Here is a 104056-nt window from a genome sequence, read left to right on the forward strand (position 1 = left end):
TGGGTAGGAGGTGTGCGGCGGTCATGGCCAGCAATGGCGGACACACCCGCTATTAGTGGACATGTTTGAGTGGCATGTGACGCCATTGAAGAAGCGCCATGGCCTTGACATTTCAAATGACAATGCGACCTCGATTTTTAACATGTCAATAACATGAAATCTCATCTTTACGAATTGTTTAAGTTTTTCATAGAAACGATTATTTTAAGAACTTTGGGACGTATTTCAATGAGTGCACTCAAAACCTCCAATCTACGTATTCGCGTTTCTTTTGGAGTTAAGTATATATATATTCTTCAAAAAAAGTAGGGGAACCTGAAATATTAATGTTAATATCAACTATTGACCAAACATACGTTTTGACCACAGACATCCTAGTAAAGAACGTTCAGGTCTGTTTATCAACACACCGAAACACATTCCATTGTTTGCACCTGCATCACGCAGTTGCCTCGTTCACGTGCGTGGGTTATCATTCTCAATTTTGACAATTTCCAGGAAGGTCGATTAATCACTGTGGAACATTATTTCTGTCAATCTTTTTCATTCTGTTGATCATACAGTTGTTATTGTTTTTAGCAATTGTAAATTCTGATTAGAGTTACATGTATGTATATATATATAATGCAGTTTTGGTGGGTCAGGATATGCTTACGTTTCGCGGACACCTGATATTATCACTGTTTTACCAGTAACTTATGAGTGCATGCCATCACAACTGTATATATTCCATTGAGCTTTAGTTCATGTTCAAATTTGGGTTTTCTAAGCTAGTCTTGGGAGTGGCAGTCCTCCTACAGGCGATGCAGGAGGGATTAGAATTCCTGTTACAGATCTCTTAGGGGAGTGTCGGTCCTACTAAGGACGAATAACGTCTTTTCCCCACTAAAAGCAAATTAAGTAATGAATTGTACATGTAACCATTTGCTGAACACTGGATATGCAGTGAACCCCATCACCTCCACCATCCACCCACTCGCCTTGAATTCGCGCATGTGACATAAAAAAAGGTTCCTACAGATGGAGTGGCGTTAATCTCTTGAGTATCTTTTAGATTAGTTTTACTTGCATGACTTTTGTAAGAAGAAATGTGATTTCTATAACTAATGTGTTATTTTATTTTTATTTTTATTTTTTATTGTTTTACTTCTTTTTTACGTTCTTAGGGTTCTTAACAGAACAAAACTTGCGACAAATTGATAATCTGGCAACCTAGTATTTATTTACTACACAGAGGCGGATCTAGGGGGCCACAGGGGCCCGCCCCCACCCCCCTAAATTTTGCGATAGTTATAATTTTATTATATATTAATTTAATTTGTTTTTACGATCCCCCTCCAAACCTCCCCCAAATTCCCTTGGCATTCTACCTCATGTCACTGAAGTTTATTGGAATTTAGTGCTTGTTTATATCGATAAAACAAACGTGTCCCATTCCCAGAAAAGGTATCCTTTAGTAACATGTTGTTGCAATGCGTTTGTTGAGAAATGTGGCTTCATTTTGTAATGATAAAAATATAATTTCATTGTTTACCTGTGTGTCGATTTCTCTCATCATTTAAATCAATTATTTATGTATTTACCGAGAGTTCAATGCTAGGTTTACGTATGGTTGTTAGTGGCGTTCCCCGCGTGTTCTGTTTACTACTGTGTGTACCTGTAGCAACGTTAAACACCTATGGGCCTAGGTAAACACTAAATTTTTAATGCAATTAATAAAAAAAGATGGGCCTAATTTATATTATGTTGGTATTATTAGAAATATGGATGGAGGGAATGTTGCTTAGTGGAAGAGCGCTAAGTAAGTGAGTATTAACTCCGCTATGACGTCTGTCAGCGGAGCATTTTGAGGGGCAGGGACGTAGCCCAGTGGTAAAGCGCTAGCTTGATGCGCGATCGGTCTAGGATCGATCCCCGTCGGTGGACCCATTGGGTTATTTTTCGTTCCAGCCACGACTGGTATATCAAATGCCGTGGTATATGCTATCCTGTCTGTGGGACGGTGCATATAAAAGCTTTTTTGCTACTAATGGAAACAAATGTAGCGGGTTTCCTCTCTAAGACTATATTACCAAATGTTTGACATCCAATAACCGATGATTAATTAATCAATTTGCTCTACTGGTGTCGTTAAACAAAACCTTTAAACTTGTTTGTATATTATGAATTATTGAACGTTAGAAAAGTAAAATTTAAGTTTAACATTAACATTAAAAAAAAAAAATCTATTTTTTCACAAAGTTTTGATTGGGTAAATCTGAAACGATTTTTATAAACTGATAAAGATATTTCTAAACTTTAGAATTCTTGAATGTTTATTAAATTTAAAATAATTAAAATTGAATTTTAACATTGAATATCTTAATATTTATTTGTAAATGTTCACATTTTCTTAGAATTGACGATTTTATTACTACCCGAACACTCTTCCTGTACTTTCTTTTAGATAAGACGTTTATAGAACACTCCACACTTTTTAGAATTGTTTTATCCCATGACAGTTTATCTCTGATATTGAAAAATTATGCTGACTCTTCTAATATTGAGTCAGTAAATTTAGTAAACTGTAACATCCAGTTCTCAGCGCATTGTAGGGGCTTCTCCTAAATAATTTGAGATATATTTTAATATAACATGTACTTACAACTCCTTACACATATAATGTCGTCGAGACCGTCTTCTGCAGACAAAGCGCCTAACAGAATGTCATGGCTGCACAGCATCCCTTTCCTACTCTTTTGTAATCAGTCTTTAGCAGATATTCAAACTTGGTTTGATGTATTACTCATTAATAGGTTAAAGCATATTATCGTCCATTTCCCGAGGTAAAAAAAATACTTTCGTACTTCTCCCTTTTTCAAATTCCAATAAGGGCTTTTCTATTCTTATTGAGATATCCACCCTATGAAAATTTTACAATCTCTGTACGGCCAAGGTCTCCATCGTGGAGATCCTAACTGTCTGTGTCATATTTAGGCGCACATATAATATATAATGTGGTCTGAAAAACAATTTATGGTAAACAGGTCAAGTTATGCAAACACTTTCCGTGTACCCAACTATGTCAATGACTACAAGATGTTAACGTCACCTTTATCGATGTGGGCCAAATTAAATCATGGTAGCATACATATATAATCACCGAAGGCTTTCAAGTACAATACTGGAGTGAGGCTGAAACTAATGCCGCAAATATAGAGAATTTTCTCTAGTTAGAAAGTTGCACTCCACCATTTTTTGCATGTTTTTTTTTTTTTTTTAACTTCAGTTCCCATGCCAGATTAAATTCTGTTTAATTATTATACAATATTTTTTTAGAAATGATTTCAAACCACATGTTTTCGTTATTTAAATTCAAGATTCAGCCAACATATATTTTTTAATCACCAAAGACACTGCTTTTGTAAATATATTTCTGTATTTTATATTAAATTCATAATAAAAACCCATTTGGTAAACCCGCATTTCTACACTGAGCAGTTATAGTTCCTGCGTGGTGATATTGGTACCTGAACGGTGTGGTGATATTGGTACCTGAACGGTGTGGTGATATTGGTACCTGAACGGTTTGGCAATAATAGAAATATCACGCATCTTTCATATAAATAAAATATCACTCTACATATAATATGGACTGTATCAAATTAGGAACTTTATTTAGGAAGCTTATATAAATATCACAACAAAAAACAATTATATATATTATTTTGGAAATGCTAATTTTTTTTAAAATACAAAATCCTTTCAAGAAGTGTCTGAAATAATATATCAACTTCTCTCTCTCCCCCCCTCTCTCTCTCTCTCTCTCTCTCTCTCTCTCTCTCTCTCTCTCTCTCTCTCTCTCTCTCTCTCTCTCTCTCTTTCTCAAACTATGACGACATCCACAATGAGGATGACCCCGGTGATGACGTAGACGACAGCTGCGATGATCTCCATAATGAACGACCAGCCGAACACAAGTGTTTTTCCACTCTCGTTGTTTTCATTTGCAAATAGACCCACACCCAGCACAATCAGGAACGCTGCAATGATATTACAATACAGTGTTCACATTCATGTTTCTGGTGCTTTTTTTTTGATGTCATTGAGATAAAACTTTAAGGGGCATAATGGCGGGACTATGTATGTATTTATTTATGTTTAGAAATTTAAGATTATATCTTGAACCACATTATATACAAATATGCAATCAAATAATGTCATTTAAAAGCAGATTTCTTTTTTTTCAAATTGAAACATTAAAAGATTGTGGCTGACATATAAAAGGCGTGAGGTCATAGTTATCGCATCAATGTACCTCGCCCAACGTCTACTCATAATTATTTTACTGCTAATGTGATTGGCAAATGACGTAGATTTTTCGGTTTACTTTTTTATTGGTGCCAAGGATTCCTGGGGAATCCACTATTTACGCCGAGTGACAGCATATTACAATCTTTGATATTCATTTATTGTAGTCATTCATTTAAAATATAATCGAGTTCTTTATTTTCAGTACTGGTCGTCTTACGTAGCCACCCAGCTATTGTTTCTGTAGTACTTCAATATTTCACCTGTAATAAATGTCAGCACCATGGCAACAATCTTGACTACCTTGCCTAGGGCTGCCTCCACGCACAACACACACAGAGCCAATATAAGGCAGGTCATTCCGACTATTAAACCCAGGACTTCCAAAGCAAGTGTAGCCTTGAATTTAGGCGTCTCTAAAAATTAAGCATTGTGAAAATGAATTTGTATATGGAATATATAGAAACGCAAGGCTCAAACCTATGACAAAAATCTTGTTAACACTGTTAGACCATGTCACATTATGAATTTAGCCCATACGTTTTAATAATACTGGGAAGTTGTGTTTGCAAACTCCTACAAATATTTCATCTAAATGAGCGCTTGTGACTTTAGCCTTTGATTATACGTTGAACATTTGTCTTGCTTAATTTAGGCAGAATACAAGTCACTCGTCAGACTATATACAGGAAAGCAGCTCTGGTCCAACGCGGGGTTTGTTGTTTTTTGGGTTGTTTTTTTTAGGGGTGGGGGAGTAACAATAGGGGTGCTGTAAAATATCTTACTGATAGTTGAGTGGGGGATTGGGGTCTGGGTTGGAGTGGACTTTCTTGTTTGTTTGGGGTTTGTTTGTTTGTTTGTTTGTTTGTTTGTTTTTACAATAGACTATTTGCTTGAATGAATCTTTCTTATCTGTGGCAACTGAATATATATTTTTTGTACGCAATAATAAAAACAAACAAACATGCACTTTTACAAGCGTACAAACTGTTCGATGGACTGCAGGGGGTAAATGCCAGCATAAGCTTTTAAAACAAACATATAAGTTGAATAAAATATCTGTTATCAAATCAACTAATTTGATGTACGCTTTTTCAAATGTTAATATATATATATATAGTTTACTTTTTTAATATAATATAATATATTAATTAAGAAATAGCTATTATGTAAATCTTACGACTGTTTTCCGTTATATATCGGCAGTTTCCGGAGATGCACGTCCGAAAGAGGCCATAGTTAAATCGCTCTTGATCACACCAGTAGGGTGTAGAGAAACCAACAACACTGCAGAGAAGAGCTGCGACGAACAGACCCAGTGTTACTTTAGACACGGTCGTAACAACAGGAGCTCCAAACATGATCAACTAAATGTACGTTTTACTAAAACGTTTAATCTATGCCGTCTGCGTGATCTTGGCTAAGTCGGTTGCAAGGTTGCCAAACGTTTCTCTTTCCCTTATCGGTTATCGAAATTTATAGATACGGGTATTGTGGTGTGTTAGTTGATTAAGTGAAGATAAGTTCTGAAAAATAGCTATACGACGTCATACATTCCATAGAAGTTAGATCCTTGTAATAAAGGTGTATTGTTAGTTCTGCGTACGGTAATTATAGTGCACGACCTGTGCCCACCCCCACCCTCACCCCACCTCCATATGAGGCCCAAACTATCATTTGCTACCATTATAGCGAATGCCAGCCACGCCCCCTCCCCCTCACACACGCACACTTCATCCGGGCTTAACATGAGCCGTTCATCAACTACCTTCTGTTCCAATAATACAACTCATTTTAAACTACAAACCATATTAAAAGTTACATCCTACGAAAGCACTTTTACCAATAGTCGAATGAAAGACGAACTCTTTCGCTACAGCGTAATTTATTAAAGACAGTGACCCTATAATTATTAGGCAGTGCCAAAAACAAAACGTTACACATAACATGCAACTTTTTGTTTAACTTTTCAATTTTGATAAAGGCAGTGTGGCTTTCTTCTTTTGTTGGTGGGTTTAGTAGCTCCAAATACATTTTATGCGGAAAGTGAATATTTTATAACACAATTTCAGCATATTTTATTATCTCTGCACAAGAGAGTCAATAAGATATTTGTTGTGATGGCATGTTTTCATGAATTATTGTCATAACGGTAACAACACCAGATGTTTGCGAAAAATGCGAAAACATGTGCTCTATAGAAATCTATGTATAAGGTTTTCACCAAAACATTGACTGAGTCAGTGAGTTAGTGATGTATTGTATATGGAAACAGCCTCTAAATATTTACCATCAATGCTGGCAGAATGATACAGCGTTGTTTGAAACCTTCATATTATACGTCAAGCTCGAAATATAAAATTAATTTTTATTTCACTCGGATCGTTAAATCAATGGAAATTAACCGTCAGCATAGCGGGACTTCAGTTTAAACACCGTGTTTAGACTAAAGTTTATATATAAGCTAGCCTGTAGATTCGATTACAGAACCTAGACTGTAGCTTCAAACATAATCTTGACATTTGATTCGAGTATTGTCGAGTAAACAATAATAAACATATTTCTTTATATATTTTAAAATAATTTTCAACTCAACTAGAAAGAAAGCATAACACAATCGTTTCTTGGAAATTGATTTAATAATGTCTTCATTTTCAAATATAGTAAACCAATCGTTAATTAAATAACAACAATATAACAGGTATCAGGGGTATCAAGAATCCTTGACCATTATTCTTCAATATAAGAATATGGACATTCGTTCATACAGTAAAATTAATTCATGAAAGTATAGTGTTTTAATGCTGCAAATGTTTAAACCTACAAGGGAACCGGTACCTTTATACTTTTCCTTTAATAAACAAAATAATACATTGAACTTGTTTTGGGGTTGTCTTGTTTTTTCTAACTATGATCGGGTTCCCGGAAACATATTTTTAGGCCTTATTGACAAGATTATCAATTATAATAGTTGCACTATCTTGTCACAAACGTTATTTAAAAAAAAAAATGTTCTCATAATTATATTATTTTTATTTAGTCTTAACCATGATGGGGTCCACGTTTTAATTGAGTGACACTATGATGCAATCCGAAGATGGAGAGTCAGATGCGTAAAAATATTAATTCAAATCAATAACGTCGTAATATATTTAACTGTAGTACACAGAATGAGCAGGGGTAAAATAATATCCATTTTATATTTAACAAACATAGCATCACGTGTAGTTTTCCGATACATCATACATTTACACATACAGTAATAGACAGTCCTCAATCTGTGTACATGTAAATGGAATCATAATAAGTAAAAACTATTGTTTTAAAGGTTTATACGTTTTTCAGTTTAGGATACATTTTGTGTACTATTCATTACACATGGCTACAACAATACAATATATATAATAAACTTAAAGATACAAATATATATTTCAAACATGTTTACTACAGTTTACAATATTTATATCATAAAAGAACTATAAAGATAATAGGGGGAAAAGGAAGATCATTAAAACAAATAATTAAGCAGTTTCTCTTGAGTGTGTTGCCATTATAATACGTTTTCCACCAATAGAACTAAACTTACATAGATCATATGTCTCGTTTTAGCCAGTGCACAACGACTGGTATACCATAGGCCGTGGTATGTACTATCCTGTCTGTGGGATGGTGCATCATATAAAAGGTCCCTTGCTACTAATGGAACGATGTAGCGGGTTTGCTCTCTAAAACTATACGTCGAAAAATTATACCAAATCAAAAGTTATGAAAATGTTACATGACAGTAACTATAGGGTTCATTGACGTAAGAAGCGGGGGGCAAGGGGGCAAGGGGGGCATGTGCCTCCCCCCACACACACACTTTTCAGATATTTTGCTTTATATTTCCTTTATAATAGTGTAAAAGTGTATAAATATAAAAGTGTGCCCTCCCCCACTTTTTGGCACCTTCCTACGCCACCTACAGAACAACGTATTCGGGATAGTGAGACTGTGTACAAACCAATTATATATTAACTAGCAAAGCATTAACAATTAACAGCCTGGCTCATAACATAATACTAAATCAGCTTTTGTCACGCAACTGGTAGGTATGACTTTACAGTCAGTAAATAACTGTCTGACACCTGACGAGAATAGGTTGACAAATATGAGATAAAATACACATATTTGTTCATCGTGGGTATAATGAACAATATGGTACTTGATGAATATTTGAACGTATGTAGGATCTTGAAGTAATTAAAACACACCTTGGTGGTACAACAATAAACACTAAATGCTGCCTGTATACTGTTAATCCTAGCTCTAACTCAAAACTATTATGGCAGGCGTTGATTTGATAACAATATATATTTAAATACATATAACATAAATCTTACGTTCCAAAATCATATATAGACGCCGGCGAGGATCTAGGATGTTAATGGAAGGATGTGCAATATGAACGACAATATAGCAATTAAATTCGTATCTGCTTAGACTGTAGGTAAACTGCCACTTCCTTGCTATTGGGCTTACAAGAGGACTGTCACTCCATGTTATGGTAATTCTGTGGCGCTAATCAATAACACTTCTACAAATAGTAGTAATAATAATAATTATAATACGGCCCCATCCCACCCCTAATCACCCAGCATACACTCTTCTCCCTCTCTCCATGAATTCAGCCATTTTACTATCCCAGGACGATGTCGACCACGAAGATGGCCCCAGTGGCAATGTCGAACAACAACAGTGCTACACATCCATCCCATACCCTCTATTTCTCAGCTTCACTGCGGAATGTCAGCACACACACACACGCGCACGCACGCACGCACGCACACAGACCTCCCATCCCATCCCTGAACTCAGATATTTAACTTTCCCTTGGCGATATCGACAACGTAGATGACCCTATTTGCGATGCACAGCAGTATAATACAATCACCACACACACACACACACACACAACACACACACATACACACACATTCCTCAGTTTGATTATTGAAAGTCAGCACACACATACAGAGAGAGAGAGAGAGAGAGAGAGAGAGAGAGAGAGAGAGAGAGAGAGAGAGAGAGAGAGAGAGAGAGAGAGAGAGAGAGAGAGAGAGAGAGAGAGAGAGAGCAGACACACAGGCAAACACACTCCCTTCCATGGTTCCAGCCTGTTTACGACCCTGTGACGATGTCGACGACGAAGACGGCGCCAGTAGCGATATACATTATTGCTGCAATGATCTCCAACGCGAACGACCAGCCGTAGTCGATCGTGACGACGCTTTGGTTGTTGGCTGCGGCGAAAACGATCACTCCCAGTAAAATGAGGAACGCTGAAGAGAAATAAAGCACATATTTTAGTCAATGTATTGTTGATCTTCTTATAAATGTAAAATTATATACACCTGTATACTGGAAGTAGTGTTATTATAGTTTTAGTGTTTGTTCATTCGCGCTTCTTTGAAAGTCAGGACACCATTCTTAATCTGCTATGCTATCTCCTACTTTCCTGAGTTCTTGGTGTCGTTGTAATTGACGGATTGTCAAGAAAAATAGAATATTTACTATTTTTAAAATTGTTTATTGGTTATTGTCACGGGGATTCTATAATACCCGTAACTGAATAAAACACGATTATCAAAATATCTCTCCTAACTGTATATCTATTAGATCTCTCTGTAACAGGCTGTTAAACGCTAGTATGGCTCGTCTCTAGGTATGATCAGAGATACGATCTTATATAAATATATATTAATATAGCACGTTAGTTCTCTAGAAACACAACAAAAACACAATACACTTTGGAATCTGTATTAATCTACGCTGACAAATGTACAGCCGTAGTAGTTAATTAATAACAACAATAATAACAACCCAGAACTGATCACTTAATTAGTTAATCTCTAGGTGTCTAGTTACACAATATGCGAATCACTTCACCGTTACACAACACCCACGCGTGTGATAATTGAGAAACGCTTCCAGGAGAAGTTAATTAATAAAGGAATTACAATACCATTCCTAACTGGTTAATTTTTAATTAACCCTACTACTCGTTCAGTAACGTGTGATAATTTAGGAACGCTTCCAGGGGAACTTAATTAATAAAGGAATTACAGCTCTATTCCTAACGGGTTAATTTTTAATTACCCCTAACTACTCATTCAGTAACCTTGTAACACAGAATTAATACTGGTACCGATCACAATAAAGACAATAACCTACAGTGTACCTAGGTCCGCTAGGATGACTGGCTAAGCTTTATATTACCAAATACTCATATAATGTTAGAATAAGAAGTCTACGATTTACTTCGTCAGATGACCGAAGACACTGTCTAAAGAATATTGGTATAATACAGTATTAAAATATTTAAAAGTCACATCAATCACATCAAGGTTATACACAGAGCAGAAATAATATATTTACCAGTCCAAACGGACAACGTTCCCCCTGGACGCCTTCCAAATGTTTCTCCTCGATATCTCTAAAACACTTGCTATTTATTATAAATCAGGATTTTGCCTGGGGGTACAAGGCGGTACCTCACGTATCATCTCATATTCCAACTCTACTAGAGTCGGTATATTTCTCTCTGATCATCAGACTTACTGACGCCATCGTCGCCAAATCACGGTCGTCGAAACCGCACTCGCAGAGGTATTACGTAACTACTCGCCACATGGCCTCCACAGCTGGACTAAGTGCATATTGGAATGCCCGATTGCGCGAAGTATTACGTAACAAGTTGCCCACCTGGGCTACGGGCAATGAAACTGCACACGGCCCTCTAACACAATTAAAATCGCCACAGGCGAAACAAATTTAAGAGCATGTACCGTCACACACCCCCACCTCAAAAAGGATATTTCCTCTACTCTAGGAATAGGGAAATATACTACATTAAAACAAAAAGGTGCGTTAACCGACGCATACGGGCATTTATAACACATGTAATAATAAGGTGACTACCAGTAATCACACTGAGTCTCTGAGTCCCTGGTATACAAATAATATATATATATAAACAAAACAGAAATCAAGAATGTCAACACATTATCATAACGTTCAACTTCGGGACAGGGCATCAGCGATTACATTGGATGTGCCCTTGATATGTTCAATGGTAATTGGGTATTCTTGCAGAAGACGACTCCACCTCAAAACTCTCTGGTTGGTGGCTTTCATTCTGTGAATGAAAGTAAGCGGATTATGATCAGTAAAGACCACCACTTGGTGCACTGCCGATTTCACGTAGATCTGAAAATGCTTCAGAGCTTGTACCATGGCCAAAGCTTCCTTCTCTATAGTGGAATAGTTCACCTGGTGTTTGTCAAACTTTTTCGAGAAGAAACTTACAGGATGGTCCAGTCCATTTTCGTCTTCCTGGAACAGCACAGCTCCAGCTCCCACGTCACTTGCATCCACAGCTAGCTTGAACGGCATTCGGTAGTCTGGTGCTGCCATCACGGAGACGAGGAGAGCATCTGCTTGAGACGGTTAAATGACTTCTCGCATTCATCTGACCACTGGAACTTCGTTTCCTTCTTTTTCAGCGTCGCACGTTTTCCAGGTCTTCTCCGACAGGCACGCTGCCGAATCGGTGTAGCGTTAGGTTCCAAGCGCACATCCTGGCTTAAGGTGTTGGTAATCGTTGGAAGGTTATGACAAATGGAAACATTGTCTTGTTTCAACGTAGTCAACTTTGCTCGCTGGGGGTTCAAGTCTGCTAGAATCTGGCCGTTGGCCAACTTGACCTCTGCAGTCTTGACGTCATCACAGGAAATTGAGTGTCTCTCAATTTGGACCGGTCTCTCTGGAACTATCGGCAGTCTGTCAAAATAACCTTTTAGCAAATTGATGTGACAATACCTACTTTTCCTAACCCTATCAGGAGTGTTTATCACATACCCTGTCTCATTAACCCGTTTGTGCACAACATAGGGACCGAAATACCTGTTCTGTAATGAACCCCGTTTAATGGGAAGGTACAGCAGCACCTTATCCCCTGTTTTAAATTCCCGACTCCTAGTCTTCCTATCAAACTCTGATTTTATTTTGCTCTGAGCATGGCTCAGTTGCTTCATAGCCTTCCTATCCCTAACTCTCTTATTCATTAATACTCCCTTGTCCACAGTTAACAAGGTAGTGCGAGCTGCCAACAAATTTGGATGAGCCCCCTGCTCTAGAATTAACTCTTGTCTATTACAAGGTAATTCCCCTCTATCAAAGACAACTGGTTCAATTCCCCTCTGCGGGAGATCAACAGGTTCCACCACATTTAATTCCTCAGTTGACTTGTCTACAATTTTACTGATAACCTCATCCACTCCAATTTCATGGCTCACACACGTATCAGACAAATCACAAATATCCTCTGCGTCTTGTGCTAACCTACTGGTCATATCCCTAGTCATTACACTCGCAGGCTATTTAATCTCATCAACCTCACACTCTTCTATTGGTAACGTGCTGTCTTTAATTAACAGTTGGTCACATTTCGGCTGACAACACTGACTAGTCAAATCATTTCCCAACAAAACTCCTATGTTTTCAACAGGCAAGTCCTTCACAACACCCATAATGACTGGTCCCGTCACAAACTTCGAACACAAGAAAACCTTATGTAACCTGACAACCATATTTTCTCCAGTAACCGAGGTTAAAACCAAACTACGTCCTATGTCTGAATTTTCAATACCAGCTAAACACTCTTGCGTGATCAAACTCTGACTACACCCGGTATCTCTATAGATTGATTTAGCCTTAGGACTCAATTCTTGTTTCACATCACAAACCATACCAGTGGATACATACGGGTTTACTTTCTCTGCCATGGGACTAACCATTAACTCACTCGCTAACGGAGCTGACCTCACTAAACCGACCACTTGCGCATTATCGCGTTTCCTTTTAAAACAGTCTCCGATAAGATGGTTATCCTTTTTACAGTAACTGCAATGTGGACGAAAAGTTCGTGCATTGGCTGATAATGCAGGCCTATCCTTACTTTGCCCACCAGGTGCATTCCTTGCCTGACTAGCTGACCAACTAGATGACTCTCCCCGATAGTTACTTTCCCGGGGAAAACCTGGCTGAAATTTCTTCTTATCACCCTGTTGTAAAAAGCTACCCGGTACTGCCTGAGCTTTGTGTATTAACACGTAATCATCTGCCACTATGCCTGCCTCCTCTATCTTTTTGACATCACGATCCTCTAAATGAATACGTAAGCTAACTGGTAATCCATTTTTAATGTCCTGTAAGATCAACAACTCCCGTAACTCGGTATATGACTCTACCTGATGAGACACCACCCATTTATCAAACATCCCTGCCTTCTTAGCCACAAACTCACTATAAGACTGACCCTGCGTTTTTCTCAACTCGCTATACCGTAAACGATAATCCTCAGGTCGTAATTCATAAGCCCTCAACACTGCAGCCTTAACTAAGTCGTACTGACTTGCTCGCTCATCACTCATTGAATTATAAGCTATACTAGCCTTCCCCTTAAACTTAGACACGGCTAACAATGTCCACTTAGACTCCGGCCAATTTAGCTGCTTAGCGGCCCGTTCAAAAAGTTGGAAGAACATGTCTACCTCCTGATCGTCAAATACAGGCACTGATCTATAAGCCTCCGACATGTTAAAACCATTTCCTGCCTCACGTCTTACTTCTTCAGTATTCAACTTTAACTCATGTTCCACTTTTAATTTTTCTAACTGGAATTCTCTATTCCTTTCTTTTCTTTCTCTCTCTCTCTCTCTCTCTCTCTATCCCTCTCTTCTCTCTCTCTCTCCCTTTCTCTATCCCTCTCTCTATCTTCCCTATCCCTCTCTTCTCTTTCTCTCTCTCTCTCTCTCTATCTAATGCACGTTCTTCTCTTTCGTACTCAAGTCTTTTAAAAGCTAATTGTTGTTCCACACTTAACTCATTTATCTCTATCTCTGGAACAATCTCACTGTCTTCCATAACAGGACTATCACCAAAAACTTCCTGGATAATAATTGTCCTTATATCTCCTAAGGTTTTAGCTGATGTTAAATCAATTTCTCGCTCACCCGCGATTTCAACTAACTCGGCCTTACGTGCTCGCTTAATCTCCACTACACTGAGCGTAGGCCTATCCAGCAAATTCTTATCCATGTTTAGATATGACGCACTTATTATTAATTAATTTTCTAGTGAACAACGTGCTACTTCTGGTAAATTTGTAAAAATAATTTATAAAGCCCCCATTTACAAACAATACTTTTTTAAATATGCATGTCCCGTTTCAGATCCGGGACGAGCGCCCCAATTTTCTACTCCTGTCACGGGGATTCTATAATACCCGTAACTGAATAAAACACGATTATCAAAATATCTCTCCTAACTGTATATCTGTTAGATCTCTCTGTAACAGGCTGTTAAACCCTAGTATGGCTCGTCTCTAGGTATGATCAGAGATACGATCTTATATAAATATATATTAATATAGCACGTTAGTTCTCTAGAAACACAACAAAAACACAATACACTTTGGAATCTGTATTAATCTACGCTGACAAATGTACAGCCGTAGTAGTTAATTAATAACAACAATAATAACAACCCAGAACTGATCACTTAATTAGTTAATCTCTAGGTGTCTAGTTACACAATATGCGAATCACTTCACCGTTACACAACACCCACGCGTGTGATAATTGAGAAACGCTTCCAGGAGAAGTTAATTAATAAAGGAATTACAACACCATTCCTAACTGGTTAATTTTTAATTAACCCTACTACTCGTTCAGTAACGTGTGATAATTTAGGAACGCTTCCAGGGGAACTTAATTAATAAAGGAATTACAGCTCTATTCCTAACGGGTTAATTTTTAATTACCCCTAACTACTCATTCAGTAACCTTGTAACACAGAATTAATACTGGTACCGATCACAATAAAGACAAAAACCTACAGTGTACCTAGGTCCGCTAGGATGACTGGCTAAGCTTTATATTACCAAATACTCATATAATGTTAGAACAAGAAGTCTACGATTTACTTCGTCAGATGACCGAAGACACTGTCTAAAGAATATTGGTATAATACAGTATTAAAATATTTAAAAGTCACATCAATCACATCAAGGTTATACACAGAGCAGAAATAATATATTTACCAGTCCAAACGGACAACGTTCCCCCTGGACGCCTTCCAAATGTTTCTCCTCGATATCTCTAAAACACTTGCTATTTATTATAAATCAGGATTTTGCCTGGGGGTACAAGGCGGTACCTCACGTATCATCTCATATTCCAACTCTACTAGAGTCGGTATATTTCTCTCTGATCGTCAGACTTACTGACGCCATCGTCGCCAAATCACGGTCGTCGAAACCGCACTCGCAGAGGTATTACGTAACTACTCGCCACATGGCCTCCACAGCTGGACTAAGTGCATATTGGAATGCCCGATCGCGCGAAGTATTACGTAACAAGTTGCCCACCTGGGCTACGGGCAATGAAACTGCACACGGCCCTCTAACACAATTAAAATCGCCACAGGCGAAACAAATTTAAGAGCATGTACCGTCACAGTTATAATAAGTATGTATAAATGTGGAAGTATAAAAACAAAGATAATGAATATTAATAATATTGTATATATTGTTTTCCTTTTGTATTGTCTGATATTGCCAGGGTCTAAGCTGTAGCTTTGTCAAGTTAATGGCCAAGGAATATACCTGTTGTTTTTATGTGGTGTTATACATGTTTAAGTCGTACGCTTGTGGTAATGATTAACTGTCTAACTGATGCCCCTCACCACTTTCCACTAGAGCACATTGATTTATTAATCATCGGCTATTGGATGTCAAACATTTGGTAATTTTGAAAATTGTCTTAGAGAAGAAATTCTCTACATTTTTCCATTAGTAGCAAGAGGTCTTTTGTATGCACCATTCCAAAGATAGGATAGCATATAAAACGGCCTTTGATATACCAGTCGTGGTGCACTGGCTGGAACGAAAAATAGCCCAATTGACCTATCTATCGACGGGAATCGATCCTAAACAGACCGCGTAGCAGGCGAGCGCTTTACCACTGGGATGCATCCTGCCCTTTCTTAAAGCTGCACACCCTAGTTCCATCCAGCGAAAATAAATTATAATTTGGTTAATTTACAAATCTGTAACACACTTAGATCACGTTTTTATCAAATGGAGTGAAAAAGCAGGTTTTATATAGATAAATACCATGGGAATACCCATGTCCCAGTTGCTTGAAATAATTTTGAAAGTTAGTATTCTGATGTCACCGGTAGATGTCGCTCGAAGCACAATAATGCCTACGTCACGACAAATTTCACAGACTTGGGGTGCGTTCCTTTCACCTCTCCTGGACATGTTCCAAATGTTCTGTCCTGGTTGTATCCCCTCTCCAGATATCGTAAGACTTAGCAAAATTATTGGTTTTAAGGGTTTGTAACGTTTTGTATTGAGACACTTACTTGTCTGAACTTTATTGTTACTGAAAATGTTCACGAACTGTGAAGAAATATCTCACAAATGAACAACAAGCAAATGACAACAAATCGGATGTTGACTGCGCGAACCGTGCACGAGAAAAGAAACCGAACCAAAATGATAACGGTCACGTGGTATACCAACGTCTGTGACGTTTACACAGGAAGATTCCCTCTAAAAATAGATTGGACCTCGCTTGCTTAACGGTTTTTTCTCGAGTGCGCGCGGCATTTTAAGAAATACAAAAAATGCAGTTCGTGGTTTTACAAAGATTAGGATTATCAGGATTACCAAAAAGCACTTCAGGTGAATGGAAATGTGTATTCTAAATAATAAAATGTAAGTAAAGTGCAATTTTATTTGTGAAAAAATGGGTTTAATAGCGAAAAACAACGCCGTAATGGTTAACAACTAGCCGTAACTAGGGCGTGTCCCTTTGAACAGGACAAGACAGAAAGACAAAACTGACAAAATGTTAATTAAAATCTGACCTCAGTTATTTAACATAAAATATCACTAAATACCCTCGTCTCATTCCGTAACTCACCTGTGACGAAAGCGAGAATCATGCAGATGATCATGATGAGTTTGGTGGCCAGAGATTCAACGAGCAGGTGGCAGATCATCAACACGAGGCAGGCCACCCCGACCAGGAAGGCCAGCAGTTCCATCGCTATCGTCGCCTTCAGCTTGTCGCTCTCTGAAGAGTAAAATGTCTCAGTTTATTTCATTGTGATGAACATTTGTTTTAGTTTTGTTAGTCGGGGAGTGGGGTTCGGGATTGTTCTATATTATTATTATGTCTTTATTATTTTATTATTACTGTTGTTGTTGTTGTTGTTGTTGTTTGTGATGGTGGTGGTTGTGGTCGTGGTGGTATTTCAATATTATGCATTTCAAGTTATTATTGTGTATGCGATATTGCTATTGTTGGTGGTGGTAGTAGTGGTGGTGGTGGTGGTATTTCAATATTACTTTTTTTTTAAGTCTATTACTATGTCATTTGGAACATACAAATATTGCGTTACCATTTATATGTATATAATTTGTATACGTAAATATTATTAGAAACATGTATATTTAAAATGTCTGTTTAATAATTGCCACTTACTGGATGCTTCAGGAATATCTACGCAGACTCCAGAAGGACATGATCGAAAAAGTCCCGAGTTGGATCCACCTTGCTCAAACCAATATGGCGTTGTAAAACTAATCAGATGGAACAGGAATGATGCGATACAGGCTCCAAGGGCAACTTTAACTAACAGCGAAGAATTTATAAACCCCATGATGTTCTTGTCGTGTCTTGAATTCCCGTAAATCCCCTATTAATCTTCTCTTTTGTTTCACTTCAGGTAATTGATCCAAATTATTAATCTTCTCTTCAATCAAATTTATCTTCGATTGTATCAGACTAAATTTAATATGTCTCTTCTTATCCTTGTTTTTGGAATATGTAAAAGTCACATATTTGTTTGGTTTTCAAAGAATATTTCTCTTGCTTTCGGATTTTATCTGAGGTTTTTTTCAATACGTACAAATACGTATTTGGTGGATTCTTTTCAGCAGTTTTAACTTGATAAAGAGGTATATAAATCAACGCTGTGTCTTCTTTCGGAATAGCATCTAGTTTTCTCAATGCGTATACAGATCACGTACATTGTATTTGGTTGGTTAAAACCACTTTTAAGAGTAAATCACGTATTTTTGTTGTTTCTGATATCACATTTTCTGAAAACAACAAACTATTTATCTCTTTTGTTTCCCGTTGTTCCAATTTTATGATAGGTTTTTCTTTGGGTGGAATTATTCAATAATATATTTATAAGTATATGTATCTGCTGTAAAGATTATGCTTAAGACTTCTTCACAAAGAAAAGAGTTTCCGCTTAGTGAACCTGTTCACAGAATATTTCAGCGTTATTGATGCAGTTTATCACCGTGACGCTGCTAGTTTCCTTGGCGACATGGAACCAAAACATGTAAATAAAACTGCTGCCGTCAATGGTGGGCAAATGGCGTGATGTCTAATGCAGTCACGCGATCATAGGCGTTGGAAGATTCTATCATTTGGATGGGTCAGTGATATATTAATTAGTCTTTCAACTCGATGATGAAGGGTGTGTGTGTGGGGGGGGGGGGGGGGGGTGTCAGGGCAATGCGTACTAGTAATCTTTAGAGTTGGAGACATTATACTAACACAACCTCGACCCCAATTCCAACGTCTTATGGCGATCTCTATATGATTTCACCATTGTGTTGACTTGGCATGTCTTAACAAAGAAACGATTAAAAGCTATCTTACTAATCAACCACGAATGCCTTTTCGGCTCGTTTCTGCTGTACCTTCAAAGTGAGTAAAGATAACCGGATAAGAAAATGTAGATGCAATATTCAGTATGACTGAAGATTGCTCTTTTTATGAAGAGGTTGTTGCTATGACACTGGTCGTAAAATCGATCGTTCTTAATGACCCGTTGCGTTTTCCCTCTCTACACCACTTTTATTTCAAAGGTTGTAGTATGTGCTGTCTTGTACGATTAACGTCCAAAAAAAAGGTATGTCGTTGCTGTTGGATAGGATTAACCTATGTGGCGGCAGAGGGTTTACTCTGTCACTATTTACCAATTTTGCATACCAAATAACGATAGTTTAAACGTTAAATGTTCGTTTTGTTTAACGACACCACTAGAACACATGGATTTCGTTGGCTATTGGATGTCAAACTCTTGATAATTCTGACAGTCTTAAAAAAAACCACCATTGGCAGCAATGGGTCTTATGTATGTACTTTCCCACAGACAGGACATCACATGTCACGGCTTTTGATATTAACATATTTGACATTAGTACTGGTTGGGACGGTGAAAACCTAATCAGTAGTCTGAGGGTTAATAGATAATGATAGAGAATTTGATTGAAGTGAGAAAGGTTGTAGGTTTAAACACCTTCAGTGGATGTGGCGTTTTTTTCAGATATTAACCATTACTGATACATCAAAGACTGGTGTGTACTGTCCTGTGTATATAAAAGTTCATGTATATTAAACAAAATCCTTTAGTACTTTTTCAGTAGAAGCAGTAGCAGTTTTCCCTACTGTGCCCTTCTCTCTCTTTCCTTCTCTCTCCCTCTTCCTCTTCCTCTTCCCTCCCTCCATCCCTCTCTCTTTCTCTCTCTCTCTTGTTTTATTATTAGATGGACCGGCCTCCATGGCTGCGTCGTTAGGCCATCGGTCTACAGGCTGGTGGGTAATGGGTTCGGATCCCAGTCGAGGCATGGGATTTTTAATCCAGATACCAACTCCAAACCCTGAGCGAGTGCTCAGCAAGGCTCAATGGGTAGGTGTAAACCACTTGCACCGACCAGTTATCCAAAACTGGTTCAACAAAGGCCATGGTTTGTGCTATCCTGCCTGTGGGAATCGCAAATAAAAGATCCATTGCTGCTAATCGGAAAGAGTAGCCCATGTAGTGGCGACAGCGGGTTTTCTCTCAAAATCTGTGTGGTCCTTAACCATATGTCTGACGCCATATAACCGTAAATAAAATGTGTTGAGTGCGTCGTTAAATAAAACATCTCTCTCTCTCTCTCTCTCTCTCTCTCTCTCTCTCTCTCTCTCTCTCTCTCTCTCTCTCTCTCTCGCTCTCTCTCTCTCTCTCTTTCTCTCTCATAAATCTATCTATCTATCCATCTCTCTCACACATTTCATCCTACTTTTCCTTTCATTCATTTTAACTTATTTCCGTGCTTATATCCAATTAAGGTTCAAGCACGCTGTCCTGGACACGCACGTCAGCTATCTGGGCTGTCTGTCCAGGACAGTGGGTTAGTACAAAGATGTACAAAGAAAGTTGTATGTAGTGATAATATATATATATGTATAATATATATATATATATATATATATATATATATATATATATGGTTTAGTTAGGCTATTTACGCATGCGTAGACGTGCTTCCTTTTAAAACTTAAGAAGAAGTGGTTAGTCGACCCTGTAATGTTTGAAAGGAATTTAATAACCTACCCTAACAGTTAAATGTTTTATTATTAATATGTTAAGTACATATTTCTGTTGTAGTTTTCTTACAATTTCAAGTTTATTTTTATTTGGTGTGATGACGCCTGCCTGCCTCGAATCTTCCAAGTGTTCACTGTTCGTCGTGGATCAAGGCTTAGATTTCTTATTGGTATATTGCTAACTCAACAATTGTTGACCTGTATTATTAACGGTATTCTGTATCCCAGGTGCCATTGAAAATAGTGGCGGAATTTGCTGTCCTTATGATCTCTATTATCTATATATACATATATTACGAGTTGTTTATAAATGTATCTAGCGAGCGAAAGCGAGTTGGATACGTTTTTAAACAACGAGTTGTAAGTTAATGGTATCTAACGGACACGAATGTAGTGTCCTATTACTTACATATCTTTAGAAAACAGTTTTAAAATAAATTTAAACACCTGTTCCAACTAAAACCTATGTACGATTCTAGCGCTTAAGCTTAACTTGTGTGTCAGAGACAAGTCAATTTCACGTTACCTTGTACGTCACACAGCCAGTCGTATGTCTTGAAATTGTTAACACACTTACATGCGTAAACAATCAGAGAGAGAGAGAGAGAGAGAGAGAGAGAGAGAGAGAGAGAGAGAGAGAGAGGAGAGAGAGAGAGAGAGAGAGAGAGAGAGAGAGAGAGAGAGTAAACATGTTTTGTTTAACGCCACAACTAGAACTCATGGATGTCAAACATTTGGTAATTCTGACATAGTCTTTGACAGGAAACCCGCACATCTTATATATATATAATCACCATTCCACGGACAGGATAGCACATACTTTAATAAACCAGTCGTGGTGGACTGGCTGGTACGAGAAATTAATTATCTGTCAGTACACGTTTGAAAAACCCCCAACCCCAAACAAACCCCCAAAAAACAACAAAAAACAACACCACACAGTAATAACAACAGCAAAAAAACAAATTACGTGAACCAGTTTATTATGTCACTGTCTGGTACATGCCATGGAGGTCTCGTCGATTTTACCTGTATAAGAGGTTTCCACATCTAGGACTTTAGATGACTGAACACCGATTACAGCATTGTAAAAAAAAATGGGGTAGGAGGTCGATCGAATCCCCGACACACACACACACACACACGCACGCACGCACCACCACCACCACCACCACCACGACCACGACCACAGCCTAAACCCATGGATACGTCTCGTAACTGGAGCCATCCTTATCTTAACACCTCTACTTCTAGGTGGCAACGATTTGTTTTCTTCCATTCTCTAAACCAAGCGTGGTAATTACCCGATAGCTGTTGAGTAAATAATGTGCACGGATACCGTTAAAGAAAAACGGTATTTTTATTGTGGGTTATAAATTTGGTATTATTAGAAGGTTCCTGTTAATCGATATTAATCACACGATCGTTTTGTTAGCACTTAGCTCGCGCAAGTCAGGTTTTGCAAACACAGGCAACATCTGTTTAACATCTGGTTAGAAACCTCTTATGTTATTCCTAAAAATTAACAACATTATTTTCGAAACGTAACCGCTCGCTTGATGCGTGGTCGGTCTAGGATCGATCCCCGTTAGGCCCATTGTGCTATTTCTCGTACCAACCAGTGCACCACGACTGATATATCAAAGGCCGTGGTGTGTGCTATCCTGTCTGCGGGATGGTGCCTATAAAAGATCCCTTGCTACTAATGGGAAAATGTAGCGGCTTTCCTCTCTAAGACTAGACGTTAAAATGGCCAAATCTTTGACACCCAGTAGCCGATGATTAATAAATCAATGTGCTCTAGTGGTGTCGTTAAAGAAAACAAACTTTTTCAAAAAATAATTATCATACATGTAGGCGTCGGAAGGTAATAAATAGCATATTCATTTGAATTTCAACGCATATTCTAGTAACTTCAGATTTAATTTTGGGCATTGGTGTTCCCCAAACTTGCTAACCCTAGCTCCGACACAAATGATACCCAGTAATGATGCAAGGATATGGTCAAATGTTTTAACGGACACATTCAGAGCAAGTTCCGACCACTGCCGCCACCTTCGTTCAGCGCCCCGTTCCACGAAGCGATCTTAGCCCTAAGATCACTTTAAGAGCTTAAAAACCTTATGTACTTAAGGTGATCGTAGCACTAAGATCGCTTCGTGGAACGGGGCCCTGGACAGGAACCTGATGCGAAAACATTGTAATTACTATAGAATACCCAACAGGAATCTTGTATTATGTATTGTATTGTATTGTCTTAAGGGTCACTTCATATAAGAGTTTCCTTTTTTGTCCTGTCCGGAACACTTTGTTTATTGCTAATAATTTTGAAACAAAAATAATGATTCCAACTTGTGTAATTTGGTAATTATAGTTTTTATTGTCTACAAATTTAGTTTAATCTTCAGACATTTGCTCTTAAAGGTTATATACCGGACGGAAAGAAGGGGCACCATTATATGAAATGGCCTTTGAACATTTTAAATAAATTTGCATGTTCCTTGGAATTTTCTCCGAAGAAATAACAATCGAAGACAGAACTCTTTTCCAATTCATCATGTATTGACATCGAACAACAATCGTACATGGCAAAAAATAATCTTCACTAGTTTCATACATTACGATTACAATGTTCTCCTGTCCTTGGTGTTGGTTAAACGTTAACTGGTACATGGTTAAAAGGACTGTCCTCAGTTTGCATCCACTGTAAGATGTTTTCGATTAACAGAGACTTTATGGTGACCAAATTTACATATTAAATACATTTTGTCTTGTTTAGAATACCAGTGTCTGTTTATCCTATGTGTTTGCGGTCGTGTGCTAATGTCTGTAGCTGTAACTTTTCAGTTTGTTTCGAAAAAAAAAAAATCATGAACGACCCCTAAAGAAACATAATTATTTGTAGCACATATGAAATTTAGCATTTCAAAATAATTAATGAAATATTACTTTTTCGAGTTTTATTATTTTCACAAAGTTATTTTTAAAGAACATTTCAAAAATGAAGAAATCGGATTTTGTTTGCTAATTGAATATGATAATGTATGCTGATTATATGGTTCTGTTAGCTGAAAAACAAGAAGAGTTACAAAAGAATATTAATTCTCTGTTTAATTATACCCAAAACTAGGAGTTAACTGTCAATACAAATAAAACTAAAATTGTCCACAATACAAAGATTTGTGTTGTAAATATTATATAAAAATGTATATTGTAATATTATTATACAATAAAACGTACCAGTAGTAAGTACATGAAGAAGATAACAAAAATGAGTAGAAAATAGTAAAACATCTGTTATTTCATTATAATTAAAAACCGCTCACATTATAAATGTAAAAGGGTCCAAACGATACATACATGTATACCGTTAAACAAACGATACATACATGTATACCGTTAAACAAACGATACATACATGTATACCGTTAAACAAACGATACATACATGTATACCGTTAAACAAAATCATCAAAACAAACGATACATACATGTATACCTTTAAACAAAATCATCCAAAAAAAAGTTTGGGTTCACATTTTTCCAAATACAACAATAATATGTGTAAAAGAGTTGCTTTTGTTATTTTACTGGTTGGTTGATTTTTTGTTGAGTGGGGGGGGGGGGGGGGGGTAGGGATGGGTGTTAGGTTTTGTTTAGTTTTTTGTTGTTTTCAGAAGGTCTCATTTTTATTTCATTTCTTAATAAATGTTACAGTGAAGTCAGCATGCCAGTATTTCTGTTATCACTGTGCGGTAGGGGTGGACACAGACGTATAGAATTACACTTTACGGGGCTCGGGGGAGGGGGGTCAGAATGTACCGAGAATATTGACAGCTTTGGTAGCCATACACCAAGGGAAGCTTATGTGAACTGATAAGTAAAATATTTGTAGTAAGACTAATTTTGCTATGCGGCTTTTTAGGTTTGTTATGAACGTGTATTGCACCCCCCACCCCCACCCCAACACAAACACACGTATCCCCCTGCCCACCACACACATACAAAATTTAATAAACAAACGTTTAATTAAGTCATTTCTGTTGGCACAGTAAAATGATGGTCAGAACTGACCGATACAAAACGTGTTGCACAATGTTATTCTGAGGAAAATATTGGCTTTACTGATTGAAAGTCACCTGCATATTTGAACAAAACGCAAATTAATTTTAATTGTTATGTTTATCAGTCAATAGAGAATATTTATATCTATTGATAAAGAAAATTTTAAATAAGGTAGTAATAAAATATAAGTTACAAATGTGGTCTTTCTGCCATTGATTTGCATTATAGTATCGAGGGAGTTGGGACCCAAAACTGTTTTTAATCTTCATCACTACGCATCGCTGATTTAATATGGAATATCATGTAACTGTAAAGTCTCGATTCTGTCTTGGTACCATATTGTCGATAGTCACCTATTTTAAATATAAATCGTGGATACTACGAGTATTAATTATATAACGAATAAACTATTTAGATCCTGTTTGTCATGAAACCACTAGGTGGCTACTTTTTTTTAGAGTGGATAATCTCTGCCCTAAGATATGTAGCGATTCATATCGCAAGCACATTGGCGAATCGGGGGGGGGGGGGGTCGTAGGGTTTCCGTGACATCCATCCAACCCGTTTTAAGTGTTTTAATAACTTTTTTTTACATTCACCATTCACGATATAGCCTACATCACACAACAAGCTTTCTAAAAACACGTTTTTATCTGAACATCTTTATTTTAGAAGTTTCCGGGGAGCAGGCTCTCGAATCGTACAACAAACTTTACTCCCTTTGAGATTCGGCTCACACACACACGCACACACACACACACACACACACACACACACACTCCTCCTCCTCCTCCCCCTTTACAGACTCCTGGGTCCGCCCCTGAAATAGTCACTGATATTCTATAGGTGGTCATGGAACATCAATAATAAATGACATGGGACTGGTCCAATTTCAAGCTTCCGTATTCCTGAGTTAAACAATATAAAACAATAAATAGCAAACAGATCAATACAGGGCTGTGCGGTTCGGTTAAAAATAAACCGGTATTCCACTCACCGAGAAAACGACCTCGTCGAAAGATGTGTTTGAGCGTGTATTAATTTTCTTTGTGTGGGCTTCATGTTCCAGCTGGCAGTGTGCGTGCGGGAAGTCACTGAGGAGCGGACCACATTAATTCGATTTATTTATTTAAATAAATAAACATGGTTTATAAACTGATTTCGGGTGCATGAATATCCAAAAGACATTATTTGAAAAAATAATCTGATTATGCTGTTCACTATGCAGACAAAAGCATGTATCGAAATACATTTGCAAAGTCAGTATGACGATTAAACATGAGGTATAAAGTTCATGTGCGTGCGTACGTGCGTGCGTACGTACGTGTGTGTGTATACATATTTTGTTTTATCCCAGACGTTTCACAAAATAATAGTAGAGTATTAATAATAAAAGAGAACCGCTTTTGATGCCAAAATTGAAGATTCCACAATGCTTTTGAATTAGTTTCATATTTCCATAGCCAATATTCGCTATACTACATATTTATTTATAAAAGTAATTTTAAAAATGTATGAATGAATTTGTAGTTGTAACCTTGATGTAAAACACTATAGCATAATTGTGGGTAACAATTTTAATTCGGCGTCAAAAAAGCTGACCGATTCTCTTTAATTGCATTATGATATGACGCAGTAGATGAATTATGATGATCCCATGACGAGGTCCAGGACGAGCATGACTCCAGTGGCTATGAACAACAGCCCTGCGATGATCTCCAGAATGAAGGACCAGCCGTAGGCAATCGGGACAGGCCGTTCGTTGTTCTCAGCCCCATAAATTATCACACCCAGCAAGATCAGGAATGCTGTAGAGAAATGAATGGAATATTTCAGTATAAGCAGACATACATCATGAACAGTTACCAAAGAAAAAGGTTTAACTGTGCCAAAAATGGCTTGTGTGCCCATTTTAAAGAAAGGAATACTTGTTTTGTTTAACATGTTTTTAAACTATCTCTATACAGCCCTGCCTCCCCACACACCACACACACGTGCGCGCACGCGCACACACACACACACTTGTGGACAAAAATGTGGTTGTTTGTATTTTGGTCTCACTTTGTATAAATAAATATAATATCTGGGTTGTGCCGCCGCTCCCCCTCCCCAATAGAGATTGAGCTCCCCCCCCCCCCCCCCCCTCCCCTTCCAGATGTTGTTCCTACGGGCCTGATATTTGGTATCTAACACAGTTATTTCAACATTTGGTTACTAGTAATTCGACATTAATAGTAGCAGCGACGATCTCGCCATGTTGCTAGATATGATTTTAAAAAGATGTTCATGATTCATCGCTTAGGTTAAGAAAGAAACTGCATGTCTGATTTACTATAAAATTTGTGGTCGTCCCTCGTTTAGTCTTGGGGGTGTCTGTGTTTCGCGGACTCACCTGCGACGAAGGCGAGGACCATGCCAGCGATCTTTATCTTCTTCTGGGTGAGTGACTTGATAAACAGCGAGCCGGCGGTCACCACAAGACACGCCAGGCCCACGAAGAAGCCCAACATCTCCATAGCGGTTGTAGCTTTCAGTTTGGTAGTTTCTGCGAAACAAAACATCTGGTAAACTAGAGTGAGACAAATAGCTAAATAGAGTGGCTGACAGACAGCAGATAGACAGACAGACAGTCAGTCAGACAGACAGACAGGCAGGCAGATAGACATACAGTCAGTAGATAGATAGACAGACAGACAGACAGACAGATAGATAAATAGATTTAGAAAAGGGATGCAAAAAAATATATTCATAGCGGTTGTAGCTGCCAGCTTCGTAGACTGCAAAACGAAACATCTGGTCAACTAGTATGAGATACATAGCTAGATAGACAGACAGACAGAGAATGATAGAATTTAAAAATAGAAGAAAAACAGTATCTCCATAGCGGTTTTAGCAATCAGCTTGGTAGATTCTGCAAAACAAAACATCTGGTCAACTAGTATGAGATACATAGCTAGATAGACAGACAGACAGAGAATGATAGAATTTAAAAATAGAAGAAAAACAGTATCTCCATAGCGGTTTTAGCAATCAGCTTGGTAGATTCTGCAAAACGAAACATCTGGTCAACTAGTATGAGATACATAGCTAGATAGACAGACAGACAGAGAATGATAGAATTTAAAAATAGAAGAAAAACAGTATCTCCATAGCGGTTTTAGCAATCAGCTTGGTAGATTCTGCAAAACGAAACATCTGGTCAACTAGTATGAGATACATAGCTAGATAGACAGACAGACAGAGAATGATAGAATTTAAAAATAGAAGAAAAACAGTATCTCCATAGCGGTTTTAGCAATCAGCTTGGTAGATTCTGCAAAACGAAACATCTGGTCAACTAGTATGAGATACATAGCTAGATAGACAGACAGACAGAGAATGATAGAATTTAAAAATAGAAGAAAAACAGTATCTCCATAGCGGTTTTAGCAATCAGCTTGGTAGATTCTGCAAAACGAAACATCTGGTCAACTAGTATGATACATAGCTAGATAGACAGACAGACAGAGAATGATAGAATTTAAAAATAGAAGAAAAACAGTATCTCCATAGCGGTTTTAGCAATCAGCTTGGTAGATTCTGCAAAACGAAACATCTGGTCAACTATAGTCCTTCCCACGGGGAACTCCGTTTTTATACTATGGACTCTACTACAAGTTATTTATTTCTGAACCGATTGTTTTCCAAGTTGCACACAATTTTTTAGTTTTTTTGTTGTTGTTTGGTTGATGTTGGGTTTTTTTTGTTATTTCCAAAACACTTTTACTTTTCTTCTTACGTCAAAATAAACTGAAATTATTTACAAAAGAAAAAAGATTTTTGTACGACTGACAGGGGGAGAAAGATAGATACATTTAAAAAAAATAGAAGCAAAACAAAAGTATCTCAATAGCGGTTGTAGCTTTCAGCTTGGTAGACTCTGCAAAACAAAAGATCTGGAAAACTAATATGAGATGCATAGCTAGATAGAGGGACAGACAGACTGACAGACGGAAAACGATAGATAGATTTTAAAACTAGAAACAAAAAAAAGTATCTCCATAGCGGTTGTAGCTTTAAACTTGGTAGACTGTAAAACAAAACAAACATCTCTCCCCGTGTGATTTTAAAGTTAAACTTGGTAGACTGCAAAACAAAACAAACATCTCTCCCCGTGTGATTTTAAAGTTAAACTTGGTAGACTGCAAAACAAAACAAACAACTCTCCCCGTGTGATTTTAAAGTTAAACTTGGTAGACTGCAAAACAAAACAAACATCTCTCCCCGTGTGATTTTAAAGTTAAACTTGGTAGACTGCAAAACAAAACAAACAACTCTCCCCGTGTGATTTTAAAGTTAAAAAGTTAGGTTGTTTTGTTTGACGACACCACTAGAGCACATTGATTTAGTAATCACCGGCTATTGGATGTCAAACATTTCGTAACTGACATATAGACTTAGAGAGGAAATCCGCAACATTTTTTCCATTAGTAACAAAGAATATTGTATAATATGCGTCGTCCCACAGACAGAATAGCACATACTACGGCGCTTGATATACCAGTCGTGGCTGGAAAGAGAAATAGCCCAATGGGCCCACCGACGGGGATCGATCCGAGAGCGACCGCGCACCAGACGATCTCTTTACCAATGAACTACGTCCCCGACTCCCCACGTGATTTTAACCGCGTGGCTACCGAGATCCGTGCAGCTCATTTGGAACCTATTGGGAAAAAAGAATTGATTTTTGACGTTTCTATGTTGGGCCTTATATGGGTCAAATATTAATTGTGAATATTTATACACACTTAAAAAGACTGCTGGACACTTTCTGGAGCGAAGGAAACGAAGAAAAACGAAAGAAGGAGAAAATTAAGAAAGAAAGAAGAAGACAAACAAGAGAAAAGGGAAAGAAATTAGACAGATATATAGATGGTTAGCTGAATCGACAAACAGAAGAAAGAACAAAAACAAAAAAGATACAAAACAACTAATTAATGAAACATCGAAAGAAACAAACAAACAAAAAGAAAGAAAGAAAAAAAGAAAAGAGAAAGAAACTAATGAGAATATAGTATTTTTAAGACTTGGGTTACAACTAAACACATTGGGGTATTTTACTTGCAGGTATGTAATTTGTTTTCATTACGTTTATAAAAGTATATAAATAATTATATTAACTTACTTAAGTTTTCAGTATATGTCACACAGAATCCTAAACCACAAATCATAAAAAGTCCGCTGAATGAAGTATTTATTTGTATCCAGTATGGAGTTGGGAAAGCAACCAGATGGAACAGGAAAGCGGCAATACATATTCCAAGGGCAATCTTAACGAACTTCGATGCTTCTGAACATCCCATGATGCATACAGTTGATGTATAGTTCGTCTTTGAAAAAATAAGTCACGTATTTGTTCGTTTATCCCAGTTGTGGCCAGTAACTTTATAAAGCACGTGTGTTCGGTCTCTTTTTAATTATACCAATTTCAGAAATAATTGCGTATATATCACGTAGCTTCGTTTGTCCAACTATGTAAATTTCTGGTTTCTTTTCAGCTACCTCTGTTTCGTGATAGAGAAGTTTCTCTTCTGGGCTACACAAATTTGTAGCAAGGTTTTATTATAAAACTTGTGCAATTATTTTAAGAATCGATTTATTTGATAATGAATTGTATTGGTCGTAACCGAGCAATGTCTCATAACAAAATAGCAACAAACACCGCTGTTGGGAATCCGTTTTTAAAATGCCGTTATATAATTAATAATTGTGATCAGTGCAACATAGCATACAGCAGATAGGGGTAAATATAATCTTTTAAAATAGCTAAAAACGAAACATGTTAAAGGGACATTCCCGAGTTTGCTGCAATATTTACGATGTTATGGACTAACAGAGACCTTTTAACGATTGTCTGCATAATATATTAGTGGCTGTTTAGTAAACGTGTTTCTGATCGTTCTAATATATTTACTAGGTTAAATTTCATTTTATTTCCTAAACTATATTTTTTCGTACGTACGAAATTATTTGAAGAGAAAATCCAGTTTGGGCTTCTTACAAATATTAAGACGACCAGAAACACATTTAATATATATACATTGATATTCTAAACAAGAAAATATATTTAATATGTAAGCTTAATCGTAGAAATAGTTTATTAGTCGGAAACATCTTACAATGTAGCAAACTCAGGAATGTCCCTTTAATAATTAGTATAATACATACTTTGATTATTTAAATTTCAGTGTTGAATGAACAAAACTATTGAAGATTCACACGTATTGTTATAATCGTAGGCGGTTTGTTTGAAAATGACAATGGCAGTGAACCGATTATATTATGCAGCAACGTATGAATAATGTACTGAATTTGGCTAATGCGTTTTCTGTAATTGTCGCACTGACATTTTTTAAGGAAGGACAAACAAAAATGGACATTTTTTTTTGTTGTTAATAGAGTTTGGTCATAACATGGTAACTGTTGGTGTTACTAATGGTGTGATGGGTGAGATGATGGTTATGGTGATAGGTGGAGTGATTACCGGCCTCAGTGGTGTCGTCGTTAAGCCATCGGATATAAGGCTGGTAGGTACTGGGTACTGGGTACACCGGCTCCCACCAAGAGCAACTTTTAACGAATCAGTGGGTTGGGTGTAAGACCACTACGCTGTCACGCTAACCACTAGCAACTAATAACCAACTCAGTGTCCTGGACAGACAGCCCTGATAGCCAAGATGGGATGTAAAACAACACAATTGATTCTCTTTCCTCGTGGGGTTTGTTAACTTTGGTTTCATATGAATTTTACTTTATGCTTGGCGTTGGTACAAGCGGGATATCGTCTGTAGGTGGGCAGTGGGTTTGGTGGGTCCTCTATGTGTTGGCTTTTTCCCTTAGGTCTATATTGTATGGCTTGTAGGAAATTATTTAATTTTATTCTGCGTGATCTTTTATATCCACCATTCCACAGACAGGATAGCACATACCATGACCTTTGATATGTCAGGCTGCGGCGAGAAATAGTTCAATGGGTCCACCAACGAGGATCGATCTTAGAATGATCGCGCACCAAGCGAGCGCTTTGCCACTGGACTATGTCCCGCCCCGTCATTCTTCTTGCATTTTGTAAACTGTTTCTGCTATTATAATCAGTTCAGCGTTGTTATGTGACTACGGTTAGAAAAATGAAAATAAAAAACTAAATAAATGACGACACTTTCTATTCAACAGTAGTTTGTCAGTTCTGTTATATATATTGAATTCCTCTGTCTGTCTGTCTGTCTGTCTGTCTGTCTCTCTCTCAATCTCTCTCTGTCTGTCTCTCTCTCAATCTCTCTCTCTCTCTCTCTCTCTCTCTCTCTCTCTCTCTCTCTCTCTCTCTCTCTCTCTCTCTCTCTCTCTCTCTCTCTCTCTCTCTCTCTCTCTCTCTCTCTCTCTCTCTCTCTCTCTCGCTCTCTTTCTCTCTCTGTGTGTGTATATGTCATTATAGTAAGATTAGACAAGACTAGAAAAAGATTTATTAAAATCTCGAAAAGAATATATATTTTAGCTTAAAAACTATGTGCATTAAATTTTAAATCAAAAACATTTTTACATTATATTCGTTATAGTCGGTTGTGACAGTACATGCTCTTAAATTTGTTTCGCCTGTGGCGATTTTAATTGTGTTAGAGGGCCGTGTGCAGTTTTATTTCCCGTAGCCCAGGTGGGCAACTTGTTACGTAATACTTCGCGCGATCGGACATTCCAATATGCACTTAGTCCAGCTGTGGAGGCCATGTGGCGAGTAGTTACGTAATACCTCTGCGAGTGCGGTTTCGACGACCGTGATTTGGCAACGATGGCGTCAGTAAGTCTGACGATCAGAGAGAAATATACCGACTCTAGTAGAGGTGAAATATCAGATGATAGGGGGAGGTACCGCCTTGTACCCCCAGGCGAATTCTGATTATTTTTATAATAAATAGCAAGTTTTTTAGAGTTAGGGCAAGAAACGAAAAGGAAGCTTCCCGGGAACGTTAGTCCGTTTGGACTTTGGTAAATATCATTTCTGCTCTGTGTATAACCTTGATGTGATTGATGTGACTTTAAATATTTTAATACTGTATTATACCAATATTCTTTAGACAGTGTCTTCGGTCATCTGACGAAGTAAATCGTAGACTTTTTGTTCTAACATTATACGAGTATTTGGTAATATAAAGCTTAGCCAGTCATCCTAGACGACCTAGGTAAACTGTAGGTTATTGTCTTTATTGTGATAGGTACCAGTATTAATTCTGTGTTACAAGGTTACTGAATGAGTAGTTAGGGTTAATTAAAAATTAACCCGTTAGGAATAGAGCTGTAATTCCTTTATTAATTAAGTTCCCCTGGAAGCGTTCCTAAATTATCACACGTTACTGAACGAGTAGTAAGGGTTAATTAAAAATTAACCAGTTAGGAATGGTGTTGTAATTCCTTTATTAATTAACTTCTCCTGGAAGCGTTTCTCAATTATCACACGTGTGGGTGTGGTGTAACGGTGAAGTGATTCGCATATTGTGTAACTAGACACCTAGAGATTAACTAATTAAGTGATCAGTTCTGGGTTGTTATTATTGCTGTTATTAATTAACTACTACGGCTGTGCATTTGTCAGCGTAGGATAATACAGATTCCAAAGTGTATTGTGTTTTGTTGTGTTTCTAGTGAGCTAAACGTCCCATAAATATATATACTTTATATAAGATTGTATCTCTGATCATACCTAGAGACGAGCCATACTAGGGTTTAACAGCCTGTTACAGAGAGATCTAATAGATATACAGTTAGGAGAGATATTTTGATAATCGTGTTTTATTCAGTTACGGGAATTATAGAATCCCCGTGACATCGGTAAAAGATCCAATATTTTTCGAAACACTATGTAGCCTGCATGGAATTTGATTTTATTATTATTAAATTCTTTTAATGTATACAAGAAAAAATAAATAAAATAAACAAACCGACAAAACTAGTTTTTATGTACAAAATACATGTATACAACATTCAAAATATTTTGTCTACTATGTTTGGGGTGAGGGAGGTTTCATTTTGCAAGTTACTATGGGTATAAAGTTTACTGTTATGATTGTTTGTTGCTTTTGTTGCTGTCGCGTCTACAGGCCGACCAGCGCTGTTCAGATTGTTGTAATTAAGGTACCAAGGAGGGAAGGAAGGAAATGTTTTATTTAACGACGCTCTCAACACATTTTATTTACGGTTATATGGCGTCAGACATATGGTTAAGGACCACACAGATATTGGGAGAGGAAACCCGCTGTCGCCACTTCATGGGCTACTCTTTTCGATTAGCAGCAAGGGATCTTTTATATGCACCATCCCATAGACAGGATAGCACATACCACGGCCTTTGTTGTACCAGTCGTGGTGCACTGGCTGGAGCGAGAAATAGCGCAATGGGCCCACTGACGTGGATCGATCCCAAACCGACCGCGCATCAAGCGAGCGCTGTACCACTGGGCTACGCCTCGCCCCCCGTACCAAGGAGGGAGTGGGCGAACTGACAAATACAGGTCAGTTGATCAATCATAAACACCATCACAACCAGTTGCCATGTAGTTACCATACTTCCTGGTCCACCGTTATTCAGAATAATCCATACATTAAGTTTACGGCTGAATCAAGATACTTGGAAAATAAACACAAGGCGGAATAGTTCATTGGCGGATCCAAAGGGGATCACAGGGGTCCTGTGACACTTTACCCCGCCCGTTTGAAGTACAATTAATGACTTTTTAAATTGTTGATGGTTTAATAGGCTATCACATCGGCGTCCATATAGAAGTACGGACTTCCATCTGTGTTGGGCAGGCTGATTTTTGCCCGAATTAAACGAACACGCCTGAATCTGGACAACAATAGTTATCGAACAGCTATGAAATCGAATCATTACGCATTTTTACATTGATTTCAACTAACACTGTGGGTGGAATGATGGAAATACATCATTAAAAGATTTCAGGCAAGCTCATTTTGGCCGAATACTAGTATCTCTATCATTTCTGTCCGAATTAGAGGGTTTTCTCCAGCGGGGGGGGGGGGGGGGGGGGATTTGCTCATGGGTCTTAAAAGTGGGTGGGATGGGGCAAAGTGGCCTTGACCACACCAACTCCCATGATTATGCGAACCTCCACCCACCCACCCACCCACTAAGGACCGGATTTAGACCTGGGGGGGGGGGGGGGTCCAGAGCAGGATCCCGGGGCAATTCAGGTTCTGGGGCCCCTCAACATAGAAATTAAATTACATGACAAATAAAAAAAATGAACTAATTTTATAATTATTACATTTTTTTATAAAGGAAGTCCTTAGTCTGGGGGGGCCCCTCTGGCCCGGGGCAACTGACCTATTATAAATCCGGCACTGCACTCACTCCCTTACACCCAAGTTTAAAGGTGGATTACAATATAACTAGCCCCTCCAATTGCTTGCATCTTCCAATGCCTAATGGCCTGGTATTATCCTGTCAGTGGGATGGTGCATATAAAGGTGGATTACAATATAACTAGCCCCTCCAACTGCTTGCATCTTCCAATGCCTAAAGGCCGTGGTATTATCCTGTCAGTGGGATGGTGCATATAAAGGTGGATTACAATATAACTAGCCCCTCCAATTGCTTGCATCTTCCAATGCCTAAAGGCCGTGGTATTATCCTGTCAGTGGGATGGTGCATATAAAGGTGGATTACAATATAACTAGCCCCTCCAATTGCTTGCATCTTCCAATGCCTAACGGCCTGGTATTATCCTGTCAGTGGGATGGTGCATATAAAGGTGGATTACAATATAACTAGCCCCTCCAATTGCTTGCATCTTCCAATGCCTAAAGGCCGTGGTATTATCCTGTCAGTGGGATGGTGCATATAAAGGTGGATTACAATATAACTAGCCCCTCCAATTGCTTGCATCTTCCAATGCCTAAAGGCCGTGGTATTATCCTGTCAGTGGGATGGTGCGTATAAAGGTGGATTACAATATAACTAGCCCCTCCAATTGCTTGCATCTTCCAATGCCTAAAGGCCTGGTATTATCCTGTGGTATGGTAGCCCCTCAGTGGGATGGTGCATATAAAGGTGGATTACAATATAACTAGCCCCTCCAATTGCTTGCATCTTCCAATGCCTAAAGGCCTGGTATTATCCTATCAGTGGGATGGTGCATATAAAGGTGGATTACAATATAACTAGCCCCTCCAATTGCTTGCATCTTCCAAGGCCTAAAGGCCTGGTATTATCCTGTCAGTGGGATGGTGCATATAAAGGTGGATTACAATATAACTAGCCCCTCCAATTGCTTGCATCTTCCAATGCCTAAAGGCCGTGGTATTATCCTGTCAGTGGGATGGTGCATATAAAGGTGGATTACAATATAACTAGCCCCTCCAATTGCTTGCATCTTCCAATGCCTAAAGGCCTGGTATTATCCTGTCAGTGGGATGGTGCATATAAAGGTGGATTACAATATAACTAGCCCCTCCAATTGCTTGCATCTTCCAATGCCTAACGGCCGTGGTATTATCCTGTCAGTGGGATGGTGCATATAAAGGTGGATTACAATATAACTAGCCCCTCCAATTGCTTGCATCTTCCAATGCCTAAAGGCCGTGGTATTATCCTGTCAGTGGGATGGTGCATATAAAGGTGGATTACAATATAACTAGCCCCTCCAATTGCTTGCATCTTCCAATGCCTAAAGGCCGTGGTATTATCCTGTCAGTGGGATGGTGCGTATAAATGTGGATTACAATATAACTAGCCCCTCCAATTGCTTGCATCTTCCTATGCCTAAAGGCCTGGTATTATCCTATCAGTGGGATGGTGCATATAAAGGTGGATTACAATATAACTAGCCCCTCCAATTGCTTGCATACTCCAAGGCCTAAAGGCCTGGTATTATCCTGTCAGTGGGATGGTGCGTATAAAGGTGGATTACAATATAACTAGCCCCTCCAATTGCTTGCATCTTCCAATGCCTAAAGGCCGTGGTATTATCCTGTCAGTGGGATGGTGCGTATAAAGGTGGATTACAATATAACTAGCCCCTCCAATTGCTTGCATCTTCCAATGCCTAAAGGCCTGGTATTATCCTATCAGTGGGATGGTGCATATAAAGGTGGATTACAATATAACTAGCCCCTCCAATTGCTTGCATCTTCCAAGGCCTAAAGGCCGTGGTATTATCCTGTCAGTGGGATGGTGCGTATAAAGGTGGATTACAATATAACTAGCCCCTCCAATTGCTTGCATCTTCCTATGCCTAAAGGCCTGGTATTATCCTATCAGTGGGATGGTGCATATAAAGGTGGATTACAATATAACTAGCCCCTCCAATTGCTTGCATCTTCCAATGCCTAAAGGCCGTGGTATTATCCTATCAGTGGGATGGTGCATATAAAGGTGGATTACAATATAACTAGCCCCTCCAATTGCTTGCATCTTCCAATGCCTAAAGGCCTGGTATTATCCTATCAGTGGGATGGTGCATATAAAGGTGGATTACAATATAACTAGCCCCTCCAATTGCTTGCATCTTCCAATGCCTAAAGGCCGTGGTATTATCCTGTCAGTGGGATGGTGCGTATAAAGGTGGATTACAATATAACTAGCCCCTCCAATTGCTTGCATCTTCCTATGCCTAAAGGCCGTGGTATTATCCTGTCAGTGGGATGGTGCGTATAAAGGTGGATTACAATATAACTAGCCCCTCCAATTGCTTGCATCTTCCAATGCCTAAAGGCCGTGGTATTATCCTGTCAGTGGGATGGTGCGTATAAAGGTGGATTACAATATAACTAGCCCCTCCAATTGCTTGCATCTTCCAATGCCTAAAGGCCGTGGTATTATCCTATCAGTGGGATGGTGCATATAAAGGTGGATTACAATATAACTAGCCCCTCCAATTGCTTGCATCTTCCAAGGCCTAAAGGCCGTGGTATTATCCTGTCAGTGGGATGGTGCGTATAAAGGTGGATTACAATATAACTAGCCCCTCCAATTGCTTGCATCTTCCTATGTCTAAAGGCCTGGTATTATCCTATCAGTGGGATGGTGCATATAAAGGTGGATTACAATATAACTAGCCCCTCCAATTGCTTGCATCTTCCAAGGCCTAAAGGCCTGGTATTATCCTGTCAGTGGGATGGTGCATATAAAGGTGGATTACAATATAACTAGCCCCTCCAATTGCTTGCATCTTCCAATGCCTAAAGGCCTGGTATTATCCTGTCAGTGGGATGGTGCATATAAAGGTGGATTACAATATAACTAGCCCCTCCAATTGCTTGCATCTTCCAATGCCTAAAGGCCGTGGTATTATCCTGTCAGTGGGATGGTGCATATAAAGGTGGATTACAATATAACTAGCCCCTCCAATTGCTTGCATCTTCCAATGCCTAACGGCCGTGGTATTATCCTGTCAGTGGGATGGTGCATATAAAGGTGGATTACAATATAACTAGCCCCTCCAATTGCTTGCATCTTCCAATGCCTAAAGGCCGTGGTATTATCCTGTCAGTGGGATGGTGCATATAAAGGTGGATTACAATATAACTAGCCCCTCCAATTGCTTGCATCTTCCAATGCCTAACGGCCTGGTATTATCCTGTCAGTGGGATGGTGCATATAAAGGTGGATTACAATATAACTAGCCCCTCCAATTGCTTGCATCTTCCAATGCCTAAAGGCCGTGGTATTATCCTGTCAGTGGGATGGTGCATATAAAGGTGGATTACAATATAACTAGCCCCTCCAATTGCTTGCATCTTCCAATGCCTAAAGGCCGTGGTATTATCCTGTCAGTGGGATGGTGCGTATAAAGGTGGATTACAATATAACTAGCCCCTCCAATTGCTTGCATCTTCCAATGCCTAAAGGCCTGGTATTATCCTGTCAGTGGGATGGTGCATATAAAGGTGGATTACAATATAACTAGCCCCTCCAATTGCTTGCATCTTCCAAGGCCTAAAGGCCTGGTATTATCCTGTCAGTGGGATGGTGCATATAAAGGTGGATTACAATATAACTAGCCCCTCCAATTGCTTGCATCTTCCAAGGCCTAAAGGCCTGGTATTATCCTGTCAGTGGGATGGTGCATATAAAGGTGGATTACAATATAACTAACCCCTCCAATTGCTTGCATCTTCCAATGCCTAAAGGCCTGGTATTATCCTGTCAGTGGGATGGTGCATATAAAGGTGGATTACAATATAACTAGCCCCTCCAATTGCTTGCATCTTCCAATGCCTAACGGCCGTGGTATTATCCTGTCAGTGGGATGGTGCATATAAAGGTGGATTACAATATAACTAGCCCCTCCAATTGCTTGCATCTTCCAATGCCTAAAGGCCGTGGTATTATCCTGTCAGTGGGATGGTGCATATAAAGGTGGATTACAATATAACTAGCCCCTCCAATTGCTTGCATCTTCCAATGCCTAACGGCCGTGGTATTATCCTGTCAGTGGGATGGTGCATATAAAGGTGGATTACAATATAACTAGCCCCTCCAATTGCTTGCATCTTCCAAGGCCTAAAGGCCGTGGTATTAGGCCGTGGTATTATCCTGTCAGTGGGATGGTGCATATAAAGGTGGATTACAATATAACTAGCCCCTCCAATTGCTTGCATCTTCCAATGCCTAAAGGCTGTGGTATTATCCTGTCAGTGGGATGGTGCACATAAAGGTGGATTACAATATAACTAGCCCCTCCAATTGCTTGCATCTTCCAATGCCTAACGGCCGTGGTATTATCCTGTCAGTGGGATGGTGCATATAAAGGTGGATTACAATATAACTAGCCCCTCCAATTGCTTGCATCTTCCAATGCCTAAAGGCCGTGGTATTATCCTGTCAGTGGGATGGTGCATATAAAGGTGGATTACAATATAACTAGCCCCTCCAATTGCTTGCATCTTCCAATGCCTAACGGCCTGGTATTATACTGTCAGTGGGATGGTGCATATAAAAGATCCTTTGATACTAATGGAAAAATGTACAACAGTTACTTAAATAATTTTGGCCTCAAAATTGATGACCATAAATGTTGCCATAATCTATAAAACACAAAACATATATTGGCGAATAACACATTTTATTAAAAGTTACACTAAAAGTGGTACATTTTAAGTTGCAATGAAAAAAATTAATAATAATAAAATTACTAAAAATTCTAGACTTATTTTTACAATTGAAAATAAAATAAATTTTGGCACTGAGCAAAAATCATACAATAATACCAAAGGCCACACTAATTACTCATTGGAATACATGAGACTATATCACAGACTGCAACCCAGTAGGAATGCTGTGTCATCGTTAATACGTCTGTGAAAATGTGTACAGATGAGAAAATAAAACAAAATATTTTTATTATTAAAATATAATAAATGGATGACAACTAATGGTAACCTACCTTTCGATCTTTGCATGTGACTGATTTTGTGATCATGTAATACTTCTAAAAATGTATTTTGTTCAAATGAACGGATGGTTTCTTTGATCGAAAGAATAAGCGTTATCCCTTTTGTTGGTGGAAGCATAAAAGGTAGAAAACAAGGGGTTTTTTTTATGACACCACTAGAGCACATTGATTTATTAATCGTTTATTGGATGTCAAATATTTTTTAATTTTGACATATAGTCTTAGAGGAAATATTTTCTCATTTGTAGGAAGGGATTTTTTTATATGTACCATCCCACAGACAGGATAGCACAGAGCACGGCCTTTGATACCACTGGTTGGACAGAGAAATAGCCCAATGGGCCCGCTGATGGAGATTGATCCTAGTTACGTCCCGCCTCTACATGACTAGAATGAAACAATGAATCATCAAACAACTCACACCTGTGTACAGTTATAAAACTAAAATAACATGATATCACAATATGCTATCAATTACCATGAGAATTGTAATTTTTCAGTCTTACTATTTTAATTTTCTAGTGAATAGTATTATACCCAAAAAGACATTATTCAAGTATAATACATAATATATATATACATAATACATAATATATATATATACATAATACATAATATACATATATATATATGTATATGAAAGCTTTAATATATATGGAAGATATTAATAATATAACATTATACATAAATGAGATATATACATGGATGAAATATGGACTCTGATGAAATGTTATCTAAAAACAATAGATCACAGTTAAGAGTAGGAGGGTTCGACTTCGTCATGGTCAATTAATCGTGAGTGTTCATCAAAAGACTGGTACGACTCCTCAAAGTCGCCCCTCTGTATGTGTTTAGGGGAGGGAACTGTGATGGTGGTGTCAACCGGTTTCAGCTCTTCCAGTTTCCTCAGGCAGTGAATCCACGACAGGTCCACCAGCTGGTTGTACAGGGCCGTGCCAATCAGGAGAAACAGAAACCCATCCACTGCAAACACACATGTACACACGTAAGTAGCGGACATCTCATCACATTTCAAACATTGCCTATATGCATATCACAATATTTCACACGCACCATCGTTGCATTCCCATGTCATTAAATTCATGTGAATCGCGAATCGGTTACTTGGTGTACTGTGAATCGGCGAAGCCGTTCTCACATAGGTTTGCGGATGATTTTTTTGTTCATACCCAGATGAACGTAAAAGAAATAACAGACAATACTTATAATTAAATTTGAATAATACTAAAACTTCATACTTTATTTTAAATTAATTTTGGTCCATAAACAATAATGCTCAATAAAACAACTTGCCCATATAAAATGACATCATTAGATATGAAATCCCGGATGACGTAATTTTTACGTTCATTGAGAAATGAACAAACTCCCATTGCTACATCTGGACCAATGGGATGATGTTATGTTGTAATGAAGGTAATGGAAATATAATTATTACATTTTAAAATAAAGTTGCTAACTTTGGGACCATAGGAACTTTATTCCTTATTATTACACTACAATATTTCACACAAACTTTCATTAAATGATTTATTTAACTTTAAATTCATGTGAAATGCAAATTGGTCGTGTGATGTTACATTTTAAAATTAAAGTTGCAAACTTTGGGACCATAAGATCTTTATTCATTATTATCATATTACAATATTTCACACGAACTGTCGTTGCATTCGCATGTCATTAAATGACTTATGTAACTTTAAATTCATGTGAATCACGAATCGGTTACTTGGTGAACCATTACATTTTAAAATTAAAAGTTGCAAACTTCAGAACCACTGGAACTTTATTCATTTATTATCAGTAGCCAAATTAAAAAATACTATTTCATTGCAAAATCAGTTAATTTAAAATTCATTTGCAGGGCTCACAGTGGAACAAATTTAGTTTTAGCCAGTTTTCAGATACATGTATGTAGAGTACTTTGAAAATAATTAAATTGTAGATAATTTTAATTAATATTTTATTAGCCAATGACTAAATGTTGTTACCAATTTGTGTAAAAATTAGCAGCTGGCTATTTGGCAATAGACAGGGTGAGATCTGCATTCAAAACATCTGTATAGCACAGAATAGTACATGTCTCTTAGGATTATGTCACTCAGGCACAAAAGGATAATGATACATAACAAACTACTTTACCTTGCAAAAGCCCATAACTTTTATCAAAGGGTTCTCCAAAATTCTGTAATAAAAATGTTATCCAGTAATAAAGACATGCAATAAAATTATTATATATAAATAATTTCAAAAGTATCATGTACACAACAGAGACAAAAGAAAATTGACATTAACATGTTACAGTCAGTCAGATAAAACTTTTAACACTGCTCTGCTATATCAGTTATAGTCAGAAGTAAAGTCATTGGTTTTGTTTGAAGAACAAAACAAAATCGGGGCAAAGCAAAAGAAAGAAAGAAAGGTTTGATTTAACGACGCACTCAACATATTTTATTTTCGGTTATATGGCGTCAGACATATGGTTAAGGACCACACAGATATTGAGGGAGGAAACCTGCTGTCGCCACTTCATGGGCTACTCTTTTCGATTAGCAGCAAGGGATCTTTTATATGTACCATCTCATAGGCAGGATAGCACATACCATGGCCTTTGATGCACCAGTCATGGTACACTGGCTGGAGTGAAATAGCCCAATGGACCCACTGACGGGGATCGATCCCAAACCAACCACGCATCAAGCGAGAGCTTTACTATTGGGCTATGTCTCGCCCCCGGGGCAGAGCAGTGAAGACAAACGACACATCCTTAGTGCAAACAAACGCCACATCCTTAGTTCAGACAAACACCATATCATTAGTTCAGACAAACACCACATCCTTAGTTCTGACAAATGCCACATCCTTAGTTCTGACAAATGCCACATCCTTAGTTCTGACAAACGCCACATCCTTAGTTCAGACAAACGGCTCATCTTTCAGACAAATGCCACATCCTTAGTTCTGACAAACGCCACATCCTTAGTTCTGACAAACGCCACATCCTTAGTGCAGACAAACGCCACATCCTTACTTAGACAAACGCCACATCCTTACTTCAGACAAATGCCACATCCTTAGTTCTGACAAACGCCACATCCTTAGTTCAGAAAATGCCACATCCTTAGTTCAGACAAATGCCACATCCTTACTTCAGACAAACGCCACATCCTTAGTTCTGACAAACGCCACATCCTTACTTCAGACAAACACCACATCCTTAGTTCAGACAAATGACACATCCTTAGTTCAGGCAAACGCCACATCCTTACTTCAGACAAACGCCACATCCTTAGTGCAGACAAATGCCACATCCTTACTTCAGACAAACGCCACATCCTTACTTCAGACAAACACCACATCCTTACTTCAGACAAACGCCATATCCTTACTTCAGACAAACACCACATCCGTAATCCTATCAAGCAGAGATTTATCCTGGATTATTTACTAGGGTCCCATTGACAATGGGATTGGGAAAATTAGAGTGAGTAAGTCATATTTGGAATATTTTGTCAGGCCACTGAATGATGCAGTTAAATTAATTTATTACTACAGACATAATAAAATATATATTAGGAAGTTTTAGTACAGATATCGGCAATTTTCAGTGCCACTTTCTTTTGGGAAGGGGCTTAGGTTCAGACCCACAGAATTTCTGAATAAGCCACATGTACTTATGCTTATAAAAACATGATTGTGACCCACTAAACAATGTCACTTTGACCTATGAATGTCACAGTGACCTGAAGAATGTTACAAGGTTGTACCCAATAATGTTAGTAACCTAGTGAATAATATCAGTGGTTTACTCAATAATGTTAGCAACTTACAGTGTTAGTTACCTACTGATTGAGGTACTGATGACCTATAATGTTAGCAACTTACAGTGTTAGTTACCTACTGATTGAGGTACTGATGACCTATAATGTTAGCAACTTACAGTGTTAGTTACCTACTGATTGAGGTACTGATGACCTATAATGTTAGCAACTTACAGTGTTAGTTACCTACTGATTGAGGTACTGATGACCTATAAATTAGATCATACAGTTAATTCATTTCAACTTATTTTCGTGCTTATATCCAATTAAGGTTCAAGCATGCTGTCCTGGGCACACACCTCAGTTATCTGGGCTGTATGTCCGGGACAGTGGGTTAGCTGTTAGTTGGTTAGTGGTTAGTGAGGGAAGAGGGTGTAGTGGCCTTACACCTACCCATTGAGCCCTTAAGAACTCGCTCTGTGTTGGAGCCGGTACTGGCCTGCGAACCCTGTACCTACCAGCCTGTAGTCCGATGGTTTAACCACTGCACCACAGAGGTTTGAGAAAGACACTAGTCATCATAGAAGCTTTGGCTAGTGCTCTTTGTATTATAGGATATTCCACTAGTACAGACCAAACCACTAGCTGGGACAGAGCTAGTGCATTTGTCGAACCCTGGATCACATATAGAACTAATTCTGGGGGACGGGAAAACAATGCTAAAAACATTTATGCAAAAGTATTTTTTAATTACTAAAACAGTTAGTTTAACCTTTACAAACATACTTAAAGGTTCAAACAGAAATCCAGTCAAATGCTGGTATTTCCATCTTGGAGTGACTGACCTAAATAGCTCAAGATACATGTACCAGAGGCTCAAGATAAGCAAAACAGTTGGTGAAATGTATAGCATGGGACGATGTTTGACAGTATTTACAGAAAGTAATACCTTATCAAAGGCATAATACGTCACAAGATCAGCTGCCCATACCAGAATAGTTCTGCAGGCATCAATCAATGTCCTATGAACGGCTGGAAACAGAATATAAAAAAAGATTAAATTAAATTAAATTTTAATGAAAAACAAAATGGTAAAACATTTTTGGGCATAAGTAAGATGTTATCTGAAGCTTCTATCAAGGACTTGTTAACAGCCAATAAAGTTGTTTAAAAATGTAAAATAACACTAACCAGTCATTTTGTAATGGTAAATCAAAGTTTGTTTGAAAAACATAAAATACATGTAACAGTAGATCTTTTAGATAATTTAGAAAACCAAAATGACACCAAATATGTCAGAGATTAGCAAGAGGCAACCAAATGTAGTTTCAAACAAGAGGCCTATAGAGCTCCACTATTTTATTTTCATTGATGTCAATTCATTAATGTGTAATGTGTAATCTAATGTTAAATTGTTTTGATTTAATAGAAATTCAAAAATTCAAAAAGTCTACCTAGTAATTTGAAAAGATTGTCCCAGAGAATCATAGTACAAAGTTATCTATCCAATCAAAACTCTAGAAGTTAGACTTTTAAATTTTCAGTTTAAATTTTGTTTAATTAATAAAAATTATTTAAAGAAAAAGTTGACAAATGTATGGATGGACCGACAGACGCTAAACAAATTGTTATTAGAAAAGCTCTGCTGATGAGCATCAAAGCAGAGCTATAAAGTGAAACTCAATCCGACCTGTGAGAGACTTAGTGACCGACAATCCGAAGTAGTTGTAGAATGCTATGGAAACGAGGTAGAGAAGACAGAAGATGAGCAGTTTGCTGCTGTTGGCGATCTGGTAGAGAGCGTCTAAACTGTTCTCATAGCTGTCGTTCACTTGGGGACCGGGGATGAAGTACATGGCTGGTAGAACAGCCTGGAAATAAAACAGCTTTTCTTTTGACTTCAAACATAAGGGCCCTCGGCATTAGTTTGTTTTTTTGTTTTTTATTTAACGACGCCACTAGAGCACATTGATTTTTAATCTTATCATCGGCTATTGGACGTCAAACATATGGTCATTCTGACACTGTTTTTAGAGGAAACCCGCTGTCGCCACATAGGCTACTCTTTTTAACGACAGGCAGCAAGGGATCTTTTATTTGTGCTTCCCACAGGCAGGATAGCACAAACCATGGCCTTTGTTGAACCAGTTATGGATCACTGGTCGGTGCAAGTGGTTTACACCTACCCATTGAGCCTTGCGGAGCACTCACTCAGGGTTTGGAGTCGGTATCTGGATTAAAAATCCCATGCCTCGACTGGGATCCGAACCCAGTACCTACCAGCCTGTAGACCGATGGCCTGCCACGACGCCACCGAGGCCGGTCTCGGATTTAGATGCTTCATTCTAGTCATGTAGTGGTGGGACATAGCCCAGTGGTAATGTGCTTGCCTGGTGTGCGGTCAGTCTATGATCAATCCCCATAGGTGGGCCCAATGGGATATTTTTCTTTCCAACCAATACATCACAACTGGTATATCAAAGGCTATGGTATGTGATATCATGTCTGTGGGATGGTGCATATAAAAGATCCCTTGCTACTAATGGAACAAATGTAGCATGTTTCCTATCTAACACTAAATGTCAGAATTATCAAATGCTTGACATCCAATAGCTGATGATAAATAAATCAATATGCTCTAGTGGTGATGCTAAACAAGACAAAGTTTAACTTTTCAAACATAAGAGGGTCAGGATCTTGGTGGTTTGTAGGATCAAATCACCTCAGCCAAACAATTGGGTTTTTGCAGCCCTAACCAGTTTCTGATGACTCATTTAACAAAGGCTGTGGTATGTGCTGTCCTGTCTGTGGGAAACTGCATATAAAATATACCTTGCTACCAAAGGAATGTAGTGCATTTTCTCCTAAGCCTGTGTGTCAAAATTGCCACATGCTTAATTAATCAACGTGCCCTTGAGGTGTTGTTAAGCAAATTTATCTTTTTTATAATTGCTATAAATGAAGTAAACTTTACTAAAAACAAACATTTAAAAAACATAAAGATAATAATATTCAAATGCCAAATACTGTACTTACCAAAGACATTGTGAGAAATCCAAAAGTTCCTTCCATTCCAACAACTTGTAAAGGGTTAAAGTTTCTGCTTTTCAGAAATAATTCTTCTATTACCATTTGGCTGGCACTAACCAGTTGACTTCCAATAATAAGGGCAATTCCTAAAGTTGTAAATACCAGGTGACTTTTTCATATTTGTATACATTGTAGTTAAATTAAATTTTTCAATATTGTTAATAAAACAAATTTTTCATTACTAAATTCAATCTGATGCAGATGGCACAAAAACATGTTTTGTAACCAATTTCATATGTATTTTAGGCATGTTGAAGATACACAAAATTCATATTAGGATTTATGTTTTGAACCAAAATGATATACAGCATAAACAAATGTAAAATTAATCCTACATAAATTATTAATTATCAAATAAAAATAACAAAAACAAAATTGTAATGATCAATGTTAACAATACTAAATAAAGTAAAACAGGAATCTTTTACTTCTTTTTAAAAATTTTAATTAGTTACGGTATGACTTATAGTTTTAATTAAACAACCTAAAACAAAACCTGTTGATATATCACAGATGCCTTTTTAAAGACTTTTATATGGTAAGGAAGGAAGGAAATGGTTTATTTAACGACGCACTCAACACATTTTATTTACAGTTATATGGCGTCGGACATATGGTTAAGGACCACACAGATATTGAGGGAGGAAACCCGCTGTTTCCACTTCATGGACTACTCTTTTCGATTAGGAGCAAGGGATCTTTTATATGCATCATCCCATAGACAGGATAGCACATACCATGGCCTTTGAGGTACCAGTTGTGGTGCACTAGCTGGAACAAGACTTTTATAAGGGAGACTGTAAGAGTTGCACACACCAGAATATGGTCAAAGGCCGTGGTATGTGCTTTTCTGTCTGTGGAAAAGTGCATATAAAAGATCCCTTGCTGCATTAGGAAAATGTAGCAGGTTTCCTCTGTTGACTACGTCAGAATTACCAAATGTTTGACATCCAATAACCAATGATTAATTAATCAATGTGCTCTAGTGGTGTTGTTAAACAAAACAAATGTTAACTTTAACACCTGACTAAGGCATGGCTTATGGATATATGAAATTAACAAAATGCTCTTGGTATCTGGAGCGATGTACCAACTACATTTAATACAATAGCCTTGGTTACCTAGCAATGTGTGTGAGGCGCTTGTGCCGTGATGATTCTGGAAGACACTAGAACATCCAACCAGCACCAAGCCCAGCATGGTGACGATCATCCCTAGCCAGTGAATAGCTTGCAGTTTTCTTTTCAGAAATATTTTCTGCAAACAGCAACACAACCTTAAACAAGTCAGGTGTCTGTTATACTTATAGAATTAAATTACAAAATGATGGCACAATTCATTACAAAAGTCTAAAATAATTTCCTCAGGAATTGTTTGACACTTTTGGAGCATTTTAAAATAAAAGATTAAATCAGTTACTCAACATGTATACATATGAATTTAATGTATTGTATTTTACTAATCAAATCTGTTATGACATCTCAAAGAATGTTTTGGAATTACTTTTTATGGAACTGAAAGAAAGAAACAAAGAAGTGTTTTATTTTTACACTCAACACATTTTAATTATGGTTTTATGGCATCTGATTTCATGGATTTAAAAACCTTGTTATCACAGCACTGGAATTTCACTATTTCACTGAGGCATGTTGCATATTTATTTATAGTTTCTTTGAATTACATTTAAACAAAATAATTTAAATAGTTTAATGATCTAATGTCAATGTAAAAATGAAATGTAAAAACATACAGAAAGAATTCCAGCAAATATTATGATGGATCCCCGTAACATCTGCCAGACAGAAGCATCAACATACAGAAGACCAATACCTAGACACGTAGAAAACAAACAAGTAACGAAACTATATGGTTCCACACCACCATTAATTACTCCAAGCAATTCAATTTCTATGTTAGAATATATTGTGTGACAAATACAGCACTGTCGAGGGTCACGTGACTACTAATTTTAGTGAGTGGTCTCAATTGACAAGTACTGTGTAAAAAATCAACAATTGGTTAACCACGAAATTTTTCAGTTAGCCACCCTCATGCCAGAGCATTGTCTTGTGTTGCTGTTACACAAGTGGCTGTATACCACTTGCACAGTTGTTATCAGTTAGTACTACTTATAACAACTAATTTCAAACCAATGGGTTATTTAAATACTACAGAGGTCAACCTACTTGTAATGATCAAAGACAGATTTCAAAAGGCATATCAGAATTTTGTATTTCCTAAACCAGTCTATATTAAGCTGCTACAACAAGGAACAACACACCAAATGGTGGTATGGTGCTTATAGTACAAGACATTATAAACAGTTACAGAAACATTTGGGAAAATTATCTTTTTAAGAAAGAAATGCTAGGCTGGGCTCACATCAGAAATTATTTTCCGTCAACCATTTTCACACTTATGGGGCAAAATTTACAAAGCCTGTTTTATGTCTTATATTCATGTAACTATATGTATATACAGTTGAGCACAGGTGTGTCGAACTTAAGCAAGTCAATATATCGCTTGTGACGATATGACTGGTCGGTCCCAGCTAAAACATGGGTAGCTATCAGGTTTTTATCTCAGTTGAGTCAATACATTTGAATCGATATTAGGTTTGTGTCAATGTAGACTTTTATACGGAAAAATGTTTCTATGTGTCGATATTTATATTATGTTAAAATAAATAAAATATTTAAAAAGGTAGGTATGAATTGCGCGATCTGAAATCAATGCTGTACCAGTATTGTGAGCATGTAACCAAACATAAAAAAGTTGCCAACATTTGACTGTAAACACATGATTTGTACATGTAGTTACTGTAATAGATCATGTGTAAGATGAACAAATAAAATTACCTAAACCATTGAACAAGGTACTAAAATTGTCTTATCGAGCTTAAAAAAACACCGCTAGCAGACAACAATTGTTAAAGAATGCAAATAGTCATGTGACTTGTGGCTTTGAGAAATCGTGGACTTAGGCCGATCGTTGCGAAGTCTGGGAGTTTCTAGGCCGATCGTTGCCAAGTCTGGGAGTTTCAGTGATCAAGAAACAGTATGGAAATCGTCAAGAATTTTGAAGGGATCAGACTTCTTTGTCTCCGAACAATTTCCAAGGGAAGTAAACGAAAGACGTAAGCTTCTAGCACCCCATAGGAGTGAAGCCATCCGAGCAGTTAATCGTGCTGTAATGAACAAGGACAAACTGTATATTAATGGAGTTCTCTTCCAGCCTCTGACTACTAATGAAGTACGTGCTACTGAATTCCGATCTCCGGGAACCAATGCGGTACACACAACACATGCTGACAGCCCGGCTATGAATATGAACACAGTTAACCCCAGTGATTACGACACACCGGAGAATGTATGTTCTAGTGTTAGTGACTTCTCTCTGAAAACTTTGACATGGAATATCCATGGTGGCCTAGGTGAAAAATTAAACTGTTCATTTTACAAACGTTTTGTTTCGTGTACATATGTTATTTTTCTTTTAGAATGTTGGATCGATAATGAGTTTGAATATCATGTTGATGAGTACGAATGTAAAGCATTCCCGGTGAGAAAAAGAAAAGGTGCTCAGGGAGAAGGTATTTTTTTAATGTTTAAATCTCAGTTTAAGCCTTACATATCAATAGTCGAGAATTGTTTAGATTCTATAAATATTTAAATAAATTTGATATGGATATTTATATAGCTGCTGTTTATATAGCATCCCAGACATCTTCGTACTATAAGTTATATAATTGTGATTTATTTACAGAATTACAGTCAGGTATTGAGTATTATTCTAGGATTGGAGATGTGTTTATTTTATTATTAGAACCGTGACTAAACATGATTTTATCAGATTTGATGAGCCTCATATCAGTGTATTAAACAGATTATGTGGACTTATTGATTCTGCTAATGATGAATCGCTACCGACAAGAATGAATCCGGACACTGGGCAGAACTACATTGTACTATGGCTCTGAACTACTAAAGCTATGTAAAGCTACTGGTCTAAGAATTGTTAATGATAGACACAAGTGTGGTTTGTCTAATGATTATACATTTCATGGTCAGCAGACGATGATTGCCATTGACTAAAACTAAAATAAAGTACATGTACTACCTGCCAGAGATGTTCCCACCAAATCACACAGTGTTGGTATCAGGAATATCAAGTGAAACACTCTGAAATAACACATTTTTACTGTCACTATTCCAATACTGTAAGACATCAAACAAATACAGTTTCACAATAACTTATGTAAAAGCATTTTTGCACTTTACCTGTATCTGTATGTGGTAACTTTCATAAATTCATGTGTCCAATTAAAATAAGGGAAATAACGGTTGTGTATTGACATGACATGGATTTCGGTCAGCGGTTGGGTGTCAACCCATGTTAACTGTAACACTTAATCTAGTGTTAGAGAAGATGTTTGTTTTGTTTAATGACACCACTAGAGCACATTGATTAACCATTGGCTATTGGATGTCAAACATTTGGTAATTCTGATTCATAGTCATCAGAGGAAACCAGCTACATTTTCTTAAAGGGACATTCCTGAGTTTGTTGCACTTTTTAAGATGTTATCGACTAACAGAGACTTTTTTAACGATTGTAATTGTAATAAAATATTAGTGGCTGTATATTAAACATGTTTCTGATGGTTCTAATATTGGTACTAGGTTAAATTTCATCTTATTTCCTAAAATATTGTTTTTTCGTACGTACGAAATTATTTGAAGACAAAATCCAGTTTGGGCTTCTTGCAAATATTAAGACGACCAGAAACACATTGAATATACAGACACTGACATTCTAAACAAGAAAATAGATTTAATATGTAGGTTTAATCTTAGAAATATTTTATTAGTCGGAAACATCTTACAATGCAGCAAACTCAGGAATGTCCCTTTAATGCAGCAAAGGATCTTTTATATGCACTTTCCCAGACAGGAAAACACATATCACAGCCTGTGACCAGTTGTGGTGCAATTAAGTGCTTATATCCAATTAAGGTTCCAACATGCTGTCCTGGGTACAACCTCAGCTATCTGGGCTGTCTTTCCAGGACATATCTGGGCTCTTTCCAGGACAGTGGGTTTATGGTTAGTGGTTTGCGAGAGAGAAGTCAGTGTAGTGGTCTTACACCTACCCAATGAATCATTAAAACTTGCTTTGGGTGGGAGTCAGTACCTACTAGCCTTATGTCCAATGACTTAACCACAACACTACCGAGGATGGTAAAAAACATTTAACCTGTAATAACAACTGATAAAGATAAACAAAGTTTTAAAATGTACAGAGTTACAATATCTTTTCCAACAAATGTATTAACATTATTAACTAGCTGCTTTCATTTTTAACAAATGTTTTGTTCATTCACATATTCCAACAATTTAAACAAATTTTCTGTCTTCTGTAAACAAGTAGCCTGTGCTTCTTGATATAAATACAAACTTTTTTTGGACAAGTGGTTCCAAGACTTCACCTTCCTGCTTACGTGACAGAGCTTCCTGCAACAATAAAAGGATATTTTACATCTTAAGGCAAGGATGGGACTTAGCTCAATCAATTGAGTGTTCGCTTGAGGTGCTTGCATCAGGATCAAACCACCTCAATGGATCCATTCAACTGATTGGATTTTTCCTCGTTTCAACCAAAAGAAAGAAAGAAATGTTTTATGCACTCAACACATTTAATTTACGGTTATATGGCATCAGACATATGGTTACGGACCACACAGATTTTGAGAGGAAACCCGCTGTCGCCACTACATGGGCTACTCTTTCCGACTGGCAGCAAGGGATCTTTTATTTGTGCTTCCCACAGGCAGGATAGCACAAACCATGGCCTTTGTTGAACCAGTTATGGATCACTGGTCGGTGCAAGTGCTTTACACCTACCCATTGAGCCTTGCGGAGCACTCACTCAGGGTTTGGAGTCAGTATCTGGATTAAAAATCCCATGCCTCGCCTGGGATCCGAACCCAGTACCTACCAGCCTGTAGACCGATGGCCTAACCACGACGCCACCGAGGCCAGTCGTTTCAATCAGTGCACCACAACTGGTTAAAGGCCTGAGGTATATGCTATTCTATCTGTGGGAAAGTGCATATAATAGATCCTTTGCTGCATTAGGAAAATGAAGCGGGTTTCCTCTGATGACTATGTGTCAGAATTACCAAATGTCTGACATCCAATAGCTGATGATTAATAAACCAATGTGCTCTAGAGGTGTCGTTAAACAAAACAAACTTTAATAAGGAAGAGCAAAACACCTAAAACGACTGGGGTACCAATAGTTATTGTACTCGGAGGGCATTAAGGTTACACACCACCATTAATTACTCAATGCAGTTCAATACAATTTCTGAAAAATCAACAAATTGTTCAATTAATGGCCCCTATGCCTGACCACCGCCTCGTGTTGTTGTTATACAAGTGGCACCATACTACTTGCACAGTTGTTATCAGTTAATACTACATATAACAAGTTACTTCAAACTAATGGGTTATTTAAATACTACAGAGGTCAACCTATGTATAATCATCAAAGAAAGATTTTAAAAAGTATATATTAAGACTATATTAAGCTGCTACACCAAGTAACAACACAACGAATGGTGGTGCGTTGCCTTAAACAGTCTTTGCCATGAGCAAAATCAGTGTAAGCTAAAGAACAGTACCCTGAAATAGTGCTAGATGAGCAAAATCAGTGTAAGCTAAAGAACAGTACCCTGAAATGGTGCTAGATGAGCAAAAACATGCTTTCAAATAAATGCATTTAATGCTCATTTAAAACTTTCCAGACAGGTATGGAGGGCAAAACAAGTGATCACTTGCCTTCCCTGGCAAAGACTTTTGGAAGTAATTTTTAAGATATAACTTAATGGAATGCCGAGTGCTAAAGTTGCACACGGCCTTTTAGAAATTAATCTTTGTTTTGTTTAACGACACCACATTGATTTATCGATCACTGACTATTGGATGTCAAACATTTGGTAATTTTGACATATAGTCTCAGAGAAGAAACACACATTTTTTCAATTAGTAGCAAGGGATCATTTATATGCACCATTCTACAGACAGGAAAGCACATATCACGGCCTTTGATATACCAGTCATGGAGCACTGGGTGCATCAAGAAATAGCCTAATGGACCAACCGATGGGGTATCCTTGCAAAGTGTGACATTGGGTAAGTACAAGGAGGGCAGTCAACAGTACAAATCAAACAAGGAGAAGAGACCAGAATGATCAAAAGCTGTTATTATATTATAGATGCACTTTACCAAAGACAGGATAGCACCAATCACAGTCTCTTAAATACCATTCATAGCACGCTGGCTGGAACAGTAAATATCCTAATGCGAATCCTACAACTCATAGCACCGGGACGTAGTCCAGTGGTAAAGTGCTTGCCTTAAGTGTAGTTGGTCCCTGTCGGAGGATCCACTGGGCCATTTCTCATTCCAGCCAGTGCCCCATGACTAGTATATCAACGGCTGTGGTATGTGCTATCCTGTCTGGGATGATGCATATAAAAGATCCCTTGCTACTAATAGAAAAAATGTAGCGGGTTTCCTCTGAGACTTTGTCAAAATTACAAATGTTTGACATTTAATAGCCAATGATTAATAACCAATGTGCTCTAGTCGTGTCATTAAACAAAACAAACTTTTAACTTGCTTTTTGTACTCTACCACTGTCCTACATTGCGATCCAGCATTTAACAATTAAAAGAGGCTGATTAACTAATTAAGTAACATAACATCTGGCATTTTTATAACCTTCTCTCCCCCATGTATCATTTTATAACACTAAGATCCCTTCCCCTTTAAAAGTACATACGGCTTGTCATTGCACGCCCACACATTCTGCCTTTCTGTGTCATTTGTGATGTAATTTAACCAACATTAGTGGATTTTCTGTGTGTATTTTTATTTTGTTTTCCTTGATAATAACTGCTAGATGAAAACCAAATGGCCATAGTTGGCAGCATATTACTTTATGACTAAAAATTGTTTTGATGTTAAGACTTAAGTAAGTCTTGACACATTGAAACACCCTTCTCTGTCTTATAAAGTTTTACTATGAATAATACTAAAAGATTTGGAAAGATTTGGAAAGATTTCCAAATGTTATCCCCCATTATATTGATACATGTATAAAAAGGAAACCTCAACCTAACACAAAAACTAACCCTAACAATATTAGGGGGGTAACATTCTGATATTTTACCACATACATGTATTTTCCATTCTCTTCACTGAATTTGTAACATTTCAATTACCTTCTTTAAATATGCCTGTCTTTCTCTCCTCCTTGCTATGCAAAGTCCTATTAAACAGCACATTTCTCCTAAAATATAAAAACATTGTTTACATACATCTTAGATATAAATTTAAACATTTCACCCGAGTCCTTGGTTCAGGGGAGAACCTATATCTCTTCGATATCAAGTATAGATATACATTAACTGACAAATTTCGTCTGACGTGTATCTGTTACCACTCATTTTTTTTATTATTATTATTATTATTAATTTTAATCCCATTGCCCTCTTTCCTTTCTCTCCTTTGAATTTCATCTCATTTCTTCCCAATCTGGCAACTTCTCCTATCTTTCGACTTCTTTCGCTGTCCACCTCCACATCCCAGTTCTTGTCTGCAACCGTGACAGGTGTATGTCTCTTGTGGCTATCTGTGCAACACACCTGCGATTCCCCATCAGATTTTAGCTGTGGACTTTTAGTCTGACCACTTCGAAAAATATTCAGTAGTTACTTCTTGCATTGTTAAGAGGCACCTGTAACCACCTACTATACACCCCTACTACCGGCTTACCACTCCAATTTATCATAACTGAATACTTAATAAATGATTTTATATTACTGATAGAATCTGGGCTTATCCTGTCCACAGTTATACAAAGTGGCTACAACATTTAGTCTTTAGCTAATAAAATCTTCCTTAAATTAACCATATTTTAACAATTTTCAAGCAAATACTCTATAAATCTGAAAACTGGCTAACCAAAATGTGTTCCAGTGTGAGCCCTGTCTAAGAATATGTGTTGTGTTTTATACACAGTGATGGGATCTAGCTGAGTCAGTAGAGTGATCGACCGAGTTGCTTGGGTCAAAGAATCAACCTTCCCACCCTGGCACCCTCAGCCACCCCCAGTGTCACATGACTTAGTCACTAGTATATTAAAGGTCATGGTATCAGGGGTTCATACACTACAAATAATTTTATTTTCCAGGACTTTAAGCACTGTTTGGGTTCATTTTCCAAGACATTTTTACCCTTTTTTCAGGAGTGTTAATACACAACTAGGAAAGGAATGTTTGTTTAATGACATCCCAGGACATGGTTTATTCAGCGGTTGTATGTGCTGTCTTGTCTATGGGAAAGTACATATAAAAGATCCTATGCTAATCATAATGGAAAAATGTAGCAGGTTTCTTCTGAAGATTGTGTGTCAGAATTATCAAATGTTAAACATCCATTAGCTGATGATTAATTAATAAATGTCTTCTAGTGGTATATTGTTAAATAAACAAAACTTTAAAGTTGAATTGTTTGCACACTATATAAGGTAGTGAACTCAGGCCCTATTATACCATTATGTGACATTATCATACCATTTAACAGGTCAATAAATTATAAAGCATTGACGCTAGTTATTAGGTTGTATAAAATAGTTTCAGCTATTACACATTTTTTACTATTAAATTACACATTACTTACATCTGTTTGTTTAACAGAGCTGGGCAGTACTGAAATTTCAGGTTTGGTGTCAGTATTGATATTTTGGGGGTGATTTACCTCTGTATTGGTATGGTATTCAGTATTTATACAATACTGATACAAATGTCGAGCAGTATTTTCAGTACAATCTGCTTTAAATGTATGAGTTCAGACTCACCTGCTAATTTCATCTAAAATAAAATAAAATTCCACACACAAGGCCCTCATCTCTCTCTTGTTTTCAGCCATTTTGCATTAGTCAGATATATTGTTAGTGCTTTACTAAATGGGAAACATTTTTCAATACCAAAATTTTGGTGTTATGAGATTAGCTCGGTACTGTAACTCGATACTGACATGATACCGATATTATTAATTTTGGCAAATTTAATGTGTTTCTGGTTGTTTTGGTGTTTGTAGCATCTCCAAGTGAATATTATGTGAAATACAAAAGTTTGTGTCTCAGAACTACCGGGTCAATGACTTTAAACAGTATTTTACCGGCATTGGTGGCGTCGTGGTAGGCCATCGGTCTACAGGATGGTAGGTACTGGGTTCGGATCCCAGTCGAGGCATGGGATTTTTAATTCAGATACCGACTCCAAACCCTGAGTGAGTGCTCTGCAAGGCTCAATGGGTAGGTGTAAACCACTTGCACCGACCAGTGGTCCATAACTGGTTCAACAAAGGCCATGGTTTGTGCTATCCTGCCTGTGGGAAGTGCAAATAAAAGATCCCTTGCTGCTAATCGGAAGAGTAGCCCATGTAGTGGCGACAGCGGGTTTCCTCTCAAAATCTGTGTGGTCCTTAACCATATGTCTGACGTCATATAACTGTAAATAAAATGTGTTGAGTGCGTCGTTAAATAAAACATTTCTTTCTTTCTTTAAACAGTATTTTAAAATGGCTTATACCAATAAACATGATCCAAGTCTGAAACCAGGGATGATCAAATTCATGAGGTTTAGTTGTGTTGTTGGAACTTCTATCTGGATAACCTTCAACGCTGCAACAACAAAAAAACAGGTGACAAAATTAACTCTATGGGGGAGTGAAAAACTAAAATATTCTTGATGTTCAATATTTCTAGAAAAAGATTAATTTGCATCATATTCAATTCTACATAAATTTATAAAATGTAATTTACTGTAAAAACACAAACAACATTGTAATCTAGGCACAGACTCGTGATATCATTTTTGTGAGGTTCTTTTTCAATGTTTTATTTTTTAAAGTATTGTTTTGTAAGGGAGGTATATCTCAGACATACCATGGGTCTTCCACATGCTTGCTGGAGGTTTAACTGAAGAAGCTGAGGAAATGTCCTCATCAAAATAAAGAGCCAGTAGATATAGTCAGCATTTTTCTTGTTACTATATATATGGTATAAAATATGAAAAAGCCACCATATGCAGGAAGTTCGAATTTGGATTGGGGGTTTTTGGGGGGGGTTTTCAAGCAGTTTATTTCTGTGAGTTTGTGTGAGAACAAATACATCAAAAGTGCAGATGGGGTTAGTCCGATATATCTGCCATCAACTCAATATTCAACTAGGTTGAGGTGTGAAAATGAACTACATTATTTTAATGTGAACATATTGGCAATTATTTACCGAACCCTATTGAATGCATTAACCCACTCATTCGAACCAAAGCAATAAACAATTAAGGCAGACAGTATTAATAATATTATCTATTTCATGCCTAGTCAATTTCCCAGTACCGCAGAACCATGACTTTCGATACATTAAAGGTAGGGTCAACTCAAACAAGAGCCTTATGTGTTGGAAAGATGCATACCCGGACCACCAACACATACTGACACTTTAGCAAATGAAAAACGCGTAATTTTAGAGTTAATAAAATACATGATTATTCCTGCTAACTGGGGGCAGCCATTTTGTTTCGTTTTTGTTACGTCCGGTGGGATAGCTTGGGGTGAAGTGACGTCAGCTCCTGACCATCTCCTGTATGTACAGTGTAAACAAAAGCAGTAATTTTTGACAAGGCGCTTCTCTTTGATCAACCTGAGTTGTAAAACAGCATAAATGACGTAATAATATAATAAACTATTTAACTAAATATATTTCAAGTTGCATTAATGGAACAAAATGGGGTTATAGTATTTTTCTCTGTTAAATAATCTAAAGGAAAATGTACACTATTAGGCCTATTGATATGCTACGTTGGAACAAAAACAACAACACACGATACCCAAGTGATAATTTTCTTTTCTTTGGGACTACGTAATTAGTCAGTTCTGTTGTTTTAGATGGAAAAGTATGCTTAATCAATAGTTTTACAGAACTATTTACAGTAATAAATCATGTCCATTACCATTTTAGGGGCGACAGGTAATATTCCACAATACCGGTATGAATTTTTGTGTCTAGACAATTAATTGGCTCGTCTGGTTACCAATCAAATACACACCTGCCAATCAGGAATCACAGATAGAAGCAACTAACAGCATAGACCCATTAACTAAGAAAACACTCTGTGTATCATTTCAGTACGTAGGTTAATGCATGGACAAAACATTGTTAATTATTTCGACTTGTGTAGCCACTTTGACAATGGTATTTTATTTTGTATTGAAAAATAATATATATAGTGCTGAATATACTTATTGCTGGCTTACTGGGATGTGTATTATTACACAACATTGCAATGTATGACTATTTATCATCCCGCAAAAACCAAGTAGATTGTGTTTCTCTAGTTCTAAGGCTCATTCCTGACGTTACGCGTTAAGTATTACGTAACCACCCGCTCGCCAGAGGGTGTACTCACTGAGATGGTACAAAATGGCTGCGCCCGTTATATATAATAGCCGTCACATTTAACCGTTTTATTAATTAACTATACGATTATACTTGTTGATATTAAGCAATAATGTGCATTATATATCATTGAATATGCATACCAGGCCAAATGCCTTAATTGTCCCTTCCTTTACATTTTGTAAAGATCTCACTCTGAGATCCATTAATGTATCATGTTTTGCCCATGGAACAGGGGTATACTGAAATAAAATGACTGTTTACTTACGTAATTGGTCTATTCTTTTAGTTGTCTCCACCTGTGATTTCTATTTGGTGGATGAACAGACATCACTTAAATTAGTTTTCTTTGATTGTATCCATGGGGAAAATGTAGGTACTTATGTTATGTAGTAGATTATGACCCATGTCACAATATTGCTGAAGAAAATTAAATCTTTTTCGAACAAATAACCTGTAATATGGTGATGGACATTATGATTATCACTGACAGGGTTTATTACTGTAAATACCTAATTCTATTAAGTAAAATCTAAAATCACAGAACTGACAAATCACGTAGTTGCAAACAAAAGAAAATTATGACTTCGTTAACTATCTGGCCATTTATATTGTTTTACAAGACAGGCATGCCAAAGCGAAACAACTTGCCTTTATTAAATCAGTACATGCAACCGTAGTTTACAAGACCTGATGTTACTTCCCTTCTAAGCTATAGTACCGGAGGTGAGGGAAAAGAAACAAAATGGTTTCCCCCACATAGTATATAGGAAAGGGTTTTTTGGTATTAATACTAAAACTACGCTTTTTTATTTGTTAAAATATCAGAATGTCACCATATGCTGGTGGTCCTGATATGCATCTTGTCAACATACAAGGCTCATATTTGACCTGATTATCCCTTTAAATAAAAATAAATTGTGTCTGATATTAAAGGGACATTCCTGAGTTTGCTGCATTGTAAGATGTTTCTGAATAATAAAATATTTCTATGATTAAATTTGAATATTAAATATATTTTCTTGTTTAGAATATCAGTGTCTGTATATTCAATGTGTTGTCTTAATATCTGTAAGAAGCCCAAACTGGATTTTGTCTTCAAATAATTTCGTAGGAAATAAGATGAAATTTAACCTAGTACAAATATTAGAACGATCAGAAATACATTTATTATTTAATATGCAGCCACTAATATTTAATGCAGAAAAATATATTTGATATGTAATTACAATCGTTAAAAAGTATCTGTTAATGATTAATCAATAACATCTTAAAAAGTGCAGCAAACTCAGGAATGTCCCTTTAAAGTTACGGAAGGATTTTCCTGGTTCTATTGGCACTGTCATTAACTCTAACCCTAAGTATTTATAATGTTCTTTATACGTGACAGTGCCAAAGGATAGTCCTACCAAACTTACACACAATCATTCTGTGCCTTTTTGCTCAATGTGTTAATACTACCCGTGACAAGCATGCCAATCATCAACAAAATCTGAACACCTGAGAGCGCCATTTTGTCTGATCATGTGACTGACATTTACCACGTGACAAATTGTGCCGCGAATATTGTGCCAAAGTAAAATGCGGACTCGGTCTCGGAGACGTATCCAAGTTCTGTTTCTGATGAGGCAGAAAGATGCTATCAATCATCCTTATTTAACGGAATGCATCATAAAATAAGGATATCCACGAGTACTCGGGCATGGATCGAGTCTAGCAAGACGAGTCTGTTCACAGGACTCGAGTATCCGCCATCCAAAGTTGTTCCTACATGTGAGGTTTGATGGTTCTGTATGCAAGATATGACGGGAACAATAATTTAATGTTATGTGCAGTAGACCGTGAAACGTAGGTCACAGTGACCTAGTAATAGTACGCAAAATACACCATCCCAAGTTGTTCCTGCATGTTAGGTTTGATGGTGGTGTATGCAAGATATGACGGGAACAATAATTTAATGTTATGTGCAGTAGACCGTGAAACGTAGGTCACAGTGACCTAGTAATAGTACGCAAAACACCACCATCCCAAGTTGTTCCTGCATGTTAGGTTTGATGGTCCTGTATGCAAGTTATGGTCCGGAAAAGGATTTACTGTTATGTAAAGTAGGTCACAGTGACTTAGTAATAGTACATAACGCACCGCCATCCCAAGTTGTTCCTACATGTGAGGTGTGATGGTCCTGTGTGCATCTGTATGCAAGATATGATCCGGACAAGGATTTACTGTTAAAATTATGGGCAATAGACCGTCAAAAGTAGGTCACAGTGACCTAGCTAGATATGGTCCAGACAAGAAAAAATTAACAGACGGACGGACAACGCCATACTATCATAGACGGACGTATAAAAACCTGTCTATATGTATCTGGTATAATATTAAAAATCCGCTCTCGAAACAGCGTGCTAAATATTTAAAACAAATTTAACAAAAAGTTGATAAAAAAAAGAAGGTATTTTAGGAATATTTTTATAAATTTGTAGTATAATTATATTCCTTCTTTATTTTTGTGTTTATCATTAAAGGGCAAACAAATACACATATAATGTTGCTTTCAGGTGTTAAATAAGTAAAGTTAGTAATATCTAGAATTGAAAAAATGTTTAACACAAAAATTGACAATTTTTGAATAAAATACACACATCTCTTAATAGTGGGGAGTTGTAACTATTAAGACAAATCAATTACGTCAACGTCACCCTATATTGGATAGGCACTCCAGATCCTGTCTTGGATAGGCACTCCAGATCCTGTCTTGGATAGGCACTCGAGATAGTCTCTTGGACAGGCATTCGAAATCATGTCTTTGATAGACACTCGAGTTCCTGTTTTGAATAGGCATTTGAGATAGTGTTGAGTTTTGTGGATGACGTAACAATCAGGGGCCTAATTCACAAAGGTCTCTTAGGCTCTGCTAAACAACAAAGCATCTTCTTTGCAAGTCTTTTAGCACTGCACTATGAGATCGCAAAGTTGCGAGAGTTTAGTTAATTAGGCTCCAGTTGCTCAGCGTTGATCTATCTGCTTTGCATTTCCCATCTGCTGATGTAAAATGGTCGTTTCAAATAATTGTCAAAATAACTGAAGTCTAACAAACGAACAAACATATTTATTAATCCCACTTGTACATATATACACGTATACGTGTGCAATTCAACATAAAAACTAAGTTATTCGGTTATCAGTAATACGTCACAAGTTCACAACCAAAGGGTAAAAACGGTCATGAGGTCAAAATTTTCAACTTTAACAACCCATGATGTAAAACCATCGTAATGAAATTAACTCTTTTTTTTAAATCAAAACAAAACATACTCACAAAAACATTCATAGGCTGTATGAAGTGTCTGCAGAATCTGCCACTTGCCATATCCAATCTGATTAAAATTAGCACTGCTGGTATATACCAGTAGATCTAACAGCATTGCGTGGACTCTCATGTCCAGGTGACATTTCGTCTATAAATAATTTAAATATCGATCAATTACACTTCGCCTTTTATAGCGTTATTCGGGAGCATACAAATTCTAAAAACATCGGGCGAGACTATTTATGCAATAGACGAACTTGTTGGTCTATTTCAACATCGAAAAAACAGGGGAAAAAGTGCAGTAATAAACTCTGGATTGTATACTGGTATAAACAGATTTTTATGGCTATACCATCACGGTTTTTTTGTTCGTCTTGAAACGAATTTTATATAAAATTTTATATTGAAATTAGTTTCTGGCATACTTCGTAATTCACCCGAATCATTTCGTATACCCTCGGCATAATCCCGAATTTTTTCAAATTCTTTTCAAATCACTGACACTGGTATGATTTTGCAAGTAAGGTTTTGATTTGTCGAATGAAAGGTCAACTGGACATGAGCTCCAACGGGCTGCTGTTAGATCCACGTGTAATAGTGGAGCTAATTTTAATTAGATTGTGCAATATCATAGCACCTTGTAAAGTAGGCGCGTGTGCAGGAGTTCGGGGGTCGTCGCATCTCTCCCCCCTCAAGCATCCCCCCCACCCCTCCTTGTATAACCCATTAATTATTAATCTGAGCGCACCCGTCTTAAGTCGACAGTTGACAGTCTGGTCCTTGCATTCGTATGACTCGACCCCCCCCCCCCCCCCGTAAACTTCACACACCAGTTTAGACCCCCCCCCCCCTCCGTGAAAATGCATGCATACGCGCCTGTAAATATTTTTTAGAAATCTCATTAGGGCTATTCCAGACTAATTGATCATAAAGAGAGGAATATTTGTATGTATACCAATCATCCTTGGTGCGAATCCAAGGGAAGCATGTAGAGGTTGCGCACGCCCACCCCATTCAAAAGTCGAAGTACCCCGAAAAATCCAATGTAAACATTGAACACAATTCATTTATTTTTAGTGTGGAACACTTATTATCTTGATTAACTTATAGACAATATAAATTAGTGTATCCTCTTTGAATACTTGAGGTGTTATTTTTAAATATTGCACTCATCTTGCCTCCTTACAAAAACCCTGCATCCGCCACTGATTCAAATTTTAATCAAACCACATTTGCATGGGGAGGAATGCCGCAGATCCCCCCATATGATAAAATCTAGATCAACCCATTTAACCAAAATAAGTCTAATATTTCAGTGAATTACAGCAAAACACAAGGCTAAAATTAATTCCAGTCAGGTACAGTAAAAACTGTTATTTTAACATCGTCATCCCTTCTTTGAAACAACATTTCTCCTTCAAAGGTGAGAAGTTTTTGCTTTCTTGCTCTCATCAACATCCCCACTAATTTATTCGAGATCCTTGTATATGCTTCAAATAATTCACCAAAAGTCACTACATATGTCCCGTCTGCTTGGCGCGTGCCATGCTCAGCTATCACGTGGCACAGTTGTATTATTTCGTTGCTAATGTGGTTGCTTGCCTCTCTCCCGCGTTTTTCCGTGAATGATCCGGGCACTGGCGTGGCGTACTCTTTGTCATCCTTGCTAAGTTTGGCTCGATGTGATGCGCCTTCCCATTCTGAAAAGGGGTTAATCAGCTGTTTCTCCTTATGTTCGTCTGCCTTGTTTTGCCACAAGGCAATTTTTCCCGCCATTCGGTGTCCTCGCGCAGACATTTCTATGCTGAAATATAGTGAAGAAACAATGTTTTATTTAACGACGAAATCAACACATTCTAATCAGGCCGATATCTGCAGGGAGAGAACAATCTTTAGTGGTGTCCCACATTCTCTTAGTGTTTGAGGGGCTGTTGGTTTTGTGTCTTTTGATATTATTTGGCTCGTCTCTGTAGAAGCTCAAATAATAATGTTAGCGTTCGGAAATTTCCGTAATGTTTTTTAAAAATTTTTTTGCCTAAAAATGAACCGGCCTCGGTGGCGTCGTGGTAGGCCATCGGTCTACAGGCTGGTAGGTACTGGGTTCGGATCCCAGTCGAGGCATGGGATTTTTAATCCAGATACCGACTCCAAACCCTGAGTGAGTGCTCCGCAAGGCTCAATGGGTAGGTGTAAACCACTTGCACCGACCAGTGTTCCATAACTGGTTCAACAAAGGCCATGGTTTGTGCTATCCTGTCTGTGGGAAGCGCAAATAAAAGATCCCTTGCTGCTAATCGGAAGAGTAGCCCATGTAGTGGCGACAGCGGGTTTCCTCTCAAAATCTGTGTGGTCCTTAACCATATGTCTGACGCCATATAACCGTAAATAAAATGTGTTGAGTGCGTCGTTAAATAAAACATTTCTTTCTTGTGCCTAAAATGGTGCATGCGTTACACGAATGATATTACAAGGCGTCGTTATGGGTATATTCAATTGAGAACCAGTCTATCATGTGGCGCGCTATTCTGTCGACTTACAAACTATGAGTATCATGGGTCGACCTGAGCAAAAAGAGCGAAGCAAAACGTGTGCAGCCAAGAGCTGTCAAACGATGGACGCTTTTCTTATGAAAAAGAAAAATGGTATAATATAACTGGTTAATAGAATAAATACGTTTACGAAATATCTTGATCAACTACGATCACCCGAAAAATAATAAAATGTCAGTTAAAGGAGCTCAATCACGGATTTAGTGGGCCTTGTTTCTCTAAATATGAAACTTACATTCCTTTGGAATACCAAACCTAGTTATTGTATGATCCAAAATATTTTAATTGAACTACGATCGAGGGAATTCCACGAAACGCATATTTGTTAAAATTTGGTACTCTTCTTGTGATGAGACATGAAAAATATGGAAAAACAGACTCGTAGTGATGAGGCTATATATATACGAAAACCGTATAATGTATTTTTGGATTTTATATAAACGGTCGCCGTGTATAGAGACTTGGCAAATGAGGGCCGGCTATATACATGGCAAATAATAAAAATTATATTATTTCATGACGAAAATAACTGCGAATACGCTGAAATAAAATAATAAACAGTCGGAACATGAACTCACCATTTTTATTATTATTATTATTATTATTATTATTATTATTATTAGCCTATTAGGCGCGTGTGCAAATTATTTTGACTGGTTCGCAAAGTGGTATTTCGGTTTTAATGTATAGCGTAAAAAAACAGTGTTTGTTGCATGTTTTGTCGTCCAAAGGTTGGCTAATTATTACTTAACCCAGTTGAATCCAGTTCTACGTGCAGGGACAAGTTCAGCCTGCCGTTTGTGCGTGTGTGCACGCACGTTAATCTTGCATTTTTATAGCCAAAACTCCTCCAGATAAAGCATCGCCCCTCCACCCCAAAAAGGTAGTAGTAGGCTAATAATAATAATAATAGTAGTAGTAGTAGTAGTAGTAGTAGTAGTAGTAGTAGTAGTAGTAGTAGTAGTAGTAGTAGTAGTAGTAGTAGTAGTAGTAGTAGTAGTAGTAGCAGCAGCAGCAGCAGCAGTAATAATTGTGTATTATTATTATTATTATTATTATTATTATATGTATTATAGGCCTAATGTTGGTAAAATCACGTCACGGTGGGGTGGGGTGGGTGGGGGCGGTTGTTACAAAAACATTACATAAATTTAGAGGGGGACCCGGGAGTGGTCTCAGCTTTACTAGTAGCCTATACAAAATGTATTTTGAGTTTTATTGCCCCTTGCAATTTTGAGCATTTGAAATGTGACTAAATACAGCAAAATAACCTTTTAGTCATATTTATTTACGGTAAAATTAACTTTTTTACAAAATTTACGTAAGCAGGCTCAAAACTGCAATCAGTGAAAAATTATTAATTTAAGTTCAAGCCCTGTTGTTTGTGTACTGTTCGTAGTTAGTTTCTCTTTCAGTTAATCTACCTCAGCCGCTGATAATTTGTAATTGTTATTTTTATTTATTCATTATTCATATTATTATTATTATTATTATTATTATTATTTATTTATTATAATTAATTTTTTGTTAGTACTGTAGGGACAATATGACGCTATTCATATATCTATGGAAATTAATATACTCCCCCACCCCCTCCCTTGTTCAGAAAATGCACTGTTCGTACAGTACTTATTCCTCCTGTTCCAGATGGTTCGGTAATATGGATCAATCATGTACTTATTTACCGCCTATATACATTTTTGCTGTGAATATAGCCAGCCCTCGTTAGTGGAGGCTATAGACACGACCTTCGTATATATAGTCACATCGTATATAAACACCGTCTAGTTCAGAGTATTCTTTAAAAATGTAAGAATTCCTATCCCAAGTCAGCTGTTATGACATATTTTGTATAATAATGAATTTGACAAGGTGGAAAATGAAGGTACTTGTGATCCAGATGTTTAGAGTTTTTCGCGTACGACTAACGATAAAAAATTTGGGTTTTTTTTCTATTTAACCTACGTCGCAGAGGACGGTCAAGCGTTCTCGTTACACGAGCTTGGTAAATCGTTTTGGCACTGCGGTTATTCGGGGAATGCCCGTCACGTGACTCAAAATAATACGTCACACCTCTGCTCTCCAAATAGCCGATATTTTTTTATAAAATATCAATAATAAGTGTGATATGGTGGTTATGTAGTTGGTTCAATAAAGTACTTTTAGGTACAAATCAAATGTATATATTGTCATATAATACCTTGTTGGGTCAATAATTAGGTCAACCATCTGTGAGAGAGCGCGTTTAAATATGACTATCGACTTTGTTGCGTTCGGCGAATTGCTTTTTATATTGCATGTTTTTTTAGAGATGAATTTATTTAACAGTTGACACTGTCGAATGCGTTCAACTCAAACCGTGTCTGGCATATAATTGGTACCGGTACCGTAAATATGTTTAACATGTCATACATTTCATTCCGTCTCGAATAAAGTCATTGGTGGAACTTTGATTGCAATACCCTTGACGAAATAACAATCAAGGGGGAGCAACTGACTTAAATATTATTCACGAAAGCGATTCCGATGCCGTCAATACACCAAATAGAAAACAAAGCTATGCCCAATATCAAAATTTAAACACATTGATGGGGTCTTTTTTTTTTACCACGCGCGCGTTTAGTGATTCAATTGTTATTTTTCTAGATTCCTGTTTTTACAAACTATGAATCCTTGTCTGTTAATGATAACATTATACTCATCATACAGCCCCTCACAGGCGTACGGGCTCCAATTTTTCTGACAGTGGGTATGTGGTGGGCAGGCTGAGTTTTGCCCAAATTTAGAGATGATCACTAGACGTTCCAAATATTTTTTTCAACAAAATTGTTGAACATAAGCGTGAAATTAAATTTCACGACTGATGATTTCTACCTTGGACATGCATGATCGGATCAGACATAAAGTATATATTGGCGTATTTGGACATTATAATATAGTGTACGAGATGTACCCATTATGTGAGCATACACACGTTCCATATATTTACGTTTTTTCTACCCATACACATATGCAATATACTCAGTTAAGTACATTATTCATCAATGTTAACGGTTTTACAGTTTTAATGTAGTTAAAGTTTACTGCTGCTTTTGAAGTCTTATCGAAAAATGTACGCGCTACGACCTTAAAATACCTGAAATAAAATATTAAAAACCCATCACAAATAGCCCCAGAATGCACCTCTGAGCATCTACATTAAAACAAAATCTGGGGAAGCATACCCCCGAACCCCCTAGACCTCTCAGGCGCTCGATTCGAGTGCCTTCGGCACCATGATTAAAACATTTAATTCCACCCAATATCTCAACGCATCGTCCCGCAAATATGGCTGGCTACGGGCCTGCAAATAATGTGAGAGGAAGCCCACTGGTGCTAACTGGCATGGGCGTCAATCCGGCTTTAAAAGTGTGTGGGGGGGGGGGGGGGGGGACGTGGTAGTGTGTGTGTGTGTGTGTCAGAGAGAGAGAGAGAGAGAGAGAGAGAGAGAGAGAGAGAGAGAGAGAGGAATGTCAATGAAAATCATAAAGATACACTTTAGTCGTTAAACTTTTAATTTTTGTTTGTTTTTTGTTCTTGCTGTTGTTGTTTTTGAGGGTGGTGTTGTTGTTGCTTTTGCTAAACGAAAAAGTGGGGGGACACTTATATAGATTGTCCCCAGGCGTTGAAAAGTGAAGGGGACGCGTCCCCCCGTCCCCCACTGATCGACGCCCATGCTAACTGGGCTGTCTGTCTAGGGCAATGGGGGTTAGTAGTTAACTCGGTGTAGGGGCCTTACGTCTACCCATTGAGTCGTTAAACTCGCTCTGGCTGGGAGCCGGTACCGGGAAGCGATCCTAGTACCTACCGATGGCAATCCAGATACCGACTCCAAACCCTGAGTGAGTGCTCCGCAAGGCTCAATGGGTAGGTGTAAACCACTTGCATCGACCAGTGATCCATAACTGGTTCAACAAAGGCCATGGTTTGTGCTATCCTGCCTGTGGGAAGCGCAAATAAAATATCCCTTGCTGCCTGTCATAAAAAAGAGTAGCCTATGTGACGACAGCGGGTTTCCTCTCCAAATCTGTGTGGTCCTTAATCATGTGTCTGACGCCATATAACCGTAGATAAATTGTGTTGAGTGCGTCGTTAAATAAAACATTTCTTTCTTTCATTATTTAGGTAACATTATCACAATAAGTCATATTTATATATACAGATAAATAGATATAATTTGCAAAGTTATCAAATTCTCAAAGTATGTGATCTGAAAAATATCACATACTTTGATTGCACTAGAAATGCTAGATATTATATGATGCCACTGTAACTTTTATTTGTGTATAACAATTTATATTAAATAATAGGTAGTAGGCCTAAATGTGTATTTGTTTTATAAGATTACCATAGGCCTTATCGTGGGCGGTGGGAGAAGGCCGACTTTTTTGTTCTTAATGTGTGTGTGTGTGTGTGCGAGTGGGGTGGGGTGTGACATGATAATAGCATCAGCTTTGCTAAAAAAAATAAAGTCATTACACTTTTTTTTCTCTTTTCTGTTTTTACCTACAGTTTGATCTTCTATTTAAAATGAGTCAGAATGCTCATGTTTCAAGAGCAGGTCTAGGAGCTGCGCACAAATACCTCGCCCCCACCATTTGAACATCTTCATTGGTAGTCATCAGTGTATTATTATTATTTATTACAGCTCCAATAACTTGTCTCTTAGAACCCAAGTGTAAATGCACTAGTATAGTCTATAGGCCTACTAGCTTCAGATGAATCAACATGGCCAATATCGGATTTTTCTAAAAATAGCACATACTACCGAGGTAACTAGTAGATAACATGCCCTACATGAGTGTGAACTAGTGCATACCTTGATGGCGAAAAACTCTTTTCTTTTGTCCGCCAGCTAAGCAAACACAAGCATGCTTTGTAACTCTAGATTACCCACAGCTGAAAGTTGAATAACAATCCTGGCATAGTACTTCACAAAGTTCCGTCCTTGGATGAAAATGCGATGCTGTGAAACATGATCACGTGATTCTCAGAACAAGGTTAATATAATAGAGGCGCCATATTTAAACGTGAAAACAGACCGGTAGTCCTTCAGAACTCTCCTTTCAAATTCACCTGTGAAGGACATTTTCACAGATACAACATAAATGAACAAAAGAGTGGCACGGGAATGCCGTACCCCTTTGCACCATATAAATAAAGATAACAATTTGGCTTGTGCCCCCCCCCCCCCCCCAACCCTCCACGTTTTCCACGGGCCTGTTACAAATCGTTTTCTTTAAGGGGGGGGGGGGGGGAATTGAACGAGCGCTGAATGCGCGAGTTATTTGGGGGTCCGGGGGCATCATTCAAAAGTTATTTGCCCGTTACTGTAACTCTCGCCATTAATCTCGATCCGTTTTACCTTCAATTGAGATGTAAAGGTTATCACCAAAAAAACACCCAGCCAAAATATGGGGGGGGGGGGGGGGGTGCCTTGGCCAACCCCCTGCTACGGGACTGCTAGGTGTTCTGTTGTTGGTTTTGTTTGGTTGTGTGCGTGTAAAATGAATGAATGAATGAATGAATGAATGAATGTTTAACACCCCAGGGTTGTGTGCGTGTAGTTGCTTGTGATGGTGGTGTTTAGTTTTGGATTTTTGGTTTTTATAAGTTTGCGCGCACGCACGTGCGTGCGTGCTCAATCCATGATATGCCCCTAAAATTGTTTCTTGAAATGTTGAAAGAAATGTTTGTTTTGTTTAAAGGCACTACTAGAGCACATTGATTAATTAACCATCGACAATTGGATGTCAAACATTTGGTAATTCTCACTCGTAGTCATCAGAGGAATCCCGCTACATTGTTCATAACACAGCAAGGGATCTTTTATATGCACTTTCCCACAGACAGGAAAGCATGTACCACGGCCTTTGACCAGTTGTGGTTCACTGGATGGAACGAGAAAAATCCCAATCAGTTGAATGGATCCTCCGAGGTGGTTGGATCCTGCGACGCAAGCACCTCAAGCGAGTACTCAAACGACTGAGCTAAATCCCGATCTTATGTTTTGCTAACGTAACGAAAGTTGTCAGGTCGTGTAGGATTACGTTATACTACCATAATAAAATAGATTTTTGAAACGAAGGAGCAAGTTAAAAGGCGTACATCTAACCAAATTGCAAAAAAAATGTAGAGATTTAATGAACCATGTTTGGCTAGTTAGATAGATAGGCCTGGTACACGCATTGGCAACTTGAATCGAAAGACGATCGTGATCATGTGATGAGCTCAGACTAATTGTAAATCATATGTTTTTAACTGAAACTGGGGCGTAGCCAGAGAGGGAAAAAAAACGCCGAGGAAAACCCAGACCTGTAAAATAAATATCAGTGTCATGGGAAAAATAAAATAAATCTGGGGAAATTCATGCTGGATACGCCATTTTGAAACAAAAACAAAAAGAAAGAAATGTTTTATTTGACGACGCACTCAACACATTTTATTTACAGTTATATGGCGTCAGACATATGGTTAAAGACCACACAGATAGAGAGAGACAGGGGGGAAACCCGCTGTCGCCACTTCATGGGCTACTCTTTTCGATTAGCAGCAAGGGTTCTTTTACATACCATGGCCTTTGATATACCAGTCGTGGTGCACTGGCTGGAACAACAAATAGTCCAATGGGTCTACCGACGGGGATCGACCCCAGACCGACCGCGCATCTAGCGAGCACTTTACCACTGGGCTACGTCCCGCCCCTCCATCGTGAAACAAGTATGGTATACCGTTTACGAGTAACTCTCGTATTGTACCAGCAAACTATTAAATTCTATGGCGAGCAGACAAACGGCTCACCACAAAAATTAATTTTACAATATGACCATGTTCTTAAAGGATGATATTGCCCTTCTATAAAACAAGACCTCCTGCTATTATAAGCGTACGAGACAGGGGGAGGGGGCAGAGCAACTGCCCCCCCCCCCCCCCAAAGTGCTGGAGCAAAACTTCAATGTGCTAACCCGAGACCTTCTTACCATGTATTTCCATCATTCTACCCTCAAAATTAGTTGTAATTCATATATACATGCGTAGTGATTCGTTTACAAACCCATATAGCTGTTTGGTAGAAAATATGCTAATATGATTAATTGTGTGGGTTTTTTCCAGATTCGGGCATTTTTGTTTAATTCGGGCAAACATCAGCCTGAGCCCCCTACAAAAATAGGAGCCCGTACCTATGCCTCCTGCACTACTTCAATGTAACCTATATGCTAGTAACCAAAATATTCATTTGGAGAGAGAGAGAGAGAGAGAGAGAGAGAGAGAGAGAGAGAGAGAGAGAGAGAGAGAGAGAGAGGGGGGGAGACTACTCTTGATGCTCAGATATAATTTGGCGTCTACCTTTACTGTTCATTGTACACCGCGTACTAACTACAATCTGCTAGGTGTAGAATCTTGTCCTGTAGGTGTAGAATCTTGTTCTGTAGCTTGTGGACAATAATGATCCTTCCGTCTACTGTTTGGAGAAACACACAGCCATTGTAATTTGTGCCAAATCGACTAAAGTTATTTAACTTTGTCATTTAATGTAAGTGAACAATATAATTCATTGTGGATTCAGACAGTGATTACTTTCAGTAACTATGATAAACTTATAACTCATTATTTATAAAATAATTTATAATGTATTCGTCCTTTTTCAAGTTTTGGATTTATGCAGCTGTACGGCAGGTATTTGTCCAGTGAACAGTTACCGTTATCCTATACCAAGACGTATGCTACGACTTTGGGAACACATGATCATTTCTGAAGCGTTGTGATCCCCGTCGGTGGACCCATTGGGCTATTTCTCGTTCCAGCCAGTGCTCCACAACTGGTGTAACAAAGGCCGTGGTATGTACTATCCTGTCTGTGGGATGGTGCATATAAAAGATCTCTCAATATCTGTGTGGTCCTTAACAATATGTCTGACGTCATATAACCGTAAATGGAATGTGTTGAGTGCGTCGTTAAATAAAACATTTCCTTCCTTCTGAAGCGTTGTTAACATTTTTCACACATTGGTCTGGACATTCTTAATTTGTCTTTGCATCATCAAATATTTGTATCAGTTACAAATTCAAAAGACGCTGTTCCTTCAGTTATTCAGTAGGCTGTGCTTTCTCTGTAGGCCTAATAGAGTTAAACCCTGTTGGGCCGATTTCATATGTCTGGGTTTCGAAACACCGGGTTATATCAAAACCTAGGTTTAACACTGGTTTACGTAAAACGCTGAAAAACTTGACCAAGACATACACCCGTGGTGTATTTCACATGTGTGTGTTTTACCCGTTTTTACAAAACCACGCTTTTTACATGGGTTACCCGCAGATTTGGAAAGGGACATAAGCGAAGAATAGCTTACACTTCATCACTTTGTAGTTGAAACTCGTTACCGGTATATTATTAGCGTTCGCGTTTGAGATGGGGGATTATCTACCTCCCCCCCCCCCCCCCCCCCCCCCAAATGTGGAGCAAATCCTCACATTCTGTCAAAAATGATGGACATATTTGGGAAAATGAGCTGGCCTGAAAACGTTTCACTATGTATTGATCCATCGTTTTAGTCGCAATATTAGTTATAATCCATGTCAAATGCCTACAGAACCCAACATAGCTGTTGGTAATAATGCAAATATGAATAAACGTTTTGTTATCGGCATTTCCCTTTAATTCTAACATAATATTAAAAAAACAAAAGATGGGACGCGTACGCCTGAGGGCACCGAGATAACGTATGGTCAAATGTTCAAAACTGTGGGCCTATACCGCCTTTGTTCCCCCTTTATTAAGACGAGACAAACACGAAAGTATGTCATTATAAGACTGCAGTCTATGATAGGCGTTTATTGCTTTGATACCATTCGATTCTTGCATTCGATTCTTGCACTTCCTGCCTAGATCATGATCAGACAAGACGTGTGTCCATGTTCTCTCGACTTACCCCCCCACCTGGGGGGACTGATGGTCTCGTATGGAGCTTTGCTAGAGTACCGGATCACGTGCATCGGGTCACGGGCAACCGTGACCTTGGTGTACGGAGACCCGGTACCACCGAAGAAAGGAAGGTGGAGGAAGAGGAGACGTGCGCCAGGGAAGGCTCAGGGGGAGACAAAACCGGCGGCTAAACCGCCGGCAGCGCCACCTTCTGCTTCGCCACCCATCGCCGCTCCCCGTATGAGGATAGGAATAGAAGAGGCACCAGCCCCGGACATCCCGTCTTCTGCGTTGGAACCAAATAGACCAACTCCACAGGCCAGGACTTCAGCGCCTCCGGTTGTGCCGCCGATTATACAGGCGGCACCCGTTGAGGCGCAGGCCCGAAAAGTGGCTATAGTAAAACGGAAGGCAACCACTCCCCCGAGTGGCCAACCAGACAAGCCAAGCCAACCGTTCCAACCGCCGAAACCTGACGAGCCACCAATCCAACAGTGGAACCTACAGGCGGGCAAATTACATCAGCGGTACGCCAAACTTGTCCGGATGAACATTGAGGACGAGTCTAAACTTTATATAATACCCAGACAAAAAACTTGGGTCAAGCTTCCAAGGAGCCCGGAAGGAGAATTCGCCATCAGCAAAACCCTTCTGAGAGATAAAGAGGAGGTGTGTATACTGACCATACACCAAGCCGGAATATACCATCAGGGACTGCTGCTAAAAGAAATGGACAACCCGACGATACACCGCATCGTGAAGACGATATCGGGGGCCAACTACCGTCCATTGGTCAGGCAATTAGCACTCAGCCCATACCGGCCCTTCTTTACAGACATTGACTCCTCCAACTTCATCGGATCGCCCTAGACGCCAACCTTTGCTAGGACAGGTAACAACCTCCTTTTTGGGCTAGTTAGACTTTAAACATTTTGGAAGCAGTTCAAAATTCTTATGTTTATATTTTTTTTTTTTTTTTATAAGCAGTCTAACGCATTTTATTTTGGCGCCCGTTCAATTGCTCAAAATCACCTTAAAACTTTTCGGCCGAGCAGTCTTAACTATTTTGGGTTTAAAACGTAGAGTCCGGACATGTCTAGGTATGCAGTTAATCTTCATAGACTTAGGTAAAAAACAGGCTTCACCGAGGAATCGAAATTCAGCCAATCAGAGCACGGCTCCCACTCGGTGTACTTCAAGCTTTATGAAGTGTCTGCTATTTGGTCCGCGCTGGCGTCGACCGTACTAAATGGCTTTTTTCCAAATTCTGCCCACTTCAAACTTACCCCCCCCTCCTGCTCCGGAGTTAGTCACTGGCGATGTCAGAGGCTAAATCCGTGGTGGGCGTGCCTGAACCATGTTGGATAGGGGCACGTAAAAATAGTTTCCCATCCCATCCCATTGCTTTGATACCGGTGGAAACCGATCAACTTTCATCACTAGTACTTCCTGTTTTCGTGCACTTCATACACCATGAAAAAAATCCTTATTTTTACTAATTTAATAAATAATTATATTTATTACCCCAGTGACCACTCATAACAGGGAAAATATTTTCCGTATTTTCTCAGTGAGAAATATTATGCAGTGGTATGATGTACAATATTACTGGATGATTTGACGCTTACAAACCAATGACTTTGTCGGTACTAAATATAACATCATCACGATTTGGCAAACACAAAATGACGTCATGTACTTTAATGAGTATGCGTTCACGACTGTTTTAATATTAAATTTATAACAAAATGTCATTATAACGCAAATCATTATTTATATTTTTAGCAGAATAATGATAACTTTTGTTTTTGAAAATTATCTGTGAACGTGATTAAAATGCAGTTATAGCAATACCCAGAACAGTGTGTAAATAGACAAAACTACATATATGTGGTTTTCTGATTTCTGTATTCCACGAGTGTTATTTCCTGCAGGAAACCCCGATGCCGCAGGCAGAGGGGTTTCCGGCAGGAAATACACGAGTCACATATATGTCACATATATGTAGTTTTGTATTTATTACATACCCTAAATTGGATTTTTTTTTCCAAATAATAATTTAGAAATTGTAACACAGCTAGCTAATGACGGGGATTTCTAAATTTACACAACTAGGTCAGCTGTGTTACTACGCGGACCGAAGAAACACCAATTATTACACATAGGAATATAGTTCTATTTAAACAATAAACAGAAATAAGAAAGAACGAGTGAAAAGTTACCTATAATTTTAATGATATTGTTTGAAATGCCTTTTAAAGACAATGTAATAGCTAAAATGCACGAACAATATAATATTTAATTTGCTCGTAATACGTGTCTGAGTCGTCATCGGTGTGTTTACTTTTATTGATGTTCATGGAATTATTCGTTGCTGAAAAGTTTAAGTTTATATTAAATGTGCCTCCATAAATCATCGCTCCACTGAATAATCCGGTTGACAGTTCATTCAAGTTTTCTACGTGAGGAGACCGCATTGTTGCTAAAGTCGACGACAGTCACTTTTCGCACCCTTGTTTTGGCTTCGTACACAATAAATATAGCATATCTTACCGTAATTTCACTAGAAATCCATATTTCGTAAAAGGTGCAATTTTTTAATCACAAGATTTTGTTCAAAGACATCCAGGTGCATTAGTAATGTTAAAAAAAGAAAAAAAATTCAATAGCAATTTCATATTGGAATTTTTTCAAAAAGGAAACGTCATGTACCCAGTTTATGGTTATTGTAAGGATATGCAAAGTGACGTCATTGGAATACTGACGTCATTTAAATAAAAAATTAGCTGTATTATTACAATGCTGCGCCACATTAAAATAAAAACTAGTCTACTAACCTTGACCCCTGTCAAATTCCTATAACAAGCAGACAACGCTGTTTACAGGTCGGTACAGTTTTTTTATTTTTCATAATTCTGGACAAAATATTAATTTGAAGTTTTGAAAGATGAAAGAAATAAAACGTACCTTTTGTCAAATATATCATATCACAAAATTACGGTTGGAGATGTTTTATTTATTGAAAAAGAATAAGAATTGCGTACGATGTAACGAAGCCAAAACAAGGGTCCAAAAAGTAACTGTCGTCGACCTTAACTATCGTGGATTAAAAGCTCGTTGGTAGTAGTGTTCCCGTCTCAAGTTTTGGTATCGCGCTCATTAAATTGTAAATATTTGTCACCGTTTTCGTCTGTTTTCAGTTCAAATTTTCCACAAAATAACATTTTAAACAAACGAAGCACAAACTTTGTTTACATATCGCGAAGGGCATTCCCGGTAACCATGTGCTATAAATAGTAGCGTTGAATACGGTATAGTTCCGGCAGTTGAGTTGAATACGGAAAGTTGTATTCAATTCTTGTATTCAGAGCTGTATTTATATAGTAAGATTTAATGGGTATGTAATAAAGTGGTTTACATTGTTTCTATTGCCTACATGTACATGTCGCATGTGCGTTTAAAATAAAGACATTTAGAGAAAACATAGCTGGGGTAATAAATAGAATAACAAACTCGATACCAGTTATTATCAAATGTATGTCCCGAGTGAAATACTTTTCATTTGTCACTCGCTAAAGCTCGCGACAACTAAACATTATTTGATTCGGGATATAAATTTGGTAATAACTGGCATCTCGTTTATTATCCTCTATATAACTCAGGCGCTGTTGTTCATTCGCCACGAACATGATGAAGGGGTGGATCTAATTGTACAGTCGTGTTAAAAAAAAAAAAGGCAAAAGGGCATCTTGTCTAAAGTGGGAGGGGGTTCGAACCCCACTACCCCCACCCTGTATTGTATTGTATTGTATTGTATTCTGTAGTGGCTTCAAATGCTCTCTAAAATACGTTCACATTTCATGGCTCTGCAATACTGACGTAAAACACGATTTTGCTGCCGAAACCATCCATGAAGAAAACTTACTTTGAGCAAACCCGGCGAAAAACCACCTCAAGGGCAGGTTTAAACAAGCAATACAATTGTAACCCAGTGTTAAACTAGGATTACTGAAAACCAGACATGTGAAATGCACAGTAAACATGACCCAGTGTTTAACCTAGGTTTAAACCATATGTTTCCAAAAACCACTGATAACCTAGACATATAAAATCGGCCTGTTGCAAGTTTGTATGAATCCGTCTTGGTCGCATTCTCTCACAATACATGATCTGTACTTAGAACTGGTGTGGCTGCCCTCGCCATCCTGATCAATTTTTTCCCCCATATATTTTGGTCCGTTTCATGATCACATGTCAAATGGTTTGCCTCAACATATATTGGCCTGTTTTACAATCCTAACAAGATTTATTACGGCGGGGGTTTGTTTTGATAGTCATCCTACTTGCAACATACACGTGTACAATGCTTGTTACGTCAGTGTGTACTTGTTTGGTAGGAAATGATTGAATGAAAATTAATATATCATATTATGAATCATTTAAGGCAACATAATGTTTCCCTTTGTCCCGATATCTGCTCCATTATATAATAAACAATTTCACAAAAACTTTAACAAAGAAAACTGTTAGATCTTCAGTCATAACTTTTTTGTCCTGATTGCTAAACATATATATAAATAGATTCCTTTCAATATTCATGAAACAAATTTCAGTTCAGTAGGCTTTTATTGTTCATTTGGTGTATCACTTGATGTATTCATCAGGAGACCAATGGTCCTAATAACACTACTGCTAACAGGGCTATACCCTGATCAAAATCCTAGCGGGGAGGGGGAAGAGGCACTACTTTTTATAAACAAATGAAACACTATACAAATGAAACCCTTAGATGTGTATGCTATTTTCTGGAGTTAAAAAAAAAGGAGAAAAAGTGAGATTCTCAGGGAGGCAACTGCCTCTCCTGCACGCCCCCCCCCCCCCCCCCCCCCCCCCCCGGAGGGTACGACCAAGGCTATACATCAACACAAGCTGACAGGCTTGTGTAATGAACTAGTAAGTATATGTCAAAGTAAACAACTGCAACTGGCATTCATTAGTACTCCAATATCCAGCACCCACCATCCTGTGATGCACCCGATAAAAAAAAACACCAAACAAATATTTTGACTGCCATTCTTTATATTATAAAACCAAGATTGTACCCAGAGGTGGGTACCTTGATGCGCAGTGGGTGGATGCTCCCTATTTAATTTTTTATTGTTAATAACATCACCATAAAATGTTTTTGTCAGTGAAGGTTCACTTTCTTTTCTTAAAAAAAGTCCTCTTGTATGTAAATGCTACAGAAAATCTTGCATACATGTCTGCAAACCCACACTTCTTTTCAGTAATAAGAAAAGCAACAAAAAGCAAACAAATCAATTTATATCATTTTCAACACATCAGAATCCTTTCTGCAGCAGCAGTTTTGACACTTCCTCTAAATGGAGTCCTTTGACCTGTACATAGCGTGACACTTCATGAACACGAGTGAAGACGGACTTTCCAGTCACTTGTTCTAGGTGGCTCCTAAGGTCTGCTTCAAACGCCTGTCAAATAAAAATGAAACTTTATTTTCTAAACATAGTATTCATTATATTTGAAAGTAATTACTGATTGTAGTGAGCTGTATAGTTGTAAGCATGACATTGGTAACAAGCAGGCAGTGGGGATAGTAGCAATGGCCAACTTAAATCGCTGCCTATGAATAAACTTTCTTCATTTATACTTATGTTCATGCTTATATCCAATTAAGGTTCAAGTATGCTGTCCTGGGCCCACACCTCAGCTACCTGGGCTGCCTGTCGAGGATAGCGAGTTAGTGGTTAGTTGTTAGTGATAGAGAAGTCATACACCTACCCACTGAGTTGCTAAGACTTGGAAATTTAATATTGTACAGTATTTCAAAAAGCCATTTATATGATTATCTTATATCCATTTTCATAATTTTTGACTTCATGAGTTTTGCAAAAACACTTTAATTATTTTAGATATATATAACAATGAATATATGTAAGGTATTACCCAAATATCTCCTTCCACTTGTTTAATTTTCACGAGTTGCCTAGTTCCCGCATGTGAAGTCTCCAAGTACACCGGGAACATATGGTTTTTAGTTCTTTTTATGAAATATGGATGCGTAGTTGATGATGCTGGAAAAAAAAAGTGATTACCGGTACTCAGTTTATAAAGCTACAAAAAACATAATAATATAATTAGTATTTTAAGTAATAGTAGTTGATTTTCTCATCTGCTGCCTATCTGCACTCTGGAAACTGAAGATATATATTGTTATACAAATTTTATACAGATCATATTGTCATGTCTAAGAAGTCAATCTCACAAATTAAAAAGTCTAGAACAATACAATGTACTTACTAATAAAGAAACTTTAGTTCAACATGTTTAAAACAAGATAATAACAAGGCACACAATAATGCAGTTTATAAAAACAATTGTAAGAAAGTGGGCACCACCACACAAAGTTATAGTTTTCATACTTTCCTGTTATATATTACATTGCACATGTATGCTCACAATGGGTGTATTAATACTCAGGGTGTGCACTTTACAGTCGCCTGATCGCCCATGGCAAGTCAAAATAGCATCAGGCAAGTCAAAACCTATCACATGTCGCCCGCCTGGCGACCGTAAATTTGCGCATATGGTATTATATATCAAAATGCAAATAACTAATGCTTGTAAGAGATCGGAAAGTTATTTTTTATTTATTGTTTTCGACTGGTTTCCTATTAGTATCTGCGCAACCAAACCCATATAGGACATAATAGCAGCCAGTCTATCGAACAGTCTAAAACCATTCGGAATGCCTCGGCCGTTTTTGATTACCTATTCGAAAAACCTCAACCACATAAATGCATTCATAGGTTCAATCGGAACACCTTGGCCATGTCCGTCTACTTTCCATTTAGTTACAATCGGAAAACTCTTCACATTCCTCTACGCTATGTTTCGCAGAAAGATTTTGTTTACGAGCCTGAGGTTTTCCGAAGTTACATTTTGTTGGAACATTTTAATGGAGTCTACTATACCAAACACCCATTTGTCACTGCGAACGATGTCAACATAGATTTATGTCAGCTTAGCATTTGTTTAGTCCTCGTCATACGGCCATAAGAGCACCTTATTCATTCCAAGACTGAGTCTTGGTAAAACATTCCTGATGTTGATTGTGTGGATCCCGTGACAACATACCGGTAATAATTATAATTTAATTACTACAGTTTGTAATATAACTAAAACAAGTTCTGTTTGCTTCTTTTGTGTAGTTATTATTGTTTGTATGATATGATAACATGTTTTTAAAGTGCAATTTAAGTTAGTTCTTTTTTTTTAAACAGAATTCGGTCGCGGGCCATTCAAAAGTTGTACGGGCGAGTCAAAGTGTTGCTGTGAGTGGCCTGATTGGCCAGTCAAAAAAAATCCCATGTACATACCCTGAATACAACTTCTAAGATTAATTGAAAATGCATCACACAGATGGAAATAAGGAAACATATAAATAGTAAATGCTAATATTGACTTGAGCTAAAATTCTTATCCACAGTATCAGGAAGTTAACCATGTTACTGGCAATAAAAAATATAAAAAAATAATACAATCCTTTAATGTTCAGATGTGAAATCATGTTACCTGTAGGTGCAACCCACCCAGATGGGGTGGGGTAACTGCCATGCTGGGGCGGATCAGGTACTGTTAGTTTTGGTAACAATTTCTCTACATATTTGAATTCTTTGTGAGAAACTTCTACCTCTGGATGGTCATCTGTAATTTTCAAGTCATTTGAGGTTTCATTATGAAACTGAAATTTGAAATAAAAAATAAAGCAATTAATAAATGATATAAAATGATATGCCATTAAAGAGCATTTTATAAATTTATATTAAATTGCAAGAATATATTTCTTTTCACTACAGTAATGTTCCATCAACAAGTATGTGCAACACTGAGTGAATGTCTCTCTCTCTCTCTGCGTCTCTATTTTTTTTTTCTCTCTCTCATTCTGTGTGTGTGCGCATGCGTGCGTACATGCGTGTTTCTCTGTGCATGTCAATATATGTAAGGGTCCTCCAGGGATTTATTCAGGATATTTTGCCAGGGCAAAAGTAAAAGAAATGAAGTAAAAGAATTAATTTTAAGCCTTAATGACAGCTGATTGCTAAGGGAGATAATCAACTATTTACCCAAAGACATGCACGATACCCCATACACCCCCAAGGCTTTAAAATGTGTATAATTTTTTTTTTTTAAGAGGTACACATTCTCTTGCTGTTGTTGGTTTATATATATATACATAGACACGCACACAAACACAGAGACTGCGGTGTCTTGGGGGTAAATAGTTGATTATATCCCTTAGCAATCACTAAATATTTTATAAAATAGCACATTTTAATTCATTTTTTAAAAATATTTATGGATTCTTGGGGTATCTTGGTGGTGTCTTGTGGTATATTGGGGTAAACAGTCGGACCCCAAGATGGACATTTGAACAGTTATCAATGCTCTCTAACCATCAAAGACCAATCTATATAAATTCTGCGCAATCACTGCCTACCAAACGGTAGTCAAAGATTCCCTCTCATACAACAATCCTAACATTTTGAAATTAAGTACCTTTTACATCAATCATTTTTTAGTTTCACACAGTAATTACTAATACACACACTACAGGAAGAAACCTGTCAGTAACTACGTATTTAGCCGGGTTTCTTCATGTAGTGTGTCTATTAGTGATTAATATATGAAATGTTTTTAATCAAGGAACTCGAATATATTTGATGTAAAGGTATTTAATGTCAAACTTAGAATTGTAATTGTATTAGAGCGGGAATCTTTGACTACCATTTGGAAATGATGGTTGTACGATGTTGATAACTGTCCAAATGTACGTCCCATCTTCCTACAAATTTAGTTTTTTTTAAATAATTTTAGTTTTGTTTGAGGTAAGAAGAAAAGTGGTCTTTTAACTGAACTTTTTTTATATTTTTGTGTCAGACTGACGGTAAGAGAGCTATAGACTAAAAGTCTAGACTAGTCAAGAGTACATGGGCTACAACTAGCCCGAGCACTCTGGCTTAAGAGAGCTAGGCGGACATTTGGATATAAATACGCTCTCATTACAGTCAAGAGACCAAGCTATGTATTTTTTTGGCAATTCTCGACAACCAAAAAGTTGGCAAAGATTTCCACTCTAATACCACAACAATCCTATGTTTGACGTCAAATACCTTTACATCAATCATTTTCGAGTTAATTGATTAAAAAAAATACACATACTAATCACTAATACACATACTACAGAAAGAAATCCGACAGCACCCACATTCAGCTACGCTTCGTGACACTCCGTCGCAAGAATTACAAGAATTACAAAGCTTGGCAACCTATTTCGTGACGTAGATCACGTGATCGTCCACTGGGCGATTCCGCCTTGTGCAACAGTTACAGGGGCCATCTCATACCAAGCGACGTTACAACATGGAAGAGTTGTCTAATGGTTTCCTCTCTAACACAGTGATAAAATTACCAAATATTTGACATCCAATAGCCAATGATTAATGAATCAATTTGCTGTAGTGGTGTCGTTACACAAAACAACCTTTTTTTTGGTGACTGTTGGGCACTTGTCGTTTTGAGACGGCCCCTGGAAGACGGAATGGTCGAGTGGGCGATCATGTGACGCATCATCACGATATAGGTCGGCGAACTTAGAATTCTGCTGTCCGGAGTTTGCAGTTTTGGTTGTCGGCAATTGCCAAAAAATACATAGCTTGGTCTCTGACTGTAATGAAAGCGTATTTATGTCCAAATGTCCGTCTAGCTCTCTTACAGTCAAGAGTACTCGGGCTAGGGCTACAACCTTCTTTTGGTCGCTTAGACCAAACTTCCATTTACAAAATAAAATTATGTTCTGTGTCATTGAATTGTAGCATGTTATTTAACAATTACATTGGCATGTGTTACGGCGACTCGTGTCATCGAATACGTTCTAAATGCATTTCTAGCCGCGCTAAGAAGTCTTCTTGACCTACAAAAGGTACTCAACGACTCCATACTGGATTCTGAAATACTGGTTACCATACAGATGCAATGCACTATGGTAATGTGAACGGCCTTTCGGCGTAACAAAAACAACTAATGCCAGTATAACTTTGTCTATTCAAGAGTGACTTCGAATGACATGGTGAGTAGTGGGCAAGTCATGCATGGATCTGAATGAATCATGAACACTATCGAATGACATCCACCTCCCGGTTTAAAGGGAGGGTTAAGTCAAATATGAGCCTGATGTGTTGGAAAAACTGCATACCCGGATGAGCAACACAATGACACTTTAAGAAATGAAAAACGCGTAATTTTAGAATTAATTTTTAAAAACGTGATTATTCCTGCTAACTGGGGGCAGCCATTTTGTTTTGTTTCCGGTGCGCCAGGAATTCTAGCTTGGGGCGAAGTGACGTCGGCTCCGACCAACTCCAGTGTATAAACAAACGCAGTCATTTATAACAAGATGCTTCGCTTTTATCAACCGGACTTGTAAAACGGCATAAATGACTTGATAATATAATAAACTATTTAACTAAATATATTTCACTTAGCATTAATATAACGATATGGGGTTATAGTTTTTCTCTCTTAAAAAATCCAAAGAAAAAATGCATTATTAGGCCTATTGGGACTACGTAACTGGCATGGGCGTATGGGGACTCTTTGATTTGGGGGGGGGGGGGGGGGGGGCTGGAGGGGTTGATTTGCCCGAAATTTTACCCAGATAAAAACTGCCCGAAGTTTTCCCACTGTTTTGCTCCCGGGTCGTACGCCCATGGTAACTGGTCAGTTTTGTGATTTTAGATGGGAAAAGTCTACTTAATCAAGGGTTTTACAGAATTATTTACAGTAATAAAGTAGGAACGGCTGGTAATGTCTATTATAATTTTAGGGGTAGCCGCGTGGCTACCCCACAGTACCCTGTGATCTTTATAAAACATGCACGTATTTTTTGTGTGTTTAAACACATTGCCTGGGGACCGTCTAAATAAACACCTGTCAATCAGGAACCACAGGTACAGGCCACGGGGAGAAAAGACCAATTAACTAAGAAAACACTCCGATTATCATTTCAGTCTGTGGGTTCATGTAGGGACAAAACACAATACAGTTATTTCGACATTTTGACAATGATGGTTTATTTTGTATTGAAAAATAATATATACTTATTGCTGGATTACTGGGATAGATATTATTACAGAACACTGCGATGCATCCGCAAAAATCAGGTATGTTTTGTTTCTTCAGTTCTAAGACTAACTCCTGACGTGACACGTTAAGTATTAATTAAACACCGGCTCGCCAGAGGGCGTATTCACAGGGATGGTACAAAATGTCTGTGCCAGTTATATACTAGTATACTAGCCGTCACATTTAACCGTTTTATTAATTAACTACAGGATTATACTTGTTGATATTTAGCAAACAGTTTTAAAAATATAGTAAAAAAACAACACACTACCCCCCCCCCCCCCCCCCCCCCTCCCCCGCAGAAAACCCAAACAACAAACAAAAACAACAACAAATAGAAAGAAAGGGTTTGGTGTTTTTAGGAATGCTTCCGCAAACACATGTTTTCCTCTTTTTTTATTAGGCCTTAGTTGTAATTTTGCTGGACATTTTTCTTCTTTTTTAGAGTGTTTTTGAAAGATTTCTGATACACCCTGCAAATCCAAGCCATTATATATATATATATGCAAATAGATTCAGCTTAGTTTAACTATTTACACATTTTATTTTTGCCAAAAAATATACATTTTGTAGTCATACATACATATTTATATATAAAATAATATAATGTGCACATTGCGGGGAATGGTATGTAGCATCGGGTTACAATCGATAAAATTCTATAGTAAATGGGTAATACATGCATAGCAATAATATACAATATAATAACATATGTCATGTATCAATGTCTGTTCTATGCGTGGTAGCAGTGTTCAAATAATTACACAATTTAATTAGCTGTTATGAACTGTCGCTGGACAGCAGTTGCGTTAATTTAAATGTTGATGGTTTATTATAATAAAAAGGTTTAATATATTTATTCCTTATGGTACTGTAGAAAGGATACACTAGAACAAAGTGATATTCGTTTTCTACTACATTCATATTGCAGAGACTACAAATTCTATTAATAGTGCCAGTAAAGCTATCTCGAATGTGTTCTGCTCCTTCCCTGAAATTTTAACATTTGATTTTGACTTATTTTCGTTGTTATATGTAAACAAAAAAACAAAAAAAGTAACTGTCCTGGGCACACCGCAGCTATCTGAGCTGTCTATCCGTGTCTGTCCAGGTCAGATGGTTAGTGCATGTTTAATTAGTTGTCTGTGATAAGTGAGATAGGTCGTTGTTATGATCTTAATCCTATCCATCGAGTCGTTAAAACTCGCTCTGGGTAGGAGCGTGCACCGGGCTGCGAATCCGGTACAGCATAACGACATAGCTCAGATAACCAACCGAACGCGCTTCAAGTGCCAACACAACTGTACGCCTTGCTATAATAGTAGATTATATTAACTATTTGCAACATGGATGTGACTGTAGTTGGAAGCATTGTACAGGACTTGATCAGGTAATAACTGAACTTAAATGCGTCATAAATATAAACACTGCAAGTCAAAGTCTAATATAGATAATCAGTATAATGTTTAACGTAATTGTGGCGGGAGACCATTTCCATTCTTCCAGTTCCATTGCATACGTATACGGTCTCGTACCACAATTGAAAGGGAAGGAATATTTAACATCTCGATACATTTTATGCTACGGTTATTTGGTGTCTAAAATATAGTTATCTTGACATTCGGATGAGAGGAAACGTTCTGCCGCGACAAAGAATATACATTCGTACCGAAAAAGCAGTGTTTTGCTTTCCCATTGACAGGACAGTGCATTCCACAGCCTTTGATATACCAGTCACTAAATATTTTAAACTACGGCTACCTGGTGTCTAAAATATGCAGTTGTTTAGACATTTGGGGCGGGACGTAGCTCAGTGGTAAAGCGTTCGCTTGATGCGCGGTCGGTCTGGGATCGATCCCCGACGGTGGGTTCATTGGTGCACCACGACTGGTATATGAAAGGCCGTGGTATGTGTTATCCTGTCTGTGGGATGGTGCATATAAACTATCCCTTGCTGCTAATCGAAAAAAGTAGCCCAAGAAGTGGCGACAGCGGGTTTCCTTTCTCAATATCTGTGTGGTCCTTAACCATATGTCCGACGCCATATAACCGTAAATAAAATGTGTTGAGTGCGTCGTTAAATAAAACATTTCCTTCCTTGTTTAGGCATTTGGTTTAGAAAGTGGAGCTATAGAACAAACAGATCATGTGAAGCTCCTACATTACAGACGTGGCAGCATATACCAGTCTTTATTGGATCACAGACTAAAAGTTAAATAAAACTAAATAAATAATTAAAACAGCATAAAAACACGGATCTCAGTGGTACAAGAGGTCTCCTTTTACAATCCAGCCCCACCTCCACCCCACACATCCTCGGAAATCCCAGATTCTCCCTTGAAGCTACCTTGTACAATAACCACTATGTACAGACGTCAACCGCCATGGCCAAAATATACTTTTTATTATTCCGTTGAATCCAGCACAAGCTAACATTAACGCATCTGACACTGGGACCTATATTCAGAAAAATGGCCTGACTTTATTTACTTTACACTTATCTATACCTTACTTTATCTAAATATTATATTGTGTTAGGTCCTGCAGCACGGTACTCGGGTTACAGTTTTGTACAGTCACTTCACAATAACAATATAACCGGGGTGAGGGGGGTGGGGGTGGGGGGCGACAGAATATTAAAAATTTATTTTAAAAAGGAATTAAAAGTATAGTGTTTTGTGTTCTATAATTTCTAGTTAGATGCAGAGGAAATGTTTCATATGCTAATAGAGCTACAGAACTACTTTCTCGTCTTGCTGCCCAGTTACTAAAGCAGTGTCGTTAGCCAACTGCGAATTAAATTAGTTTTACATTTCGCAACACATTTTAAAGGGGCAGTCTCAGTTAGGATTGCATAAAGAAAAAACCAATTAAATTTATGTTCATGGGGAAAATCCAATATTTTTCACCAATGATTTTTTAAGAAACCATTACAATTTTGATATTCTGAGTTAATTATGTAAACATTATGATGGATCGTTGTAATTTTGAAAACGGTCTCGACTGAGAGATGACAAGTACACCAGCTGCTGCCTCACAGACTAATACACTTACTGAAAAGCAGCAAGGGAACTTTTATATGAACTTTTAATGAATTGCATGCCACATGTTGAGGTAGGACCAAACCTGAGTCCACCAAGAGAGTTCGATCCTACGACCCATCATATCTCGGGGGAGCGCTCTACGATTAAGACTCATTGAATCAACAAATTCACCTACCATTCCAATCAGTGCCACACGACTACGTGGCATACAACAGGCTGTGATATATTTAAATATTATATATTGGGGTCTAACATAGTAACATATGGTTATGACCACTGGTCTAGGTAGTGTGTGTGTGTGTGTGTGTGTGTGTGTGTGTGTATTGATGTATGAATATCTATATATTGTATGTATGTATGTATATATATATTATTAATAATTTTTAAAATCAGCTGCTGTTTTGTCGTTTGGTGCAGCTTTTGTTCTCTCTTGACCATGTGTTGAAATAAGGTTCCAAATGTTAGGACGTCTAATATGGTACGGTAGCCATAGGTGATGAATTATTTCGTGCCAAGGAGGGATGTAGCCTAGTGGGAAAACGCTCGCTTGGTGCGCAGTCGGTCTAGGATCGATCCCCGTTGATGGGCCTATTGGGCTATTTCTCGCTCTAGCCAGTGCACCACGACTGGTATATCAAAGGCCATGGTATGTGCCATCCTGTCTGTGGGATGGTGCATATAAAACATCTCTATGACTGTGTCAAAATGACCATATATTTGACATCCAATAGCCGATGATTAATAAATCAATGTGCTCTAGTGGTGTCGTTAAACAAAACAAACTTCTTCTTTCGTGCCAAATAAACGTACAAGACAGGGGTCAAGGGAGCTATTGTTCTCTAGTGCAGGAAAAAAATATCAAATTAGGGCAAAAATTATAGAGATATTCGGGCTAAATGTGCTAACCTATTTAGCATGTAATTCCATAATTCTATCCTCAAAATGAGTTGTAATCAATTTTTTTAAAAATGGGTAGTGATTCGTTTGAAACCCTATATAGCTGTAGTAATGCTACTATGATTCTGAATAAATGTTGTTATGCAGATTTGGGCATTTTCGTTTAATTCGAACAAAAACCAGCCTGTACACCTACGCAAAATGGGAGCCCGTATGCCTATTGTGCCAAAACCGGGTAAGGTCAATACATTCGATATTTATTATTAGGCTATTAGACATACCTTAACCTCTCATACATAGCTTCTTTTTTCTTTCATTCTTTATTTTATTAGTAATACATTTTCAGTTATGTTCCACGACATCCTAAGCCAGGAGAGACCATCACTGGAAGCAAATTTATCATTGGATGTGGAGGGAAAGGAGCTAATCAGTGTATAATGGCGGGACGTCTTGGTGCTACCGTTGCTATGGTTTCTAAGGTAAACGTCTTGTATTATTCTATACTCAGAACATCGGCGTATTGTAAAAGGCAGAGTCGTTCTAAAGGCCTATTAAATGACCTGCTAAAAGCACAGAATTTATGTGACACTGTGTGTACGTTCTTCTTCTGTTAACGCTGTCTGCCATAAGCCGTGCTGGTAACATTTTAAACAGCTACGCACTTAAAGGTGATCTTAGCGCTATGAATGCTTCGTAAAATGGGACCCTAGCGTTTACTGAAACTGAACTTTAAAAAACTCTTATTTACGGCTACGTAGCTATAATCGTCTGATTACAAAAGTATCGATAATAAGTGGGATATGAATGTTTTGTAGATGACTGAATAAAGTACATTTCGGGATAAAGTAAGTGAACGTAGATTATAGACAGCAGATAGTAACATCTTTTGTGTCTCTCAGTATATTTCCATGCACTATTCTGTTGGATCGTTTAGACGGTGCACTGATGTACCGCCCTGCTTTTAATACTAAAATATTAATTAATCATCGGCTATTGGATATCAAACAGGTATGGGGATTACATATATGTAATACATCTACCGACTGACCAGTACTGATTCTAACTATAGGCACTGTTACTGGAGTTGATGCTAAACACATCTAAGTTTAGTAAATAATCATGAGAAATCATGAAAATAATGCGATTACATGACATTCTCAAACAATGTAATCGATTACGATTGCGATTACTTGTAACATGTAATCGATTACAATCGATTACGATTACCCCATCTTTGATATGTATACATAAATACTTATTAATTTCAACGGGGTAATACACCGAGTATTTTTAATGGTACACATCGGACAGATGCTCTTAATTCTGTGACATTTTGAATTAAAAGTTTTGGTGGTTGGTTTGAGGACGTAGTCTTTGTTGTTAACCATGCTAGTATGCACATAATGATAATAGGAGTTCTGGTAGTTATCAAATGATTTCAGCAAAATATGCAGCTTCATGAGTTATTAACAAAATTATATAGGCCTACTAAAAAGCACATGCAAAAGGATTTGTATGTTATTAGTATTGTTTAAAATAATTATTTTAGGTTGGTGTCGACACATTTGGACAAAACTATTTCGTGAACTTCAAAGAAAACAATGTAAATATAGGTAGGTCCTACGCTTTATTCAAAACTTGTTCATCGTTGAGGCGAAAATGGGATTTTATTTTGGGGGTACTCACATTTGAGGGGGCCACTGACACTGTTTATAAGTTGTGTTATGTGGCGACAGGCAGATATTAAAAGTTGGGGGGGGGGGGGGGGGGTACTTCAATGGTTTTGTCATCATAGAGTTCACAGGGGGAGAGTAGCTAAAATAAATTGCACTGTTAAACTGTATAGAGCATCTCGTGTTATTTTTCTGGAATGGAAACTGACACCACCCCGCATGTCAGATATTGCCCGGGTGTATAAGATTACTAGCTACTGTGGTGTATCATTTATATAACTATCTTTCGTCCATGTGTTTGGTGTTGGTGTCATTGGTGTAAATCCTAGTCTGAAATTAGAGACTACTGGCCGTTTCATCTTTAGATCCCAATGAAAATCAATGAAAACTTAGCTGGCGTAATTCTTATGTTAGTGTAAGACTATCAACTGTCGCGACGAAGTTGGCCAACTCGATGGGTGCGCTCGATTAACAATTAATCGGTCGTAGGACTTGTATACGACGAGAATCGAGTTGTAAGAGCGCTATATATATATATATATATATATATATATATATATATATATATATATATATATATATATATATATATATAGGGTTCCAAACTACTATGCATTTTTACATGGATTACAAAGTAGGCCTAATACTGTTAGGAAAATGAGGGTAAGACATGGTGTAGTTTCAGGCCAGCTCATTTTCCCAGAATGTCTTTATTGTTTGTTCCCGAATGCAAAGATTTTTTCCAGCACTTGGAGAGGGGAGGGGGGAGGCAACCCTGACCCCCGTCCTGTACACATATGTACTAGCACTCACTCAAACACGTCTGCAGGATATTTTTGTTTCATACTAAAAATAGATGATGTATTAAAATATGGTTACTCTTTCGTTTTCGTTTGCATTAACAGTTAATGGGAAGTGAATACTTGTTATCAACAGATTTTGTCGGAGTTACGGAACATGCAGCTACTGGAGCAGCAGCTATCACTGTTAGTGACGCGGGTAAGGATCTACTGTATTATATAATACGATATACGTGCTTTCCGGTACGAGGGAGAAGTCGATGTATAATGCTGTTACACCTCCACTAACTTAGTAAGCCATTAAAACTCACTCAGAGTGGCTCGTATCCAGGGTGAGTTTTAACTGCTGAATGAGAAGATTCGGGCCACTATAACGACGGGTCTCTTATTAACAGTCAATCCCTGGTTTAGACAGACTGGCCAGCTAGCTCAGGTGTCTGCCTTTCCTAATTCTATTCTTTCTCTTATTGTTCTTTCCTTACCTTGCTTTACATTACATGTCCTACTCTACCCTACCCTAATCTAACCTATCCTACTCTTCCCTTCTATTTCGTTCCCCCCCCCCCCCCCCCCACCCTTTTCCTTTCTTTTCTTTGATGTTTTTGTTTTGTTTGTTTTTTTTCCTGTTTTATTTTTCGTTTGTTTTCTTTGCTTTTGTTGCATTTCCATTCCATTTCATTTCAGTTGGGAGTATCAAAAAGAAAGAAATGTTTTATTTAACGACGCACTCAACACATTTTATTTACGGTTATATGGTGTCAGACATATGGTTAAGGACCACACAGATTTTGAGAGGAAACCCGCTGTCGCCACTACATGGGCTACTCTTTCCGATTAGCAGCAAGGGATCTTTTATTTGCGCTTCCCACAGGCAGAATAGCACAAACCATGGCCTTGGTTGAACCAGTTATGGATCACTGGTCGGTGCAAGTGGTTTACACCTACCCATTGAGCCTTGCGGAGCACTCACTCAGGGTTTGGAGTCGGTATCTGGATTAAAAATCCCATGCCTCGACCGGGATCCGAACCCAGTACCTACCAGCCTGTAGACCGATGGCCTAACCACGACGCCACCGAGGCCGGTCAAACTGACGGATACTCCGAACTACCGGTAGTTGGGAGTATCCGTCAGTTTGACCGGCCTCGGTGGCGTCGTGGTTAGGCCATCGGTCTACAGGCTGGTAGGTACTGGGTTCGGATCCCAGTCGAGGCATGGGATTTTTAATCCAGATACCGACTCCAAACCCTGAGTGAGTGCTCCGCAAGGCTCAATGGGTAGGTGTAAACCACTTGCACCGACCAGTGATCCATAACTGGTTCAACAAAGGCCATGGTTTGTGCTATTCTGCCTGTGGGAAGCGCAAATAAAAGATCCCTTGCTGCTAATCGGAAAGAGTAGCCCATGTAGTGGCGACAGCGGGTTTCCTCTCAAAATCTGTGTGGTCCTTAACCATATGTCTGACGCCATATAACCGTAAATAAAATGTGTTGAGTGCGTCGTTAAATAAAACATTTCTTTCTTTTTGTCTTTCCGTCAGTTGATAACTGAAACTCACCCATTGAAATATGTTATACCTGTATAATGATCCAATAAATATTGTATGGTGTTAATTACTTAGGCACACACACGCACACGCACGCACACACACACACACACACACACACACACACACACACACACACCAACTATGAATATTCTGCATTACCCAGCCCAGTTATATATAACTGCCATCCTAATCTAATCCCAGTTTCTGTCATTTTCCGACACCTATGATATGTACCTTCGTGTTTAGGTGAGAATACCATCGTGGTAGTTCCTGGAGCCAACATGTTACTGACGGAAAATGACATCAGAGACGCGTTACCCGTCATTAAAGGAACTAAGGTTTTGACCTGTCAGCTGGAAGTCTCCCCAGAAGCAACGATCTTCGCCCTGAAAACTGCCAAAGAACACGGAGGTATGTTGATTTTAACAAAGGTTTCTGAATAAAAAATATATAAATAAAGTTCCGTCCAGCTGCTATTAATTAATTATGAATAAAATTCTGCTTAAAACGGATGCTGTCTAATCAGGATTTCGGATGCAAATTCAATAACAAAGTAACGGTTTATGTAGTACTTGGCTCTTTCTACACCGGCACGCGATATCTTTTCATTTCATTATACTTATTTTTGTGCTTCTATTTAATTAAGGTTCAAGCACGCTGGCATTGGCACACACCTCCGCTATCTGGGCTGTCTATCCAGGACAGTGGGTCCTTAGTGGGTATTAGTCATTAGTGATTAGTGAGAGAAAAGTGGGTGTAGTGTTCTTACACCTACCCACTGAGTCATTAAAACTCGCTCAGAGGTGTGGGGGTGGGGGAGTCTGTACCGGGCTGCGAACTCTGTACCTACCAGTCTTATTTTTGATGGCTTAACCACGACACCACCATGGCTGCGATATCACCTTTACTGTCTGCCTGTGTGCACCTTTTTAAACAATGACGGCAGTTCCCCACTAATTAGGATATCAAAGTGTTGTGAAATAATCGCGCCTCTTTGAAGGCTTATAAATAATGAACAACACCTGTTGTGACGGGTTGAAACACTACATTATTAATACATACATACGCACGTACATACATATATACGTGTAAGCCTCTAACCTAATCCATTTTTCACACACACAAACAAAACATAGTACTAGCCAAACAAATTAAAAACAAGACTGACCGAAAAACAATTATATGTTTGTATGTCACAACGGTCAATTTAAAATCAATTTCGAATCCCTGGGGCAAAATTAGAAAATAATATTTTTTCAGTTTTTAAAAAATTCCTGAGCCAGTGTCTTCATTCATTCTTAAATACATACATATATAGCGGGATAGACCGCATAGCTTGTAGCCTCCGCATAGCTTCTAGCCCCCATGCATATGGTTGAGTTAAAAGAGCATCCTTTTAATTGATGCTTTAATAGCTCAGAACGTATCGTGGCAAGTCTACAAGTTGCTGGCGATTCGATGCTATAGGTTCGAGTTCCAGCAACGGCATGGGACAATTTATGAGGCCAGAAAGGATTTAATTATCCCCTGCGCCAGTGCGTTAATATCTATGTTTGTAATAGTCAACCTCGACATACAATATATAGATATTCATATATTAATACACACTAGCCACTGCCACGTCTGCCCACTGTTCATGCACGTAAGCGGGGTCGACCGCATAACGTGTAGGCCCCACGCATATGGCTGAGTTAAAGAGCATCTTTTTTATGGATGCCGCAATAGCTCAGAAAGTATCGTGGCAAGTCTGCAATGTGCGGGCGATTCGGTGCCATAGGTGCGAGTCCCAGCAACGGCATGGAAAAACTTGTGAGGCCAGAAAGGATTTAATTATCCCCTGCGCCAGTGCGTTAATATCTATGTATGTAATTGTCAACCTCGGCATACATACAATATATAGATATTCATACATCAATACATACTAGCCAGTACCAGGTTTGCCCACGGTTTCATGCACGTAAGCGGGATCGACCACATAACTTGTAGGCCCCATGCATATGGCTGAGTTAAAGAGTATCCTTTTTATGGATGCCTCAATAGCTCAGAAGGTATCGTCGCAAGTCTGCAATGTGCGGGCGATTCATTGCCACAGGTTCGAGTCCCAGCAACGGCATGGGACAATTTGTGAGGCCAGAAAGGATTCATGTATTCCCTGTGCCAGTGCGTTAATATCTATATATGTAATCGTCAACCTCGACACACACACACACACACACACACACACACACACACACACTCACACACGTAACGGCCTCGGTGGTGTCGTGGTTAAACCATCGGACATAAGGCTGGTAGGTACTGGGTTCGCAGCCAGGTACCGGCTCCCACCCAGAGCCATTTTAACGATTCAATGGGTAGGTGTAAGACCACTACACTCTCTTTTCTCTCACTAACCACTAACAGCTAACCCACTGTTCTGGACTGATAGCTGAGGTGTGTGCACATGACAGCGTGCTTGATCCTTAATTGGATATAAGCACGGAAATAAGTTCAAATGAAATGAAATCAGGGTTCGTGCAGATTTGAAAAGTATTTTAATTTGAGTGGTTATAGGCTAATGAAAAGCCATTAAAATTGCTTGAATTTTGGAAAATTGTTTTTAAAAGTTTTGTAATGCATATTTCTGCTGATAAATATAGACATTTACCTTGCTCAAATATATTTTCTCGTAATTCCAAAATTTGTAAGCTAGTATTATTGACCATTTTACTAGTCAGCGTTATTTAATAACACATTTCGAAAATTGTTGGATACGCTGTTACGAATACTGACGAAAATACATGAGACGAACTTAAGTGTTAACAATTTGAATACGGTGAATGCAAAAGCCCTTGGAAACTGTAATTTTACAGGGATAACTGCTTGAGTTTTGCCTTCCAAACTGTGTATGAACCTTAGATTTGTATTAATGCATTATAGTGACAGCCTTGTTGGTTTTGATTGTTCTTCCACTTCAGTACAGACCATTCTGAATGCTGCACCTGCCCCGCCTTCAGCAAAGGATGTCTCAGAGGACTTATTTTCACTGTGCGACATATTTTGTGTCAACGAGCAAGAGGTAAGTATCCCAACAAAAAGCGCGATGTTTATACTAAAGACATTTATTTTTTAAATAACCCCTTTTTCTGTGTCACTTCAATAACACATACAACAATAAACAACATGACTCAAATGTGTGTGCGTATATATTTATCGTACCTATACGGGATATACAATGCAAAATATGTAAGCCAGCTTTATATAGGTTACGTGGGGGAGGGGAGTGTACATGTGTAAGTGTAAATATACAGTGTTCAGAAAGTTAGAAAAATGTGCCAATGTAATTTTGTATTGCCATTGTAAACCAATTGTTGGAGATGTTATTAATTGGCCTTTCAACTGTAGGTGTGCAGGCAGGCGCATATCCTGGTCACATTGGCTTTAGATCTCGGGTCAGAACACTATGATCAAGACAAATACAAATTCAAAAATGAATAATATAGGTAGAACAACAATTATACAATGAATATCCTGTGTGAAAAAGGTTATGAAAAAGGGGCCACGTAAATTATTTAAAACCAGAACTGGATCCAGAAAATATTTTTCATGGTCGGGGAGGGATCTTCGGGAAAAGGGAACATGGACTAACTCGTCAAAAGTGCATCCCAATGAAAATAAATATTTAAGAAATGAGGGGCACTTACATATTTTTAAGGGAGGGGGCGGGGTACGAGTCCCATGGTCCACCCTTGGATCCGCCTCAAGGAACAATTCATTATATATGTTGTGGGTGTTTTTTTCCAGTGTGAGGTTTTTACAGACCTGCCAGTGGGTACCGTGGAGGAAGCGAAGGCAGCTGTGCTGTGTTTGTTCAACAAGGGATGCAATACGGTAGTTATCACACTGGGGGAGCGAGGAGTGGTGTACGGGAGTCGGCAACATAAAGATGTGAAGCATATTGAAGCCGAAAAGGTTGTCGCGGTTGATACTACTGTAAGTTTGTAAACACTGACCATTACAACAAATTGTTTGTTTTTTAAATTCCTGGCATTGTATAACAGATCGTCTATTCTTTCCCCACTCCATTTTCGCTTTGTTGGCCAAAACTAGCCATCTGCTATAGACACTGATTTTAAACGCAATGCACACCCATATTGATAGGAATTACTTTTTGGACGGCAGTAAATTAATACAACGTCAGTAATTCGCTTTTACAAAATGTTCGTTATTAGTTTTTGTCTCTGTTTCTAAAAACCGGTCTCGGTGGTGTCGTGGTTAGGCCATCGGTCTATCGGTCTACAGGCTGGTAGGTACTGGGTTCGTATCCCAGTCGAGGCATGGGATTTTTAATCCAGATACCGACTCCAAACCCTGAGTGAGTGCTCCGCAAGGCTCAATGGGTAGATGTAAACCACTTGCACCGACCAGTGATCCATAACTGGTTCAACAAAGTCCATGGTTTGTGCTATTCTGCCTGTGGGAAGCGCAAATAAAAGATCCCTTGCTGCTAATCGGAAAGAGTAGCCCATGTAGTGGCGACAGCGGGTTTCCTCTCAAACTCTGTGTGGTCCTTAACCATATGTCTGACGCCATATAACCGTAAATAAAATGTGTTGAGTGCGTCGTTAAATAAAACATTTCTTTCTGTTTCTAAAAACCTGTTTACATCAACCAAACATCACTATATAAATGTGTAAAATACCTTCACTAACCAGTTGCCTTTACAGACAAACGTTAGAGGTCAAAGTTAGCCAAGTTAAGGGGGAAATATTTAATAGACAAGAATTAAGTCGTGCTGAAGTCTACTGTACTTGTTCTTGTATCTCAAACTTTCTTACTGTGTAGAATTTTATTAGTATGTTTTGACCACCATTTTGAAAAAAACCCTGACTGGTTTCCGTTTTTACTTCAGGGAGCTGGAGATGCTTTCGTCGGATCATTAGCATATTTTCTTGCTAAACACCCAGAAATTTCACTACACGATGCGTTAACGAAGTCCTGTCGTATTGCCGCCATCAGTGTTCAAGCTAATGGCACTCAAAGTAGTTATCCATGGAAAAAGGATATTCCTGATCTTGTCTAATGTGAACGTTTCGGACAGACATCAACAGACAACAGGAAACCAAATTAATTTTTGTAACCGTTGTGATACCAAAGAATACCTAGGAATTATGTCATGTAATTTACAAAATATATATAATAAACAGCAAACGAATCGCGAGATTCAAAATCATAATATAATTGTGTGCAATTGCAGTTATAATTTTTAAATATTATATCAACTATCAAAAGTTGAAGTTTGAGCACATTGAATTATCCATCATCGGCTACAGGATATGAAATATTTGGTAATTTTGACAAACAGTCTTAGAGAGGAAGCAGGCTTCATTTTTTCATTAGTAGCAAGGGATCCTTTATATGCACCATTCCACAGGATAGCAAGTTAGCACATACTACGGCCTTCGATATACCTGTCGTGGTGCACTGGTTGGAACGAAAAATAGGACCACCGACAGAGATCGATCCCACCTTACCACTGGGCTACGTCCCGCCCCCATATCAACCATCAATTCACAAAAGCTGACAGATTACTTAATTTAGTGAATTTAAAGTAACAACAATTTAATTAATTTTTTTAAACATCCATTGGTCAGGGCCGTAGCTAGTATTTTGTGTTTGGGGGTGGGGGGGGGGGGGGGCAACTGAGTAGTTAATAGTCTAAAACTCTTTAAACGGTTAAGAAGATAATATTTCTATACCCCCCCCCCTCCCCCCGCTAACTACGGCCCTGTAGGTAATTATTTCTCGTTTCTTTTTCTGTTCAGTATATTTCTGCCCTATGATCCAGAAACAAAGACTCGTGAACCAGAGAAGCCTTTGGAATCTGTGCAACTTTCGTTGGAATCCCGCTAATATACATTTTTCGTTAAAATATATTAATCATATTCATATACTTACCTTAATTTGACACCCAATGGCTGATGTGTATTTTTATTCTGGGGTGTCCTTAAATATGCATTCATTCATTCAAATGTGTTAAATGCTCGATTCACTTTGATTATTGTCGGAATATATAAAATAGCAAAGTAAATTTAAATCCATTTGTGATGAATGTAAATAATAACGACACTGAGATGAGGACAATGTATACCCAATCTATAACTGGTAAACAAGACACTCCACTATCAAATTGACTTGTGTATGCTTATTTAAAGATGGAGGTTTTTATTTACCGTATTAATTATTGTAAACATTTATATATTAGACCTGTGTACGAAATATAAATTAATATCAGCTTGTTATACCCAGTCGTGTTGTGTTTGTGTGTGTCTGTCTCTATGTGCGTGCGTTCTTGTATATATGCAAAAGTACTTCATAATGGCAATACAACAAATACAAACAGTAGATGATATCCCTGGTGTTTGTAAATCACATCTCTGCACGTGATAATAAAAAGAAAACAAATTATGTATCATTTTGGTTGTATTTTTCAAGATTATTTAAATATTCAGACCTGAAAATAGATGCTGTCATGGGACTTGTGACACAGTCTAGACAAAGAAGAAGGAAGATTTTTTTACACATCTGCGCGCACGCACACACACGCATTGTGTATGAAATTGATCTTGACAGACATGCACATAGAGGGTGATTAAAAAAGAAATCTCGTTTTTTAAGATCAATAGCGGGAAAAGTCTGTAAGGTGTAACAAGTATGTAATGCAGTATAGTGAAATTGTGCACCAAAAACGTGTTGATTTATGTAGCCTACTATTTCCAATTTGATATATGTCTTATAAAATGGCGTGTGATACAAAACATGAAAAAAGAAAGAAATGTTTTATTTAACGACGCACTCAACACAATTTATTTACAGTTATATAGCGTTAGACAAATGGTTAAGGACCACACAGATATTGAGAGAGGAAACCCGCTGTCGCCACTTCACAGGCTACTCTTTTCGATTAGCAGCAAGGGATCTTTTATATGCGCCATCCCACAGACAGAGTAGTACATACCACGGCCTTTGATATACCAGTCGTGGTGCACTGGCTGGAGCGAGAAATAGCGCAATGGGCCCACTGAGGAGGATCGGATACAAAACATGATGTCAAAAAAAGCTATACCAATGAAAACATACTGGTACTTAACATCTACTGTATGTACACAAGACAAATGGTCGATTGGGCCCATCCATTTCTTTTCTTAAGCCTGCACATAGTTACTGTATAATCATAGTATTTTGTCACCTGGTGAAATACACTTCTTTACAGTGTTATTTTTGCCCCTAACATATCGATATTTTTTTAAGCACTTTTACAGGTGAAATTGTCTGCATGACCACTGAGACTAAAATATTTTTTACAGTGTCAGGGCAGGTCAGGTCGTAGGGTTTAACGTGCACGTTGTTGTAGCGCACGCCTGTGAGCAAGCCCTTGTGTCCAAGACAGGAAAGGGGTGAAAAAGGCGGGACTCTCGCTTACGACTTTAGCACCAAAGGAGAACCGAAGATCGGTTGTTGTGGCCGAGATACAGTGGAATGGAATGGATTTTTTTTTAATGTGCACATTCAGAGCAAGCTGTTATAGCGCACGCCTGTCCTGAGCACAGGTACCGGCTTCAACCGGTTCTTTCGTCCAGGACAGGAAAGGGTTAGGGTGGGTGGAGGAGGGACCGCCTGCACTGACAGATGCAAGGGAGCACCAGCAGTTCGACCGTAGCCGGTAACAGGCGGAGGGTGGTATGCTGTGTAATATGGAATGTCTCGTATGATTAAGCCAAAGAGAAATGAGTGCACATTTTGATGAAGGAAGTTTGGCGCAATTTTGATGGTCGTTCTAAAAATAAAAGGTAGGGAGCAACGTATAGGTTTGGAATTTAGTAGGCCGAGAGTAGCTCGTAGTTAAGACGCGAGATACAGTGTAACATTAGGCTATTTATATAGGACTCTAGGGAAAATGTAGACAAAAAGGTCCGCTAGGTTCATATTCGAACCCCTCACCCAGGTTCAGCTCACGCTACGCCCCTGGCTATGACAGTCGGTCATCGTTGGTTGTACTATCATCTATAGTAGGCATACTAGTAGATCTGGGTTTTCACTGGTATAGCATTCTTTGATATTACGTGTTGTATCGCGCGCCGTGTTAAAAGTAAAAGTTAAAAGTTTGTTTTGTTTAACGACACCACTAGAGCACATTGATTATTAATCATCAGTATTAAAAGAGTAAGCCATATAATAAAACGTTATCTATCAATACACAATATAATAAACTAGTTGTACAAAATATCAATGTTCTGCTTTACAGCACTTTTTCCGCTATTAGGAAAGGATCTAAGGACTTTGGGGGTCTTTGTTTTACAAGTCTTGTTTTTGTTTTTTTTTTTTTTGTTTTCGTTTTTTTCGGGGTGGTGGCGAGGATTGTTTGGGGGGGGGGGTATTTTGTTTGTTTGTTGTTTTTGTTTTTATTTTGTTTTATCACTCGATATATTAAATCTGCGATCTCGACTTTATTTTATAATATTTATACACTTAAAAAGAGTTTCAACTTTTGTTTTCTTCTCATGGTGTTGCATTATAAAGTGTTCATTAAATGAGGGCGCATTGTAGAAACAACGGTTTCAGTTTCTGAATGGTAGTCATCAGAGGAAACCCGTTACATTTTCCCCACAAACAGGAAAGCACATACCACAGCCTTTGACCAGTTGTGGTGCACTGATTGCAACGAGAGAAAAAAATCCAATCAGTTAAATGGATCGATGGAGGTGATTTGATCCTGTGACGCAAACACCCCAAGCAAGCACTCTACATCGTGGAGAGGGGATTGGGGGTGGTGGTGGTGGAGGTGGTGTGTGGGGGGTGATGTGGTCTAAACTGTGGCTAGCAAAGTTTCTACGGGGTTCGGGACATGCACTCCTGAAAAATATATTTAAAAAAAAAATGAAAATGAAAATTCGCTTTGAACAGTAGGCCTAACTGTTTTTGTATCACGAAAATCTACTGTTTAAAGTATGCAATGTTAAATCTCGTTTTAACAGTTCCCTATTCTGGTCGCTTCTTCTTTGGTCGGTACTTACCCAATGCCGCATTTCGTAAGAATGTTTGTGCGCTCAGGTTTAATTGACTAACCTTGTGACGGAACATGCTCTTATCTTTTCGCCTGTAGCGATGTTAATTGTTTTAGAGGGCCGTGTGCAGCTTGGTTACGTAATACCCCCTGTGCGATGGTGGTAGTCCTGCGTCCCAATATGCACTTAGACCAGGTGTGGAGGCCATGTGGAGAGTGGTTACGTAATACCTCCGCGCGACCATGGTATCTCTCGCGAACTAGGCGACGACCAGTCTAGGCTTGTAAGGAAATATACCGTCTCTGGGAGTTGTGGAACTATCACATGATAGGTGAGGTACCGCGTTGTGCCCCCAGGCGATATTCGCTGTCTTTGGACTAGTCTGGGATTTTTATAATAAATAGATAGGATTTTAGATATATCGAGGAGAAACATTGGAAGTATCCAGGGGAACGGACGTGGTCCAACTGAACGACTTATATTAGTTCAGACCGGACTTGGTAAATATATATTTCTGCTCTGTTGTATAACCTTGATGTGATTGATGTGACTTTAAATATTTTAATACTGTATTATGCCAATATTCTTTAGACAGTGTCTCCGGTAATCTGACGAAGTAAATTGTAGGCTTCACTGTTCTAATATTTGTATACGAGTATTTGGTAAGATAAAGCTTAGCCGGTCATCCTAGAGGACCTAGGTAAACTGTAGGTTATTGTCTTTATTGTGATATGTACCAGTATTAATTCTGTATCACAAGGTTACTGAATGAGTATTTAAGGGTTAATAAAAAAATTAACCAGTTAGGAATAGAGTTGTAATTCTTTTATTAATTAAGTTCCCCTGGCAGCGTTTCTCAATTATCACACGTGTGTGTGCTGTATCACGGTGAAGTGATTAGAATAGTGTGTAAACTAGACACCTAGTGATTAACTAATTAAGTGATTAGCTCTGGGTTGTTATTATATTGTTGTTGTTAATTAACTACTGTGACAAGTACATTTGTCAGCGTTAGAGTTAATACAGATTCCAAAGTGTATTGTGTTTTGTTGTGTTTTCTAGTGAACTAAACGTGCTATATATATATATATATTCTATATAACTATATATATATATATATATATATATATATGCATATATATATATACACATATATATATATATATATATATATATATATATATATATATATATATTTATATATATAAGATCTTATCTCTGATTATACCTAGAGCCGAGCCACTCGGGTATAGCCTGCCCGATACAGAGAGATCTAATGGATATACAGTTAGGAGAGATATTTGGATAATCGTGTTTTAT

General features: G+C 38.1%; 6 protein-coding genes across 8 annotated transcripts; 1 reads left to right on the forward strand and 5 right to left on the reverse strand.

Moving 5' to 3' along the window:
* Positions 1 to 9450: 9450 nt before the first annotated feature.
* Positions 9451 to 18389, reverse strand: LOC121370122. Its single transcript, XM_041495226.1, has 3 exons — positions 17889 to 18389; positions 17325 to 17477; positions 9451 to 9611 (listed from the first exon to the last, which is right to left on the reverse strand). Exons 1-3 carry the CDS (start codon positions 18064 to 18066, stop codon positions 9451 to 9453), a joined length of 492 nt encoding a protein of 163 aa, XP_041351160.1. The 5' UTR covers positions 18067 to 18389.
* Positions 18390 to 22528: 4139 nt separating this feature from the next.
* Positions 22529 to 30393, reverse strand: LOC121371627. The gene is made up of 3 exons (XM_041497654.1): positions 30027 to 30393; positions 27255 to 27407; positions 22529 to 26670 (listed from the first exon to the last, which is right to left on the reverse strand). The coding sequence occupies exons 1-3, from the start codon at positions 30202 to 30204 to the stop codon at positions 26507 to 26509; spliced, it is 495 nt and encodes a 164-aa protein (XP_041353588.1). The 5' UTR covers positions 30205 to 30393; the 3' UTR covers positions 22529 to 26506.
* A 9565-nt stretch (positions 30394 to 39958) lies between these two features.
* On the reverse strand, positions 39959 to 61251 carry LOC121371628 (solute carrier family 35 member F6-like). The gene is made up of 12 exons (XM_041497655.1): positions 61128 to 61251; positions 57842 to 57933; positions 55469 to 55536; positions 52635 to 52690; positions 51297 to 51358; positions 48928 to 49007; positions 48299 to 48434; positions 47124 to 47263; positions 45778 to 45958; positions 45037 to 45119; positions 42469 to 42511; positions 39959 to 41289 (listed from the first exon to the last, which is right to left on the reverse strand). Exons 1-12 carry the CDS (start codon positions 61220 to 61222, stop codon positions 41060 to 41062), a joined length of 1266 nt encoding a protein of 421 aa, XP_041353589.1. The 5' UTR covers positions 61223 to 61251; the 3' UTR covers positions 39959 to 41059.
* Positions 61252 to 64363: 3112 nt separating this feature from the next.
* On the reverse strand, positions 64364 to 64816 carry LOC121370123 (actin-binding Rho-activating protein-like). The gene has a single exon (XM_041495227.1). The coding sequence runs from the start codon at positions 64814 to 64816 to the stop codon at positions 64364 to 64366; it is 453 nt and encodes a 150-aa protein (XP_041351161.1).
* Positions 64817 to 79590: 14774 nt separating this feature from the next.
* On the reverse strand, positions 79591 to 84574 carry LOC121371630 (39S ribosomal protein L49, mitochondrial-like). The gene is made up of 4 exons (XM_041497659.1): positions 84442 to 84574; positions 82123 to 82291; positions 80494 to 80621; positions 79591 to 80018 (listed from the first exon to the last, which is right to left on the reverse strand). The coding sequence occupies exons 1-4, from the start codon at positions 84571 to 84573 to the stop codon at positions 79872 to 79874; spliced, it is 576 nt and encodes a 191-aa protein (XP_041353593.1). The 5' UTR covers position 84574; the 3' UTR covers positions 79591 to 79871.
* Positions 84533 to 100139, forward strand: LOC121371629 (ribokinase-like). 3 transcript variants are annotated; one of them, XM_041497657.1, is made up of 8 exons: positions 84533 to 84676; positions 90019 to 90151; positions 91222 to 91285; positions 92282 to 92344; positions 93939 to 94103; positions 96650 to 96750; positions 97476 to 97664; positions 98584 to 99050. In XM_041497657.1, exons 1-8 carry the CDS (start codon positions 84669 to 84671, stop codon positions 98752 to 98754), a joined length of 894 nt encoding a protein of 297 aa, XP_041353591.1. In that variant the 5' UTR covers positions 84533 to 84668; the 3' UTR covers positions 98755 to 99050. The 3 variants fall into 3 exon arrangements, with proteins under 3 accessions (XP_041353591.1, XP_041353592.1, XP_041353590.1); XM_041497658.1 differs by lacking the exons at positions 84533 to 84676; positions 98584 to 99050 and adding exons at positions 86980 to 87121; positions 99497 to 100139; XM_041497656.1 differs by lacking the exon at positions 84533 to 84676 and adding an exon at positions 86981 to 87121.
* Positions 100140 to 104056: the final 3917 nt, after the last annotated feature.

Source organism: Gigantopelta aegis, chromosome 4, assembly GCF_016097555.1.
Source record: "Gigantopelta aegis isolate Gae_Host chromosome 4, Gae_host_genome, whole genome shotgun sequence".
Lineage (NCBI taxonomy): Eukaryota > Metazoa > Mollusca > Gastropoda > Neomphalida > Peltospiridae > Gigantopelta > Gigantopelta aegis.

Bases quoted from the DNA above. Each gene is read 5' to 3' on its own strand.
- LOC121370122 (XM_041495226.1), bottom strand. From the start codon at position 18,066: ATGGGGTTTATAAATTCTTCGCTGTTAGTTAAAGTTGCCCTTGGAGCC. The intron at 17,478-17,888 runs GTAAGTGGCAAT...TTTACTCTTCAG, and splicing joins AGATATTCCTGAAGCATCCA to AGAGCGACAAGCTGAAGGCG. The intron at 9,612-17,324 runs GTGAGTTACGGA...ATTTCTCTTCAG, and splicing joins GATTCTCGCTTTCGTCACAG to CGTTCCTCATTTTACTGGGA.
- LOC121371627 (XM_041497654.1), bottom strand. From the start codon at position 30,204: ATGGGATGTTCAGAAGCATCGAAGTTCGTTAAGATTGCCCTTGGAATA. The intron at 27,408-30,026 runs GTAAGTTAATAT...TTTGTTTCGCAG, and splicing joins GACATATACTGAAAACTTAA to AAACTACCAAACTGAAAGCT. The intron at 26,671-27,254 runs GTGAGTCCGCGA...ATTTCTCTACAG, and splicing joins GGTCCTCGCCTTCGTCGCAG to CATTCCTGATCTTGCTGGGT.
- LOC121371628 (XM_041497655.1), bottom strand. From the start codon at position 61,222: ATGGCGCTCTCAGGTGTTCAGATTTTGTTGATGATTGGCATGCTTGTC. The intron at 52,691-55,468 runs GTAATTGAAATG...TTATTGTTGCAG, and splicing joins GACAGGCATATTTAAAGAAG to GAAGCTCTGTCACGTAAGCA. The intron at 47,264-48,298 runs GTAACCAAGGCT...TTACAACTTTAG, and splicing joins CGCCTCACACACATTGCTAG to GAATTGCCCTTATTATTGGA.
- LOC121370123 (XM_041495227.1), bottom strand. From the start codon at position 64,816: ATGTCTGCGCGAGGACACCGAATGGCGGGAAAAATTGCCTTGTGGCAA.
- LOC121371630 (XM_041497659.1), bottom strand. From the start codon at position 84,573: ATGGTAACCAGTATTTCAGAATCCAGTATGGAGTCGTTGAGTACCTTT. The intron at 82,292-84,441 runs GTAATTGTTAAA...TTCAAATTTCAG, and splicing joins TCGCCGTAACACATGCCAAT to TTTCATAATGAAACCTCAAA. The intron at 80,622-82,122 runs GTAACATGATTT...TTTTTTTTCCAG, and splicing joins TGGGTGGGTTGCACCTACAG to CATCATCAACTACGCATCCA.
- LOC121371629 (XM_041497656.1), top strand. From the start codon at position 87,078: ATGGATGTGACTGTAGTTGGAAGCATTGTACAGGACTTGATCAG. The intron at 94,104-96,649 runs GTATGTTGATTT...CTTCCACTTCAG, and splicing joins AACTGCCAAAGAACACGGAG to TACAGACCATTCTGAATGCT. The intron at 97,665-98,583 runs GTAAGTTTGTAA...TTTTTACTTCAG, and splicing joins TTGTCGCGGTTGATACTACT to GGAGCTGGAGATGCTTTCGT.